This window comes from Anas acuta, chromosome 5 (assembly GCF_963932015.1).
Source record: "Anas acuta chromosome 5, bAnaAcu1.1, whole genome shotgun sequence".
Taxonomy (NCBI): Eukaryota; Metazoa; Chordata; class Aves; order Anseriformes; family Anatidae; genus Anas; species Anas acuta.
In genome coordinates this window covers 16088943-16228723 of record NC_088983.1, presented here as the reverse complement: position 1 = coordinate 16228723, position 139781 = coordinate 16088943, and the positions used below count along the sequence as shown (strand labels likewise).

General features: G+C 39.3%; 1 protein-coding gene across 7 annotated transcripts; it reads left to right on the top strand.

The window, feature by feature from the left end:
* Positions 1 to 21342: 21342 nt before the first annotated feature.
* On the top strand, positions 21343 to 130608 carry UNC79 (unc-79 homolog, NALCN channel complex subunit). 7 transcript variants are annotated; one of them, XM_068682893.1, is made up of 52 exons: positions 21347 to 21715; positions 25653 to 25773; positions 31781 to 31926; positions 35255 to 35425; positions 37869 to 37961; positions 39073 to 39128; positions 39758 to 39887; positions 41362 to 41426; positions 43244 to 43332; positions 44508 to 44548; positions 45792 to 45820; positions 46863 to 47092; positions 47380 to 47551; positions 48595 to 48825; positions 51047 to 51237; positions 52110 to 52233; positions 53174 to 53314; positions 54416 to 54637; positions 55248 to 55475; positions 56171 to 56312; positions 56703 to 56782; positions 56866 to 57014; positions 57527 to 57684; positions 58041 to 58222; positions 59497 to 59698; positions 61267 to 61446; positions 62522 to 62587; positions 64315 to 64601; positions 68224 to 68406; positions 69254 to 69416; positions 71376 to 71528; positions 73030 to 74259; positions 76598 to 76705; positions 81352 to 81468; positions 83445 to 83528; positions 84723 to 84825; positions 86668 to 86808; positions 89816 to 89854; positions 90994 to 91106; positions 91193 to 91278; positions 92214 to 92387; positions 94181 to 94249; positions 94862 to 94972; positions 100453 to 100557; positions 105172 to 105249; positions 108141 to 108230; positions 111255 to 111430; positions 113099 to 113285; positions 114899 to 115096; positions 116697 to 116774; positions 128717 to 128758; positions 129534 to 130608. In XM_068682893.1, the coding sequence occupies exons 1-52, from the start codon at positions 21694 to 21696 to the stop codon at positions 129732 to 129734; spliced, it is 7977 nt and encodes a 2658-aa protein (XP_068538994.1). In that variant the 5' UTR covers positions 21347 to 21693; the 3' UTR covers positions 129735 to 130608. The 7 variants fall into 7 exon arrangements, 6 of the variants coding, with proteins under 6 accessions (XP_068538994.1, XP_068538993.1, XP_068538991.1 ...); XM_068682892.1 differs by having other exon boundaries at positions 31622 to 31926; positions 73156 to 74259; XM_068682890.1 differs by having other exon boundaries at positions 21348 to 21715; positions 31622 to 31926; positions 71379 to 71528.
* The last annotated feature ends 9173 nt before the right edge of the window (positions 130609 to 139781 follow it).

Here is a 139781-nt window from a genome sequence, read left to right as displayed (position 1 = left end):
AGCTCCCTTCTAGCTGTATTCTTAATAAACACATCACCAACGCATTCCAAGAGTTAGCTGGACAATCTGTTCTCTATCTTTTTCACCTATAATATGTACAGAAGGCTAAGTCTCTGTTATTTCAAAACATGGAGCAAAACGTGGATTCTGTTAGCTGCTCTCAAAAAGCCTTGTCTGCATGGTCTTGCCTTCTTTCTGTCCTTGTGAATTCAATGCTCTTATGCATTTCCTTCTTTATCGCTACCCGTATGTTAACATTCTGGTGACATGGCATGGTAACTCTTCGTTGTGCTAATTGAGTTGTAACTCAGTTATTGCATTTAAGATTCCTACAATTTCTAATTTATTTCCTGTGTTTCTTGCATTGATGTGTGAACATCTAGGACGTTCAGGGAATTTGCTCACTGTCGTTCCTGTCCTCCTGACGACACCTTGACCAAAGCAAAGGGAGTGTCCCTGCTTCTGTACAAGGTGTTCTGTACTCTGACTTGGAAAGCAGCTGGCTTCTTAGAAGGGCAGCTAGTGCACCCCCAGCTGATGGTGCTTCTGTGGAATACTGCAGCTGGCCAGCTTTCCTCCTCTGTATGAGAAGGGGAATTTGAGAAGGAAAATAAATTCATCAGAAGTTCGTGTCCTGAGGTACTCCAAGTCTGTGCAAGGACGGAGGAATTTATGAAGCACTGACTGAGGATTTTTTGCCTTAGAGGGCCTCTGGCTGACAGGAGCTTGAGAGACCAGAGTTGTCTGTACCACAGCAGGGACTGACCCACGTTTTGTTTAGTGACAGTGGTGGTGCTGATGTTGCCAGGGAGATCAGTAATTCCACACCGAGCCACAAGGCATTTCAAGGATAAATGAAATGTTATCGACAGGTTGTGGCTAATAATCAAGAGTTAAGGACAACCGATGACTCCTACTGTGAGATCCAAGGCAACATCAAGAGTGTGAGCAGAGTTTCTTCTTAGGAGAGAAAAGGAGGAAAAGTGGATAGAATACCACACAAATGTTCAGGCTTGGACTCTGATGAGGCTTTTAAATATGAAGATGAGACCTGAGAAGGTCACGTATGAACTTCTGTACACTGTAGTGGGGTCCTACTGTCTTCATGGGCTAACGCTGGGGGATGAGGGACTGTATCCCCCAGTCATGACAACCATGGATTAGAATTTGCTGCACTGGCATGCTGTATATACATATATATATACATAAAATATATAGCATGCATATATCCTATGCAAAGCATTCAAGCAAGCAGGAGGAGTTACAGCAATTACTTAAATGAGGTGGTTGCCTTGGGAGCCCCTTTTAAATAGTTTTAGGTTGTGTCAGATGTACTTCTATGCTGACTGACGATTCAAGAGCCTTTGGATACCGAGTATAGGTACAGATCTAACCGATAAAGTCAACCCTGAATGCAGCAAACTGAAGTGGATGGAACATCGCAGTGGTTTCAGTTAATAATCTGTTGAAAGTCTGGTTCTGCTTATGTTTCAAGCCTTTGGCTCCGCCCTTGCTGTTTGCCTTTGAAGTTAGCATTCATTGCACACTGATCTTTGTTTTCTCTCAAGCACTTTCATCCTCTGCCCCAGGCCATCCCATGTACATGGGAGGAGATCTGTGCAAAAGGCTTTTTTCAAATCCCTCCTTAAAATTAACGTCTGCTATGAATCTTACGAGCAGTGGTACGCTGTTACCGCTCGCTGTGCTGCATATGGCAGTTGCCTTGTTACTCCTTGCTTTTCCCACCACATGTACATTTATTTTTGGCTCAGGCTCTGCCTTTTAAACAGAAAGGATCCTGATGTGCCAAAAGGTACCTTGGTAAGACCAGCTTTGCTTGAAGCCAGTCTTTTTCTCAAACTTGCCTTTGAAAAAGGTGTTTCAGAGTAGAGAGAGCCTCTCAGGTTTTGTTGGGACAGTGACTGCACAATTCCTATTACAATATTGGAGAACAGAAAGGAACTGACGTCAATTCCTGATAATTTTTCCACTTGGTGTCTGATTTTCTCTGTACTTCACTTTCTACAGAGTTCCAGAGCCAACATCATCTCTACCGGCTCTGAAATCTCTGCATTTCTTTGCTGCACAACAGAGGCATGCCCCTGTGTTCCTATGGGCAGAATTCACCTTCAGTCAGTAATTCTTTGCAGCCAAGTTTGGACATTAAAATGAGCATTGCAGGCAGAAGACAAAAATGTCAAAGATCACTGAGAGAAACTAATGACCTGGCTCTGGACAGGACCACAAGGCCTCAGAATGACACCATTTTCCAGAGCTGAACATGACAATGACTTAGTAATGCCTGTCTGCAGCAGAAGAACAAGCCAAAAAGGTATGTGTTGTGGGGGAGCTGATGGGAAAAAGGACAGTAAGTGAAGTGATTTTACAAGTAGGGGCAGTGCATTTTTCCAAATTGGACAACTCATGGTACTAAGACTTGCTTGCTTTTGCAATATCTAAATAATGACTACCAGTCACTGGGATCTGTTTTGTGTCTTGTCCAAAATGCAGTTTGTTGAACAATCATACCATAGGCCATCTCCTCCCTCCGTCTGGGTTGGCCCAGTGCCACTGTCTTCAGTTGTACAATGCCAACTCATACCAGCTGGGACTCTAGACTATCATTTGCTTATTCATCAGATTCCAAGGGAAAAATATAAATAGTACTTAGCTCTCTTACAGCTCCCCACAGAAAAATGAAGGAGTCTCATCTCCATTTAAACAGAAGATAAAAGCTAAATACACTAAGCGTAAAGTCTTGAAATTTTCTTGTCTCAAGTGAAGTGATGAAAAGCTGGTTTTGTCTCACTAAAGCTGATCAGAACATTGTTACTGATCAGTGGATGCAGGATGAATCCCCATATTGAAATCAAAGCCCTTTATGAAAGTAGAATATTTTCAGAGTAATTCAGCATTTTATTGCTTTTAGCAATTTAACAATATGTTGATTATCTTTGTGATAGTAAATAAAGATAGGAGCCAGTTTGAGTCCTTACTGTATACTGAAATATCTGTTGAAAGAACTTGCAGAACCCTGTGCCTTTCTCAAATGTAGTTGCTTGTTACTGAAGCAGCTACAGCCAGAAACAGAAAGCAGCATCCTCTATAATTACCTCTGCACTGCCCCAGGAGCCACATTCACTGCCCTGCCTGTTAGACTGCCTGCCAGCTCCCCAGCACATCCAAGAGCAGCCTGACAGCACCGGGCCATTCAGAGGATCAGACTTTGAACAGGGACTTTATCATAGAATTATAGAATATTCTGAGTTGGAAGGGACCCATAAGGATCATCGAGTCCAACTCCTGGCACCACACAGGTCTACCCAAAAATTCAGACCATGTGACTAAGTGCACAGTCCAAACACTTCTTAAACTCCAACAGGCTTGGTGCAGTGACTACTTCCCTGGGGAGCCTGCTCCAGTGTGTGACAACCCTCTCATTTGGGCGTGCAAAGTTAGTGGGAGGAATCCTAGCCTAGAGATACATGAAGTAATCTATGTATTACAGCTTTTCCACCAGTGGACTGTATTGTTTGAACTCTCAGAACAAAAATGTATATTGTATGCATCAGCCAAAAGTATAGCAGAGAATATTTTTGTCCCTGTCTGCAAACAAGTTTTAAGTTGTTTTTCATACTTACTAAAACGGATAAAAATCTTATCCTTAGGAGAACAGTGCAAAGTCATTGTGTACCCAAACAGACATAAGTATATATGAATCTGCTTTGTATTGCGCAATGATTTAGTGCCATCTACAGTAGGAAATGGGTCTTGAAGACCAAAAACTGTCAGGTTTAAATTACAAGTGAAGTGAAACAGCTTAAGCAAAAAATTACTTGAGTATTTTTAAACAAATAAAGAAACGATAAAAAGCCAGAAGCAATGGTCAGGCATTCGAATGGGCTGCCCAGGGAAGTGGTGGAGTTCCCACCCCTGGAGGTATTCAAGAGACATGTGGACATAGCGCTAAGGGACATGGTTTAGTGATCAGACTTGGTAGGTCAGGTGGATGGTTGGGCTTGATGATCTTGAAGGTCATTTCCAATCTAGATGATTCTGATTCTATGAAGTTAAATTAGTAGGTAAAGGAAAAGCTGTGTGTGCAAGTAAAATAACATGAGGAATTCAATCACTGCTTCCCGTCAGCAGGCAGATGTTCAGCCATTTCCAGGAAATCAGGGCTCATCACATGGGAAGACAAACACTCTGCCTCCGAATGTGCTCCCCTTCTTCTTCTTTCCCTTGGTTTTTACTGCAGAGCATCACATTGTATGGTATGGGATATCCCTGTGGTCAGCTGGGGTGCTGTCCTGGCTGTGTCCCCTCCCAGCTTCCTGCCCACCCCCAGCCTCCTTGATGGTGGAGCAGTGTGAGAAACATAGACCGGTCTCTGTGTAAGTGCTCAGCAACAAGTGAAATATTGGTATGTCATCAACGTGGTTTTTATCACCAATCCAGAACATAGCACCACAGCAGTTACTACTACTACAAAAAATGAACTCTATCTCAGCCCAAACCAGTACACCCTACTCATAAGGTTTAGGTACGAGCATACCAAGGTTTCTCTGGTCCTCTGATATCATCAGTAAGACTTACCTAGACTCCAGGAGACAGTCAAGCCTTGTCATGTAAATCCCACTTGGTGGAATTTTCCTTGTCAGTGCATTCATTCAAAACTTGGAAGTACGTCACCCATTTTAAAATGCTCTGCTCTTGACCAAAGCATATGACATTTTATTGTCCTTATCTTATCCACCAGGGAGGTTCTCCTGTGCCTGACTTCCCCTCTGTTACCTTTTCTCTTCTGTGCTCTGTCCAGGCAGTAAATCAAAAGGTATTTATTCTCCACATGATGCTAAACTGAATCATTCACTTCTTTCTCCCTTTGTACAGTCACACAGTGAGAGGGCTGATCCCAGTTGCTCCTCAGCTTTTGTAAACCATGAATACGCTTTGGGATGTAGAATGGGCTTCTGACAGTTGGATGTGAACTCACCCATACTCTTATAAATTGGCAGTCAGGCTCTGAATCATTGAAAGGGCAGCTTTGCAATTTCTGCAGTACCTGAATACCCAAGCTAAACCTCTAACAGTTATCTGTGAGGCACTGATAAAGAATGACTTTATGCCATTAATGATATTTCTAAAATTAAACAGATTTAAGAATAAGAACTGAAGCAGTGGGCACTGATCTCAAGATCTCTTATTACCTTCCTCACTGCTCTCCTCTCCCTCCCTCCTTCTCTTTTCCTTGTATTCCTCCTCCATATTTATAAGTCTTTGCAACTAGATCCATTGTTTCCTTATGTCAGTGGTATTATTTGTATTGTTCTCACGGTAATACAGTGACAAAATCAAGAACATATTTTCTCCCTGTGTGAATATATATACACACAATGCAGAACAGGCTTCTTAAATGTTGAAGGAATGCTCACATTAAAAAATGCGTCAGCCCTTCTTTCTGGTAAATTCAAAAATATCTAGAAATACGAGTTTTTGTGTATTAGTAGAGATATTGTTAGGTCACTTCAGAAAGCCCACATCAATCGTGAAAGCCTCATTGATTTTTTGAGCCTGGCAGCAGTCAGGCATAGGTTCATCCCATTAAATAACAATATTTAACCAAGGTATCTTAGGGACACAGTCACTTAAAGTCAGTAGAGGAAGAAAGGCACCTGCATGGTAGATTCAGATGTTATGTGCATAACATAACATGTCTGATAGGAAGGGAAGACCTATACAAGGAAGAAATCAGAAAGCAGTAGAAGTAATGTATGGAGATCATGCTCCTAACATCCATGCCTCAGTAAAGTCTGGGTGATAAATCCAATGGAGGCTGGAGTTGAAAGAAAGAACACTTATTTATTATTATTTATATACATTATTATTATTTATATATGATAGTAATATATAATTATATATTAAAATAATGTATAATTATATATATATAATTTATATATTTGCAGAATAAAAGCTATTTTGTTTTATTCTTAAAGGAACTTGTTAAAGAAGTACCTACCTTCAGTTTTTCTTCTGAACAGAAACAATCTGTAAAATATCAAAGACTGGTTAAATGTTCGAGGCAAAAGAATATCTATAATTAGCTTATTATTATTACTATTATTCAAAATGTTATATTGACTTGAGTGCTATTAAGACTGCTTTGGTAATGCTCTTGAGCAAGGTGTCTTCTAGATTATGCAGCATTTGATTCCAACATCTGGTTCTTTCTCTCATGCTTCTGTAATTCAGGAGCAACTTCACCAAATTTAATGAGCTCATCTAGTTTAAAACTGGAATGAGCCTCAGCTGTACAGTCCCCAGGTGGCAGTGTTTGCACTGCAAAGACACAAAAAAGCCCAGGTCGTGGCTTGAAGAGACCCAGGTAATCCTGTGTATGGTGGTGCTATGCTCGTGTTTAGTTATGCTGGAAGTCAGCTTGGCCAAGTCCCATTGCTGCATTCGTGAAAGAAACACTTCCAACATTTTTTTCCCAGAGTCCTTGTGGCTTAAACAAGAGTTGCACTATTATTCAGAATGAAAAGATAACAAATCTATGCTAAAATGCATCTAGACTGAATCTTGTCTAGACATAGACTTTAGAATAATTCCTATTTGCAAATTTGAGCATGTGTTACTCTGTATTTGAAGAAGTGGCTAAGAGGAAAATCACCAACAAGTCCTCTATATTCCACTATATTCATTATTTATATGCAATTTCTGGGAAAAAATATATTACTGATATCAGGCACATTTATAAATATCAAATATATTTAATTTTATTGAAAACATATTTTATGTGTGCAAGCAATAGGAATAGAATTGATTTTCTTCCAAATATAAAACCTGTGTCAAGAAAGTTGCAGCATTAGGAATCGTCCCTGCTGTATTTTTTCTCATTAAAGAAAATGAGGCCAAGGATGAGAGGCGGTCTGGAAGGCATTCAGCTCAGGACATTCCCTTTTCCAGCTCTTTTATGGGGTTTGCCTGCAAGCTTGGAGAATCTAGTTGATCTTTCTGTGTCATAATTTCCTGGCTGTAAGCAATAATAAATCCTTCATTCTCTTTAAAATAAGGAGTCTAAAGAGCAATAGGTAGCAGTCTAAAGAGCAAATACTATTAAAAACTGGGCTCTGAAAGAGCAAGGAACAATCCTGTGGGATCAGAAATATTGGGAAAATACAGAATGTGTTTTTAAGGTAGCAAAGAAGAAGGATAATTATTATTATCCTGGATAATCTGAGCCAGCCAGAAGTACTCAGAAGAGCTTTGAAATCCTCCTGCCACCCTGAAGGGAGCAATAACAAATGTAGGAATAGCAAAAAGCTTTCCAAAGCTAAATGTAATGTGGGAAAACTAGTGTTCAGAAGCTGCGTGTAAATGGTATATGGGATGCTGGCAATGCAAGAAAGATTATAGGTGATTATAGGTGCTGAAGCAGGCTGGGCATCCCCAAGCACTATGCAGGGGATGAGACATAGCCCAAGCAAGAAACAAAAGGACCAGTAATGAGCCAAGAACAGATGAGCTTCTTTTCTTTTTTTTTTTTTTTGGGGGGGGGGGGGGGGGGGGGGAGGGGGGAGAGCGGGGGAGGAAAGAGTCTGAAAAATACTGTTCATTTCTATGTAAAAATTCATAGGCTGGCTATGAAAGCCAGGGTGCACTATGGTGAGCAGAGGTCTATGGTAATGGGTCAGAAGATTGGGTTGGAATTTACACCTGAGCAGTTTGAAGGTTAGCTAGAAAAATAAGATTGTGTCTCATTTTCCAGCAAGCCTGCAGAAAGCTGGAAAACAATTGCCAAACCTGTTAAGATTAATGAAAGCCACTGTTGCTGTTGTAGAACAGTGATTTCATTTTAATGCAGAAAGTAATTCTGTGAGGTCTGTGCCGGTAGACAGCTGGAAGATGAAAGCAGAAACTCCATTTAATTTTATATTGTTTCTAATCCTCAGTGCTGTAGAGAAAAATAAAGTCTGCAGAAGGCATGAACTCCTAATGCTAAATAGCTGCAAACAAGTAGAAGAACCTGAAAAGTGCTATTTTGAAACAGTCAGGATCGTATATGTAGCACAACCTCTTGGTGTTAGAGGGTATGGCTCAGGAATTGTGGTTGCTCAGGGTTTTGTATTGCATATTTAGCTGGTATTGCCACAGCTGATGAATGCAAATCAGTCTTTTGCTCCCTAATTACTTTATGCATGCCTCTCAGATATTTATTTATGGACAAATTCTGTGCTTGTTACGCCTGGGTAGGACTTTTAGTGAAAGGGGAGGATTTACAGGAAAAAAAAAAAAAGCTGTTGCCTTTTCCTCCATAAAATTGAGCAAGCAAATTTACTGCGATAACAAAACCACAGAACTGGTAAAATCCATGCCAGACATGTCTGTTTAATCACTGATCCAGTACTGTTTGTTTGTGTAGACTGCTAACTCTTTGCTCTTCACACCTTGCTAACATATTCTGCACGTTGTCAAAAAACTCAAGCTGAGGCTCTCACCACCACCACCGCGTTGCTGGCTCTCTTGGAAGTGAGCTTGGGGGATATATTCTGATGAAAAGCCTAAAGAAGGATCCCATGGTTGTCTGCTTCAGGCTTGGGTAATTGAAGGCAAGAGAGAGCACAGAAGAAATTAATAAAATGTATTAAGACAGAAATGAATAGGGAACCTAACACATTTCATGTTTAATGAAACCGAATGAAAATCTTCATGTCCGCGTGTAACAAACATATCATCTATTAAGAATACTTGGAAGGAAACGGCACACTACAGTGGAGCAGAGGGCCACTTACTTTCCTGCCTCTTAACCTCTGGCTGCGTTATCAGTACACTTTACACAGATGTGCTTAGACTGTCAGACACGCGGCTGCTGCTGGTGAAAGCTGACCAGTTACAAGCCAGCTCCAGCCGCAAGCCAAGTTGCCAGGTTAGCATGGTGCAGTTCCTCTGCTCGGGCTCGGAGCCGCAGCACCCAAGCCCAGCACCCAGCCAGCTCTGGGCATGCAGCAGGGACTGGCCATTTGTTGGTCAGGTCAGTTTGTGGATGAGGGTGCCAAGTGAGCTGCAGGTGTGGGCACATGGGAAATTCAGGGTGTACAGGTTGGGGTGTGAATAATTTGTGTGGAGAGCCACGTGCTTGTGAATATAGGCAAATTGTAAGGCTGTAGGAGGTATGAGGACAGAGACTTCTCTCCATTTTGTGTCGCAGCACCAGCAGCAGGCAGACTCCTCCCAGCCAGGGGCTCAGCACAACACCTCGGAGCCCGCGGGAGGTGGCTACAGTGATCCCGAGGAGCTTTCTCACCCCGCAGGCACATGCACACACTCCTGCTGTTGCTGACCCCAGGACAGCATCTACCAGGCATAGTCTGGTTTAGTGCTGGTGCTTCGTGCATCCAGCTTAAAAATAAAGGGACTTGACAAGCAGAAGGACTCCTTGTTTTCACTGGGAAATAGTCAGCATCCTACAGGTGAGCAGTAGGCAGCAGGAAAGGAGGGTGAAGCTTGTCACAGCAGCTGTTGGTGTCTGGTCAGCATCCCCCAGCTGTGCTCTCCCCCAGGGACACAGGGATGGGCCCGACAGCACGCCACGGATCCCGACTCCTCTGCCTTGGCTCTGCCTGCTGGAGCGGCCGCGGCATCCACAGCTCCCCTCCGGAGGAAAAAGTGGGACTGGTGGTGAGTTCTGCCTTTGTGCCCTCACTTCTTTCCTCACCCACAGCTTGGGCTAAGGCCCAGTCTTCTCAGAAGAGCTTCCCCTTGCTCTTCTTTTCCATACAGGTTTGCTTAGGTATTAGGTTTGCTTCAGTCCTGTTCCCCACCCCTACTAGAAACCCAGAAACTTCCCAGGAACTGTCCTCCACACCTCAAAGAAGGTCTCCTGTTCCCACCTCCTAGAAAACAAGTTTGATCGTGGGAGAGGGAATGCTCTCACAGCATCCCATAGAGGGATGTGTAACAAAATCCCGTTTTTGTAGAGTGCTCTTCTATGAGCCTTGATTATACTTCCCAGCAGAACTATGCTAATTTGAGATTATGGAAGACATATAACTCCTAACTAAATCTTCAGCAGCAGCTCTCTGTCTTACTGCATCACCTCCCAGGATAGTAGATGCGCGGAGTTCTCAGGTATGATTGGTGGTGAGCTGCACTACTGGAACTATCAAGCAATTAGTACTGTTTCAATAAAGGTTATATACAGACAAACTCAATAATTAGACACAAAATGTACTAACTCGATAGGAAAATGAGAGAATTGTTACCTCTTCTGGATGCTTCCAAATGTGTCTTTATGTGTGTTTGTGCATGGCATGTACTAAACCATTTTTTTCCAGCTGACATGGATTACTAGTGCTTATAGTTCAAACATGTAAAGTAATCCTCTGTGGATTATTTTTCCTTTAGAATTGGTCACGTCTCTGGCATTATTGCTGCAGAAGTTGAATAATATCACATAATCTGGTTGGCAATAGGCTGCTTACCCTGGAAGCATTCCAGTTTGTTTAGTGTTATTTAACCGTATTTCCTTTAATTTAGGAGACAATCATTGGATTCTCAGCATTTTCTCTGGCAGTTCTTGGACCGGCTGGATGGTTCCTGTACCACCTTCCAAGCTATAAAGAGAAATAGAAAACATCCTTTCAAAATTAAGATCTGGAGGCTGCGATAAGCCATAATACCCCTGACTTGGAATTTCTTGAAAGAGAGCACACAGGCAAATGAGGGCCAGTTTAAAATGAAATGACTGAAAAATGAGTTCAAGTTTTATGTATGCCACATTGCTTCTGTATGAAAAAAGTCCAGATAGGGAACACAACTGACTACAGCTCCAGTTCTGCAGAACTCAGTGTTCACACACTGGGATTAGTCCTGAGGGACCGCTCACAGGTAGAAAGCTGTACTCCTTTGCAGATATTGTAGAACTGGACCCTGATATAAAATGACACGGTGATATAAAATAGGGATAGGGTTACTCTTCTGCCTTCTGCTAAACAAATTGGAGAAAACATCATGAAATCTTTTATATATATATATATATATATATACAATTTACATAGTTTTTATAGTTATATATTAGTACTTTCATTTACATTCATCTCAGATGAAAGCTCCAAGAGTTAAAGATTGTTTCCTTGAAAGTTTTGTTTTTGACCTTTAGTTGTATTCTTTTGGTGGCCTCCCACCTGATGTGCTACCAGAACAGATGTTTTTCTGCTGGCCATGATTGTCAGATGCTTGAATCTATTTTCAGTCTTCAGATCTAAATTTGTGATATTTGAAAGATTTTGCTGTTTTGATGTTTAAAATAAATGCTATGATAAAAACCTTGAAATCTACACTATGTAATAAAATAAATACTATTTGTCATGCCATGTTATAGGTGTTATAATGGAATAATTGTTTCGTGTCTGCTTTGCAAAAAATGTACAATATTGACCTTTTGTGATATCTAAAGATTAGTAGTATATGAAAAGTGGTATTTATTTTTTTCCCAGAAAAGTATAGCTTTGTTAGTGAATCCAACAGTCTGATCTGAGGCCCAGTTATGTTTTTGGAAAGTTTCCTATGGATTTTAATGAGTTTTGGATACAGGCCTAAATTCTTGGTAACCAGAGAAAAATCCATGCCAGTAAGTGAAATATAGCCTTGTGACTGCTCTATGAAACACTGCTCTTGCATGCCATGAGTATATCCACTGAAATCAATTAGGCTGTTCTGCAGAATCTTTTGTAAAAAAGTGTTTTGAACATTTCAGCGTGCCTGTTTGTCCTGCATCTAATTTTGTCATCCATATCCCACCTAGTAACAACTAAATAAATCAGTAAGACATGACATCTTTCCATCGTTGTAGCTGTCTCTCTAAATTATGGCGCTGAATAATAAGGTTGCCTGGTTATAATGAGCACTTAGAGTGTGTGAGTGAGGCACAGAGAATTGCACTAGATGAAATGTGATAAAAATGTCGTTCAGTGTTTAACATCTGGCTCTGTAAGTACATAGAGATGTTAATATTCAAGAAGTGATTTTCAGATTTTTTTTTTTTACCTAAAGGACTGTTTGAAACATAAGTATTCTTCATAAATATATATTTTTTCAAATTTTCTGTCCACTTCAAGCATTCTCCCTAAAAGTAATGTGGTTTACATTTTACAGGTACTTTAAAATAGTGCTCTTTTCATGTAGCCCTCTTCACTGATGGATTTCAAACGCTGATGGATTTCAAACCACAGTGCTGGGGCTTCCTGCTAGTTCAGGGCTCTGCCAGCGGCGCTGCACTTGGTGTGCGGGCATCAGCGGCGAGCTCTGCAAAGAGAGGCAAGAACCACCCTCCTCTAATGACACACAAATGGGGAGTACCAAGAATAAAGTGCTTGCTTGAGATCAGGCAGCAGGCTAGGAGTAGGTGGAAACAGACTGCTGGAGGAAGAGCCCCTGCTGTGTTTCTCATTGTGTATCTCCAGCAAGGGTTTGCATTTCTTGCAGATGGCTTTAATCTGACTATGGGCAGTAGCACAGGTAACACGTATGCCTGAGAGTCAGTACCTGAAGTCCGTCCTTCCATAGGAACAACAGTCGTTCTTACCAAGGCAAGTGGTCTTGTGTGGAATTAAACTTTGAATACAGTGATTATAGTTACGTGCTGCAGTACTTATTTTGTTAAAATACTCATTATAAATCTGAGTATGTAGAAGTGGCCCTGGTGCCTCTCAGTCACTATTTTGCCTCTTCCATGAATGGATGCTCCAGGAGAACTCACTCTATTAATTTAAGAGACTCAGTAATATTCAGGTTATGCTCCATGTACTCACTGGGTCTGCAAAAGGTATCTGGGGAAAACTATCCAACTCTTAGCAGGCTTAAATTTGCTTTATAAATCAGGCAATATGGCCACTTGAATATTTTAAGGGTCTGCACATTAGAAAAATGTGGATGCTTCTGCATAAAGTGCAGCAACTTTCCTACAGGCTGCTTTAAAGGCGCCCCTATTCTGTCAGTGTAGTTCAGTTTTGTTCTGTTCATTGTATGTAGCTCCTGGACTCCTATCTGGAGCAAGCCAATTTGGTGTCATCGTTTGGAGGAGACACTCACCTAGTGGACTTGACATCGGCTAGGAAACTAGCCTTGGTGGAGCAATGCCCTTACATGAGCAAGGCGAGCAAATGCTGGTTGTTCAGGGCCAAGACCTGCACCCTGGCATGGGTCACAAACATGGAACTGAGGGGCCCCCACACAGAAAAATGCTGAGGATCTTACAAGTGTTCAATGTTGTATACATTTTCTTCATCTTCCTGAAAAATCCCATGCCTTCTTTTGCTGTCTATCACTGTTTTTGCCCAGTAGAGCCCTTTCCCAAACATTTTAACCTAAGTGCAGAAATACTAAAGCAAAATGAAAACTGTGCTCTGGTTTCTTGTCATCCCTGTCAGTGTCTTATCCTTTGAGCCATGATGCCTTAATAGGTTTAAGAAAGTGATTTTTTTCTCACTTGTCATAATTCCTAATACTGCAATACTTTTACTTTGGCCATGCACGTAGTTGGTACAGACAATTCTGCACTAGTGTGAGATTATAGGTAATAAAAAAAAAAAACAACAACACAACTTATTGGAGGGAAATCTAATTCATGAGTGATGCCACCTTTCACCCACATGGCATGGCAGCTATCACAAATACCATGCTTCTTAGAGCTAGTAAAGCCAATCTCTGATTTTTAATAGTCCTAGTACATGCTCATCAGGTTTGTTCTGGTTCTCTATGCAGGTCACTGATTTCTCTAAACTCCACTGCTATGGCAACAAATTAAGTATTTTGTTCATTTAGAGCCTAATGAGATTACTCTAGAAGAGTAATTGAAGACATTTATTAGATTTTTTTTTACAGTGACAGATACAGATAAACAAATCTAACATCCACAGAGTTAATTGAAATAATTCTCAGAATAAGAAGAAAATTGGAGACTTTTTAAAACAACCAAATAACAACTGTATTTCCTAATGATGCTTTTTTTTTTTTTTTTTTTTTTTTTTTTCAAAGTCCTTATTCTATATTTGGGAGAGAAAGAACAAATATTAACAACACAAGCTGGCTACCCTGTTGGGATCACAGCAGAAGTAATGAGGCCCAGAGCTCTTTACTACTCAGCCTCTCACTTTAAATCAACCCAAGTCAGTGATGTCTGAAATGCATTTGTCACATGCCCTGAAATGCATTTGTCACATGCCAGATGGCATAACTGATACGTGTTGGTGGCTTCAGCCAAGCCTCTGAACACATCACGATCACTTCTACCATGACTGCCAACATCTATTATCCTATCCTATCCTATCCTATCCTATCCTATCCTATCCTATCCTATCCTATCCTATCCTACATCTTCCTCCTCAGAACTGCTGCATTCCTGTTTTCCCAGGACAGGAGGTCTGGTTGATTTTCTTCTGTGTCAGTAGCACTGCCATCAGGATAGGAAGTTTTCTTTGTATGTTTGAGTCTCAGCACAGAGGCTGAGTCCGAGTATTCTTCTCTTAGGAAGAAACTAATTCTCAGTGGAGTAGCAGCGCAAGACTATGTGATTTGTCAGTAAGATTGAGTTCTGAAATGATGCACAAACATTGTGTTGCCTTTGTGCATAGACATGATTTTCTGTGAGGAAGAAGAGTGTTCTCTGTATCCTGGCTGATGCCAGTTAGCCCAGGTGTCGGAGCCTTGGGGAACAGCTTCCAGAAATCATCCTGTGTCAACCAGGATACATGCTGTAGCGTATCTGAGCTGAGCCTAATGGCTCACTTTAATCCCAGATAGACTTTTTCCTCAAGCGATGATCTATTTTACCATCATTCATGAGGATTAATGTTTACAGAGAGCAAAGATTTAGGGACAAATTAAATTTAATGTGGTCTAACTCTTGCTGTCAGATGTGCACGTCTGAGCCTGAGGGCCTCCATCTGCTGTTCGCATCTGATGGGGGAGGTCAGTCCCTACACAGGCCCTGCTCAGGGGCTCCAGTCCTGTTCCAAGCAGCTGGCCTCTGGGTTGGGTCAGCCTGGGGACAGTGTTAGATACCCAGGGAGCACCATGTGGGTTGAAAAGCCCTGAGGCCAGAGAAGCTTGACCTCTCCTGGCTCTGCTCCAGTGGACTTGTTATGTTTCACCTCTCTTATTGGGATTACTGCTGCCTCACCAGTCTGACTCTGCTCTTCCTTGCCTCCTCCATGGCACGGTGGAGCCTTGCATTTGGAGGTCTGCAATGACTAAAGCAAGCCTCTGAGACACCCCCCATGTTCTCCCACCTCTGCTGTGGGGTTTAGTAATCCTATCACAAAGCAGTTAATGATAACCTCATGTGAGAAATTGTGAGCAAGTCTCAAAAAATTGAGATAGTGGGTTACAAATTAAATTAAAAGCTGGCTGTCTTTATTTGTTTTGCATTGTTTGATAAACTTATGAGGCGTTTAGACCCTTCCCTCACATTTAGGCATTTAAATGCTCATTTGTTTCAAATAGTGTTCATATTATGTTTGAGTAACTAAATGTGCCAGGCTAGAACTAATTTTTTTTTAAAATTCAAATAGAGATTCATATAATTCCCTGACTCCAAAGCTGAGCCTTTAAGGAAAACACCATGAGAATATGTGAAGAGGTGGTAAACAGTGAGCATATCTGTACACAAATACTTACAAATATACCTATAATCAGATACACAGGTAAACGTGTTATTCATACATATATACATTTATATTAATTTATGAACAATTTAAGAAATTTTCTGTATACAATTCACAGTAGGAGAGCTTAGGATATCATATTTTTCAAAAGGATTACCTTTCTAAAAGTAGTTTTTTAATGCTTGGAGATTAAAACCAAAATACTACATCTTCTGCCTCTGTTCAGAGCTGAATATTTGAAAATTTGATTCAAAGTGACAACAGTCATATAAGTGGTTCAGCTCTGGAAGACGTCTTAGAGTATTTTTTATACATTATTTTATATATTATGTTCTACTTTATTCTTGAAATATGTTATAATTGCAATTCGCACTGTTACAGCAGGCAAATTAAGTTACAGAAACAGCAAAAACCACAGAGGCAATGTGATCCCCATCCCTTCCAAACCTTATCTGCCTTACCCTGCAAAAGACACAGTGGAAGGAAATATGAGAACTAAGTCTCCTAGTGGAACAGAAAATGTGGATTATAACTAATTCCTCTGTAAGAGGTAGATAAATTTTGTAGCTCTCTTGAATATACTTTGTCACCTTACTATCCAGACATCCAGCTGGCTGATTTTCAGGAATCACCTCCTTCAAACTCAAGAATGGTTCCTCCCAACATGAAGTCAAACACAGGTCACAGGAGGGCTGTATGGATGAAAGAGGTGTTCCTGACAGAACCCAAATACAAAAAGGAAGTGTACAAGAGGTGAGAGCAGGGATAGGTGACCTACAAGGAATAGAGAAACAGTGCAGGAATGTCTGAGTGTGCGGGGATGGGATTAGGAAAAGCAAAGTGCACCAGGAGTTGAATCTAGGATGAAGTGCAATGAGAAGGGCTTCTGTGGGAAAATCACCGGCAAAAGGAAGGCCAGGGAAAATGGGATGGAAGACCCAGTGATGAAGGACATGAAAAAGGCCAAAGTATTCAATGTCTTCTTCACTTTGGTCTTTTCTGGTAGAGCCTGCCTTCAGGAATCATAGGCCCCCTGAGGTCAGCATGAAATTCTGGAACAAAGACGACTTACCCTTGAGTAGGGGAGAATCAGGTCAGGGAAATTTTAAACAAACCAGACATACACAAGGCCATGAGAACTAATGGGATACACACACAAGTGCTGAGGCAGCTGGCCAATGTCATTGTGAGACTGCTTTTGATCATCTTTAAAAGATCAAGGCAATTGGGAGAGTCCTGAGAAGTGGAAGAAAGCAAATGTCACTTCTATTTTCAAGGACAAACAGGAGGATCCAGGACACTGAAGGCCAGTTAGCCTTACCTTCATCCTTGGGAATTTAATGGGAAAATAATATTGGAAACCAATTCCAAACACACCAAGAACAAGACAGTGATTGGGAGTAGTCAGTCTGGATTTACAAAAGGAAATTATTGCCTGACCGACCTGATAGCTGTCTATGACAAAATGACCAGCTTGGTGGACAAGGGGAGAGCAGAGAATGTTTATTTTGATTTTAGCAAGACTTTGGTCACTGTCTCCCATAATGCTGGCATTGACAAACTGTTAACAGATGGGCTAGATAAGTTGAAAATGATGCAAACTGGAAAGTGGACAAACTGCTGGGCTGAAAGGGATATGTTCAGTGGCACAAAATCCAGATACAAACCAATTGCTAGTGCTATTCTGCAGGGGTTGATACCAGAGCCAGTACCATTTCACATCTTCAGTGACCTGGATGATGGAATGATGCAAGTATGCAGAAGATACAAAATTGGAATGAGTAGTTGATACCCAAGATGGTTGTGCTGCTGTTCAGATGGAGCTTGAGAGGCTGCCATTGGCCAGGAGGAGTCTCATGAAGTTCAACAGATGAAAATTCAAGTCTTACACCTTGGGAGAAATAACCCTAGCACTGGTACAGGCCAGGGGCTGACCAGCTGGAAAGTGGCTTTGCAATAGTGGACCTGGGTGTCCTGATGGGCATTAAGTCAACAAGGAGCTTTTGTAACAAGAAGTTCAAGAGCATCCTGGGCTGCATTAGATAGAGTGTGGCCAGCTGGTGAAGAAAGGTGATTATTTTCCTTTGCCCAGCACTGGCAAGACCAGATCTGGAGTGCTGAGTCCAGTTCTGGGTTTTCCAGTACAAAAAAGACATGGACATAGAGGAGTGAGTCAAGGGAAGACCTACAAAGATGATGAACTGGAGTATCTGTAGCACAATTTGAAGTTGAGAGAGATGTGATTGTTTAGCCTCAACGATAAAGGTCTCAAGTCAATGTGTATAAATGCCTGATGGGAATGTTTAGGAAAATGGAGCTAGACTTTTCTAAGTGGTGCTCAGTGACAGGACCAGAGGCAATGGGCACAAACTGAAATACAGGAAATTCCACTTAACTGTAAGAGATGCATTTTTGCTGTGAGGATGGTCAAGCCTTGGAACAGATTGCTCAGGGAGGTTGTAGGGTCTTCATCCTTGCAGATATTTGAAATGTGACTGGACGTGGCCCCATGCAATCTCCTCTAGCTGAGCTTGCTTTGAGCAGGAAACTTGGAGTAGACAATCTCCAGACATTCCTTCCAATCTCAACAATTCTGCGACTCTATGAAATTTCCACTCATGAAATCAGAAAAACTGTTCTTTTTGGTTTTCATCAATTGATACCAAAGGTTAAGTTCCCCATTCATTTACTGCTAAAATATTTCTTGTAGTAATGACTTATGGGCTTTCAGATGCCTGCAGCTTTTGTCTTCTCTTAACTGAGTACATGCAGAGTTAAAAAGCATATGGACTTAAACCTTAGCTGCTTAAAAATGTTTCCAGGAGAGCACTGTACACCTTTTATTAGACAAAACCATAAGGATCTTGCTGAGAAATGGTGAATTCTATTCTGTACAAAGACTTTAGAAATTACTTCCTAGAGTGCCATATTCCTGTACTTGCTCCTTTATGACATTTGTTCACAATTTAAAGCATGAGTGTCCTAGTTACATTAACAAACTAGGGAAATCTGTCACATTGTTTGACCAAATAACATTTGACTTTTATCAGGATTTATCTGGGGCTTAGGATTGTTTATGCATGCATAAGGACTCATAAGCAATAAATCGCTTTCCATATACTTAAATTACATGCTGAACTGTATAGGACCTTACTCAGTAAATGCAGGCATAGCTGCAATTTTCAGGCTCTTAAACCAAAGATGAAAATTTACATGAGAAATGGAATTCATATTTTCTCAGCGTACTCCTGCTTTATCAAGCTGAGTGTTTTCAGAAGGCTCAGCACTGTGGTATGTGAATGCTTAGTATATTATAAAGGATACCTATGGGAGCTCAGTTCCTCTCAGTGCACAGAGTTCCCTATTGTTCTGCAATGAGCAATATTACCATGATCTGTTGCTTCAACAGACAGAAATTCAAGATAAAGACGTAACCTGCCTTCAAGAGCCTATTTCAATGGGCTAAAAATTGGGCTGAAAACCTATACTCTGAAAGATTCTGTTTTTATCACTTGTGAGGCCTAGACTTGGGGGAAGAGGGGCTGGAAGCACCATGCAACTTCCCTGGGCACTTCATTAAAATAAATAAATAGAAAATCTCTCATCAACTTCAGTAGGATCTGACACCACATGTCAGTTTCTAATAAAAGAGTGAACTGAAGTGTCAGCAGTCTCTGTCTCACCTCTACTATTCAGGTGGGAATCTACAGGAGGATCTTGGAGTGAGCTAAACAGGAAGGAGAAGCCCAGAGCTCCTTGCTTTTGTGAAGTACTACTCATGGAAATGGAGGTAACTCCTTTCCCAGCTAACTCATGTCTTTCAGTTACTGCTCAGTCCCACTACTGTCTTTGCAGCTGGTTCACACAAGCCACTGGTAGTGCTTTAAGCTGGCTCCTCTCTCTTTGGGGCTCTCAACAGGAGGGAGTGTGGGAAGAGCTCTGTGAAGGCTGTGATGGCCTCAAGGAAAAGCATTAAGAGCTCTGTTTTGGAACTAAGTGGTGTTGGAAAAACATTGCACATTCGGTATTTTTAGATCATTTTGAGAAAAAAAAAGCCAACCTGTAAAATATCAGTGAACAGCACCTGCCCCTTCACAACGGTTCCTGTCACAGAATGTGCATCATCCTCAAATCTGGGCCGCAGTAATTTGGATACACTGCCTTGCATGATGAACAGGAAAATGTACCTGAGTTTATCCTCCTCCATAGCACTGTTCTCTTTGGCTGCTGCAGGCCTCCTCATCTCAGGCAGCTCAGCCTTTTGGGGAGAGAATACTGCAAATGGCCTTTTATCTATATTTATTAACTCTGCCATACCTTGGGCAATGAAATAATACTGCTTCTATATACCTTTCTCAGAGGTGTGAGGATCTGAAAAACTATTTCTGAGAATTTCAGAGAAGAAAATCATAGCTAACCATTCAGACCTGAGACCTGGCAAAGTCAGAAAGCAGGGGAAACTGAAAAGACACACATTGCTGAAATTATTTCTCTTGGAGCAGGCAAAGGAATAGTGTCAAAAATTATGTTGCTATTACTGCATTTTGACCCGTTTGAATGCTTCCAGGCAATAGTATTTCAGATAAGGCTATTTTATTTCAAAATGCCCAATACCGGGAAATAAAATTTCCATATGCCACAGAAAATATTTATATTGGTTTTCACTGAAGAAGTTAACTAAATTAAAACCAATACAAGGTGGCCTTCAATTTTTTTGGCATTTAAATGTCTCTTTCTCTTATAGATATATATGTCCATGTATAAATATCCTACCATTCATTTAGGATAGGAGGGGGGTATTATATCCCCCCTCTAATACCTCATAAGTAGATATAAGTGATTTACTTGATATACAAGTGATTGCATATACAGACATGTTTCTACCCAACAGTAAAGAACAGCTACTCATGTGTGCTACTTGTCAAGGTCCAGATGCCACCCACCCACCTTAAGGTACCTGTAAGTTTAAAGATGGATCCTGTAAATCACCAGTGCCTTCTGCAATAGATGATAAAACCAGGCACTTTTGGAAGGGGATTCAGATCTCAAATGGGCTGAGCAACCTTCTGAGCTACAGTGCTGGATACTGCCATGGATCACAGGGTTCTTCATTTGTATACTACTGACAGTTTAAACCAAAGATAGATGGACACATGTCCATAGGATTGTGCACCCAGTAAATTTTATGCTTTTTAAGGGGCCCATTTCAGAACATCTCCTATCCTTTCTCCTCCCTATTGCTATACCACTAGTTCCACTTTGGGAAGGAAGGAGATCCTGCCACCTCTGTGGCATGATCAGTTCCTGGCGATCCGGGTTGCTGGCTTGCACACAGGACTGGATGGCTTTGTGGCAAGCCTGCTGCTCCCACCATGACCGGTCCCACCCCGACTGGTGTTCACACCTCACCTTCATGCGGTGCTGACGAGCCCGGGGCAGCACCCACCGCATGGGAGCAGTGCCAGAAGTGTCACCCTCAGGCCTGGGCTCAGCCCCGGCTCCTTGGCGAAGGGAAGCCAGGCGCACCACTGTCCCCAAGATGCCGGGCGCGCTATGGAAACAAACGAGGAAAACAAGCCGGGCGCACATCCCGAGATGCGCCGTGACAGCCCGAGGGGAGGGGAACCAGCCAAGAAACAACATCCCCGATTAACGCCGTATTTATTGAGCACCATGCACAGCCTCACGAACAAATCCCTGCCACGTCGCCGCCACCCGCGGCCACCTCAGGGCTCTGCGGCGCCCTCAGAGCCCTGCGGGGACACCCTGCGGCTTCCCGGGGGGGCTCCTCAGCACCCCCAGCCCCTTTGGGACAGCGTTCTCCGCTTCAGGTGCCTCAGGGCGGGGGGAGGCGGCTGCATCCCTCGCCTCCTTTAAGGCCCCGCTCCCGCCCCAGCTCCGCCCGCCGCCGCTCCCCGCCCCGCAGCCCTGCGGCAGCGGCTCCAGCCCCAGCCCGGCTCGGAGCCGGGGAGCTGCAGCCGGGGGCAGGGAGGTGCGGGGGGCCGAGCGGGGCCCCCCCGGCGGCAGCATGTCCACCAAGGCGGAGCAGTGTGAGTGGCGGGGCCGGGGGGCCGGGGGCCGGGCAGCGGGGGGGGAGCGGGGGGTACTGCCCGGCCTCCCCCCGCCGTGGTGGGCATCCCGGCAGCAGCCAGGGGGAGAGGTGTTTTTTTTTATAATTAGGGGGGTGCCGCTTTTCTGGCTCTTTCCTAGCCACCATGTTGGCGAGGCGCGGCCGGGCCTCTGCCCCCCCGCCGCCGCCGGTCCTGGTGGCAACCGGTGTGGGGCTGCCGGTGGCCGCGCCGCCAGGACCGGGCTCGGTGCCGGGCTCGGTGCCCTCCGTCCTGCTGCCGGCTCCTCGGGTCACCGGAGGCGTCCTGGCGCTCCTGCGAGCCGGTGCTGAGCTGCTGTAAGGAGGAGGATGCTTGTGTTTTGTCCTTTAGGGCTTGCCGCTTGTTTACCGTGATGGATGGTGGTGCTGTTCAAGTGTTGCTTGGATGCTGGTTTGTTGCCGTAGGGATGTGTTGCTGGCCTCGCAATTAAAGGACGGGCAATGTTGTGGCCGTGCAGCAGCCCCGAGGTGTGCAGCGCTCAGATCCGCACCGCTCTGCGCTGCCTTCCTCCCACCTGAGTTGTGAACTTGTGTCCTTTCCTCCTAATTACGCCTCTCTCACATTGCCCTGTGGGGGGATTTCTGCTGCCCCTTGTCCTACCACTGTCTCTGCCGTTTTTCCTCTTCTGTTTTGCCTTCTGTTCCTCCATTCCTGATGTCTTTGGTCTGCTCTATTTGAGCTTCTCTCTCATATTTTTCCCTGTCTTTCCTTTCCATCCCCTTGTACTGTTCTGGAGACTGCGTCTTGGCTCTGCCACATCAGTGTTGCTCTTTGTTTTAAGATTTCTTTGGGATCCAGATTGCAGATCTTTCTTCTTCCTAATGCTTTTTCATGGTGCCTCGAGGTAGAGTATTCAGTTAGTGGAAATATCCTGTGCATTATAACTTCTGTATTTTGTTTACCAAGGTTGCTCCCCTGACTAGTTATTATGGCATTACCAGATGTCTTTCTCTCTATATAATGTTAAGATTCACTCACCTGCAGTTTTTGACAAATGGTCTCCAACAAGGATTATGTTGGTGTACGTGCATCACTGTCAGGCAAACCTTCAAACTCCAACTGTTGCTGCTGTTGCTTCTGCCCTGACTGACTGACAGATGAGAACCAGAATGTCTCAGAAAGGAGCCACAAGTTACAATGTATCTGAATTTACCAAGAGCAAAACACTGCGAATGAGGAAACAGACCAGTCAATTCAGAAGAGCAAAAATGCACTGGTCTAAACGTGAATCCATGGCCACCCCACGGCACTTTGGCAGGTTGTATGAAAAGCAGGTAAAATGGTGGCAATGTGGGAAATCGTTTTGAGAAGCTTCCCTTCTTTGTGACCACACACATTTTGTATTTCATAGTAAGAAATATTGACAGTGGCTTTCATCATTTGACTCATCTCCACAGTATGCCTGAGGTGTTCTTTGTATCAAAAGAGAAATGTTAGTTCTTTTCACCTTAAATGACAGTAACTAGCATTTAGTTGTGGTAAGTAATGTCCTGGGAAGGCCTGATGCCCGCTGTGTTCTTCTCCAGGACAGAGAGCAATCAGAAACCATTTTTACAGACTCGTAATGGTTTCACTCTTGATTTTGGTAAATGCTTGCATGGGGGCTAGGAAGTTCAGTTAGGTCTGTGTAGATACTAGAGCGATACCTAGCAAAACATTATAGAATAATCTTTTTTTTTTTCTTTTTTTTTCCCCCTCTTTATATGATGATCCTATAACAGTGGCAAAGGAAGTATTTCCACAGAATGATTCTGCATTTTAAAGTGTATCTCTGGGTGCTCAGAAACTTAGAAAATCAGGCCGTTGACATACTTCTGTATCTTCGGGGCTCCCTGAGTTTTGCTCTGGGGCCTCCTTTCAGAAGCGTCTTAGTGTTCTGGCACGCTGTGCTGAAATGGACAGTGTTCTGGGCAGCTCTGGGAGGTGAGGCCAAAGCCTCGAGCCTAAAGCTGATGTTAATATTTAGACTTTCTAACTAATAACTAAGTCTTTCTGCTTTGTTATTTTAGCTTACATAATTGTGTGACAGTGCTGAGTAATAGAAAAAAACAGATTTAATTCTTTATGCGAAAAAGGTAATTCTAGATTTCCTATATGTTTTATTGAAAGAAAGTGGCCCTAGGGAGGTGGACAGTTTTTTGAAATACCTATTGACCTGAATTCTGACGTCATCTTTAGCATTTAGCTAATCCAATTCATTTACACATTTCTGGCAGCAGACCATGGCAGCCACAGTAAACTGTGCATCTTGCTGTGAATTTTTCTGTGTTGGGTTTTAAGATACATGATCTGTTTCCTTGCAAATATGCCTGGCTTCGTGGTCTTTTTCCCTAGCAAGCAAAGATAATGTCACAAAATACATTTATGAAAAAATTATTAAAACCAAACCTAGACTAGATTATAGATACCTTCACCATAGTAAAAGATATATAGTTACCTTTGAAAAAAATAAACACAAAACTGACCTGCACTGTGGGGATCAGAACTGAGATAGTGGGCAGAAAGAATGAAGCATGAGATGAGGAAAAGCAGGCTGAAATAAACTTCACCTGTAATCTGGAGTGAAACCCCTGATGTTCAGATGTTATTATCCCAGCAGTTTTGGAGTCTTACAGGAAGCTAGTTCTGACTGTTCTTCCAGAGACGTGGGTAATGTACTGCAAAGTACTGTTCGTGTGCCCCAGGCTTGTGTGGTCATTTGGGGGGTTCTGATCTTACTCATAGCTACTCTGAGACAGCATGTGCCCACAGGACAAAACTTCGTCTTCTGGTTTTCTGGGGAGAGAAGAGAAGTGAAGTATAATTAAAATCAATTGATGACACCTTAAAATAATAATTTTTTAAGGTAAAATGCTTAAAAGTGGGGAGAAATAAACTAAGGATTCATAAGCAATCTTATTACTTTTGCATACGTATTATGTCTGGTAGTCTCCTTAGTTTACTTGCTATTTTCTATTAGGCTACAGCCCTATTCAGTCCTGTGATGGGCTTTCTCCCCATCATGAAGCAGGGAAGTAGTGTGAAGGAGACGTTTGTCTGTCGAAGCTTCACTTCCTGCAGAATTTGCAAGGGTATGGTCAGTACAGCTGGAAACAGGGGAGAAAGGCTGATCAGGTTAGGGCAATCGAGTGCTGGAAGACTGGGTTTCCCAGTGCAGTTGGTTAGTCTGAAGTAGAGCAGAAAAGAGTTCTGAGTGTGCTCGATTATCTCAGCATGAGACTGGATTGTGCCAAGTAGGCAATGTCAGGCATCACTATTATGGTGGGTAATCATTCTTCCAATACTAAACAGGGATCTTTGTTGGAAATTGAGAATGCTATTTCTAAAACAAGTAGTCTCAGAAAAGTTGTAGAGCTTCTCCAGCTCTTTGAAATCCCCTCACCTACTTGATCAGTCTTCCTAAGACACTTAAATAAAGAGCACAGATCTTTTCATATCCACTATTCATTGCATAAAGTAAATTTATGGCATGAAGTAAATTATATAAGCTCTTGCTGTCTTAGCTTTTATCTCTGCTTTGGCTACAGAAATACATGAACCTCCTGTGATCCAGTGAGTCACTTTTTTATAATGAATCTTGACATCTTTGGAGACACAAAGATGTGCAGTTTTTATTTTTATTTTTTTCGTTTGCTAGCACAAAGACAGTCTAAAACAGATGCAGACATTCGCTGTCTTCCTTGCCTTTCCCTTAGCACCTGTGCACTGGGATGTTCAGTATATTCAGTTAAAAAGAGTAGAAAGTTTTTTACAGTTTAATTCTTAAATCTAAAATCTAAAAAGAAAAATCAAGAATGGTAGGAACAGACATGATCCCCTTAACATGTGCAGAAAGCTAAATGCAAGTTTCTGTGTTTGTTTTTTGTCTTCTATGTAGTTGCTTCCAAAATCCGTTACCTTCAGGAATACCACAACCGGGTTCTCCACAACATTTACCCCGTGCCCTCTGGAACTGATATTGCAAATACTTTGAAATACTTTTCTCAGACACTATTGAGGTAAGTTTTAACTTATGCTGTTGAAGAAAAAACAAAAACCTAAAGAAGTGTAGGGGGTATTCATTTACTTTGAATTGGTTGCAGTATTTAATGGGTCAATGCTCAACCAGAAAGTCAGAGCATAATTGAAGAAGCGAACGGTATAAATTCATCTCTTCAGTGGCTGTTGCCCAATTTGCCCAGTTGAGCTGCTTATTGAGTGGCTGATTCTAAAATAAACTTGGTTGATTACACATTTGCTTGGCCCTCCTAAGACTTAGGTGAATGCACAAATATGCTGAACCTGTAAGGAAAGGAGTTAGTGACCTGCAGATTTGTAGAAGTATATACTTATGACCTTCTTGACAGTCCTGGTGCTTTGGGATTGTAGAGTAATAAGCCAGAAAAGCAGGACTAGGTTCTGACTGTGCCATTGTTCAGCTGGTTTCCAGGTTTGGGTTCTGGTTCAGTCCCTTATAACAATATGAACAGACATGAAGTTTGTATACAAATCTGGAGATGGATGGAAAAACAGACCAGGATTGCTCTGACCCAGGGGTTTGATCTAGTCTAGTATTTAGTGATGATATATAGTGCTAAATACCATATGATTAGAGAATACAGTTTGAATAGGAAATACTGCCTCTTGTCTTTCTAAAAAGATGTGAAAAAATGTGAGGCTCAATTAGAAATACATATGCTGCTTTTTTCCATAGTGCCTACCTGGTTGTTTTCAAATTTAATTTTCAAATTGGTTTTAAAGTGGCTTTTGACAGTGAAGATATGATTTTTGTCTGTTAGTTTTTGATTGGTATTAGTTCTTATATCCAGAAAAATACAATTAAGGCTGCATTTCTCTGTATAGCTTCCTAATTTATACCTAGGAAGGTTGTCAGAAGCTAGTTTGGAAAAACAGCATTTGCCTTATTTGATAAGGAAACATTAATAAAATACGATTAACTATATATTTTTACACATACTCTTATGATGCATACAAGTGGAGAAGCAAGTTTAAACTTGAAAGAATTTCAGTAGTTTGTTCTAACATTCATTTAATGCCAATGTAATGCAATAAGATTCGTGACCCTGTTTATGAGAAGACACAGACAAAAACACTCACTGTCAGTGGAATAGCTATTGTACTGCTATCTTAAAAACACAAAACAACAGAAACAACAAAACCTAGAACCAGACAAACAAAGAAACCCAGCACTTATACTAACTTCTGAAAATTTCAAGAGTGGAATTGTTTAACCACTTAAATTTGTTTGCCTTGTCATTGAGAGTGTTGAATAAAACTGTGACAACCACAAGGGCTTTTTTTTTTTTTTTTAAAGATTAAAAAAAAAATGAATTTTTGTCTCATTACACTGTAACAGTGGTGAAAAAGCATTCAAAGAGTCCTTGAAAAGAACTCTGAGATAGGGTTTTGTTCCCAAATCAGGATGTTTTAATGGATTATTTTGTACAAGAAACACATTTAAATCGCATTTAAGGAAGGCTCTTACTTAAAACAGCCTCTGCTTAAATATTGTGAGCCTGCAAGTCTGACTTTCTTGCTTCTAACAGCTTAATTCTGGACATTTTCTCTCTTCTCTCCTCACTGTAACTACCAAGTGTTAGCTACGATGAGATCCATTTCTTTCTGGGCAGAAGTCAATTGAGACAGGGTAGATTTAGAAACTAAAAAAGTATCTCCATACCACCCTGCTGCCTTAATCTTCTGAAACAGTACAGCTGACATGTCCTGTGTGACAAATTCTTCACGCTCCATTGACAGTGATGTTTCTGGGCTTGTTGAAGAAGCTTGATAGTTACCAGCTATGAGAGCAGATCAGAATCAGGGTAGCAGTTGTACAACTGCTTGGCTCCACTTCTTTAATTTGTGCTTGGAATGGGACTGAACCAAAATCCTGCATAGATGATGCTGAACCTCATGGGGCAGAAACGCTGTTCATATGTTGTACATAGATTTACACAGTTCACAAATGGCTTTGTCCTTTCCGATCTTGGATCTGATCAGCATCAGCGCTAGAAGGATTCCAGAAATTGCAGCCAGGACTTTGATCTAAATTTATTAAGTGGCCTGCATTCTGATACCTCAGCCAGGTCAGATCCTGGTGACTGGGGAATTTGAACTGTGGGCAAAGCCTTAATGCTATGGTTGAACCAGTACAAGTTTATATGCTTGCTGATACTAAGAAAGAAGCTGGATAAAAAAGCAAAACAAAACATACCCTGTATTTAGTGTGGCAGATGGAAAGAAGGAAACTCCCACCCACTGTATGCAGATCTCTGTAAGATTTACCCTAAAACTAAACAGACTGGTTAAGAACTTGTCTTTCTGAAGAGTCTGATCAAACATTTCTTTGAACATTCTGCATGCTGAGTCTTCTTTCTGCCTCCTACACTGAGACTCCATTGCGTAAGTTTTAGCATCAGTGATAGAAGTACGTGATGGAGAATAACCTTTCCAGTTTAAGACAGAACATGTGAAATGATTTTGGACTGATCAAAGAATACTGATCAAACAACAGCAAAAACACCCATTGATTTTGAGAGATTTGGGTCTGGCCTTCAGAATAGGTTGCTTGGGATCATCTTCTATTTCAAAATAACTTAAAATATTTTCCAGTTTGATGCGTACTCTTATTGCAGCTGAATTCTTAGGATAAGTGTTTCTTGATGAACATACGTAGTTAAAGGAGTAATGTATACTCCCCAAAGGAGTAACGTATAGTCACAGAAATTCCATATGATGATCGGGTTTTACAGGTGTAGCATTTACTACTTATGATACTTTTTAACTTTCCATGTAATGGGAATGTTGAATGTGTTCTTTTCAGTAGGGTATGCCCACTGTTTTGGATCACATTCATATCTGGTGTCATTCTGCTAGCTATAGTTGGATCACGCAAGGGATTAATTTGTTCCTTTGCTCTGTATGTAGCCTCAATATATCACATGCTTGGGGTGGGGGGATCAGATGTGGAATGACTGAAAAAAATCAATTCCTTATTTCTATGAACAAACATTACATAAAATCACCATACACGATGCATAGCACATTGATTCATTTAGTTCTTAATTTTCTCTTTGAGCAAAAACATTCCTTTACATTACAGCATGAATTTGTTTCATGCCCTGCTCATTTTCAGTGTTTTTTTCCCCCTCATCTGAGGAGTGATCTAAGACTTAAACATATTGCAGAACAGCTCATTCTTTCACATTTTCTTGGAGAAAGGTCTCCACATGTACTTCTAAGTAAAATGTTTTACATAAGGGATAGTTATAAATGCCACTACCTAATTAATGATCAAGCTTGTTTTGCTGCCTTGGTGAGATGCAATTCTCCTGTAGACATTTTAGGAAATCTTTCCTGGAAGATGGTAATTTTGAGATAAATAGATAGGAAAGGTGTACAAATCTTGAAACAAGCCCTGATGGCTTTCATGCATGTCATGAGGCAGGTTCAGTATAGAGTCATGATCAGGTTCTCAGCATGTGCTTTGAGCAGAAACAGGAACAAACTATAAATATTGGATCATGGTCTTAGGGGGACTTCCTAGATTTTCAGCTTTGACTCTGATTTATTGCCATTATAACGTATTGTCTGAAAGTTTAATATTATTTTATCCCTATATTTGGCATGATTGGAGCTGGAATTTGGTCTCACTTCTGTTCCTGAAGTGAACAGAAGGATGCCATTGTCAACATATAAGAATATGTGCCTTGGTTTCTAATCAGATGGGCAATAGCTCCATGTCAGAATAGAAGGGAAGCCTATAGTACAGGCTTTGCATCACTGCCTTACACTTTTCAAAGCAAGGATTAAATAATACAATAATGTTCTTTCTGGAAGTAAGGGTATTTGAAGTGATGTGTTGGCAAGTAAAGGGATGGATAATTGGTAAAATCTGTTAGAAGACAGAGATGGAATAAGATTTAGTATCTTCACATCTATAAGCAAGAGCTGCAGAGTATGGCAAATAAACGTCAAGCAAATTAAAAGTTAATATGAAAAAGAAGAATCAGCACTCTGGTCACTTGTTTTTTAAAATCATATTAGATCTTGGGTGATTTCGTGATACAATTTCATAAACACTGTAACAACAGTCATCACTCTTCTTGTACTGGACATTGGGTAACAGAAACCAAAATAATCTGCCAAATACATAAGGTGTAATAATAATTAAAAAAAAAATAAAAAAATCTTAAAACAGACAATTTGACTGTAATCTCTGACTGAAAGTGTGATATGAGATCTGCCTTGTAGTAGCCACTTGGCATAAGACTGTACCAGTGAAAGTGTTTTATATATTTGGTAAATGAATGGCACCTCCTCTTATAAGCACCTTGGCATGAGTTTAGCTTACTTGTGTGAGTTGTTGCATTGACACAGGTGTATCTTTGCTAAGGTGGTTATATGGCAGGGATGTCTATACTGGTAAAGGGGACTGAGATTTCCAGAAGTGCTCCCTCTTGACGTAGCTCTGCTCTTCATTAGTCAGTGGAAATTTTAATCCCACTCACTTGTCTTAACAGTTTTAATGCTGACTTTGGGAGTGGAGTTAAACCAACAGAAATCACTTTTGGAAATCCTAATTGCTGAGAGATGCGAAATGTGCTTAAAAAACAAACAACATTGTGTGTGGTTTAATATATTTAAAGTTGTACTATAGGCACATATTAAGATTATGGGCTAACACTATAATTGCCTGATAACTAAAATACAGCACTGCTTAAGTGACAATATATATCTACTTAAAGTAGTTTTTAATTTTTCTTTATTAGAAAATTAAATTAACATGCTTACAACCATGTTTACAACATTCTTAAAACAACATAACAAGGTGGTTGACGTATAGCCTCTATTTTGATTCCCACTAAATCCTTTTTATTTTTTGAAATTATCTCTCCTTTAGTTTATAGTGAGTTTTGTTGAATAATAACGTAAGTAGCAGCAGGAATGTATGGTAACATACTGTCTGATCTGCAGTTACGTAATTGGTCTTGCTTGCTTAGCCCTTAGATTTTGAAGGTAACTATTTACCCAAGAAGTGTTTGTATTTGTAAAGTAAAATGTTTCTTCCCTAAACATGAGCAAAATTAAAAACACATAAACAACCATTATCATTAGCTCACAAACATATGCTAAAGACCATCTACTATATATTATTTTACAACTTTTTGAAATGTAGTTTAGTTAACATTTTAGAAATATTATATTATTTCTAAATCCATGTGCCTGTTTAAACTTCATTATCTCAAATGATACTGACTGAGTGGTCATGAAACAGTATCATAAAATACATAGACATTATTTTAATGCAATAAACATGTGATTTTTAAGACTATCTTAACAAACACACATGTTTATTCTTTGCTAAAACATGTTTCTGCAAGTGCCACACCTATATTTTACATGTTTTCAGTTAGTTGGCTCAAAGATTTTATGGGGGTGTGGGGGGGAACACTCAAAATCCTCAAAATATTCTCAGTGCAAAATAGCAATCTGTTTTGATACAGCTATTTTTCTGTAGTGAACACTTTTAATACCTAGAATTTTTCTTAACTGTGAAACATGGGTAGGGCACTGAAACATGCATTTTTATATTTTTGCTCCTTATGAACCAGATAACACATGAGATGCAATGAAAATTTCCATAGATGTCAATTTTTAATTCTTGTATCTTGAAGCATGAAAATGAATGGTTGCTAGATTTGTAGACACACTGGTTTTGGTAGCAATTGCATCTTATGTGGGATGTATCTGGTGTTTTATTATTTGTTTTATAGTGTCATTTCAATGTAATGTGCTGTTCTTTGTGTCTTTGTTGTCTCTTTTTTTTCTTTGTCCCCCCAACAGCATTTTGTCCCGCACAGGGAAGAAGGAGAATCAAGATGCCTCCAATTTGACAGTGCCCATGACCATGTGTCTTTTTCCTGTGCCATTCCCACTCACCCCATCTCTAAGACCACAGGTCAGTTCCATCAACCCTACTGTTACTCGCTCCCTCCTTTACAGCGTCCTGCGAGATGCTCCATCTGAACGTGGCCAGCAAAGTCGTGATGCTCAGTTATCAGACTACCCATCTTTGGACTATCAAGGACTTTACGTGACACTGGTGACACTGCTGGATCTAGTTCCTTTGCTACAACATGGTCAACATGGTAAGCAGGCCCTTGAACCCTTCAGTACGCTTAACTTCAGTGCCGTGAATCCATGAATGATGCATAAATGCAGTAGAAGAGATGGGCCTAAACTGACCTGGATCTGGATTTCAAATTACCGGGATGTTTATATCCAAGTGTTTGGTTTGTCTTTTTAAAATAAAAGATTATTTATTTATTTATTGTGAACTGTGGATTTGGTTTTGAATTCTGAAGCTGTCTGATTTTCAGTGATATTTTGTGATGTGTAACAAATGGGTCAAAAAAAAACCTTGAATTTGGATCTGCTGGGATATCTTCAAACTGGTCCTTTTGGGGTGGCTCTCTAAAGAGGCATGCATTGCTTGGAAGTGTATACATGTCTGATAAGGAATATGCAGATTTAGTGTTTTGGTGAAGGTCCATCTCTGAATAGAACATAAGATATATTTGATTGAAGAAAAACAATGGCTCTAGAGATGGCTTTAAAATATTCCAGGGTAGAAAGGTAGCAATATCTCTGTCTAACTTGCTGAAAAGCAGTATTTTCGTATGTTTTGAATTGGTTCAGCACTAGATTTTTGTGACTGTGTTGTGTTTATATTGTTTTATTCTCAAGTTCTGCAAATGTCTGGTTTGTTAGTTTCTGGCTTTTCATACCGGGGTATAGGAGCTGAGTATTTTTCTCATGTGGTAAAAGTCAAATGTTAATTTTCACCATGGTATCAGGGTGTATTGCATCAAGATGAAATTATATCAGTGTATATAGTTCAGTATAGGAAGTATTGTCATCAATCACATACACTGCTAAATTCTATAGCAGGAAATTCTGTTAAATGCTGATTTTCTTCTGAGTTGGCAGCAGCATGTTTTAAATCAAAGTTGCTGCACAAAGAAATGTTATGATTTTTGGAAAAAAGGCACTCTTGGCAAATTATAGACCTGTTGACTTTTTCCAGAAATTGAAGTTAATTATCAAAGCAATCTTTTTCTAAGTAGATAACATGGTGGTAATTAACAACCAATGGAGACTTGTGAAGAACAAATAACACTGAACAAACATAATTTTGTTTTATGGCAGGACAGTGGTTCTCCTGCTGTGGTTTTCTTGTCCTTAGGCAGGCTTTTGTTACTTGACATCCTGGTGGGCAAACTGGGACATATGGTCACCACTTTAGTGAGGAAAACACTCCAGGAGCAATTACTAATGTTTCATGTCAGTTGGAAGGTATACCAAGAGGGAATTTTACAGGAGTCTGTGTTGCATCTAGTGTTATTAAATATTTTAAATTTTTACTTGGCTGATAGAAGTGAGAGAAGATGACAATTTACAGGGGATATCAAGATGGTGAATAGCATGTCTCTTATATGAGATTTGATTCAGAATAATCTTGGCAAATTGCATTCTGTTTTGAAGGCTCTTCAAAGAAGAAGTGTAAAATATTAAGCAAGAGAAATCAAATAAAGAAATTAAATGAGGGAAGTAATAGCTTGAAAGTCATACTGCAAAAAGATCTGGGTGTTACAGCAGATCTGAGTCTGACCATAACTCACTAATGTATTAATATTATCCTAACAATATGTAAACACATGCTTTATTAGACACCCAAAGCATTTTTTATTTATTTAGTTTAATAGCCCTAGCAAGACGTCAGCTGGAGTACATTTTTCAGATTTGTCCATCTGGTCTCAAGAAAGGCATGGACCTTTTGGGAGGAGTCCAGGAAAAAGAAACAAAAACGATCAGAGGTCTAGATTCTGTGAAGAGTGAGGAAAAACTGAAAGAACATTGTTTAGCTTAAAGAAAACTGAAGGGAGACATGATTACAAACATGTAAAGATTGCTGCAAGGAGAAATAAACAAACTATTTGTGTTTAGCATCAGGATAAGGAGTAATGGGCTTGAATTGCAGCAAAGAAAATTTTAAAAAATGGTTTTACAGTAAAGATGGTTAAACATTAAGAATTGCCAGATGAACGAGTAAAATTTTGTCTTGCAGATTTCTAAGAACAGGATAGATAAATGTCTGCCAGAAATAATTGGTTGACTCATGCTTGGGGCAGGGGAAGGTCACCTGCTATTTCCTATGGTTCTGTGTACAAAGAATTACATTTTGCTGTGGAACTTGTTATTTATTTCGCCCTCAGCGTAGAATTTGACTAAAATATATATGTATGTGTGTGTGTTTTTTTTTTTTCTTTCTTTCTTTCTTTTTTAATCTGAACAGTCTGTATTGGTTGGGTAAGTACAACTGGTGCACTAGATGCTCCTCAGCTTGGGTCCTGTCAGCCTATACAAAATTGTCAATACTTCGGTGACAAATATGTATTGCAAGAGCAAATGGTCTCTGGCATTAAGGGTATAGTTGTTGCACAGAGACTAGAATGAAGTGTTAACTTCATATTATGACTCATGATGTTTACATCTACAGATCTTTGAGAACTTTAAAAGGCAGTTTTAAATCATCCTAGTTATACAGATGAGGGTGAAGACCTGTGTGATACACCTTGAGGTTGCAGAGGGAGTCAGTGACAAAAGAAATCCCTCTTTCGCAGGCAGAAAGCCTTATGATGTATTGTAGTCACCATACAGGTTCAAACCTGGGGTTTATTGGGTGCTGTAGTCTTTCTCAGAGGGTTATTGGTCCCAGCTCAGTTCCTCATGTGTAAGATGTCACAATGGCCACTTACACGGCTACTTGTCTGCTCTATTTGGATATTGAATTAATGCATGATACCTTAAGTATCCCTTCCAAAGCATTATATTGTAATTAATTAGAAAAATCTGGAAACTATTTATAAATGGCTTATTCTTTTTAAGCTTTGGGCATTTTTGGTCTCAATGGCTTCCTCTGGAAATAAAATCCACTGTTTAATCACATACTGTTTGCAAAATGCAGTGATGTTCCCTCTAGTTTCTATGTGGGAGGCAATTTGTAGCTTTCTTAAGGGTAATTAAGATCAAAATCTGATTTTGTTGAGAGATAGTATGGGATGCTTTTTGCAAAAGCAGACCTTCTCATGCTGGAATACTTATCAATTCTGATTGTAATAACACCTTTGCTTAAATGCAGGCTGCTTTATGTAGGTGTGTTGATTTTATTGGCTGTAGTATTCATATTCCTTCCAAACTATTCTAAGTGCTGCTGAACAGCTGCTTTCTTCTCTTTTAGGAAGGGCTTCAGTGATGGGTGAAGTCACTTGTGTGTGACTATGGGAGTTAAGCTTCTGAAATACTTTGAGGGGAAAATTTGAATTTGAATGTAACTTTTATGATAGATCTGTACAAAGTACATAGTCATAATTGTTTTTCCATTGTAATGATTATGTATTTCATTTTATTCAACAGATCTTGGGCAATCAATTTTTTACACTACTACATGCTTGCTTCCTTTTCTCAATGATGATATTTTGAGTACTTTACCCTATACAATGATTTCAACATTAGCTACCTTTCCTCCATTTCTGCACAAGGATATTATAGAGTATCTCAGCACATCTTTTCTGCCTATGGCTATCTGTAAGTAGAACTTACTCTAGTATTGCTATGTTTCAGAAAAATGGTACACTGCTATAATGTCAGACTGTAAGAGTCAGAGTGATCTGTCATAGAATTGCTATGTGACACCAATATACTGTATGTATACAAAAACAATTCCATGGAACTATTTTCAAAAGGAAATACTTCATATGTATGTATTATGATGTATTGCTGTGAATTCTTTCTTCACTTAAAGAGCAAAGATAAACTGTAAAGAAATACAGTTTTCAGACTAACAAAACTTTCAGTGCCGGTAAAGGGGATCTTGAGTACAGAATCGATGGGCAGAACACTGCTAAAGTGATACATGCAATAGCAACATGTATAATTTTTGCATTTGCACTAAATGTGAATGTACAATAATGACTCTTATCAATGTAATGATACCATGATCAATGATACCATGATGAATTTCTGGTTTTCTCTTTCTCTCTTTTTTTCCATTTAATTTCTGTACTAGATAGTAGTGCACATCTTTGGTCCCTATTTATTCAACTAAGTATTAAAATTGAATCTGGCAGTGGCTTCCTCTTTTCTTTTGTTTTGTTAATTTTCCCCTCAAGGTGTGATAGGACTTTGTAACTTCAGAATTCCTGAAGACTATGAATCCTGAAGTGTGTTCTGAGTACCCATCTTTGTACCTGATAAAGCTTGATGGGCTTACAGTAGTAGCAGAGAGATTTAACCATGTTCTGCAGACAAAAACATTAAGTTTAAAGTCAGTTTTACCCAAGAGATGTTTTACTGTGAGGGTGATCACTGGAACAGGTTGCCTGAAAGGTTGCAGATTCTCAAAATGCAGCTGGACGAAGTCCTGAGTACCTGTTCTAGTTGACCTTTCTTTGAGCAGGGGGCTTGGACAAGATGATCTACAGAGGTCTTTTCCAACATCAGCCATTCTGTAATTCTATGAGAATGTCTCCTCCTTATCTGCATAGCAGACCTTTATGGGAAAAAAACATGAATTTTTGTACAAAGATCTCCAGTGATGCCACTGAAGAGCATGGAAAATCTTAGAACAAAGAAAGAAGTGTGGTCCAGTGTTTCAAGATTAAGATTTTGTGGAAACTTACACGTAAGGTTTTCTTTGGTCAGTGTTCATTGGAGAAGTTTGTCCAAGAAGGTCCTCTTTGGATTAAGAGCAGAAAGTTGCGCTAAATGTGTTTTTCCCCATTGACCTTACCTGTTAAAGAGGAGCTGATGTAGGTAATCTTCACATCTCCAAAACAACTGGTTGAGCCAGATCCATAGCTAACATAAATAAATGCTTTGCCCTATTGTGTGTGGATGACTTTCAAAAAAGGTTGAGGTGTAATAAAGAGAGCCATAGCAATGCTGGGACATGTGGAGAAATACCAGACAGAAAAGAGTCTCCCTTTTCCAGTCATGTGTGTTCTTAAATAGCATCCTAGGCTTTCTCTACTGGGAATGGTCTGTCCCTTCACAAGGCAAGTGTAGAACCTTTCCTTTTCCTTGTGTTCAGCTCAGAATCAACTGAAAGGGAAGGGTGCAAGAGATTGTATAAGCAGCTGAAGAGCCAGATGGGAGGGATGAAAGGATCTCACTGAACTGTTAGTTACAATTATGTGCTTCTATCCCAAATGCTGGCAGACAGGCTTGGGATAGAGCTGTAGAATGCGAATGGGGAAGATACGTTCCACATCTCTGTGTAGGAGGTTGCCTGCAAAGCCATATTGCCATGATACGGTTCTGCAAATAAACACCTACACTGTGCAGGGTTATTCCAAGTTCCATATCCAACTATTACTAGTTGATACTAACCATGCAGTAGCAAAGGAGAAAGAACTCAAACCCCTTTGAGTGAAGTCAAGGTTACAACAGCTTAGCTGCACTGCAGTGCTACTGTTCATCCTTAGCACAATTCACAATAACAAGGGGGAATGATTTTTCTGGTATGTAGCTCTAACTGCAATTCATACCATGTGGTCCCTGAGAAGTAATCTGTGCCATACGCAACAGCCATCTACCGCCAGCACCAATCCTTCATCTGTATACCTCAACAGCAGGCTTTCTACGTTTCTTGTTTCCTTACCCTCTACTTTCTCCTCGCCTTTCCTATGATCCAAGTAGTAGGTGCATGTGACTATATGACTGAAATTGCTCTGACCAGTCTGTGGGTTCTGAAGGAGAATGCCTCAAAAGATCACCTTTTTGGGTTGATGCAGCTCTGAGGAAGAAATCTCACTAATCTGAGAGACCAGTTTGTGAAGCAATGCCATATTCTTAGTCGTATTTTTCTCTTAGGGATTTCACCCCCACCAATACAGAATGGTTCTGTTTATTTTTTTAATTACATGGTACCTTAGAATTTTTTTTCATCACTTGGAATCAGAGTTATATGCTCTTTTTGCCTATTTTTCCTTGTACACTAAAAAATCTTTTTTTCTCCTTTTCTTTTAAGTGGGCTCCTCAAAAAGGGAAGGTGTTCCAGCACATGTCAATTTATCCGCATCATCAATGTTAATGATTGCAATGCAGTACACATCAAACCCAGGTATGTAAACATGCAGTATGGTATAATCCTCTGTGAAACTATGAGTCATGAAGTTCTGTGACAAATGTAATCAAAAAAGTTCAGTGATATAAAATTCCATCTCACAATCCAGTGCAGGATAAAAAATAAATGATTTCAGTCAAAACTTGTATTTCTGAGCATTATGCTTGAAGTCATCATTATGTAGATAAGATCTCATTGTGGTGAAGAATTAGGATTGGACCCAGGATTGAAGAGTCTGGTCTTCTTCTGCTTGACATCAGAAAATAGTGTTGATTTATAATGTCAATGTTGGAGGGAAACCGCTATTAACTTTGAGTATAGAATTTCATAGTAAAAGTTTGTCTTATGTTATGATTCATATCCCACCAAGTTCATGACTGATACCATTTTTCAAAGATGGCAGGTAATGCTGGCTGCAGGCTCAGAACAGAACTATCATTAATTTAATTGTAATTAGAAGTACCTAACCATAAATGCCATTTTCTCACTTCAGTGCAACTCCAGTTAAATCAGTGGGGTCACACAACCAAAACAAAACAAAATTTTACCTAAGGGATCTGTCATATTTCATAGTAGTCAACTACCTCCCATTTTATGTTTTTACATAACTGGGTAGATGGTGTGTGTGAGGAGGAACCCCACACTGCTGTATGTGCATGAGACGTGTCACGTCATGCTACCCCTTGGCACACAAAGGAATGGTGTGCTGTCACGTGTGACTTCTATTACTGCCTTATGATGAATGACAAGATATGCATTCACAGCTTTATATAGTGCCAGAAGGACAAATTTTAAGTGAATTAGCAGATATTCCTAAACGAGACGTATCCGAAAAAGATCTCCGTTGCTCTGCAAAGAGCTGTAGCATTGTAAGGCTTCTCAGCTTACTGCATTTCTTGACAGAAACAAACTAGTAATATTTTATTTCTGGTCTTTTGTAATAATTCTCTGGGCAGTGATCCTTCAGCAAACCCTTTTTAAATAAGAAGTAATTAAATTAAATGTAGAGTTTTGGACTGTCAAAGCAAAGCCTGTTAGTTAATTACATCACTTCTGTAACTTGAGTTTCCACTTCAGTATTATGTCTATACTTTCTTTTCTCTCTCAGTGTATCACTGCCAGTTATTGGAATGCCTCATGAAATATAAACAAGAAGTATGGAAAGTAAGTTTCTGATCATATATACATTGTGGAAATTACTGGATAGTAATGAAAACCAGATGACTTGAAAATTGGACTGATTATGTGCCAAGAATTCTTAAATGATCTTTATATCCAATCTTCCTGAGTTATGGAGAGGAAGGTCCCTCTGATTTTTAGTTTACAGAAGCAGCTCTATCTTTTGTAGAACAAAGCCCTTTTTTCCTACATACTACGTAGCCAGGGCTCCAAGTGGCAGAAATTTTAATAACCACCAGTCTTCTCAGTTCATGTGGGACTGAACTTTTCCAAGGACTCTGAGTGAATATTATGAGTATGTGAATCAGAGAAGGAACCAGTTATTTAGCTATATCACAGATTGTTGCCCCATGGCTAGACAGAGGCTTCATTCACTATATGTTAGTGTGTGGGGGGTCATAGCTTTTGGATGTTTCATTCCAACTCAGAGGCCAGTTGTAAACATATTGTTGAAGTTTGTAATCTAGTCTACTTGTAAGAGGTTATAAAAGAAAATTTGCAGGGCATGAAATGACTATTTTATTTGTTCGGGTATCTTTCTGAAAGAAAATAATACATACTGAAGGGTGTTTTTTACCTTGCAAAATAAACATATTGTACATGTCTCTCCTTAGGATTTGCTATATGTCATAGCCTATGGACCATCTCAAGTTAAACCTCCAGCAGTACAAATGTTATTTCACTATTGGCCCAATTTAAAACCCCCTGGGGCAATCAGTGAGTACAGAGGACTGCAGTACACAGGTCAGTGCAGCTTTTTTGTATAAGCCAAAATGAACATAAAGTAAATGGTGTGATAATTACATGCTTGCAGTTTTAAAATGTATTTTGAAAACTTTTGTTCTGTAAGTTGGTAATTCCGTAAGAATATCAATACAATATCTATTTGTCTGTGTTTTCAAAAGATGCTATGAAAAATAAAAAATGTGATTGTGGCTAATAAGTATGTTGTGTTACTCCAAATGCTAACTAAAGCAGAACAGGAGAAGAAATAAATACAACATTCCAAATGGTCTGTGGAACTGCTTTCTTTGCCTCAAAAGGGTTCTGACTTATGCTTCTTTCAATTATGGCTTTGATTGCTTTTGTTGTGCCAGCTTCTATCTCTGCTGCTGTTGCTAAGGCTCTTTATCTCGCTGTTACTGTCAAAAAAAAAAAATAATCAGGTGATGTCAGGTGAAGCCAGTATAATGGATAAGTTCTCAAGGCTGAATATAGTGAGAGAGAATGTTAGACAAACTCAGCAGTGTAGCTGGAGCTGAGAAGGCAGACAGTACAAAGTCCTTTGTCTACCAGACTCTCTAAAGGTGCTGATGGGGTTATGCTTCAGTGGTTGGGACTCTCCAGCAGCAATTCAGAACTTACTTTTCCCAATTGCTTGTCTCAACCTGTCAGTTTCAAACAGTCTGTTGTGTAGCATATGTTCATTTTTAAAATTTACAGAATACAGTATTTTAAATAATGAAAATGAAGGATTGAAAAAGACCTTAGAAGACCCACTAGACTAACTCAAGTACATCTAGGAAGTTCCTGATAGAAGTTTGTACGTAAAGCCTTCTCTTGAAAGGTTGATAGATTTTCTTGACGTTTTTTTAAATCATTATTCTTTTACTGCTTTTTATCTCTTGTTTCATGGAACCAGGTCTGTAAACTAAACTATACTATCTGAACCCTTAATAGCACTGGGTAGACTGGAATAATCTTTTTCTATATAAGTTTTCTGTTAATGTATCCCAGAAAGAGTTGCACGTTTTCTGCAATTGCATGGCATTTTTTCACTTCAGGGTATTTCATAAGGCATCCAGTTGATGCTGCTGGAACACACCTTTGTTATTTACTTCTTGTCATTGCAAAAATAAGTCTCCTGTGGCTAAACTGTTCTTCCTTTATTATAATTGTTTTCATTTAGCCTGTGAATGTTATTCAATGTATTGAGTTACTCCTACTATTCTGCTCTGGGAGGGGAACAATAATTAATTAATTCAAAACATTGTGAGATGAGGAAGGGCCTACAAAGGTTATGTCTATGTCTTTCTTTTTTATTTTCTTTTTAGGGTGTTTATTGTAGTTATTAGGCTTCCTGAGGAATGGCTAAGTCTTTTCTCGTATTTATGTAGTACTTATACAAGAGGATCTTGTTCTGTATTGATACCACTAGACACAAAGAATACAAATACCTTTTCTCTCTTGATTAATCTGCTGTATTTTGATTTTGCAGCCTGGAATCCTATTCATTGCCAGCACATTGAATGCCACAATGCGATTAACAAACCAGCTGTGAAGGTACTGCTGTTTATTATGAGGTCAAATTTGAGTATCTGGAGGCAGGGGAGATTGCACTTTGCCCCAGCTGTATGACCTAGTGATGTGCAGATGACTTAAGGGCAGTAGCTAAGGGTACAGCAAAGCCTTTCAACACTGAAGGTGCCAGAACTATCTGAATATATTCTTTGGATGCCTAAAGCAAGATAGAGTATTTCCTTCAACAACTGTGTGTCAAGTCTTGATACTAAACATGAGTGGTTACAGAGCACTTCATAAAAATTCTAAGCTGACTTCTGGCTAATCCATTTAAATGTTTTCCTGAACACATGTATGTGTGTAAAATATATATGCAAATCTTTTTATATACATGAAATATTACATCAGTTACACAGGTATATCTTTACCTTGTTATCAAAATGAGGTCATACAATGCATCTACACTTATTCCTTTGCTTGGAATGTGTCCAAAAGCAAACGGCTACAAGGCTTTACTTGCCTCTTTTACAGCCCATGTTTAAGAGGGGGTAAATGGTAGCTTTCCTGCTAATACACAAGATAACAAGTAAAATGGTTTGCCCAGGATCATAGAGCTATTCAGTTGTAGTGACAAGAATAGAATCCCAAGTCCAGTGCATTCTACATTTTGGCATACTAATTAGTTAATTAGATTTGTATATACTTAAATATGTAGATACAACCAATTTTCCCAGCATCAGTTCATATAGTAACATAATTATATTAGTCAAAAAGTTCTTCAGTTAGCCTTTTCCAGAGGTTGCTATACTGACTGGCCTAATGGTGATGCATCCCACAAGCCCTACAATGGACCACTTCGATGCCCACTTCAATTATTCTCTGTGATCCCTTTCCATAGGAAGAAAAGCTGGAAGGTGTTGCTTCATGTTGTAATGATCACTACACTGAGACTAATCACTGAGCAGAGCAAACCAGAAGCAGTCATGCTTCTGTTGTGTGACTGAAGCAGTCATGATCTGTCACCACTTGGAAGAATGCAGCCTGTTGTCTATTGGATAGACAAATGTAAATTTGATTTACAAAGATGAGAAACATTCAAAAAGGCATTTGTCTTTATAAAGCACTTTGGTGGAGTAAGAAACATTTTAAATGGTTAAGATACTGTGTATGCATGCTACTTTTCAACTTTTCCTTAAGTAGTACAAAGTGCTTAAACAAATGCATGTTTAAGCATATTGGCCTGTAATTGACTGACATGTAGAAGGATAAAACCTAATGCAAGACGAAGTACATTCTTTTTAAGTTTGGACATAAGTTTTAAGTTTGGCAGCCTATGCTGCCAGGGTAGCTACTGGTCCATAGTCTTTATTCTGTCACTGGAATTGTGCTGGGTAGTTAACAGCTATGATGACTGAAAATTAGGTTTTGCTGGAAGAGGCATATATTCAGAGAGAGAAATCTGGACTTTTACCTTGCCTTGCCATGAGCAATGGGTCTTCTCAGTGACTGAGTCTTGGAAAGAATAAAAAGTGTGTTGTGACTATGTAATGTTAATACATATGAATGTATAACACAAAAGATACTTGTCCTTGAGAATGCGAATATCCAATATTGATATCGGAACATGCCTTGTTCTTTTCCCATAGGCTCTCATGTTCAGTTATGTCCTTTTCTTTGTTAGAAATGACTTGAGATCCTCTATTGCCATATGCTTGGTATCATCTTTCTGAATACTAAATGCTCTAAACAGTTAGCAAAATGTTAATTACATATTTTGTACTAACATTAATGCATCAAACACTTCCTCAGTGAAATTCCATGGGCAGATGTGTTAATCCTTTTCCTTCTCTGTGTTTCAGATGTGCATTGATCCATCCTTGTCTGTGGCTTTGGGTGATAAACCACCTCCCCTTTATCTTTGTGAGGAATGCAGCCAGAGAATTGCAGGGTAGGTATATATACTAAGAGACAGAAAATGATCAGGTATTGTCAGTTAAATGTCGCAGTTCAGAACAGTCTGTTACAGAAGAGTGTTTGGCTTTTTTTTTTTTTTTTTGTATGATTAACATATGATTTGTATAGTTAACCCCACTTGAAATAAATTGAGCAGAGTGAAACTCAGTATGAATAAGGATTACAGAAACTTACCCCACATGATTAGCACTTCTAGCTTGGACAGTAATGAGCCTTGAAGTTAAGATCTCTGAATGAATAGATAGTGTGAGATGAATTAACTGTGATAGGGGAATCTTGTTAATGTGCAGGCTTTTGGTTATTAATTATTTTTTTTCTCCACATCTTTTAGTTGTCATTAAATGTATGTTAAAATGAAAGATCACAGAGACTTTGTTGCTCTTCTGTAGTATGTGCTTCAGATTATTGTCTATCACATACTGTGAAGCAGCAGAATAAAGAATTAAAACTGGTCCAAGCCTGTCCAGCTCATGAAAGACTACATCCTGAAATGAATTAACCTCACTTACTTTTTTTTTAATTGGAAATTTTATACACTTTTTTTTTTACAAGATCTACTAATACTTAAGGTGACTTCCAATCATTAGTTCCAATGGGCAAGGTTACAGTTAGTTCAGAATCTATATGTGCATTATTGTTTTTGTTGTTCGGCCTCAGTTTAACAGACACCTTTGTATCATACCAGCTGCAGGAAGGAGCAGTATTGTGGAAATCATTTTAGTTTTTTAAGTTACTGATTTAAAGCTGCAGGTTAAGTAATTGAATTTAGTAGAAGTGTAGTTTCTGAGGAGGCTTACAGTAAATGGTATAAGTACAATTTTTTTTCCACGTTTGTCTTTCACTCTTCACTATCATTTCTTAGTCCTCAAACTTTCAGAGCACACACTATTTTCATTCAATAAATTAGTGACTTAAAAGTAATTTTTAAAAGCTTTGAGCATGAAATATCAGTCTCAGAGTGGTAATTTTCAATAAGTCAGGCACAACAAAGAGAAGTAATGTAAAACAGCTTGCAATTTATGAAACCATGTAAAAATGCTGCTTCAGAATAAAGTCATCCTACCACATTAATTTAGATAACTTTCCTATGTGCAAAAATAAATGAATGAAAAAGAAATGAAAAGCTAATTAGATATATAATTTTTATAGGGATCACAGTGAATGGTTGATTGATGTTCTTCTACCACAAGGTAAGAGGTATTTCAAGGGTAGGTGCAAACTAAACATAATTGTACAACCCTATCCTCACTGATTTTTTCTGCATACTGTATTACTTGAAATGCTGCATTCTATTTTAAAGGAATATTGTAGAATTTTGAAGTAGCTTGTATTTAATGCTGCTTTATGTCTTTAAAGTACTATGGAGAATTAACTAGTCCTCTACTTGAAATAGTATGTAACTCGTCATGTGTGAGTAAACGAAGACAATTGAATAGATTTTCAATTCTTGAAGTGTCCATAAGTGGGGCCAAATTTTTTAAAAGTATCTGTGGTCCAAAAAAGGGTCTGGTTCTTTTGGTAACCTGGCTTTGATTCTAGAGCTTTTAAGGCTTCAGAAAACTGACTGTATGAACAGAAAGTTTTAGAGAATACCAGAAAAGGATATAAAATATTTTTCATTGATCCCCTCATGGTCTATTGACCAGTGAAAGTGTTTGGTATTATCTACCAGAGTGCAGACAAAACTTGTTGACAGACTAAGTAGAATTTCCTGGGCTTAAAGGAGAATCACATATTCTCTAAATTGTGGTTTTCAAGGGCAGAACAAAGATACTCCCCTCCCTCTCTGTTCTGCAAACTGAAAAGTTTTAAGCAGTGGAGATTTTTCTTGCCATCTCTTTACACTTGTAACATAATCCAGATTACAGAATGTTTCATTTATTTAAGGGAAGTGCTCAGCCACCTACATTTACTGAATCGGATATTGCTGAGGCAAACGACTGTGTAGGTACTGACTACAGGTTGAATCTACAAACATTTCTCTGTGGAGTTAGGGGCCACAGACATGGTGGCTACATCTACATTGTGAGTCTAAATGCACTAATCTTTCTTCCTGCCAGCTTTCACAGTCAGTGTAGGCACATCTGACCCATGTCTCTCACAGTATGCCAATAACATTAGCATACCAACAGAAGTACTGTTACAAGTCTGTCTATGAGGCAGAAGCATGAGCAAGGTGGATGGGATGCACAGCACACCACACTTAATTTACCAAGGCTGTTCTTTCATTTCAGTGCAGAAATAGCTAGTAAGCCCAAGTATACAGTATCACACCTCATGCAATACAAAAGATTTAGAGTTTTCAGTTATATCTGGAAGCACAAGTTTAGCTTCAGCGACTTCCTTGCAGCAATTCCATTTTGCCATGGTTGCCATAGTAAAACAGAAGGATCATCATTCTGTGTTGATGTTTTGTATGCCTTCCCCTTACAGCTGAAATTTCTGCTATATGTCAGAAGAAGGTAAGATTAAGTCATTTGTGTGATGGGGCATGATTTGATGTTGTGTGTAATGTCATTCCATTCCTGTGTGGTGCATTCTTTTTTGTACCATTCCAAATTTTCACAATTTATCCATGTATGCATTTGTTGGTGGATGGGAATGATTTAGCAGCAAGACTTCTTTTTGTTTGAACTACTGATATTTGATTGGAGTTGAAGGTTTTTATTGAAGACGTAATTAGTAAGGCAATCTAATTATGCAGTTGAGCTGAGTTGTGATTCTGTCTGCTTCTGAGGAAGATACGTCACAAGATGAATTTTAAATCTAAGTGTTTTATATCTTCTTGTCTTTCTGAAATCCTGGGTTAATCCAAAGTTGGACAAAACTCCTACTGTAAACAGTAAATCATTTTAAATATATGGACTGAAAGTCTTCAATGCCGTAAAAAGACTGCTGACAAAAAGAATCTGCTTGCAAAACATACCAGCTACTATGATTTAATAACAATTTAATAATGAGGATTACAGTATATAATATATTGTAGATCTGGTGTGGTAAAGAAAGTTTTTATGTTGGGCCAGATTACCAGAGGTCAAAAGTGAAGGTAGAGCATATTTCAGAGGTTTGGACAGTTACTTATGATAAGCCAGATTCTTACATAGAGTAAACTGATGTGTCAACATTGATTATACTCCTAAGGATCTGTCAGTTGCCATATGAAACTTAGAGACATTTTGAAATATAAGCAGAGGTTAAGAGATCTACTGTAATATTTAAAGGTTGCTCCAAGCCAGAAAATAGAGGTTGATGACTTAACTTTTGGTTTGGCCTGTTCCTGAAGAAGAGCAATCGTGACATTTAAGTCCAGGCCCATCATTAAGGGCTGAGCTCCTCTTGGAAGCTCAGTGACACTTGGTTCAGGATTCTTACATGTTAGTGCTTATGCGTAGTGAATTTGGAAAGAACCAGCACTTGAGCCAGTTCCTCACTGCAGACTCTCATCACTGCTTTCATTTCCACTGCTTGATACTTGTGTCCTAATAAAATCTCTCTATTTTCCAGAACTGTAGTTCCCATGTCAGAAGAGCTGTTGTTACGTGCTTCTCAGCAGGATGCTGTGGCCGCCATGGAAACAGGCCAGTGCGCTATTGCAAAAGATGCCATTCAAATCATCACAGCAGTGAAGTTGGGGCAGCAGCAGAAACCCACCTTTACCAGACCTCACCACCCCCAATCAATACACGGGAGTGTGGGGCAGAGGAGCTTGTGTGTACTGTAGAAGCTGTGATCAGGTAATGTTATTGGTTATTCAGCATAAATATGTAAAGCAGGGTTGGGTTTTTATCTAAATATTGTCTGCATAGTGCCAGGGTGCAGAACTCCTGCTGCTGTAAGCAGAGCACCAATCATCTGGGAGTGTTGTCCTCATATAAGTGTTCAGCCTTCAATCTAATCTTACTTTATTACTGTTCTCAGGAAAATGTTGACATCAGATGTCTTCATCTATAATTATCCTTGATTAGATAGCTGTATCCAGTGCAGGAAGGTTGTATTCACTGACCACAAACTTGTTTTGTAGCTTGCTAAAAGAAGCAGAGTTCCATGCTGAGCAGAGGGAGTATGAGCTCAACCGCAGGAGGCAGATGGGCCTCTCATCTTCCCATCACTCCCTGGACAACACAGACTTTGATAATAAAGATGATGACAAACATGACCAACGCCTCCTAAGCCAGTTTGGAATCTGGTTCTTGGTAAGAAAATCTTTTTCTTCTATTTCTGAAGCCTGGATGTTATCTCTGTCTTTTTTTTTTTTTTTTTTCCCATTGTCTGAATTTTAGTTGGATAGTTTTCTGATTTGTAAGAAAAATGGAGTTCTGTGATACTCTCAGACTTGGAGATTACAGAACTGGTTTGGATGGAGCTTCTCACTGCCTTCTGAATCCTCTATTGAGTGTATAATAGCTACTCATCCTCTTCAGCTTTTTATTATCTCTGTCTTCTGAATGTCATTTGCTGAATGTTCTCTGCTGAATGCCATTATTTTAACCCTAAGAGGCAATTCCCTTTCCTTTTTTCTTCTTTGGATTCAGTGCAGAACCTAACTTGAAAGTTTCTCGTCTCTAGATGGTAGTAAAAGCTCATCAGTAGATCATTATGGATTTAGCAATGTGGCTGATCTGTGAATTCATGTACAAACTTTGTCTCAGCTTTGGGACAGTTTTACAGTAAAGATACTGTTCCAGAAAAAAGTAAGTTAGGAGACAGAGAGAAGACTACTGTTAATCATTCTGTGAGAATTTTTGAGGTCTTAAAGCTCATATTCCTGCCCCAAATGAGGACAAATATATAACCCTTTTGTAAAGCAAAGATCACTTATACCAAGTAAACATCCTTTTTCAGATTTTTTGAAACCTTTCATTTGGTTTATCTTTACAATTTCTACATTTTGTATGTGTGTTTTTATCATATATTTTACTGGACATTGGGTTAACTTTTAAAAGTAATCTCAAAGCTTAAACCAGAATGTTTCAGTTTGTTGCAGCATTCTGTATTTAAATTTTCAGTGTTGAAACTGACAAAGAAATTCAATGCTTAATTTTTTCTTCTCATTGCTATTTTCTGGTTATGGAAATGTTTTTTCAATTATCCTGTGCCAAGTTCTACTTAAAACTGATCAGCTCACTTGCTGTCTATGTAATCTGCATCCATGTATCTCTGAAAATATGCAAAATATAGTAGACAAGCATTTCAAGTTTCCCACCTTTAAATCTAGATTTGTGTTTCTGTCTTGCAGGTGAGCCTTTGCACTCCCAGTGAGAATACACCCACAGAGAGTTTAGCAAGGCTGGTTAGCATGGTATTCCAGTGGTTTCACTCTACAGCTTACATGATGGATGATGAAGTTGGTAGCCTGGTTGAAAAACTGAAACCCCAGTTTGTTACTAAGTGGTTGAAGACAGTTTGTGATGTTCGCTTTGATGTCATGGTTATGTGCCTCCTTCCTAAACCAATGGAGTTTGCCAGGGTGAGGGTAATTTATCTGAAGGTTAATTTATTTGCTATAGACATTAACGTAAAATAGAGTAAGTCTATTTCTTCCCCAGCCCTCTCAAGGCAAAATAAATATTGGTAAAGGAGCAGTGGAGTTCAGGATTTTTTTCTCTTATAGCTTTTCTGGTTTTACTGTGCCAGAGGTGGGGGATTATTTACAGTAATATGAAGATAGAGTGGAATAATATTTTGGGGATTGAAAGATACTGTGCTTTTTCAATAGCTGTACATCTCCGTTATGCTGCCAAAGCATAAAAATTTCTCTTGAGAAACAGGTTTCACATGCCAGCTTCTAGGTATGAGCCTGTCCTTTACTAGTCTGCTTTACTAATATGTTTCTCTGTTCTTTGCATACTTCATCTGGGCAGCTGTGAACAAAGATTCATGAAATCACGTGGTTGTAACTGAAGGGAATTTTGAGCATACTGTTATCCTGTAGCTTTGGATACCTAATTTCAGTTAAGAGACTAGTTCACCATGGTATATGCCTTATTGCTGATGGAAGGAAGGAGACTTACCTGGAAGGTCATTCAGGGTGCCTAAGTGAGACTCCTGCTGGAATCACTCCTAGAAAAAGTCTTTCTTACTGTCTCCTTTAATTGTGAAACAGAACTTACCACTTGGATACTGAAGGCATGCATGAATAGATACATGAATATTCTGCTATAGAAAACTAGGTATCAGGATGAAAATAGGAACTTTGTGAGATGTGTAAGACTTTTTCCACATTTATTGGTGCCAGCTATAGATGTGCTTTTGCAGAATTCAGGGACAACTTTCATTTCATGACCTTCTTATGTTAAATGGCCAATCACAGAATCCTTTAGGTTGGAAGAGACCTCCAAGATAATCAAGTCCAACCATAAACCTAGGATTGCCAAGTCTACCACTAAACCCTGTCCCTAAGCACCTCATCTCCATGTCTTTTGAATACCTTCAGGGATGATGGCTGAACCACTTCCCTGGGCAGCCTGTTCCAATGCCTCACAGCCCTTTCAGTGAAGAAAAGTTTTCTAATACCCAACATAAATCTCTGGTGCAACTTGAGACTGCTCCTCCTAAGACTTGTTCTCTAGACCCTTCATCAGCTTCATTTCCCCTCTTTGGATACATTTTGGACATTTGTTTTATTTCATAGAATTCAGTAACTAGTATAGGAAGAGCCATAAAGACTTGGTGTGATACGTAATATTATCAGGGATGAAGCGTGCATCCATAGATTTTTCATGACCTTGTAAATGGGATTTGCTGTGCAAGTGCAGACCAGCATATGTGTAAGTCTTACTCTGAACCACCTCTCTAAAGATAGACCTTGTCTGTGTGGGAGGATTGGAGGACAGGTGAAGGAATTTGAAAGGTGAATGGATGCACTGGTGTTAGAATTGAAGAAAGCAGATCTTGAGTTTGAGACTAAGAAGAGAAAGGGCTGAACCTCATGCTGTAGTCTATTGTGGACCTTTTTCTTGTCTTGGATCCAGCCCTTTTAAAAGTTTTATTACCCCCCACTGCAGTGCTGAAGACTAGACTGACAACTTGCCAGATTTGCAAAGGTTCACTAGAACATGAAGACAAACAGCCATGAAATTAGCTGTGATGAATGGAGAAAAAAATAGTTTGTTGGCTGAGATTACCAGTAGTTGCTGCCAAAACAGCAGGCATCTCTAGAGCCATTAGTAAGGAACAGCAGATGTGAGCTGAGGTCAGTTAGAATAATTAGTCTCTGTAGACTAGTTATTTATGTACTTAGAAGTATATTTTTTGGCTTCCTTCACTCAGGACCTTCCCTCAAAGAAATAATAACAAACAAAAAAACCCAAAACACAAAAGGACTAAACTTTCAAAAAGAAAAGATCCAGCACTCTAGTGGCCCAGAGCAAATACTTTAAGGTGTAAGTTTGACCAAACAAATCTGTCCTTCACAGAGAATTGTAAACAATTGGGGATTATTTTGTGTCATGGCCTGGAAGTAAGCATACTTCATCTAAATCTTGGACAGTGCTTCTTAGATTGTGGGTGAAACTAGAGAGGAAAAAAACAACGTAATCCCCATGGCCGTATTCTCAATTCAGGCTGGCAGGTGCTGATAATCATCCTTCATGATTTCTTGGCTGCAATATGCTGAGCAAATTGGTGCTGGACCAGTTATAGGGATTAGAAATATTGCTCATCAGTATCATTCCTGGAAATGCCCACAGGTTGGTGGATACTGGGACAAATCGTGTAGTGCTGTGACCCAATTAAAAGAAGGGCTGAATCGAATCCTTTGCCTGATTCCGTACAATGTAATAAACCAGCCGGTGTGGGAATGTATTATGCCAGAGTGGCTGGAAGCTATAAGGACAGAAGTGCCTGATAATCAACTGAAAGAATTCCGGGAAGTGTTAAGGTATGTAGGTATTTGTAGAAACCACTTTATAATTATTTATGTTGATTTTTGAGGGTATTAGTGCAATAAAATGTTGACTAAGAATAAAAATGCCATTCAGCCTGCTCTCTGGTGTGCAATAGACTAGCAAGTGAATGCTGCTGAATTTTTCATGAATTATATTTAGACTAGAGCAGTTCAGCTTTGGGAAAGTTTCCTTTTATTGATGCTGATATTCTCGAATCAGCTTCTTTGCTCTGAACAAGGCACACTTTCCGTGGCTTCCTGTAGCATGATGAAGGAAGCATTTTTCTCCTGGCCAGCTGTTGAGGAGATACATTGGGGATTAGTAGAACTAGCACTGAAAGAGAGTTGATTTGTATTGATTTAACTACTATTTTCCCCCATTGAGCAAAGAAAATACCAGAATAGGGGTGGTGACTGCTGGAGTCATAATTTCATGTTTGGTGTATACCTTTCACAATCCAGCTTCACATTGCTTTGTACTGTGTAAAAGGCTCTGAAACTGCCTGTAATTTTGCATTTGTAGGGACTGATGAAAATGTGTTTAGTGTGAATAAGGAATAGTGATGGAGTGGTAAGATGAAAATTTTCCCATACATTGGATTTTGAAATCAAGTGTAACTGGGCAGATGAGATGTAGTACAAATTCTTAAGGTGTATCAATAAATTCAGGGCGATAATGTTCAATCAGGACAGGTGGTATCATCGACCTAGCGCAACTCCCCTGGGGAATGAGGATGCAAATAAAACACCAGAAGTGTCATCAGTGCTGGTTATGAGATTGCCTTTCTATTAATTTTCTGTTTTCATATTTTACAGTGTGTATGTTGTAGTAATTCAGTGATGCTTTGTTTTGTTCTCCTTTTCAGCAAAATGTTTGACATTGAACTTTGCCCTCTTCCTTTCTCCATGGAGGAGATGTTTGGCTTCATTAGTTGTCGATTCACAGGGTATCCATCCTCTGTGCAAGAGCAAGCATTGCTTTGGCTGCATGTGAGTGTACTCTCTTGACAAGTCATGCTGTTTGATTTATGATTTTGAGAGGAAGAAAGAAGCCACTTACCAGGGATTATGGAACCTTTCTGCCCCTTGAGTAAGGTGGTTGGTAGACAGGTCCTGGGAATTATTTTCCCTTTGGTTGTGTCTTTAGGGCCATTCAGTTATCTCTGACTTTCTGTCAGCAGAACTCCTTAGTCTCCACAGAATTTGGTCTGTAAATTCCAAAATTAATTCCAAACTGTAGAAGCAGCTGTAGTCATTGCCACATCTGAAGAACTGGATCAGACTATCACTGTACCCACCACACTTTCTGCTTCTCTCGCTGTCTCGTGCTATATTTGCCTATTTGTCAATATTCACTGGCACTCACCCAATATTCGTATTCAAACACGACAAGAAAAATCATGTCAGCTTTGGGGACAGTCAATTCAAAAGGCTATAAAATTTTCCACAGCACCTCAGAATAATACCGATAATCTTCATTATTAATTCATATTACCACTGTGATTTGCAGATAACCAATCTTGTCAGTATGTTGACATCTGTAGGCTACCATTCTGGCTGGATTCTTAGAATAATTACAGGAATCCTATTTTAGGTAATAGTTATTCATACAAGTATTTGTAATATTTTTGCTTCACATAAACTTTTTTGTGGACCAGTTTCACATACCTATGTGTTTATGCATAAAACTGTTCGCAATGTGCACCAAGTATCATGCCAACAAATATTTTGAAAATGCACTGTTTTGCCACTTCTCTTTTGCCCTGATTTGAAGAGAAACCTAAGGTCTCAGCTCACATGAACAAATCCCAAAATTAAATGCATGAAACTTGCTGAACTCAATATGATGTGATAAATATGCTTATAAAGTAGCTGATATTTTTATCAATCTCGAAACTCATGTTTTTTTTTACTTATTGTCTTTCCTCAGGTGTTATCTGAACTTGACATTGTTGTTCCTCTTCAGTTACTAATCAGTATGTTTTCTGATGGAGTGAATTCTGTAAAAGAGTTAGCAAATCAAAGAAAATCCAGAGCCAGTGAGCTGGCGGGAAATCTTGCAGCTCGGAGGGTAACATTTATCCTTCTTATTCTTTTGCTTTGAACAATTTTCCTAATAGAATGCATGTGAAGAATTAAAAAGTTTTATTTATTTATTTATTTATTTTTAACGGACAGTTAGAGTGAATTTTTGTATTGAGGTACAAATTTGGTGGGCCTAGGGATGTTCTGGGAGGATGACAGACCAGAACTTACTTCTGTTTCCCTGCATTTTTTCCCCCTCCAAGAGATGCAAAAATTGATGCCAAGGAAACTTGTCTGTCTGGAAGAAAATGTTTGCAAACATCTCCTACAGAATGCGTGAGGGACAGCAGAAAGGGTGCTTGAAGGCCAGCTCTTTAGATTTAAGGACCTACAGCATCTAGACGATTGATGATTCTTTTCTTGTAGTCCTTCTAAACTCTGATGTAGCTCAGCAGAGAGTACAACTAACCTGTAACCATTTCTAAACTGAGCAAAAAAAAAAAAAAAAGGACAATCTTATTGTCTGGTATTCCAGACCATAGCTGGCCTAAAAATAGACCTTGAGTTACTTAACTGTTTATCTCCTTGGAACAACTGAGGGTTCTGATGGTGTTGTAGGTAGTCTGTGTGGTGGTTGAATGTAAATCTGTGCAGAAGTGCATGTCTTGCTATTGTTATATCTAGTTCATTTCCAGCTACCTGTATCCTTGGTATAGCCTTAGTTATACTGCTGTGAGTACTGCAAGGCACCCACATTTATTAGCTTCCTGCTATTGAAGTTGGTATGTCTGGATCATGGGGAAGATTGTTGTAACTTGATGACCACTTTACTGTCTGCACCAATTTTCTGTTCTGTTTATGATGGTAAAATTCTTTCTTAGTGGAAATAAGGTAATGAATGACAGCCATTTAACCTAAGAGAATACATACATCTGTGCAGAATATGATTATTGTACTTATACCATATTTTATCATTTAATGGCACTAAGGGACATATATAGATTCAAAAAAAAAAAGAAAAAAAAAAAAAGCTACCAAAGGAAATGATAAGGTTGTCAAAGTTCTTGACATTTACCAGTCTTGTATAGGACGAGATCGCTTAAATGCCTAACATTCATTTGGGCATGTTTATTTTATATGTCTTCAGGTAAGCGTTGCTTCTGACCCTGGGCGCAGAGTTCAGAACAACATGCTGAGTCCTTTCCCAAGTCCTTTCCAGAGCCCATTTCGGAGTCCAATACGTAGTCCTTTTCACAGTCCCTTCAAGAACTTTGGACACCCCAGTGGAAAGACAATTGACTTTGACTGTGAGGATGATGAAATGAATCTTAATTGCTTCATTCTGATGTTTGATCTCATCCTGAAGCAGGTACTTGCAGAAGAAAAACATCCATGCTGAGGGACAGTGAAGTTCTGCAGTCACTTTTGTCTCTCCTTTGATCCTGTATTGAGTCCCTTTATGCTGAGGGACTGGTATGAAGTACAAGGCATTGAAACCTTTCTGCAGCTTTCATGTGGCTTTACCCATACATGAGTTGTGGGTTCATGGTCAGTGAAGAGAAGGTAGATACCTCCACATCATGTTAGGTGGCTAATATCAATGAAATGAACTTCTCCTTGGAGATACAGCTATTGCTACAGACTAGAAGCAGGGGCTTGTTGATGGCCTTAGATTAGATGCATAATTTTTGGATAGGTAAAGTTATACATTGTGAATCTCAGCCCAAGTGTTTTGGATAACTGTCTCCAGGTAATGTTAATTTACCTGTGCTTGAAATTGTCTAATTACCTTCAAAATCTTACTCCAGCTGTTCAAGCTTTGTTGTGAACACCAGTGGCAATTTAAAATTATGAGCTGCAGTTTATCTCAGTTCTCATCCCAGTAATGCAATTCACTGGAACAAATGTAGGAATAGGCGGGACTGCGCTCTGTTTTTTTAAATAAGTAATAAGTCCTTATTCTTTTCACTCCCTTTCAGATGGAACTCCAGGATGATGGTGTCACTTTGGGCTTAGAGAACAGCATTTCAAAAGATATAATATCCATCATAAACAATGTGTTCCAGGCACCTTGGGGTGGTTCTCACAGCTGTCAGAAAGATGAAAAAGCAGTTGAATGTGGTCTGTGTCAGTCCAGCATTCTGTGTTACCAGCTGGGTTTTGAGCTGCTGGAACAGCTTGCTCCAAAAGAAGAAATCAGACTTGTGGTAAGTACAGCAAGAAAAAGAACCTCTGTTACTGGCACGTAACTCCTCTACTTCATCGTGCTCATTGCATTGTGATGGTATGGAAGAGTTGGGAGGTTAAAGCAAAAATGCCATTGAATTTAAAATCTCCTGGATTTGAATTGATTTAAAGAACACAGGGAAGATGGCAATATTCATCCAGTATGAACTCTTCTCCCTGACACCATTGTCTGCTTTGGAAGTACACTCCTATGATACCATCTTAAATAAAATGTGAAATGTTAATACTTAGTGCTTTTCATCTTTTAAAACCTAAGAATGGGTATTTTCAAATGATTAATGACTTTGAGAGAATCAGATGTCAAGTGGGCAACTTAAAAAATCTTAGTTGATGGTTGACTGTTGAAAATGCTGAGAAAGGAGGACAGGTTAAGTGAAACCAGTGTGATTGGATGCCCCTCAGCTCCAATATGCATATACAATAGCTGTTAAGTGCTATCATGTAAATCCATGTTTGAAATACAGTCTTATTGTCAATCCATTTGCTGATGCAGAATTTTAGATATGCAGGTGATTTGAATGCATGAGTGTACATGGAAACTGGACAGTGTGTCATTTGGGCTCAGCTTATCCACACTAAATATTAAACAAGAGGATATGGCTTAATGTATACAGAAAACAACAGTAAATGAATTTAACCTACTATGTTCTTAAAGGAGCCCACAGATAACCTTGAGGATAGTCTTCTGTATACTAGACCTGAGTTTATTATAGGAACTGAAGGAGAAGAAGATGACAAATCAGCACCAAAACATGGAGAAAACCCAGGAAATCACACAGAGACCACAGAAAATGCTGGTAGGTTCAGGGTGAGAAGACTGAGTATTTAAGTGAGGCTTTAAATGAAACATTTCACTTGTATAGAATACAAGGTTTTGAAGCAGTTTTTCAGGTCCAACAATGCATAGTCACTTTTTTTTTCTCATGCATTTAATTCAACTTATCAATAGGAAGGCTGCAAGTGTGACTGGGTCTCAAAAAGTGTTAGAAGAAATCGTGGCTTTGTGGACATATAAAGTAGCAAAACATTAGATGCCAAATTCTGTGCAGTTGTAACTCAACTGACATCGGTGTTATTGATAGCAAGAATTAATTTACCTCTGATTACTTTCACATTCTCTAGTTTCACTTTGAATCAACAAATGAAGGGAATTTGTCACCAATTTATGTAACTTACTTTTTTAACAGCAATAAAGAATGACACAGAAAGAAAATTTTGTTATCAACAACTTCCAGTTACCTTGAAGCTCATATACACAATACTGCAGGTAAAATTAATGACATTTGTTTAGTTTGAATTTTCAGTTAAGCAGTTTCACTGTGTTGAGAGTAGTGCATCTTGCTTACACAGGAAATGTCAAGATTTGAAGAACCAGACATTCTTTTTAACATGCTGAATTGTCTGAAGATTCTTTGTCTTCATGGGGAATGCCTGTACATAGCGAGAAAGGACCATCCACAATTTCTTGCCTATATCCAAGATCACATGCTGATTGCAAGGTAGGTTTTAATCACAAGTTTAGTTTTCATACTTTTTTGATTCCCTAACTATACATTCATTTGTGACATTAAAGAATTTGCAGGTTTAGTAGGGAAAACTAACAGAAGGTCATAGAGAAGTGTGGATATCATAGTGATTTGTGAATGTACGTCACTCATGATGTCAAGGTGGTTGACATGGCTCATGTGCTGAACTTGGTCATGTTGAAAATGCTGATTTATAGCACAGATTATGTTTCATTGAATTAAGCAAAATCTTGTTAAATCTAAAATGTTTCAATGTTAGCAATATTTGAACCTGGATTTTCAAGAAAAACTGTTGCATTTGAAGATTTCCAAGTGTCTCTATTCACCTAACAGCAACTCTGCAGTATTCTCATTAAGGCTCAGGATGGCTTATAGAGATTTTCACAAAAAGTGCATTCCCTCTAACAATACAGTGTGGGCTTTTAGAAGAAAGTATGTCAAGGGAGTGCTTTTATAAGCGTAGTTGCTGTGTTTGGTCTTTCCAGCTTATGGGGAGTTGTGAAGTCTGAATTCTCTCAGCTTTCTTCTCTGGCAGTCCCACTACTTCTTCATGCACTTTCACTTCCCCATGGAGCTGACATTTTCTGGACAATCATAAACAGCAATTTTAACAGCAAAGATTGGAAGATGAGGTTTGAAGCAGGTAAGCCTGAGAAACATATGCTCCTTGTTGCTTCACTGAAGAGCTATAGCTTTCTCTGCTGTAACTGACGAGACTTGTAATGGGTGATTACATCTTTTTGCTGGTTTGGGGAGTTTGGGAGGTAGTTGGATGCAAAACTATGGCACAAAAATGCAATAGAATAGAGGAGAATATAAGGCATTCTGGATAATCAGAGCAAGACCAAAACCACAATAATACCTCCCAGCTGTTCTTTGTTGCTACTTTCTAAGATGTGCATATTTCTAGGAGAGATATGATTATTAAGACATGAAGGTCATAAAGAAGCCATTGTCTGAATTAATATTTATATTTTCTTTCTCTGGGGGCTGCTACAGTGGAGAAAGTGGCTGTGTTGTGCAGATTTTTGGATATCCACTCCGTGACAAAAAACCACCTACTGAAGTACTCTTTGGCTCATGCATTCTGCTGTTTCCTGACTGCTGTGGAAGATGTCAACCCAGCAGTAGCTACAAGAGCTGGACTACTACTTGACACCATAAAGCGGCCAGCTTTACAGGTAGGTTCATTATACAGGGGAAAAATGCATTGAAACAGGAATTTGAGTTTTGACCCAACATTTGAAATGGCTCACGTGGACAGTGGCATAGTCACTGCTAATACCTCTTTAGACAAGCCTTACAGGTCTTGGTATTTGACATATACACAAAATAGACATGGGAAAGATACTGCCTGAGCCCCAACTTTGATGACTATAAAGGATTACTATGACATTTGAGCTGTTATCATAGAAAGCTGTAAATGTTTTTATTATTTGAAAATGTACTGGCATTTTTCATTTTAAAACTAAACGGTTTTGCAATTCTCATTACATCCTATTGAGCTGATAGTGAGAAAATACATTCAAGCAAAACCAAACATGGCCTTAATATTTGCAAGACTTACTTAGACATGTAATTTTAAGCATGTGAGAGGCCTTGCCAATGAAAATTATCATGATTAAAACGAAGTGCATATAAAAATGGATCAAAGCCTACATAAACAAATAAGATTTTGAGGGGAAAAAAATAAAAAATCTCATAGTATAAAATTCAATTCTAGTTCTCTAGAGGACGTAATGAAAATGTATTTTGAAAAGTTTAGTGCTGCTGCCTATGAAATACTGTTAATACTTGTTAATTTTATTCCATATAGAATCTTTTCAAAATAGTTTCCAGAGAACTTGAATTCTTTTGAACTAAGAAAAATAAATGTATAGTTCACTGAGGAACAGAGACTGGTCCCAGCATCCTGCAGTTACATATTTAACGTCTGGATTTACTTTTCAAACATAAGTCTTTACAGTATGCCTAAAATTCTAGTGCAGATAAAACAAAGAAGCATTTTATGACTCAAATTCCTTCTGATACATTTCACGACGTAATCTTTTCTCTGTTTGGGATTGGCAATTCATTATTTTTCTAATCTAGGGCTTGATACGGTTGCATAAGGGTAAGCCTTTTCTCACACAAGGATACATGAAAAGAATACTTCGATACTGCAAATCAAATGTGTAGTAGAACAGAACTTTCGCTCATACTTTTATATTCCTCAAAACCTTGGAAACTTCCCATTATAAACATCATATTTGTTTATCTCCTTACTTACCTTTTCCTTTGGTATCAGTAGCATTAGTTCTGAATTAAAGGAGAGGGAAAAGAAGCTAAATCTTTATCCTTTAAAAATTGTGGGGAGAAGTTAGAACTTTGACCTTCCTTTGCTTTAAAAAAATGTTTATAGTCTTCACATCTCAGTACTGTGTTGTTGTTGTTTTTTTTTTTTTTTTCTCTGTAGGGTCTTTGCCTCTGCCTTGATTTCCAGTTTGACACAGTTGTCAAGGACAGGCCCACAATTCTTAGTAAGCTTTTGCTACTTCATTTTCTAAAAGCGGATATTCCAGCTTTGAGCTGGGAGTTCTTTGTGAATCGCTTTGAGACCTTGTCTCTGGAAGCACAGCTTCATCTGGACTGCAACAAAGAATTCCCTTTCCCAACAAGTAAGCAGAGTCCAAATCAATCTGATCATCTTTTATCAGCTTCTGGAATTTCAGCTGCGTTCAAGGGTCTGAGAGAGATGTAGGCCTCACTTGTATAAATTGTCTGAAACTAAGTAATCTTGCAGGACAGAAGAGAGTACCTCAAAGTGAGCACTTTTTGAATGCCTGAATGCAGATTAGATCATATTCCATTGCACCTTTGGGCATCATATTTTACTCTCAATAGGATTTGGTTGCCAACCTTGGTTGAAACACGGTATGGTTCTGTAATCACTCAACTGCAACCTGCATTAACCCACTTGTTCTTCTGTAGATGCTTTTATGCTATCAGCATTGCTATTCTCAAAGGTCATGTCTGATCCTGTTCTGTAATGATACGTACAAAGATAGCCCTAGGAGCTGCATGGTCCTTGAAACACAACCAAATACATGGGGCACAGCACAAGAGGTGCACAGATTCTTAGAGCCAGTGCTCAGTTAGCTATTCCTGTAGTGACTAAAGCAAGAGTTTATCCTGTTTGCACTTGGTTTCTTGATGAGATACTATGTCTCTCTCCATTCACTGCTGGGGGAAGGGAGCTAAAAATAATTTATGCATGGTTGTTTAATATGCTCTGTAATGAAAAACTTCCTTACCCAAGTGATGGACCATGAGGCAGACCTATTTCCATCTGATTTGCTTGGAGGAGGTGAGAAACAGCTGTTTGGACAGCATATGCTCCCTCAGCAGCCTTGTGCCTTCTTCTATGCTTTCATGGAGACCTAAAAAAGCCTAGGTACTCCTGCTGCATCCACATAAGAAGTGGAGCTGCAAACGTATTTTCTTCTTCATATGTGAGTACCTTGGCACAAAGCAGGGATCTACTGCTGTGGCCTGAGAAGGGAATCTCAGCAGTGGTTTCTAGCTCCTCTAGCTGCAGAAGTAAGGTCAAAAGATACTTTTCAAGATTACTTTGAACCTTTCTCTTTGCCTTTTCAAAGGCATAAGTGGTGCAAGAGATGGGGTCACTGACTTTAGTCACTCAGTTATTAAAACTCAGTTTGAAGGCAGTCTAGACGTAAGTATAGAAAAGTGTTAGTGACTTCATTAAGGCATGCAGAGATACTCCTGGTAACACAACTATAAACACATAATCACCCTCATAGCATTTTGGGGCCACTGATCCAGGATGACAGGTGTAGGTAGGACATGAGGTCAGTTTGAGGTAAAACTGGAGGCCACATTTGGATTTGAATTATCAGCACTAAATGTGATGTGTACTCAAAATAGAGGGCACCTCAAATTCCCATAGCCTGAAATTCAATTTGGTTCAGGAGTCTGTTTTTGTCCAATTTCACAGAAGGAAGGGACATCATTATTTTTTAAACACAGTTAATCTCTTTGGGGTTTTATGGATTTCAGAATGAGAAGATGCAAATGAGTTCCTTGCAGATGGACCCCTTGAGCCCATATGAAGCTTTCTTGACTTGAGTGGGACCTGGGGCCCAGTTGCATTTGGCACTTGGCAGCATTAGGGCCTCACCATGCTGTGGAATGAATCCTAACTTGGTCAATTGCATTTGCAAAGCTATCACTGCTGTCCGGACAAATGTCGCCAACCTCAGTGATGCAGCAATGTGGAAGATCAAGAGGGCTCGTTTCGCACGTAACCGTCAGAAGAGTGTACGTTCCCTGAGGGACAGTGTGAAGGGACCAGTGGAGTCAAAGAGAGCGCTCTCCCTCCCAGAAACCTTAACCACCAAAATTCGTTGAGTATCTATTTATATTTTTGTGACAAGCCTTATCTTCTCTCTTAGGTTTGTATCCTATTGCTAGGTACACAATGGAATTGTAAATATTTATCTAAACAGGATAGCAAATCTTAGGTTTTTGACTGATTTGGGCAGTATTCAGGTAATAAGTTAGTGTGTTTGACAAGGAACATAGACAAAACGTTACATTTGTCCTGTGTTTGTTTAAAATGCTGGGACAAAATGCTCCAAAAGTAGTTTGTGGATAAATCTTAATTTTTACTTGTGGCTAATAGACAGTAATTTTGTCAAAAATAGATAAAATGTTTATAGAAAAATTCCTTGGTTACTCTGATGAATAATTGCAATTAACAAATTAGTATGCAGCATGTGCTTACACATCTTAAAAAGAACTGTTAAGTTCTCAAATGTTCTGTTTGGAATCTTCAGAATTCCTTTGTCAAGAAAACAAGGAAACAGTGTCCATGCAACACATTCTTCCTGCCAGCTTTCATAGGAGGGCCTAGGTGCTCAAAAATCATAGGCCTGTATGAAACAACGTACAGATATTATTTGAAGTAGAACTAAAGCTTACACACAGTCTCATTTAGAGAATTTCTCAAGCATGGAGTTATCTTATATTCATATTGGACCTCTTGCATTGCTCCTACCCCTATATGGGAACTGATAAAATGTTCAAACCTAGTCACTAGTGGGCTGTTAGGTTAAAAGCTTTATATATTTTCTCCAAACCAGGCAACACCATATTTTGGAACTCTTTCATAATCCTTTTTGACCCACTTCTGGTCCTGCACAGGTGCTCCTGTGGGATGACTCTTCCACCAGCAAAACCGAATGATGGAGAAAACTAGAGTTACACAACAGGGCGCACAAAATCTATATAGTACAGAAGTGACATTTCAAATGGTTACACTCACTGCCTGACAACAGTGCATGAATAAATGAACATAAATATGTTAGTGCTGAATGTATGCTGAAGTTTAAGTCATGAGTGCTGCTTATTTAAACAGAGCTGTTCTTGTTTTTTGTTGTTGTTGTTGTTATTTGTTTGTTTGTTATTTTTCTTTTAAGCTGTGAGCTTGACCAGACATGAGCAGTCTGCTCCAGCACTTGGCGGAACACCAGAGCAAACACCAGGTGGGTGTGAAGAGGAGGGGAGTGCTTTAAAGGGAAAAGCAAATGAAGACACTAGTGCTTGCTTTCTAGCTGACTCATGAGATAAACTTATGCAAGATGAAAGCTATTTTCAAGATCTACACCCTTTTGGAAACAAGCACAGCATGGTTCCAAAAAGTGTAAATTGCAGTTTTGTTCTAGATTTGTATTGAAAGTTGTCCCCAGTTGTATGTACTACTTCAGGGCTGGCGGATGTTGTTCAGAAGCAGCCAGCTTTTGCTGTCAGTGCCTCACCCTCAAATGGCTATCCCTCTCTACCTGCCCACTGTTTATTATTTCTTTCTGAAATCTTAATGTTGTTTTTTTGAAGGTTTGGCTTACGTTTGTTAACACTTTGCAATGACAGTACTGAGCGTATCTCATCCTTCTAAGGACCTAACCAACTACTAAACATAGTCTGTACATCTGTAGTAGAAAATAATTTATTTTATGCATACCACTTAAATGAACTAGTCCTCATGCTCATCTGTTTTTTCTAGATCTAAAACTAATAATCCTTGCACAATCCAAATGCAAGATCAGAATTTAAGCTAATCTTACTTGTACGGTCAGTCCTACAAACTTCAGCTTAAACAATTCTTGCAAAAGTAAGGGCTATTTCCAATACTTGAAAAGACTTATCCATTAAATGAAAACAAATGGATCATTTTGTAATTCTGCTTCATACCAGCTTGCTTTATCACAATAATTCATTGTAAGATAGATTTTTTCACACTGAAGTGTGAAATAGCTGCTGCTTTTCATGATTTCAGTTGTTATTGTAGGAACTGTTAAGCACTAACGATCTTTAATAATAGAAAAGGCCTTAAACCTAGGGTGAGATGGAAGAGGTTGACTTCAAAGGCAGGTCTGAAAAATAACAGGTAACACTGCATTTAAAAAATACTGGAATTTGAAAATGAAAATTCATGTCCAATTAGCGACTGTTATGTGCAGTGAGTCTGTTCTGCCTGGGCAGAGAGTGGCAGCATGTCAGCTTCATTGTGCTTTTTAAGTAGCTTCTAGTCTTTCACCTGACAACAATGCAAAGTACTACTGTTTGATTATTTCCATTCAGTGTTTATAAATGAAGTCTCAAGATTCTTCTCTGGGAACAAGCCACCTAAATTTTCACATATTACATAGCGTCTCAAACATAAACCATTATAATGCCTACGTTTTGGCTCAAGTTATCTGAGAGAGGTATGGACTCAATGTTAAAATGGGAAATCTTCATTTTTTTAATCATTATTGGGTAGAATTTTCCCTATTTCCTACCTTTGCCATTTGCTGCATTCTCAACTGGCGAAGTCTAATGTCTGCTGTTCGCTAAGGAAAACTGAAAACTATGCCAAATGAGAATTTGATGACCATGAAATTTGATTCTCTTTTAATGCACATGAAAGTAAAGGAATGGTAATATTCAGCTTGTCAGAGGGGCACTGGAATGGGAAGATAAGCAGTTCTGGTAAATATGGGAAAGCTGAAAAATGTAATTCATTATACTTAGTATATATTACTGTGCTGTTGAGACTGAAGCAATAGAGGAACAGTGCCCTCAGAAATGCATGCCTGTCTCTCCTGTGACATCACCCAGGTGTATTTGGGCAGAAATGGAGCAACTGGCTCTGGAAGAACTTTGTGATGTATTGTGTATCCTTCTTGCAGTCTTTTCCAGTGTCTGATACCATTGTCTCTTGTACTGATAGGACAACCCTCCCCAGAGAATGATAATACAATAAAAGACCTACTGCCAGAGGATGCTGGGATTGACCACCAGACTGTTCATCAGCTGATTACTGTGCTAATGAAGTTCATGGCAAAGGATGAGAGCAGTGCCGAGTCGGATATCAGCAGTGCTAAAGCTTTTAACACAGTCAAGCGCCATCTGTATGTCTTGCTTGGTTATGACCAGCAGGAAGGATGCTTCATGATTGCACCACAAAAAATGCGTGTTTCAACCTGCTTTAATGCCTTTATTGCTGGGATAGCACAAGTAGGTGAAGGCTCTTACTATCTCTTGCAGCTAATTGTCTTTGCCTGTTGTTGAAATGCTGGTAACACGGCTGCTTTTGTACCAAAATAAAGGCTGAGTGCAGTAATCCTGCTTAAACCTTCTTAATGCATCTTGAGTTGGTGAAATGAATTTGGGAGCAAGGACTTTCTTGTTTACTCTTAGAAGGTTCTCTGTAGTCTAACCAAGTGCTTCATGTAGAGTTTTGCTCTGTAGTTAAAAAGTAAAGGGTTGAATTATTTATAGCTCCCTATTGGTACACTAAACTTCCTGCACTGGTGGCATTGTAATAAGGGTTGTGTGTATGTGTGTGATTATTATCACTGTATGAAAAGTTGGAGACTGCACAAACCTCTTTGCTCTCTTTACCTAGCCTACAAATGCCTTGCTTTCCTCACATGTCATTCCATCCTTCCATTCGGGAAGACACGGAACCTTACAAGAATGGTCTGTAAGATTTTTGACGTTCCTTGTTTTGCAGGAGACTCATTCTCCTCCTTCCTTAGAGTGCACCAGGGCTTTCTCTTCTCACCTTTTTTTTTTTTTTAGGGAGTGGAAATGATGAACTGCCTGTACAGTTGTGTTAAATTAGCACTTTCTTTCCTTGTGCCTTCTTGTCTCCATCTTCAGAGTAAGGAGGACTGTAATTTCTTACCTCACAATGCTCTTCTAAGACTTAATTCTTACTGATAGAGCAGTTTGTAATGCTAGGCTGGAAAAAATGTCACGCTTGCAGATTATTCTTTTTATTTGTGATGAAGCGTAATCATCACTTCCACACTTCCTCCTTATCACAATGTACTCTGATCCACTCATCTTGAGGCATCATTACTATATATTGGTAATGAATAATCTTTCACTGGTAGTTTTAAGCTGAAGAGTGTAAAAGGAATTCCAGGCCTATTATACTGTTTTGAGAGGTGCCAGTTTAGATCACAGGACATTATCTTCCACATTTTTCTGTGTTTTCCAAGTTTGGGTACCCAAACTTCAGTGACCACACTTGACCTGATTATCAGAAGTACTATGTAACACAGTCATCAGTCTTTTCCTTTCGTCTTCCTTTGCCTTTAAAATGTCTCAGGATAGCCAAATTCACCATCTCTGTTTGAAAAGCTTCATAGTTGAATCTTGCCTTCCTTGAAGTGAAATAGAGCTTGTATGAGGACTTAAGTAGGCCATGATTTGTCTCCATGTCTAAGACATAAAAACTTTAACTTGTATTTTCAGGGATTTTTTTTTTTTTTTTTTTAGCTGTAGGACTGCTTTCTGATGAAAATCTTTGCTGCAAGAAAAATGCTATCTGATACAATTTGAAGATGCATTTACAGAATGAAAACTCAGTATAATAACTCTTAGAGGTGCATTTCAGTTACAGCCCTCTCTCCTAGTTATAGAATTACAGACACTTCCCACCAGGCCAGGTTGCCCAAAGCCCCATCCAACCTGGCCTTGAACACCTCCAGGGATGGGGCATCCACAGCTTCCCTGGTCAGCTTGTGCCAGTGCCTCACCGCTCTCTGAGTGAAGAATTTCCTCCTTGTATGTAATTTAAACCTCCCCTCTTTTAGTTTAAAATGTTACTCCTTGTCTGTGGGCCCCCTTTAGGTATTGGAAAGTTGCTGTAAGGGTAATAAAATAAATATTATTTATTATATAAATTTATATAATGTTATTATACATAATATTATGTAATATATAATATTATTATATATTTGCTTTCCACAATTAGCTCCACAAAGGGTAGGACTGGACTAACTTGCTGGTTAAAAAGTTTTGATTCAAAACTAGGTTGTAATGGCCAATTCAAAGAAAAAAATTAAATTTTTGTTTGTGTCATAAAATCTGAATATTTTGAGTCCTTGAAAGCACACAATTTCTAGCAGTGGAAGTGGAAAAATGTTGGTGTTTGAAGGCAGTTCGGCGTTGTCCCGCATGGTGGCAATGTTGTACAGTCGTGTCTGGTGGGGAAGTACAGCACTTAACGGGGACCTACAATGCCTTGCCAGGCTCTGCCTCCCAGGCTGAGGTCTGCTCAGCGTTTGTAACATCATTTATTCCACATCTTCCTGTGACATCTTAAAAAAATATGTCTGCTCAGCTTAGGACCATCTGTGTTACATTACGTGCTGTGTTAAGGCAGGGTTCTGTCTTCCTTGTATGGATGATCTTTTCCTAACCATGCTATAAAACTGTATCTCAGCCTGAGAGGACCATATTTGGTGATTATACATCATCTGTTCAACAGGCTAACCCTACAAGGATAGATAGAGACGTAGAATTCATCTGTTTAGGTCCATGCATGTAGCAGGAAAATTTGAGGCAACTTACAGGGACAAAACTCTAATCAGCTTGTTCGGTAGGGAACTTGAGAGGTAAGCTTTGTGTTTGTAAATTAGGTCCCTTGTTCTAATAAAAGCAAAACTAAAAATAAATAAATAAATAAATACAGACTTGAAGGAAATGGTTGATGTGGAAGAAACTGATGTTTGTGTCTGTTTAGGTATACAGGGCTCCTGATAAAGCACCAACTCCACTTAAACTGCAGGAAGGTGATAGATCTTAGGGGATGTGCTGGAGTTTGCTTTGTTGTACCTTCCTAGACATCAGCCATTCTGGGTCAGTGCCAGAGAGAAGGGCTTTTGTGGATCCTTGATATGATCTAGTTCAGCTGCTGATCCCAGGACATACGGCTTTAAAGAAAAATAATTAATGTTGAAAGACTGTTAGGAAAATAATCAAAACTAATAATTCCCTTTCAATAGAAGACACAAGACTGTGTTAGGGCAGTGAGAATATACGCCTATATTGTAGCTAGTCATCAGGATTCAAACCTGTAGGATAGGCACCAAATAGCATGATGCTCATCAGTGTTCATGAAGGAGGCAAGGCTCATGGCTAGTAGTAATAACAGTAACCTGTCTTCAGCAACACTCCCACTTAAAAACAATGAACATTTTATTTATAGCAAGATACTTTTCATCAGCTTTATTCTTGGATCATCCTTAAAGAGTTGCATGTTTAGACTTTCTGCATAACATTACAGCTACAATGGAATTCTTGGCTCATTACCTGATTCCAGAACATGTGGCTTAAGAAAAGAAACAGATAGCATTGCAAGACTGATGAGAAAATAATGAAAATTGTCAGTGCAGCGTTAATTGAAAAAACATACTGCCACCGCCAGATAACCCACAATTGCATCTTGTCTGTTAAACATGGGATATATGTCTAGCATGGTTTTGTCTGTTAAAGTGTGATCAACTTGTGCCACAATATAAAGCTATTCCAGCGTAATATATGTATGTATATATGTGCATTATGTATGTATGTATATGCATATGTATATACATTAAAAGTTAGATTATGCAAGATGAAAGGCTTTCTGAATGCATCTTGTTTTGTTTCATTTTACCTAACTAGCTAAAAATAGAGCCTGACAAACTGGCAGAATTTTTTAATTGCTGGTAAGACTTTCTTAAAAACATTTATTTCTTTTCACTTAACTAATATCTAAACTACATTACTTATTTTGCTTTATCAAAAGCTATTACCAGTGGAGTTGATTTTAGTGAGCTAACTTCTGTGACGATGTTCTTTTCAGGTGATGGACTATAACATCAACCTGGGAAAACACCTTCTTCCTTTGGTGGTGCAGGTACTGAAATACTGCACTTGTCCTCAGCTAAGGCATTACTTTCAGCAGCCTCCTCGCTGCTCGCTGTGGTCCCTCAAACCTCACATTCGGCAGATGTGGTTAAAAGCTTTACTTGTTATTCTCTATAAGGTGAGTGGTCTTAAAAAGGTGGAGTCTGCCTTAAAATCCACCTTCAGAGTGAAATTTAATTACATGGAACAATATCTGTACTGCAAATGAAAGGAACTATAAAGAATATGTCTGATTTGCATTAAACACTCCTTGTGTTTAATTTCAGTGCCTGAAATAGTTAGGCTTTCATCTGTGCTACAGACCTGTTACTCCTGCTGTCTTTATTGTCTTTCCCATTGTTACCTTGAAAAAAAAACACAAAAAACAATGGATATGAAAAGAGTAAAATTCTGTATGAAGATCTAAGTGCTAAATAGAAAGGTCATGAATAGTATTTAGGGTAACCTACCCTGTTTTTTAAAACAAATTTTAACTTTTAAATGAGGGGTCAGCTTAATAGCTTGTAATCTTTAAGTGATGCTTTTTTTTTTAGGATCTGTTGTTAAAATATAGTGTGTTTACACACTGAAATGGAGCTGTGAATACTTCTGATATTTCTTGCAGGTTTATAGGGCATACAAGGAAGTAGAGATGCTAGAAATGAATGTTAAGATGCAGGTTGAAATACAGTGTTGGGAGAAAAGTTTTGATAAGACCTTTTGAATTATTATAAATATTGATTTTATCATATAAAAGTCAAGGAAATTATATATTGAATCTTATTAATAGAAAATCTTTTCAAGTGTCTGCACAAAGCTGAAAACAGTCCTGCTTCTCATCATGTATTTAGAAATGTGTGATCAAAGGAAGGGAAGGGATATCTAGCTGACAATATTCTTGTCATTTTTCTATTTTACTGCTTAAATGCTTATCCATGGAGAAAAGTTGGGTTTTAAGCTGAAGTTTTTCCTCTTTCACTGAACAGTACCCCTACAGAGACTGTGAAATCAGCAAGATTGTACTTCACCTAATCCACATCACAGTCAATACCCTCAACGCTCAGTATCACAGCTGCAAACCCCATGCAACTGCTGGTCCTTTGTATAGTGACAACAGTAACATAAGCCGATACAGTGAAAAGGAAAAAGGTACTTTAAACACTCTCATTTATATTATAGTCATTGATTTAATTCATTAAGTCTCACAGATGTTGTAGAAATGGGTATATGTCGTTTGAAATTTAGGACACGGTAGTCAGAATTAAGGCCAAGGTGTGATTTTTGTGTCCAGCTATAGCCATCTATAATAAACGAAATACTCTTACTGTTTCTTTGTAGGCTAAGCATAGCACAGCAGTCTAACTTTTATCTTGAAGGGAGCGTAGTTTAGGCTGAGTAGTTGAGTCACCATGCCTGGGTAGTGCTTAGCCTGTAAGTGAAAAATTTTAACTGGTCATGCTCACCTAAAAGGGTTGCAACCAGCCTGTCACTGCAGTCTGACTATTTGGATATGGTAAGTGCAATTCATCTGACCAAATACAGACATGTAAATGTGTGCTAGCTGTCTAGAATCCAATTAGCAGAAAAAGAGGCACTTCTGGAGTGCATTTCATCTCATCCCACAGCAGATGTTCAAAATACTGCGTTCTGGATGATAGCTACTTTATAATAATAACATGGCTTAGTACTAAATAGTAAGAAGTTTAGAAGTTAAAGTGATGAACTCAGTCTATAGTTTTGTTGCTTTTTTTTTTTCCTCCTTAAGAAATGGAGCTGAAGTTGAGTAGCTCAAATGCAGACATGTATGATGCTTGTGTCTAAAGGCAGAAAAGTGGTTCAACCCTTGGAGTCTGCACCTGATTGTTAACTGTACTTTTCTTGCTTGTTATAGCAGAGATACTGGGATGGTGTGAGCTGATGTAAGGTTAGAGCTTGAAGTTACATGGGGTCACTGAGAGTAGTTCCCTACAACTGTGAAGTTTGTTATGTGATAAATATTTCTGATCAAAGTTTAATGGGTTCTTTTGATGCTAATCTCTAGCTGCCTTTTATTCACTGACTATTTTCAACCTCCTTTTCAAGCAGTCTTCCTGAGTGTTCAGCAAACTCTTCTTCCACAGGAAGAAGAATATAAGGAGTACTCTGTCTTTATATACATATCCTTTTCCTCTTTTGCTGTTCATACCTCATTGAAAAATATCCAACAGAAGAAGGACATGAAATTTTGTTTACCTGAACATCCTATTACTCAGCTCTAGCAAATTAAAGCAACTTTAAAATAGATGTACATGAAGTATTGCATATTCTTACTAACTTGGCCGTTTTGTATTGCTAGAGGAAGGCCAAGAGGGCCTTCCCTGTGGAACTTAATGCCTGTGGAACTTACGGAACTTATGGCCCGTGGACTTAATGGTGATTTTGCCTTTGTTTAGAGCTGTAGAACTGAATTAGGATGACTTAAGAATGCTGAGGGTAGTAATAACATTTATAAAACATAGTCAGTTTCTGGGTTGATTTTGAGATATTTCTAGGACAAAGTGAGGTGCCTAAATACCAATTTTGCTGTTCAAAGTAAGTGCCAAGTTATATTGAAAAAACCCAGTGTTCCAGTCCTGTGTCTGACACTGATTCCTTGGGTGGCCTTGTGTGTCACTTCATCATTGTTTCCAAGTGTTTAAAGAAAGGAGAATAATGTTTACTTGCTTTCCAAAGCTGTTGTAAAGGGCATTGGGTTGCCCAGAGGTTAAAGACCATAAATGGGCTGTTTTTATAAATGCTGATTTAATTATAAGGCTGAATATTCTCCTTTACTGAAATGCTGGAGAAAAAATAAAGATCATGTAGAAAAGGTGTCTTTCTCTCTCTCTCCCCCTAACCCTAACCCGTAACCCATTTTCCATTTATCAATGTCCTTTCTGACCTTAACTTAAGGTGTAACAAGAATGGCAAAGTTATATCTGTTTCTGTAGTTTTTCTTAAAAAATTCAGATGATTTTTAATTTTCCAGTTCAAAGTTAACTGAAACTAGCTGAGGTTTTATCACGTTGACAGCTTTTCATTCAAGGAATTGCACTCTACTACAAGTAATAAAGTTTTTTCTTTCTCCAGCAGAGGAAGACAGTGTTTTTGATGAATCTGATATTCATGATACACCAACTGGCCCTTGCAATAAAGAATCTCAAACGTTCTTTGCAAGACTGAAAAGAATTGGTGGCAGCAAAATGGTGAAATATCAACCTGTTGAGATGAATGCTCAGAGAAGTATGATTTTTTTTATTGCTATAAACTTGTGTAGAAGTACAATTTCCTACTCTAGTTTCAGGCTATCACCTTTCTTTGTAGAGCTTATTGCAATGTATAATTTGAATACAAGTCCTCTGTCTGATTTTTGAGAGCAGGTACTCTTCATTTCTCTGTATGAATTCTCTTATAGGAATCTCAGATCTCTTACAGGAATCTCCAAAATGAAAGTATCTAAAATCAGTAGTTGTTTCCTGAAAACTTAAGCTCTTTTGAATGTCAAAATGTTTAAGAAGATTTCTTATAACATTCTCTTACAATTGGGCTGGAAATTTTTATTCAAAATTACTTTTTTTCATGGAAATTGACTTTTTGATGAGGTAGGATGATTGGTCAAGCAAATTTGTTGCTGCTGCAGCAAATATTATGGTTTTCCATTGGTAGAAAAGGTCAGCTGGTGGTTTCCAAAAATAGAAAGGAGTTTGTTTTCAAATGTAGAAATGTAGAATTCTGAAATGAACTCTCTAAAACAGAACAGAATTCAAACATCAGAGTTACTCTACCTCTGCCACCATCCCCATTTTTTTTTTTTCTTCCAGAAATTTTGCATTGGAGGGAGAATGTTCTGAATAGGAAAATGCTTTAATTTTTCTCACTGCTTTTTGATTCATATGTGGAGCATTTTGAAATACGGGGCTAATGATGATCAAGAATATTCTCAATTACTTGAAAATATGTCATTAACACCACCAACAGCAACACCAACACAAACAACCTTAAAAAATGTTCTCACTGGGTGTGTTCACATAGCAAGATACAAGTGAACTGGTAGCAGCAGCAAGTGCAGTGGTAGCACCAGCTGTGCTTGCTTTACACCTTCCTAAGTTGGGGAGGTCAAACTGTGTGATGCGATAGTGGCTAGGCTTTACTGGTGTCTAGTATACATGGAGAAACAATTCTCTGAACACCTGTCTGAGCTCAAGCTTGTGTTGCTGCATCCTCACTGCTATTGCTACCCTTGCTTCTTGGATTAGAAGCATCCTTTTTAAGCCTACTTTGTTGCTATAAATGACATGTAGGTGTGCTCTAATAATATAAGCTCAGTATAAGAATATGTAGATATGTTCTAATATACATGTGTGTGTGTGTATAATGCTCACATATGAATAATGTCCCCAGTTACTTTGAAACCTCTTCAACATGGTCTATGTAGCTCATTCCCTCTTTCAACTCTTACCCCTAATGAAGCCATACCATAAGCTTAAACAGACTATGTGCAGGGTACAACTGTTCGGGATTAGTAGAATTTGGATAAAGCCTACTATTTGGGTGTAGGGTGTGTTTTGTAATTGTAAAAGTCTACGTAATGTGGCTCTGAGGTGAAAACAAATTTTAGATGATTTTGACTAATACTGGGTTTGTATTTGAAATGCCAGTCATGTGTTGAATTGTGAGATGAAGATGAAGATATCCATCAGAAGTCTGCAACTAAGGTAGTATTAGCTCTTTCTGTTTTAATCAGGTGAAATAGAGCTGGCTGAATATAGAGAGACGGGGGCCTTACAAGACAGTATTCTGCGCTGTGTGAGAGAAGAAAGCATTCAGAAAAAAAAACTGCGCTCTCTAAAACAAAAATCTCTTGATATAGGGAATGCAGACTCCCTGTTGTTTACATTAGATGAACATCGCAGGAAGTCCTGCATAGACCGGTGTGACTTAGAAAAGCCACCTGTCCCTGCTGCTTACATCATACACAGACAGAGTGACTATGGACGATCTCGGCAGAACTCTTCTACCAAAGCTGAAAACATAGAAATACAAGAAAATCCTCCTCCTACAGAGAGTTTCCAGGAAATGAGAAGACCCGTCATACCAGAAGTTAGGCTAAACTGCATGGAAACCTATGAAGTGAAGGTAGACTCTCCAGTTAAACCTGTTGGTCCCAAGGAAGACTTAGATCTGATAGATCTGTCCTCTGACTCAACATCAGGTCCTGAAAAGCATTCGGTACTCTCCACTTCAGACAGTGACTCTTTAGTCTTTGAACCACTTCCTCCCCTAAGAATAGTGGAGAGTGATGAAGAAGACGAAACAACAAACCAGTTAAATGATGAAGTCTCTGGTAAAACTGCTGTGTCATCTTCCTCAACTCCGATCGATGTTTCTGCATTAAGCCTCAGCACAACTCCTCTGGTCCAGTTCAGCATTGAAGATTGCTCGAAGGACTTTAGTTCTAAGGATGCGAGCAACAGTGCTTCAGCAGGAATAGAGGAATTGCTTTCCATTTCTCCCAAAGGTAAAAAGGACTCTTCAGAGTTAGCTAAGCCAGAGGAACTTCATGACACACCCAGTGGGAACCTGCTAACACTGAAACAGAAAAGGGACCTGCTGCAGAAATCGTTTGCCCTTCCAGAAATGTCCATTGATGATAACTCTGAACTCAGTGTAGAGGAAATCAGGCCTAGTGGAGCAATTCCAAGCCCAAATGTAAAAACAGTCCTTATTAAAGTCCCCGAGGATTCTGAAAACCAAACAGAAAGTGATAAACTTGCTGGGTTAAACAACACAGAGTCTGACACTGAGCAAAACGCAGAGCAAAAACAAGAGGAGGAAACTGAGGAGTCAGAATTTAAGATTCAGATTGTTCCCCGCCAGAGGAAGCAGAGGAAGATTGCTGTCAGTGCTATTCAGAGAGAATACCTGGACATCTCCTTTAACATCCTTGACAAGCTGGGAGAGCAGAAGGAGGCAGGTGAGCTCAACCACTGACCCAATGAAAAGGCTTATTATTTTGTGAAGGTTTTCATTGCAGGCCAGTATAGAGAGAGATGTGTGATCACATAGCAACTGACGTGGTCTGAGCTAGCTGAATGCTTCCAGTTTTTGTTCATTTCTTTGTTTGTTTTTCACACAAGGAAGTGTACCAGCCATACAGGTAACATGCATGTGCAAAGGCCCATTAAAAAAGGTACTTGGAGCTCAAGGACAAAAATACTGGTTCTCATATCAAAGTTAATGCCTCCAAACTCCATGGCCTCTTTATGCATGGAGTCAGTAAAACTGTTGTTCCTCTATGCCTTATATCCTGTTAATCTGATCCGTGTTACACTGATTCTCTTCTCTGTATCGTGATTTTTTGTCTCCTACTTATTCTGCAAACATAAGGCAGCAGAGAGGAAACTGGATCATGAAATGCGAATCTGAGCAGGCTGTGGACTGCAGAGCTGAGTACTTGGAATTAACTGTACATTGCATTTACGATCAGAGACAGGCATGTTTTTATACACTAAAAACTCTCTAGCCTTTTTTGTAGTTGGATATCCACAAAGTTTACAGGGTTTTTGTTTAAAGATTTCATGGGGAGAACTATAGAGTATTTCTGTGTATCCCTATTCTTTCAGCTCATTTCAATACAGGGTTTTGCTACCAAGTTTGTCATGTGGAGAGAAAGTGTATTTTATCTGCTCAGATTTGAATTAGATGTTTCAAAGAGTGCTAAAAATGTGTTCTGCTGCCTCTTTACTTCTGTGGTTATTTTTTTCAGGATTTTTCAGTTATTGGATTTTTATCAGTTAAAAAAAAAAAAAAAGAAGGAATCTTTCAGGCCTCATTTCTTTGAAGATGGGGTAATATTTTTGTATTCCTGACCTCACTTCTTTCTCAATTGCTTCAGAAGGAACTGTAGTATAATTTCCTATTATGATTCATGAAATCATGATATCCCAGTCTTACAAGGAGAAATCATTCATTGTGATCATGGCTATGCTGTTCCCTTTATTTTTGAGGCCTAACATTCCATTTGTTGTACCAGTAAGTTGATGAACTGCTGGAGCATTTTAAAAACAGAGGAGAGACAAGTGCTTTTGAACCTTTCACATGGGTTTCTCAAGAATAATTGTCACGAAAGTATTTAGACTCAAATGCATTTTAGACCATTACTAAGAACCACTAAGTTTTCATGAATTTGCTGACATAAACATCCTTGAAACTTCTTGGAAGAGCTGTCCCAGTTCTGAAACACCCCATGGAACCTGGGATTTTAGCATATAAGATGGTCATTTGGCTGCATGAATCTACATATGTCATCCAAGTGGAGCATAAAACATTCACAACGACTTACTAAGTGCTCATGTAATGTTACCGGTTGATACAGTAAATCTGGATAACTAGGTAATTTAGTTACTTGGATAGTTCAGTCTCTTTCTTATGCATCTGCTTTGCTTTGTTTAGCCTCATTGATTTGTTTATTTGAGAACATGTGTTGTAATTCATTTAAGTAGGCTTAATATTGCCATCATAATATGCTGATTATAATTTCAAAGCCTTGTTTGAGCTTTGTCAGACTATTATGCTGCCATATGTGTGAGAAGGGCTTCTGACACAACTGATTTCTGTATTAAATAGCCAAATGGATTGTTTCTTCAACTGCACAGTTCTGGAGTACAGGGTTTCCCACTTGAGGCCTTTTACAGCACAGATACATATTCATTTTTATAGGATATGCTGAAACCTTACGTCAATACTTAAAATTTTCTTTGCTTTATTCTTCCTATATCAACAATATTAGTTATAATGAAACAAAACCCTCAGTTTTAATGTTTTTATTTATTTATTATTATTATTATTATTTATTTTTTTAGTGACAGATTTGGCCTTCTTATACTCCTTGAATCTTTGGGACCAATTGCTAGAACAGCAGACCTTTGAATGAGAGCTGATAATGTGTTGGGGATAAGACTTTCAAAGAATGCTAACGTATCACAGACTAGCTTTAAATCAGTGGTACCTCTCTTATTTCCATGTTGGGTGGTCACTTTAATCACTTTGTGACTGGGATCAAAATCTACATGCATTTATTAGTTCTGAGCTCTAAATGGGCATATGTACAAATCTCCAGCAAAAAGTGATTTTAAGTAATAGATCTCTATGCCTCTACAAACACTACCACTGAGTCCTTTTAAAACTGCTGGGAATGCCAGATGGTGAATGGATGATTGAAAAGATGTGAAAAAGACATACAGAGAGAAAGCAGATGGAAAATATTTATTGATTCTAAATACTGACAGTTTAAACACAATTTCCGTATGTAGATCCTGCTGCCAAAGGACTTTCAACTCTGGAAATGCCAAGAGAATCATCTTCTGCACCAACGCTTGAGGCAGGTGTCCCAGAGACAAGTAGTCACTCTTCCATATCAAGTAAGTGAATCTCTGATTTAAGAACTAAATTGAAAATTAAATCTGTAGCATATTTGTGCTTCAGGTACATATCATGTATAGTAAATGCTTCCCCCTGAGTGTTATTGATTCTTGGAAATACTACTGTTGGATATTGTTAGGTCTTTTAAATCTGTGGTGGTCAGCAGGATGTTAGCAGTTAGTGGCTGCCAGGTTCTCTGTTGTGACATGGCAAATTTGACAAATGTGTTTTTTTTTTTCTGAATTAGAGTAGGTGGCAATTAAAAGCAAACATTTTGCTTCAACAAACTTCTGTTTTACAGTGAGAGAAAGCATTGTCAACTGTCAGTGCGCAGAAGCAGAGGGTGAGATCTTTAACAGGGCTGTTAACGTGGTCAGCGTGTTTGTTAATTTACCGTATGAAAACAAAACAAAACAAAAACCTCTTGCAATTTTTAAAAAATGCTTTGAAATGCCACTTTCTCAGCTGCTCAGCTGAAATGCAGTAACTACTCATCCAAGAGTCCCTGTACCCATCCTAGGGGAAGTGAAAAAAGTTGGTTTAAGCAATCATTGGCTTAACAGAAAAGATGTAGATAACGTTGGAAGGTAAAGGCATCCTAGAACAGTTCAGTAAAATCCAGTATAGTATGTCTGGTTCGGTAAGCTTAAGTTACACATCTGAAGGTGGGTGGGACAGTAATCTATGGCTAGTAGAAAAAGGAGGGAAAATCATGTCCTTTGATACCAGTGAGCTGCTAGATCGGCTGAACAGTCACACTGAACTGCAATTTCAGATTGCTGTAGGAAAGTTAAATGTTGATTTCTGAAATTCAGCATCTGCTGATTTGATTGGATGGGATATCTGGACTATTAAAGGAGGGTGTTATTGTGACATGCAAATTTAGCACTTGGAATAGAGGTTTCCTCTCCAGTTTTATGACAAGCATCTTGTATGATGTGCATCTCATAGAACTGGATGGTCCTTGGCAATCTAATGACATCGAAGCACTTAAGAAAGCAGCTGAAGACCTGCCAGTTAAGACCTATCTCTGTCTGGTTTCACTGTACACGGTGTGTTTCTGTAAGTTGCAATACATGAAATCTGGAATCGTATCCAGATCATACTGTGCAGCTCAAAATGACAGGAAGCCTCACGAATCTGTCACTCATAGCATCGGCAGTGGCAGTGCTGAGAATAGTGTGAGGTTTATGAGGTCCCAGGGGGTGGTTGAGGGGGGTTCTGAGCCCCAGCACTGTGTTGTGTGTGGAAGCACTGGCCAGCAGGCACCCGTTGTTACAAGCGGGACAGTGCTCCAGGCTCAAGATCCCTATGAGCAAGAAGGCAAGCAAAGGAGACAGGAGACCTGCATGGATGAGCAGGGAGCTCCTGGCAAAGCTCAGACAGAAGGAAGTTTACAGCATGTGGAAAAGGGACAGGCCTCTTGGGGGGGGGAATATAGAGACACTGTCAGAGTATGCAGGGCCTAATGTTCACCTCAGTGTACTGAAAGAGCACAGAAAGAGTTACTGGATGTTAGAGCTGGCCCCTTCTCAGCAATTTACCAAAGGTTTGGGGAGGTCGCTGCTGACTGGAAGCTAGCCATTGTACCATTCTACAAGATGGGCTTGAGAAAAGCCCCAGGCGATGACAGACATCAGTGCTTGGAAAAGTCATGGAGAGGATGGTCCTGAGGAACAACTCAACAGAGAGGGACCTGGGGCACTGGTTGGCAGCAGGCCCAGCACAAGCCAGCAGCGTGCCCTGGTACCTGAGGGGGCAACCTGCATTTTGGGGTTCATTAAACCCAGTGTAGCCAGGAGGTGAGCCTGTGTAGCCCAAGGAACACAGAGGGAGCTCTCTGCTCCCAGCACTCGATGGCAGGGAGGGAGGGAACAGCACAGAGCTGTGCCAGAGGAGGGTCAGACTGGGCATTAGGGAAAACGCCTTTACTGTGAGCGTGGTCAGACACTGGGGCAGACTTCCTAGAGAGGTGGTTGGTGCCCTGTGCCTGCCAGTGCTCAAGGGGCATTGGGACAGTGCCCTCAGTAATGCGCTTGAACTTCTGTTTAGTCCTGGAGTGGTCAGGCAGCTGGACCAGACGATCTGTGAAAGGCCCTTCCAACAGAACTATTTGATTCTATTCTAAATTCCTTTGTAAATATTTCTTTCCTACTTCTGTGTGCCTCAGTTTCCAGCTGTAAAATAGAACAAGACACTTTCCATTATGTCTCTTGTATATTTAGATTGAAATATTTTTAGCCTTCTACTATGTGCCTTTACAGTGCTTTGCTTAAGTCCTGATGAAGATTCTGCACACGAGGCACTTCTGTAACACAAATAGATATCATTACATTTTCAGCTAGTGCCTGGCTGCAGAAAGCATATCATTAATTGTGATAAGAAGATACTGGCTTTGGACTTCTCTTGCTGAGTAGGGAATTCCACCACTCACCAAATAATATATGAAAGTTCTCTGTCCTCTCATGATTCTTAGATTTCTGTACAAGACCTGATCAAGAAATGCTTCCCACCCTATACCACTAGTCATTTCTAGACTGAAAAATTCACGTGGTAGTCCACAGCAATCAGCCTGGCTCCGGCATTGTTCAAAGGCTGATAGCTATCTGTTTTTGTTTTTTTTTTTTCCTTTACTTACTGACATTGGAAATCTTGTCTGTCCATGGGAAAACAGGTAAATACAATAGAAATATAAACCTGCTTAACAGTAGCCTGATGATGTGAAATATGCATTTAAACTTTAAAGTTATAATCGCAAAAGCTGTTAAGAAAAATCAGGGAGATAATTTTCTAAATTTTGACAGTCATCTGCACTCCAAGCGGTCTTGTCAGCTCTAACATTAATTGCTGTTCTTTCATCAGGAAATTCTATGCTTGATAAAGTGATAAAGCATCTATTTAAAATCCTTGCCCTGGAAACGATGGAAATTATATTTTTCTCCTGATTTGCTGTGAAAGGCAGCTGCAATATAACTTAAAAAGTGAAACATGGAAGGGTCTTTTGGCCTGGTTCAGTTTCAGAAGTTCAGTTATACAAGGGCAGCTTTGGAGCAATGCTGGAGGAGATTGTACTTATACCAAAAGTAGTGTTTAAATGCACTCTGATACATTGAATGGATATAATGAGGAAAAGCTTAAAATCTTCACCTAGTGAAATAGTTTCAGTGTGCAAATTCTCTCTGAAGTTGTCTTTGTGTTTGTTATTACTCAGGGCAAGTAGATGTTTTGTTAGGAAATATCCTGCTTTCTCTGAATTTGAAACTCTTAGTTAGAAACTGAGCAGAGTCAGTTTAGGACCAAGGCACTCAACCCATCAGAGATTTCTGAAAGTTGTAGTTTATCCCATGTCTGTATTTCTTCATCACAGTTGTGAATAGACTGGGCTTAATAATCATGTGAAAGACTAGGTTTATTTTCAAAACTTATCTGGGTACTATTTGGAATTTTAGAAGTACACTGCTTGATATTATGTTTTTTAAACAATGTTGAATGTAATTACAGATAAAAATAATCATTAGAAGAAGATTTTGCTTTGCTATCCTTGCTGAGGAAGGCACTTAAACATAGACTTACGTCAATAGTTTCTAAGCTTTCCTGCATGGAGATACACGTGGGCATACCTTGTTCAGTGACAGCCTCTGTCTTCATGCTGTCAGCAATGCGTTTGGTTTCAGTGGTGGAAATATATTGCTTGGGCTCAGCTGGCAAAGCAAAAGTATTATGCTTATTCCATATAAATTTCTTATGAATGGAGAGAAAAGTAAGAAAATCAGGAGTATTATATGCCTGTTTTTTCTTCCAATTAAGCACTGAGAAAATACATGAACAAAAAGTCTTAAATAGTTAAGTCCACAAGGAGTGTTTTATTTTTATTTATTTTTTTTTTTTTGACTGGACAATGCTCCCAGGAGACACATCCTTAAAGCATGTGGTAACACTTGTTTAAAGAAGTATTATATTAAGAAACAGCAGATGGTTGTTGCTCCATGTAAGAAAAATGTCAGGGAAGTTATAAAGGGGACCCACCTTCAAAGGCTTGATAAAGTGACATCACATTATCACAATTCAGAGAATGGCTTCACATTTCAGAAGAATGTGCAGATGTTATGCCTGAGCAGGTATTTAGGAGGCATGTTCACATTCTGACTGTTATACAGTCAGCCAAACCTTTTTTTTTTTTTTTTTTTTTTTTTTTTTTCCCAATAGTGAGTGTAGATAGAGCATTTCTCTATACTTTGCTGGGAGGACACTGAGTTTCCTTTCTCAGTATGTAGTGCATGAATGAGGTTGAAGTATATATTTATCTATCACCTGTTGGCATGAGAATTTGGGGGTGGGATTTTACATTACACAAATACCAAGTGCTTTGAAGAACTTTTGTATTATTTGATGACAAAAAGGCACTGACAGTTGACACAGTGGATGAGATCCTAGATCCAAGTCACTCATGACTGATGTCGCTGGGTCCAGAATTTTACCCTCTGTAGTTGTGTGAAAAGCGTGTATCGACTTGATCAAGATCTTTGGGGCAGGCAGTTCATGTCCTGTCACTATTTCTCTTGTGCTGGCTTGTAAGATCAGGAAATAAGAGTAGTTTTACATACTGTTTGAGCCCCTGAAATCCTTTTGCATTTCTGACTTGCAGCTCAGTTCAGACAAATGAAAAGAGGCTCTTTGGGAGCTCTGACAATGAACCAGCTAATGAAGAGGCAGCTGGAACACCAGTCTAGTGCTCCCCACAATATCAGCACTTGGGATACTGGTGAGCTGCGTTTATCGTTCCTTATTTCTGTTTCCTTAAACCAATTACTTTCTGTATCAATCCATTAAAAAAGAAGTATTTCTAGTCTACTACTGCAGATAAGTCATCAATCTCAAGTCTAAAGAGAAACCACATAGTGAGTAGCAGTATCTCATCTGATATGAGTTGGAAGATACATATTTGGGATACAGCCCCTCTGGTACAGTGGTGTCCCCATAATGTTTCATACTGGATTATTTCCTGACTTCCTTGAATGGAATGGAAGAGTCATTGTAGATTTCATTAGGTATAGAATTTCATCCTTGGTGTGTGGAATCATTAATTTCCATATATGTTTGCAATTGTGTTGGTACACAAAGGATTTGCACCTTACGCCATCCCGTCTCATTTGCCTGTAGCGCAGTTTCTGTTAGCTCACACTGAACACCTGAAGTTTCTGTTCTGTTACTGACCTGTTTTTTCACCCTTTAAGATGAATGTGAAGCAGACAATGAAAACTGAAATAAGCACATCATTTCCTCATTAATCATTTGAAGATTTTTTTTCTTTAAAATATGTTCTTTTATGTCCAAATTCATAGCAGATGTCACTAAACAGTGAACTCACTCTAGTTTGTAAAAGGCACTAGGTATTTCATTGCCCATCTTTGTGTTAGCGATGTTATGGAATTGTGCTTCTTAGGAATCATGAGCAGGTAGGTCCAGGTGAATCTAGCGAAAATAATAGTTAAAACTTCTTGTGGAGCTTAGCATTTTGAATGAATGTCTAACTACCAGTTCTGGACAGTTGAGCCCAGATTTTTATTTAATTCAGTCTTCAGCCTCAAATCCCATCAAGCTAAATCTTGTAGCTGAAGCATGGCTAAAGGTACAGCGTATAGCTCAGGTTTGTCCTTTCTAGTCCGGTCTGCTGAGTAGCATGCTCAGCATGAGATCCTTAAATCATAAAGGGGAGAATTTGTCAATGTTAACAATGTTTTATGTCCTACTAGTAAGTTTGTTTGTTAAAGAGAGTTAGTTTGTATCACCTACTTTTCATGCAGGGTTTTAGAAGTGGAAAAGTTACTACTTTTGTGAAAAGTATTTAGCCTGTATACTAGAGCAACAAGTCAGTACTCAAAACCATTTAGGAACTCAGTCTTGTTAATCTTGTTCTGACTCCACTAAATTTTTTCACAATATCTATGACTTTTCTCTCTTAACATTCATATCAACTAAAGGCCTCCAAGTATGGAGCGAAGTAAAAAGTTCTTTACCAGCTTTGCATCTCTCAGTCTCTTTTTTCGACCACTAGCTTTTAAACAAAATTATTATCTGGACAGATTAAATATATATATATTTTTTTTGTGGGGCGGGGGGACAAATGCTCAGTGTGACTATGTGTCACACCATGGTTATGGGACTCATTATGTTCAAGTATAACAACTAGGAAACAGTCTTATTCTGCAGAAGTTTTTGATGCATGCTTGGTTCACGTATGCTTTCTATTGTTTTAAACACTGGTAGGTACCATGTCTCATTACTTATTTCATGCTTTTTTTTTCCCCCCCCAAGCTTGTTTTCTGTAAAATAAAAGTCACTGTGTGTATAGCTTTTGTCAGCAAAAACTATACATGAACTTCTAATCTCTCAGTATTCCTAAACATTAATTTTCTCTTTTTGGGGCTTTTATATTCCCTATCTTGTTGAATCTTTACAGTCAGTACTTCCTTTCTTCTTTAATGACACTTCTCAAAAATGCCTTCTTTGCTGTTATGTAATCTGTCATTTTCTTCCTTTGCAGGCTTCTTTTATCTTTCTCTTCCTTCCTTTTTCTGTTGCTCTTTTTATGCTTTAAAAATAACTTTTATTGTATTTATTATTATTATTTAAAAAATAGCTGTTTTAATTGTCTTCCTCTTGTTTTAACTGTTTAAAACTTGTGCTGATGTGCTGGATTCATAATGTTAGAGACTGAAGTTCTGTATTTATTCACAGAGCAGATACAGCATGGAAAGCGGCTGTGCAATGTCCCTGTTTGCCTAAACCCTGACTTGGAGGGACCACCACTAAGAATCAGAGGTTAGTTCCCCATCTTTTTGACCTGATATCTCAGCTAAGACTGCCAGGATGGTTTCCTGTTAGTACCAAAGGGTGGTGAATTTTCTGTTCCATTCAGCTGTATTAAAGCCCTCAACTGTCCTGCAGAATGTAGATTATCAAAAAGTTATTAGATAAAGCATTTCATTCAAGACAGGGACAACTGATTAAAGGCTGAGGATTTCCATCTACCCAGAAGTTGACAGTTCAATTCCCTCATAGTCAAAATACATACAGACTTACAATCTTGTAATTGGAGAAGGACCTACCTTCTTTACCTAAATGACGTTTTCTCTTTTGTTCAGTACGCTAGAGGACATTTTTAAGTAGTTAAGTCTTATTCTGACATTGTAGCCTACATTATGACAGCTTTTAGCGTTTGCATGTTGCAAAGGGACTTACATCTAGCAAAAATGACAGCAAACTTCCAAAGTCATGGTAGAGGGATCTTCATTTGTTTGTGAGGGGAAAAATAATCAGCTATAAATATATGGAAAATCTACTTCTATTGTTTGTATTCTGGATGATATCCTATGTTATTGAAGAATATTCTGGACTTTCTGGAGTGTCTGTTTTCATCCAGCTAAACCTCAGGGGACAGTTATGAAGTACTGAACTCTGTATGTAAAAGAAACGTAAAAAATTCCTCCCATGCTTTAGTGAAATGATTGTTTTTCTTTTGAAACCAGCTCTCAATACTCCACATATTTTGAGTTCAGATACTGTGGGAGTTTCTTAGATTACTTCACTGAGAGGTGCTATTAAATTTGCTTTTTCTGAAGTAACTGGGATTATCTTGTCATAAATTCTTTCTCAACCTAGCTTACATGGAGAAGCTAACTGATATTTAACAATAGAAATTGTTAAATATCATTAGAACATGCTAATGTTAATATTAAAGTAGATAGAACTACACCTGCCCTTCCTGGAATTTTTGTGCTTTACCTTTTTTTCATGGACTTTTTTCTTTTTTCCATAGTTCTAGGTAATTGGAGTAATTTGGTAGAAGCAAGGGATGTACTATATCTTTCTGTGGGCACATTTCGTTCTGTACACATTAAAATCATGGCTGATCTTTAGAAGTCTGATCTTCAGACTGGTGCATTTTGGATTTCTGTTTAGTGATTTCTTTTGCTTTTTTGTTTGTTTGTTTTTATTATTTCTTACTCCCTTAAGGTGCCACAAAATCTAGCTTGCTGTCAGCTCCCAGTATAGTCAGCATGTTTGTACCTGCACCAGAAGAATTTGCTGATGACCAGCCCACTGTGATGACTGACAAGTAAGTTTTTAAGTTCCTTTTAAAGAACTAGTTGACCTTCAAATAGGTCAAGTTAAGTATAAATATATGTTATGGAAATACAGAGTCCATTCTATCCTTTATCCCTATACTATGTTTTTATTTTTTTTTTTATCCCAAGGTAAAAATTTTCTAAACACTGCCAGCAAGACATGCTTTTAACTCAGTGGGATATGAGTGAGTTTGCACAGGTGAAATTATGACTTGTGCTATTGTGTGTATGTGGAGAGAAAGAAGTGTTTTCTACCCTTCTTTTGAAACTGGACATTTATGTGGTTAAGATTGTACAATATATGTAGCCTACTAAGGACATTTGGGTAACAGAAAGTTTGGATTTTTCTTTAATTAAAGCTGGTTGTGTAAATAGGTGACATTGTACTGTTCCATATTTTTTAAATCAGTGTCTCCCTGTGATCCATTGGAAATCACTTTTGCCTTAGGAAAAAGAAAAACAACTCTTTTTTGATTTTCTTTTGTTTTCTTTTGAAATATAAAGTCATGATTATGTATCAACACTTCTGTTACGAATATAGCACTAATCCCACAAGCTTTTGCAAACATCTATTTGCTTGTTAAAATGTCTCTGAAGGAGGTGTTAAACTTAAGTGTAGTCATTTAATGGAGAAGTAAAGCAGTCAGTAGGGAGGCACACATCGATTTAGTCAAAAACTAGGAAGAGCAACTGTAAGTTCTTTCTTGTGTTGCTGTGCTTAGTCCACTAGACAGACCCAGCAAGATGAAGTAGACCTTATTGTGTGACAAAGTGAAACATCCCCAAAGTTAGGCACGTCCTTTGACCAATTCCCCAAACCTCTAGCACCACTTATTAACATGCAGCCCAGCTGAGCTCAACTTTCATGACTTCGATGGCATATTTTCCTTCTGTTTAGTCACAAAGGCAAGAAAATTGCCTGTACAATTCCATTAAGTTAAAATATCACAATCTGTTGGAGTCATTAGCAACTGATTGACCAAATTAAGCAAGCCTTCCTACTGGGCTGAGATAAGCCAGTTTTCCACATTGGTTTGCTTTTTTTGTACAGTTGTGAAAGCCTGTCTCATATCTTCTGAATCTGACATCCTCTTTATAATTAGACATTAGAGAGCCCTTTCAGAACTTTGTTGATTTTCTTTTAACATTTCAGGAGGGGTAAGTGACTCAGCAGCAAATGTGCCCTGGGAAAGGACACTTCTCTGAAAACTAAGGTTCTGTGCCCCTGAGAGGTCCTTTCATTTCCTTCTTAATAGCTCTAACAGCTGTGGGAACCAATCAAATTATTGTTTCCTAATTGCATAATTTGTTATTCATAATTCATTACTGACAGGAAGGACAATATGAAATTGTTCAATCTCTTTGAGATCATCTATGAGTGTCATTGTTTGTGTCTATACTGCAAAGTAAAAGTCTACTGGGACTTGAGCCCTTGCCTGAAACCAAGTAACACAAACTGGCTGGTGTTAACATTGCTGAGGGCAGGTCTTTACTGCCGTAGGGTTTTTTTGAACAGTGCGCACTGAAGACGGCCAATAAAGAGTGTGGGATGTAGCTAAACATGACCAATGAAGGACCCAAAATAGACCTATTCTGTGCCCCTCTTTAATTTGTCAGTGTAGAAACAGCCAGTGCAGCTAGTGAAAAGCTTTATTAATGTTTGAAAGCCATGGCCTTTAGTTAATAGAAAGATCACAATTACATTATTTTTCTAAATTAATTTTGAATAGAATGTACTAAATAATTGTACTTTAAAAAGTCATAATACGTGTGTCTATATGTATACTAATGCTTTATTTTAAATCTGTTCACGTCTGTTTTAAAAACTGCAGGTGCCATGATTGTGGAGCTGTTCTTGAAGAATATGATGAAGAAACACTAGGCCTGGCCATAGTTGTGCTCTCAACCTTTATTCACCTTAGTCCAGACTTGGCTGCTCCCCTGTTGTTGGACATCATGCAGTCTGTTGGACGGTAAATTCAGGACTTTCTCTTGTATGATTAAAATAATTTTGTACTTGGAATTGGGTTTACATAAAATTCATTATATGGAATTCTATGCTTTAGAACTTTTGAATGAATAATATCAGGTTCTGCTTATTTGAAGAACTCTTCAGGCTCTTCAACAATATTTTGTATGTTTATTAAGACTAATTAAAGAGTTGCATCTCCTGGCTTCCTAACCAGCTCCTCCATGAGATTATCTCTAATAACATCTTAAATATTGGCGGGTTTGCTATTTTTCTGGTGTGACTTCCACCCAGTGTGCATGGGATAACTCAAGTGCACCATTATATTGCAGTACTTGTCATTGCTGCCTCAGCAGTTGCAACTTCCTTTCCTAAGATGTGTGAGGGATGTGTTAGGATGTTTCAGACCAAACTTATGAGCAGCGCTACATGTGCAGAAATGGCATACACCTCTCCTTTTCCATGTTCCTCTCAGTGTCTGGAATTAAACTTGCTTGACTGGATTCTGTAGGTGCATGGCTCTTCACAGCCCTGCCTCTATTCTGTCTCCCAATTCTATCTGAACACAACAGCACTTCAAGCCCTCCATTTCCATTAATTCCAATGCTGCAATTCCCTGCTGTCACTGCTAATGAACTCTGATGGAGGCAACATTTCTAACAGAGACAGATGCTTTCCATTCTGTGTGATTCTTGTAAATATAACACTACTAAAGGGTCATAAGAAGCCACAGAGAGTAAATCACTTGGAAGATGAGGATGAGGGCTGAGTGGGCTACCTTTTTCTGTGCTTCAAGGAAGAAATGCTGTATTTTTGGAGTAAGACACCTGATTCTTCTAGAGTAGCAGGTGCCTTGCAGTTTGGGGTATTTCTGGTAAATGTCTAGTGTTGTTTCTACTGGCTGTCATTTCTGGCAAGTTCTAAGTCCAGTAAGAGGCTATCCATAAAGGAATTACTTTGAATATAAATAATGTATAAAATAAGGTAGTTCATTTAAGTAGCACATACAGGCAGAAAGGTATTCAGCTACCTCGTGTATAATCGAAGTGTCTCTGATCAAGCAGTGCCATATCATTACCTCTGAATACCCACCTGTTGGCAGAGGTGTTGCTTGTTGTACTGGGAATGTGTTTTATAAGACCCTACTATGCATTCATATTTATAATCTTGTTCCTGAATCAGGACCTTTGACTTGTTGATTGTTATTTTATTGATTTCCAAGGAGATTTGGGTTTCCAAGCATCAAAGCCATGTTTGAAAATGGCACTTAGGCTCTTGAACTAGTGAGAAGCTTTAAAAATCTTAAGTTTATTCTTAACTTGTACAATTTGGAACACATCCATTTATTGTCTGCTTTGTGGTCTGCAGAATGGAGGTAATGATGAGGGCTCATTGCCTTTGCACAACAAAATATTTATATATATAAAATAAAAATATACAAGGTATTCATTTCAAAAAGCTTTAGATGTTCCCAGGTGTTTACTGTAGTTCATATCGCATGAAGTTTCTCCTTTTGGAAGTTAGAATCTAAATATTTTGTTTACTATAAAACAAAGAACAACAACAAAAACACAACCACAACACAGATGTGTTACTGCATTCAAAAGGAGAGAAGCATCTTTGCCTAGGACTTTAATTTCTTTGAGAAGAAAATGTTTATGCTGCTGTATTTGAATGCTTCAGTAGATTTTTGAGAGCTACAATGTTCATAGGACATGTGATTAGTCCTACTGAATTCATTAGAAATCCTCATGTACTTTAAGGCAAGCTGATGCTACAGTTATTCCAGAATCAAGGCCTGTGTTGCTTAAAGGAGGCTTCAGAGCTGTTTTCACCCAGAATTAGCTTTACACAGCAAAATTACTATGTTGTATTTTAGCATGGACTCCTCTTAACAGTGGAGCCATGAACTCTAATGACTTTTTCTGATTTATGTTGGGACAACTGAAGAGAGTACCATCTTCAATCCATTGCACTATCCAACCTGACAATATTTTACAGCTGAATGTATGCTATGTGCCCAGCTTATCATGCATTATTAATGGAAATCACCATCCTTTTTCCTTTACACTGATGCACTTGACTGAGCTGCTTTAGGATCATTTTTGGATTTTGCAGTAGTGACTAGAGAGGAGACTAGAGTAGTGACTGTCTTCTGAGGCTGACAGAGGATTGAGCAATACCTAAATCCAACCTAAAAGGATCTTGAATCAAAGATAAACTTTGAAGGCCAGATCATCAGCTGATGTAAATTAGCCTGCATCTATGAACTTTTAGTTCAGATACATAAACTTTGCAATGATACAAAGCTGGGAGGAGTGGCTGACACGCCAAAATGCTGTGCTGCCATTCAGCGAGACCTGGACAGGCTGGAGAAGTGCGTGATTTGCTTTAAGACTGTGTTCAGTATTTTCATAATTGGATGCTCATATTGGGCTTCCAAGTCTATATTCAAGTACTGAATTAAATGACCTGATTTTTGAGAACCGACTGTTTCTCATCTGACTTTGCAAGAGTGCCTAGGTACTTATTGTTTCTGGAACGAGGCCATTTATTCAGGTGCCAAAATCTGAAATTAGAAGCCTCACTTCAGACTGCCAAGTAGAGAATTTTGCCTCAGTCTATGTTGTGGTGTTAATCAGAAACGATTAAGTCAGTAGGCAGCTTCTGGCAAACTTTTTTCTCCACATCCCTCTGAATTAGTAATTATCCTAGATGTGCATGTGACAATAGTTTTACTTCATTATCATCATTCTGGTCCAGGGAGGCAAGTAGAATTGTCTTTGGGGCTGGTAAGTGTGGCATTGTAAGACTGAATAGAGTTTCTGTGTTGTTCCAACATGATATGCCTGCATTTAAGAGCACTTCAGAAGATCTTTCTGGTGATGTTTTTAATGTTCTTTTAAACTTCTGTTTATTTTACTTTTTATTCTTATACAGGTATTTCAAAATGGAACACAAAAAAGCATATGAGCTTCAATTATTATTACTTTTTTTTTTTTTAATTCCAGGTTGGCATCAAGTACCAGTTTCTCTAATCAAGCAGAAAGGTATGGTAACAAAGGATACCATGGCCAAAATCAAGCAGTTAATCTAAAACGTAGAATCATAGAATCATTAAGGTTGGAAAAGACCTCCAAGATCATCTGGTCCAACCATCCCCTTACCACCGATATCACCCACTAAACCATGTCCCTAAGCACCAGGTCCAACCCTCCCTTAAACACCCCCAGGGACGGTGACTCCACCACCTCCCTGGGCAACCCATTCCAATGCCTGGCTACTCTTTCTGAGAAGAATTTTCTCATAATTTCCAACCTAAACCTCCCCTGGCACAACTTGAGGCCATTGCCTCTGGTCCTATCACTAGTTACCTGTGAGAAGAGGACGTTATCCTCCTTGTCATTAAATCAGATTTAACTTAAAAAAAATATAATAAAAAAGCTTATAAGTAAGGAAAAACTTGCCCTTTTTCAGTTGTTTCAAATATCTCTTGCCTTCTGAAGATGAATAGGAACCTGTACTCATATGCACTGACTCTGAAAACCCTCAGATTCAAATTAATATAAAGATGCCTCCTGGTTTCCACAGTTTCACTGCAGATCTTTCTGGCTTGTTCCATGTTCAGTATCTGTTGTGATAAACTGTCTCCATACATTCAGTGAAGTGAGTCATCCTTGGCCATAGACAACCCCTCCTAGTGATGTCTCTACTTAAATCAGATATTGAATAGGATACATTCATTGTGAGAAGCTGCAAAAAGTGCTCAGAAGTGCAGTTAATGAGTAAATAGGCAAATTGATATTGTAATGTGTATGTTTACCTATTTTTCATGTGTTTTATGGTAAATCCAAGAACCTCATTTTGTATCACTGAAATCCACAAAGTGAGAGCAGAATTGTATTTCAAACCCTGACAATTCACAAGCACAAATATATGGACAATAAGGGAAAATGCAACTATTTATTGAGACAAATACTTTAGGTATGTGTACATAGCTTTTTCATCTCTGAATAGTTGAGCTGAAGCAATAAAATCAACTTTTTTTTTTGAATCAGGAAAGTTCTGACTGTCTCATAACTGAACACTTTTGTAATTAAAAAGAATCTTCTTTATTACCACCATATAGTCAGCTTTGAGAAATGTTTCATCTACAAGGCAATTTCTTCTTCCTTCCCTTTCATTTCAGCATGATGATCCCTGGAAATGCTGCAGGTGTGGCCAAGCAATTCCTCCGCTGTGTTTTCCATCAGCTGGCTCCGAATGGCATTTTCCCCCAGCTCTTCCAGAGCAATATTAAAGGTGAAGTGCAGCACCTGAGTGCATTTCTGATCTCTTCAAATATCCCTGTATTTACACTCAACACAAAAATGGTATTTCAATTTCAGATGGAAGTTTTTTACGGACCTTGGCCACATCTCTTATGGACTTCAGTGAGCTGAGTTCTATTGCTGCTCTGAGCCAGCTATTAGAGGTATGTTGGCAATCAGCTCTATTAATGTTGATAGCTTTATTAGCATTATCAGGCGTATGGAGTCATCTCTCCTCATGTATTAAGAGTTCAGACTTATATCACCCAAAGTAATGTGAATTTTTCTTTTGTTGTCCCTGTAAGCAGGATTTGGCTGTCCTCACCATTTTTCTTCTGGATTTTGCTCTTACTGATAGCATTTGTTTTTTTTCTTCAGACTCAGACAGCTCCCGGAGCAGTCCTGCTCATTGGCAGGATAAACCATCTCTTTCCCAGCACTTTTTCTGGTTTTCAGAGAGATTTCTGCTCCTAGGTTTGTTCTTTCCCTTGTATCTGATGGCAGTTTCTCTAAGTAGTCCAAAGATCCATTGCCTGCCTTTCACTGATTGCCTTCTGTGCTCTTGTTGTAACTTTTATCTTCCCGCTGGTACTAGTCACTTCCATGCATTTTCCTGCTCTTACATCATGGTCGCTTCATTCAAAGATTTTGGCAGCACTTTAAAACTGTTATCATCTTTCTAGGCATGTCCCTAGTACATTAGGCAAAAAAATTGTACTCAGTCTACTGAATGTTAGTGAATTCATCTTAGTAGTAGCCAGAGGAAAACATAGACAAGCTACTGGTTAAAACAAGTTTTGCTTTCTTTTTACTGCCATGCCAATGTAAGCAGGATGTGAGTTAGGACTTCATTTAAAAAAATTGGCTCAAAGTTCTACTTTTTACACTTTTGACATTGACATTTTTTGGTCAGTACTTTAGGAACTGAACTTAACTGTTACATGCACAGTTTAAATTCTCTGCACAAAATGTTATTTAGTATTATGGAAGAGGTGAGTAGTATTTGGTCTGACCAAATTAACCTCAGTATTTCCAATTATCGTTTAAAAGGCTATGTCTGCAAGTGTACCTTTGTTTATGATTCTTATTTGTTTCCCAGGGTTTAAACAACAAAAAGAACTTACCAGCAGGGGGTGCGATGCTACGCTGTTTAGAAAACATTGCTACCTTTATGGAAGCCTTGCCGATGGATTCACCCAGCAACCTGTGGACTACAATTAGCAATCAATTTCAGACCTTCCTTACCAAACTCCCTTGTGTTTTGCCACTTAAGGTATGATTTATAGACATCTGAAATGAGCTATATTACCATTGGTCAGGATGTTCAGAAACAGTAGGAAAGCTGTGGATGAGAAATGAGAGCCAGAGTATAAGTAGTGGTGAACATTTTCTAATGATTCAATTAATGTTTCCAGAGGAATGGACTTGTTGTATACCCGATCCATCCCTTTAATTATATTATCCGTATGTAACAATAACGACTCTGACTAGAGATTATTCTTCCACTCTTTGTTGATTTTTTTCCATCTACGCTTTCCATACCCTACCTTTGTCAGAATAGGTTACTGTGCTGAGAGAATCAGCATTTTGGCAGTAAAAATCTATCTGGCTTTAACTTTTAAAACTATATAAAACTCATAAGAAGAGCATCACCACCTAAATTATTTGCTAAAAGTACACAATAGGCAGAGAGGAATGTGAGACTACTGGGAATAGTCCCAGTAGTAACTGGGACTATTATAGTCCCAGTAGTAACTGGGCCTAAGGTGTTTGACTGTCCAGGTTATAGTTCCAGCTGTAATGAGAATATGGAAACTGAATCTAGAAGCCTTGGGCTCTGATTTTTGAGTGCTCGGAGGACATACAGAGAGGTCTTAACTCCCGCTGTGTACATTTCCAGATGTTTTTTAAGTAAACAGTGAAAACTTTTCTAAGTCTTTCCAGTAAACAAGGGATTCTGATACCCTTATTCTGACTTTATTTCCCACAATGTGAATTTCCCACGATGTGTCTTCTATGCAAAGATGTGTTGCTCAGTAAGAACTGAGAGATCAAAAAATCTACCTTTGCAACTTACGATGTTGTGTTTAAATTGGGTGTTACTCCCAAACTCTATGAAACATATTAAATTCCTTGTCACCATCTGTTAAGCAGTAGTCAGATCTACATGTCTTCAGGTGTAGGTAAATTGAGGCACTATCCAGCAGCACTTACTAAGCCAAACAGACTTTCTTTTTTTGGGTAGTAGCCACTCCAATCTGTTGCATTTTGCCTAATGTAAAACAAATGAAAATCAATGAACTGAATCTTAATAGTTACATCTGTGTATCGGTCATTCACAGAACATTTAGATGGAGTGTTTACTATGATTTCCCTGTTATTGATGGGAGGTATCATTAGCGATATAAATAAAACAATCACTTGCTTCTGAACTTTCCTTTTCCTGTTCCTTCCAAGGGGTCATAAATGACTCTACTGTTTTTAGATGTTTGCAGCTGAGGCAAGTCAAGACAATGGATAGATCCTGGAAAGTCCCATTCACTGCTGCAAACTGTGTGATGTACACAGAAGTAAAATAAATTACACCACAGAGAACAGGGGGGGGGCTCTGGAGTAGATTTTTGCAAAGGCACATTCTGATGGCTCTGAGTTGCAGCTTTGTCTTGGGGCATGGGGGAATGTCAGCCCAGGACGACGACAGAAATGAGGTAGATAGTACATACCACTTGCTAACCCACTCTGTTTTTAAATCCATTTTCATTACAGTGAGAATGTATTTCTAGGAGATGTTTGTCATAGGAAGGAAAAGGTAACTTTTCTAAACTAGTGCTTTTGTGAAATTTTCTCATTTCAAGGTCCATGCTGTGGTATGTTACCAGTGAGGGTGGGGTATGATTGTGTGTTCAGAATTAAGTCAGTTTAGGCAAAGTAAGTAAAGATCAGTCTCCAGGGATCATTTTTCAGACTTAACCTATAGCTTATTAATAGCTGCCAGCAGTAAAAGCAAGAGATATGCGCAGAAAGGTACTAACTTTTTTTTTTTTTCCCCTTCAAATATGTTCACAGTGTTCTTTAGATTCTAGTTTAAGAATAATGATTTGCTTGTTGAAGATACCTACCACTAGTGCCACCAGGGTAAGTTCCAAGAAGATGCAACTCTCTTGCCTTATGTTTAGCCAGCCTGCATTATTCTGCAAATGCGTTCTGATCCTCTAGCTAGGAAAATATTATATATAAGCATAAAATTGTTCAGTCTGATACTCTTTGGATAACAGTAAGAGCTTTGGAATCTAGGTTACAGTAAAGAGTGTGTGGTATTACATTCTTGTGTGGGTGTTAGTGTATATCTTAAAGATTTGATGTTCTCCTCTTAAAAAAAAAAAGGGGGGGAGGTTGTGGGGAGAGAAAAAAATAGTAATGAACTTCCTGATTCTGTAGTCCACTCACTGGTACAATTCCACTGAGGTCCGTGAGGTTTTCATGCATAAACACCATAGAGTCTCTGATGTCTCATAGCACTGTGTCAGAGATGAAACTGTCTTCTGATTTGTTACTTCTAATTTGTTGTACAAGAATGAAGGCAAATGCTAGATAGAACAGCAATTTGACTGAAACAGTGTAAATCACAGCAAAATAGCCTTTGAGCTAAAAATAATGATGCTTTTCCATTCAGACATTTCCAAGTTGGAATGGTTTTTGTTTTGTTGAGCAACTAGTTATTGATTTCCCTAAATCATGTCATTGCAGAGTCTTCTGGAACCTTTTTCAAAATTACTAAGCTTTGTAATTCAGAATGCTGTCTTCACTCTGGCCTACCTGGTGGAACTGTGTGGTTTGTGCTACCGAGCCTTCACTAAGGTAACGAGACTATATCTTCCATTAGAGACCACTGAAAATAGGACAGACAAAGTCCTACTTCCCTCAAGTAGGATGTTTGTAAGTAAAGATGAAATCAGTGTCAAGTCTCAGACATGTCAACAGTTTTAATGTAGTTTGGCTAATCAAGTAGTGAAGGATGATTCAGTGCCTATTAATATTGAGTTTCACATTCCCACTGTAGTTAGTGATAAAGGGAACCTGCTGAAAAAATTGCTCAGAAAAAAAAAAAAGTATGATTTCATGATTTTTGAAAATTTTTCTCTTGTAGAGATGGTGGTTGGTATTCATTCATGATTTAAAATGTCTGTGTAGTCATATCTTTCCTAGTGCACAGATTCAGCCGCGTAACTTGTGCAGCAGTAAAAACTTAAATGTTCCTGGTAGCGCCACTTCAGAGCAAAGCTATGAGGGGAGGCAACAGATAGCTGATTAAAGTGAAAGACTCCAAGTTAGGAACTTCACAGCTTAGATCCTTTTTTATTCTGTATTAGGTATCTCACTTTGACGTGCATGGCTGTTAACTGTGTAGAAGAGAAAACAGGACTTGTCTACCTTTAAAAAGTACTTAAGGTTCTTGTCTGTATATCTATGATATACAGAGAGCACTCGGTTATTAGTCAAGTTCATTATTGGCACAGTTAGTGAGAAGTTAACCAAAGAACCCACAGAAAACAACCAAACCTTTTACTAGGGCCTTGTATGCTCCATTATGTAGATTAAGGTACAACAGTAATTGATCATCATGAAACATTCTTTCATATGTAGCTACATGATTTTCTATGTTGGTATTGTACAACTGGAACGTGCATCACTTCAGTCAGTAAGGCTTAAAGTATCACTGGACAGACAGTGAAGAGAAAAACCAATGACACTCCCGAAGAAAACCTGCACCACAACACAAAACTATTTCACTGGATGTAATGGTTTGAAGGATTAAATAGAAACTGCAAGTTTAACTACAGTAAGCAAATATTCCCTTTTTTGTCTTACTTGAAAGAGTTCATGAAAGAAAAAAAATTGCTGAATACAAAAGAGACTATCCAGCTATTGGAAGTAATTTGAATTAAATCTATAGTTCAGGCTTTGGGCAAGGCGTAGTAAAGTGAAGAAAAATGTTAACTTAGAATGAGGGAAGGGTGTTCACTGAAACAAATAAAAAAAGCCCTGTTTAGAACTGACACAGCTATTGCATTTGAGATCTAATAAGACTGTTTCATGTATGCCTTCTAAAGCAAATTTTGAAATACAGGAAATGTTTCACTCCCATCAAACTCCACAGTTCCAGTTATTTTAAGAAAATTTTATTAAAACATGGTATTACAAAAAACAAAACAAAACATTTTTTTTTTCTTGAATGCTTCCTTGTTCAATATTCTATAACTGTATTTAGTACTTAATTGCACACAGGAAACTTGGATTATAGCACTTGGTAAAAACTCCTTCTTGATTTAGTTTAATGCAACCTGGTGACCCAGAAATGGAATCATTAGCGAATGTTCTCCTGCAATTTATATCCACAAAATGCTTAATTTAGTGGAACTCCACACTACATTATCCTTGTTATTGCTGAAAGCTTGCCATGGCTTTGCATTAAAAATATCAAATTAATGACTGCTGTTAGAAAGAACAGGCTAGTTGAGCTATTTGTGTTTCTCTACAATGGAAATCACTAGAACCAAATAGTGCTGTTTGTGATAGAATACCATGTAGAAATGAATTCCAGAAGGAATATTATTTGTGAACATTGAAACTATTCAGATTTAATTATTTGTTTTGTACCTTTGAATGTACTGACTTGAACAAGTTGCCATGTCACAACACGATACAACTTTCAGATATGCTGTGAAGGAATTTTTTTTCTTTTCAAACAAGCGAGTTTAATATGTAACTCATAGAAGTCAATGCTGCTCGACCACTCCAAATCTTTCTTTCTTTATTTTTATTACCAACATTTTCCTAACACCCTATGGCAGGAATACTTCTTGTCAGTGAGCCTGAAGACTCACATCAATCTGATATTTCCTTGTTTGAGTTTCTGTTCCAGATCAGCAATGTGATTTTTTCAGTGCCTTTGGAACTTGCAGTTGAGAGAATCATCTCTTTTGTGTATTGTTATTAACTTATCATTTTTGCTCTCAAGTCTCTTAAGGTCCTAAATGAATGTGTTTTGGCTCTCTTACCTCCTACAGCAGCTGAAGCTTAATCCTAAACTTAGCATTCTACTAACATGTTGGCCCTTGTTGAATAAATGGAGTATGCCACTGAATTGTACATGGGAAGATTTTGATACTGAATTTTTAAAGAACATTCAGATGGCCGATCTTCAATATTTTTAATTGTTGCAATAGCAAAACAGGCAAATAAAAAGGCTTTTGCTTTATCCTGGCTTGTTCGGATGGTAGCATGCTACTGAATTAAACCAAATTTACTGTTCTTATTATTAAGGGCACTGAGACACTGTTAGAAATAAACTTCACATTCTACACATACACCTCTGGCAAGTCATAGTTTGAAGGCTGCAATGCATTTGTTTTGTAGGGATGCATAGGCATTTGAGAAAGTTACTTTGGCTGAACAGAGACTAAAGGGGTTGCAGTCTTGACTCTTTGGTTCCACGTTTACACACAAGTCCTCCAGGCTTTATTCTCATGGAACTAATGCCACTTCACTGAGCTATGGCAGAGTATAGATTTCTTAAAATATGTAAAAGCATAATTTATACATAGTTATCACCATCAGAATGATAAGAGTGAAGAGACATCAGTAGGAAGGGTACTCTGGGTCACTGACTTCAGTGTCATCATTTCTGATTTACAGTGCAGGAAGCAAGAGGTCGAAAAACATTTTGCTTGATTTTCCTTAATCTGTCTGTGCACTGCATGTGCTGGACAAACTTTGGGAGTTTAGACAGTGAGATAAGAGTCGTTTGAGAAGAAGTTTGCTTTCTGCTGTATTATCCTTAAAGAAAAGGAAAGCTGGGATTCGTGAAGTCTGTGTTTCCTCCCCAGTGTTCTGACAAACTAATTTATGATGGTCCAATTGTATCCGGTGTAGTACAGGTGTTATCATTTTATACAATAATTTTACCTCTTTTCCAGTATGTGCAGACTGCTGTACTGGATCAATGATAGGAAATTCTGTCAGTTGTTTTGGGGGGTGCAGTTGTCAACTGTCTGGGCAAGTCATTGTGTTGTGTGACTCAGGAGTGTGAAGGCATGTGAAAGTAGGAAGGCTCACTCTTGCTGGGGAATATATGTCATCAGGGTCCCCTTGCACCTTGAGTACCATGCACCATTCTGGTTCCCCATGCCCAGTAAGGATGTAGCAAAACTGGAGAAAATTCAGATAAGGAACGCAAGAATGATCAAACCATGGAATAAACTCCATGCTCCAAAGCAACTAAGTCAGCACTCTTCGATCTGAAAAAGCAACAATTGATGGGAATGTGACAGAGGTCTGTAAGGTCACAAGTGACCCAGGCAGGGGTGGGTAATTTCATGCCTGCCCAGTACAAGAACGTATTAAGTTAGTAGGAACCAATGTCAAAGCAAGTAAAAGGAAGTGGCTTTTTTAAACAATGACTCCTTGCCAAATAATTGGTGCTAAAAGTTGACATGGTGCAAGAGGTCAGTGGACACATGTGGAAGAGAAATCCACCGAGAGTTAAGGATTATACAGAAACGACACTGACCTCAGAAGTTCCCTGAGCCAAAAATAGTTACTGGCTATGAGAGTGATAGTGGGAATTATACATGCTTGCCCTGTTTTTCTTCTTCCTGTGGCATCTGCCTATGGCCTTGTTGGAGATGAGCTACTGAGGACATAATATGATCAGAGCACCATTCATGCATGTGGGATTTGTGACTTGAGTACTTGTCCCCTCAAGACATTGTTTCATAATACAGCTGCACTGATCCAGTGTTTGCTCTGCTGCTGTAAAGGAATGGACTTTTTTTTCTTTTTTTTTTTTAATATCTTGGAGCCTTAGCTTTCTGTTAAGTTCAGCAGCTTGACTGCTGCAGCGTGTTCAGAGAAGCACCACCGCAGTGTGGGGCCTGTTCCATCAGCTCATGTGTTACCTGACCACAGTCAATGTAATTGAAGATCAAAATTCTGCTTGTGTTGGGCAAAACAGGAGCTTGAAGTAAGGTCTTTTGATTCACAGACTGGCGTCGTAATCTCCATGAAAGACATGCTATACTGTTGTTTTGGTGCCTTCTTCCAAACTAAAGACTGATGTTTAAAATCTCCTTTCATTAAGAGTCATGTGGATGCCATGGGAGGCACTCAGCATTCCTGTAAGCTTTGTTTGGCTGTGTGCTACCCAGATAAAATGTGGTGACATCAACTTTCTGAGGAACTTAGGTCTGCAGCAACCAAAGCTCAGTCTTACTTCTAGCCACTCACCTCCTCCAACTCCTTCCCTTTTAGTTGAGCTTGTTACTGTGTGCAGCTGGAGAAGGGCTACAAACTGACCGTCACTAATTAAACCTTGCACGATTTCTTAGAGGAAAAGGCCAGCATTACTCCATTTTGCAGGAACTGAGGCCCTGACTAAGAGAAAAGTTACAGGCATTTAACTTAGTCAAGTGAGCAGACAAATGCATGAGATTTACAAGATAAAAGATGCTAATCTTTAAATCTTTATCTCATTTTGGATGTGCTCTCTTTATTAGACATCTTTTTCTTCTTTAATGGTCATTTGAAAGAGAGCTCGATGTAAGTCTGTCAGCTGATCCAAATGTTTGAGTTGCTATGGTCAGTAGCAGGCTATGCATTTGTTCCACATTTTTATCTTATCTTTTAAAGTCAGAACGTCAAAGTATGATGTGTAACAGGCTCCTCTTATCTCTTGCACCTCCTTGCTGTTTCAGCTCTACAACTCTGCTCTTAGGCTTCTGTAGTCTAATCTCCATTGGCTGATTTTCCCCCATGTGTTTTAAAACGTTTCTGTTGTAGCAGCTGTAGCCAAGATAGATTTTATTGTGTAAGTGGAAAAGTACTGCTTACTGCAGACAACCTTATTTTAAGGGGAATGACAACTGTAAAATACATGGTAAAATCTAGACCTTTTTTGGCAGGTTTAATGAAAGAATAATGCTAAATACTATTGCCAGTTTTGTTCTGTGTCAATCCTTGCTGCTTTTCCTTCTCCCTTTATATGTAACTATGCAGGGAGATCTACCGTGCATGCCTGGGCTGTATAACTGTCTGTCTGTTTCTTGTGAAATACCTTGCAAAGTCAAGCAAAAATCATATGCATATTCTTGTTTATGTCCATTCCATCTGATCTGTAGAATTGGATAATTGATGAATGATGTCAGCCTTTTTGTAAGATAAGAGCAAAAAGTGCACTTCTGTAACTTTATTTTTAAATTTAGAAAAAAGTATTGTTATGGTTTACTAGTGGGTGTCAGTGAACTTCATGACATTCATAATTCTGTGTTTTTCTCTTTTAGGAAAGGGACAAATTCTACTTGACACGCAGTGTCATATTGGAGTTGCTACAGGCACTGAAGTTAAAGTCACCCTTACCAGACATGAATCTCTTGCTGTTGGTGCAGGTACAGGAGATCTGCCTCATGTTATTCTCACATAGATTCTGTCTTAACTGAAATTCAGCAAAAAGAATTTTCAAGTCCAACATGGTTGCAAAAAGTACCAGCGTTATCAGGGGAAACACTTTTTAAAATTTGAATCCAGTTACATTTGTAACCATAGGTGCATACTGCTAAGACTCCCACAGTTTGCTTGCTTTTTTGTTTTATTCTTAGACTTCTATTTTCATTCCAACCGAAGACCATCAGATTCAAATAACTTAACCACCAACCTCTTTCTGTCTTAAGCTGTAGTGATGCAGCTTGATACCATGGGCATCGGTGTTGAGCTGACTTCTTGATTGCAACTTGAGCTGACTTCTTCTAGATTGCAGTATAAAGTAACTTTTTGTACTGCTCCATTATTTTGCACAGCTCAGTCCTATGGTGAAAATGATGGGGAAGCATAATTTTCATAGTCTAGTCAATCCTGAAGTCCTCATTTGGGAATGCAAACATACTACTTCAGTCTTGGCAGTGGAATTTGGAACTGGTAAACACTTGTCCTTAACATTCAGTTAATCACCTGATGGAGTCAGTAAGGAAAACTTTCTCTTACATGCTGGAAGTAAAGGTTAAATGATAATTGCCTGGGATTTCCTCTTAGCACTGTTCCCATATGATACGTTCACTTCGGGGTGCATTCATACCTTCCACAACAGCATCCAATGTGGTTGTGAATGTCTTATATAATATTTCAGAGGCTGATGAAGTAAGCCATATTTCCTGCTGTCCGAAGCAGCCAGCTTCTGTTTTTGTTCAGTCAATGGTAAAGAAGAGGGGTTGTATTCAGACTACCTGCCATGGATACCTACTGGAGGGATGATGATAACTTCTTCCATTGCCTGTGCAAATTGGAAGCTCTCAGTACTGTGTGGTCTGAAACATTCAACAGCCTCTTGAATTTGAATACCACGGTAACCACTTAGATATATATTTGTTTTTACTAGCAGGTTTCTCAAAATACAACAGTGCATAAGGTGTATTAATTGCTTTAATTTTCTTTGGTGTCATTAATGGAATGGAAGGCTTTGCTTACCTCTTTACCATGCAAGGCCTCTACGGTATTCATTCAAATTGTCTGGTGCAGTTTTATGGATTCAAAATCAGAGTTAATGTAGCACCAAACGGAAATTGTTTTCATTTCCAAGACAGTCCCTTATCCGCGAACATGTTAGCCTTTATACAAGATTCTATGCAGACAGAGCATACAGAATACAGAGATTCAGTCAAAATGTTCAAAATAACAAAGGAACTAGGAGCACTTTATTTCAATGATAGATCAGTTGTGGGCTGTCTAACAAAGGAGTTCCTAGGAATGCACATTTGACACCCACATTGATTCCAGATTATATGGTGCTATCAGGGTGATTGGTGACATCAGTGCTAAGATGAGAGTAACTTTAGCCCACTTTACATAGAATGAGAATTTTAACCAGATCATCCCAATCCTGCATAGCTATTCTGGATGATAATGGGCACAAAAAGTCTGTCTCCTTGATTTGTCCTAGCAAATGAAGGCCATCAAGTACCTGCTGCTCTTCCATGGGTTTCCGCAGGAACAGCTTCTTCACCCAGCATTTTGATTCCCAGTACTGTTCTTGTGCTCATATTTCATCAGTGTACGTCTTCAGGATTTTCACTGACTTTAAATTATATTAGTCTCATTAGGACTTGTTTGTTCAGTCAGTCCCTAAGGTTCACTATATCTGACCTGTTTTGATTAGATGACTCCTATTTTCAGCCAGACCTTCAGCTTCTGTAAATCAGTGTAAAGCTCGTGGTTCCAATTTATGTATTTGTAAAGATCTGGTCTGCTAATTACTGACCAGAAGGATTTAAAGTTACATATAATACATTGCTAGGAATATATACTTTTACAACTCTGATTATAAATAGAGACATCATACAGACAAACTATTATATAGGTAATTCACTTCATTCCACAGACTTTCCCAACTGGACATTATGCTCCATCTGTATCTCATCAGACAACGTTAGGAAGATGCATGACAATTATTTGCCCATTCCTCATGTTTTTGCAATGTGGGAATACTTTCATTTCCTATTTTCTTTACACATGGCTGGCATTGAATCTCTTGCCAGTAACATTTTAACACCTTGGAGTATTTGTAGTAGCAGCCAACACAAATGACAGTGGATTGGACTGGAAATAAAAGAAATGCTTGTTCTGAGTCTGTTTTTCCTATCCTCTCTTGACTGCATTGTGACTTGAGGAAGGATCCTTGGACTTGGTAGTCAAACGATGAGAAAGATAAGATAAACAAGGCCTAATTGTTCATTAGAAATGGAATGGAGTTTCTCAGCTGTTTTTCACGTATAAATTAATATCTTGTCTAACCCAAACTCCTTTACTCCTTTGTGCAAAAAATATAGAAAGCTTGCAGGAAACCAGTAGGAGTTCTTTTGGCTGCTGCTGCTGTTTTTTGTTATTGTTATTAAAAGAAAATGTCTGAAATAAATGACATTTCTCTTTGGCAATGCTTTTTTTTTTTGTTTTTTGTTTTTTAACTTCTATGTTTAGTGCTGTATAGTGTCTGTAGCAGTGCAATGCATTCACTGTTGAATGCTAAATATACTCAACCAGATTATTCAGGGAATTTTGGTGCTTTTTTTTGCATCTTGTTGTACTACAAGGGAACCCTAATCTACCTGCAAATGATTGAGAAATCCTTCACGCAGCAAAACAGCATATCTATTCTCCAACAGATCCAGCATCAGTATTGCTCTTTCTGATACAGACACCATTAGGAGAAAATCTGTCATCTATTTGCATAAGTCCATTAATGGGTTTTCTGTTTAAAGAGAAGTGGAGAGTCATGGTTACTGCTAAAACTAAGACAAAGACTGGATTGACATAGCCCATAACCCTAAGGCTTTTTTTTCCTTTCTGAGTAATCATTACAGCTCTGGTAAGAAGAGTGCCAGGCCACCTCTCAACTGAAATATGAGTCAGATTCTTATTTTATTTTTGTTTGGCTTATTCTGGTGAAAAATAATTTCTAAGCAAAAGAAGAGTCTATTGGAGCCAGGCCTATGTCTGAGAATACCTAATTAGATTATTAATCTAAACTCAGATATGTATTTCTGGTATTTATCCCAAAGAACAGACTCTTGGTCAAGACATAGGTTTGATACATGAGTTGTTTCCAGGTCTCAGTAGGCAGTCTTAAGTTCAGAATAAATCTATCATTGAAAGGTAAAGGTCATGGAAGCGCAAGAATAAATTCTAGGTCTGTGAAGTATATTTGATATATTTTCAAAAAGAGTTCCAGTCATTGAGAACACTGCTAATGCATACACTAGACAATTGTAAAGTATATTGTGTAGTCAAATCTGTCTCAGTTTGTGTACCACAGTATTCATTATCAAGAAAGAAAATCAAGGCTTATACCTTAGTTTATAAGTTCTTTTCTGTATTCTCTTTGTTAGAAAGTTACTTTGTATCATCATTGACAGATATTGCTCAACTGCAAATACAGTATTAGCACAACAATTTTAGGCACAAGCACATCATCTGTGTGGTGTCAAATATATTACTAAAGCTTATAAAGATTAAATAACAGTAATGGTAGATCTAATGCAAGGGTGATGTGGACATCAGAGATTTTGGGGCAAGAGATTTGAAACAGTTTAAAAAAAGGAAATCAAGGAAAATAAAAACATAAGAAAACTACTTAAGAAGGTATTTAGATATAACAGAATGATATTGATCTTGTCTCAGAAACAGTATGGATTTTTTTTTTTTGCTTTTATTATGCCAAAGTTAAACTACACTATACCAGTGTGTTCATATTAAATCATTGATGAATTGGTTAAATTAATTGATTAAATCATTGCAGAACTCTATTGGAATTAAAGCATTGTAATCACAGTAAAGAACATGGCATGCTGCCTTGTTTTCCTATATCTTGTTTTAAACTGTAATGAAAGACGTTTTGGAGGTCAGTCTCTACTCCCAGGCAGCAAGTGATAGGACAGGAGAAAATGGCCTTAAGTTATGCTAAGGGTGGTTTAGGTTGGATATTATAAAAAATTTCTTCTCTGGGAGGGTACTGTGACATTGGAACAGGCTGCCCAGAGAAGTGGTTGAGTTACCATCCCTGGAGGTATTTAAAAGATGTGTAGATGAGGTGCTTAGCATTATGGTTTAGTGGTAGACTTGGCAGTGCTAGGTTAACAGTTGGACTTGATGGTCTTAGAGGTCTTTTCCAACCTAAAGGATTCTATGATTGTATATATCCAAGGAACGGCAAAGATAAATATTTATGCATATAAAGGAAAACTTGATTTATTACATAATGTTCTTAAAGTTACTTCTGCACAGCATGCACATGTTCAAGTATGTAAAAGTCAATTTTTTGTCATTGAAATTGTCTCATTTGTAACAGTGAGCAAACTGAATTCTTTAGAAAGGAAGAGAGCTCTAAGGGCAAATTATGACAAATATAAGCAAGAAGAGATCTGAAGTGATCGTAATGAAGTCATGAATAACTTAGTAGGGTTTTCAGGTTCTTCCACAAATAATTCAAAAATAACTCATCTTTAATTTCTTCTTAGTTTGTTTGTGCAGATGCTGGAACTAAACTAGCTGAGTCAACAATCTTGCATAAACAGATGATTGCCTCTATGCCTGGAGTAAGTATTGAATCAAACATCGCTTAGTTTTGGCTTTTAAAAATATGTCTTAGCTCATTATGCTTTGTTTGAATGTTCTTTTTATTTCTCCTCTGGCTAGCAAGCTATAGTGCAGGCAGAAGTTGATACACTTTTTCCTTTTTATTAATGTTGAAAAGTTTTGGACATGATACTGCTTCCCTTACTCTCACTAATAATTTTAAGTCATATGTCTGCCTTTAGCTGGAGCCTGTGCTCAAGAAAACAAAATCTGGAGAACAGACCAGCTGAATGCCTCAAAAAATGACATCAGATTGGGAAACTACAAGACATTGCCTTCATTCTGACAAAAGATAATTTGGTTAAAAAATTGAGTTAATGGCATTTTTTTTCTGGTAATATAAGGCATTCATATATATCCTACTGATGAATGTAGTTTAATTATCAATGCTCATCATTGGTTAGGTGTTGAAAACATGGCTGGTGAATGTGCAAGGAAGTAGCACAGTTGTAGGGCTTGACTTCTTCCATGACATGTCACTGAATACCCCAACAGCTGAATGAAGTATAGCCAGTGGTTGTTTTACCCTGCAGTTAATCTCCACCACAACTGCTCTCTTGCTCCCCCTCCTCAAAAAGAAGAGGGGGAGAAGAAAGTGTGATGGAAAGAAAAAGGCTTGAGGCAGTTGAGATGAGGATAATTTAATTAAAGGGAAAAGAGACAGGAAAAAAAAAAAGTAAGTGCCACACAAAAGCAAAGAGGAAAAAAAAAACAACACGATTATTGTCTACTTCCCATCAATGAGTGATGTTTGGCCGTGTCTGGAAAGCAGGGCCTCAATATGTATAGTGGTTGTTTGGGGTCTTCATAGCTAGTGCCTCCCCTTTCCTTCCCCTTTCCCGCCTTTTATTGCTGACTGTGACACCGTATGGCATGGAATATCCCTTTGGTCGGTTTAGGTCAGCTGTCCTGGCAATGTCCACTCCCCACTTCTTGCCTACCTCCAGGCTTTCTGGGGATTTCGCAGAATCACAGAATCAAGTCTTGTTCCATGCCAGCCCTGCTCAGCAAGAGACAAAGTATTGGTGTGCTTATCAGGGCTGTTTTAGCTTCAGGTACAGAGCACAGCACTATATGGGCCACCACAGGGAAAGCAAACTCCATCCCAGCCAGACCAAGACCTGCTTCCATGCATGTGTTTGACAGCTTTAGGGCTGACCTATTAGGTCTTATCTTCTGAAGTGTTTTTTTGTGTGTGTGTGTTTATTTATATTTTTTGTTTTAAATTCATATCTTTAGTAAGACCTTTCCTCCCAGTGGAAAGTTTTAGCTTGGTTTAAATAGATAGAGATAACATCTTTAAATGGATTTTACACGGTATGATAGGTAAGTGATCATTTCAGAAGAAATCATAGAGAACCTTGAATGGAACAAAAGGCTGGGGAGAAGTGTTGCACCAGAACATTTTTATTCAGAGGTTTGAGTATAGTATCTTTTATACTTATGTCACTCAGTAATATAGAGCACATGTGGGGTCCTTACACCACATAAACTGGATGGAGGATATGCTGTCAGTGACCTTATTTTACTGTTTTTTATTCTGTCAAAGGAACTGACTTGCATTGCATTTGAAAAGCCAGAAGGTGTTATAGTTCAACACCATGTAGATGGATACTAACTTAGAAAAATGAGAAGCACTCAGATTAGTTCCTTAAAAATAGAACATTAACAGTTTTTTTTCAAATTTCAGCCACTAAAACTCAATTATGGCTTAATACTTCTGTGATCAAAACTAAATTTGATTCATTTATATACTCAGATAGTTTTGTGTTTCTGTGTTTCAAAGCACAGGTGATTAAATAAAGGTCAGAGAAGAATATTTTCCCCCTGTAAGCATTTTGCAATATTTTGTCCTTAGCCTATGACTTGGTACAATAGTGTTTTTTGCCACCTTAAGAAGAATAGCCTCTAAAGTTAAGCATTGCTTACACTTGGCCCCTAAAAATAAGGCATATATAGACTTGATGTTGAGGAATGTTGAACATTCATAGTTCCCCTTGAATTCAGCTAGAATTATCTTCACTGTAGATTGTTAACATATAAACATTATATGATGGCTCATGGGTCAGTCATATCACCTTCTGAAAGCTTTTCTCCAGGGTTCTTTGGTCTGTCAGAAGCCTTTATTTAATCTGACGGCTTTGTTCAATTGACTGCTTTGCACATCTTGGATATGTCTTGTACTAGCTGAAGGCCAGATTGGCATTTTTCACTGATCTAGGAAAGGAACTATGAAAATGTGTACTGTGGGAATACAAGCACTACCTTGAGTCCTTTTGTTTTCCCTTTGTGGTCATTCTTACTCTGGCACAAACCAGTCACTTACCCTGTTTGTCTGTCATAATTCATGTGATTGTGAGGGCATCTGTGCCTGTGATTGCATTTTGTTTTCTGGGATTGTATCTGGTTGGTTTTACTTGCAGAAATGCTCAGCTGGTTGAACAACTGGGTTGTTAAACTCTCATTGACTTTTAAGACTTTGATTCTGGACTGCTGTAAATTTCAGATGCATGACAAGTATATTATTGAAAGTTTCATCAGTTGATCTTTCACTGCTGTTACAGAAGAGTATTTTATGATTCATGAAGAAGCTACAGTGCCTGGTCTGTCTTTATGCTATCGTCAGATAAGAGGGCAAATACAGTGAGAAGAAAAACATCAAAGAATGCCTATTCCTAATTACAGTAAAGTAATCCAACTGAAAAGTAAAACAAAGAACTTGAGTCAGACAAGAACTTGTGTTCTGGTGAACAAGAAGCAAAGAGAAAAAAACATTAAGAGATTCAGAAGTTGGTGCTTAAACATATTTCTTTTATATATGGTGCTTAAACATATTTCTTTTTCTTACAAGTGTGGAACAGCAGCAATGGAATGCATGAGGCAATATGTTGGGGAAGTGCTGGATTTCATTGCAGATATGCATACCTTGACCAAACTAAAGGTTGGTTATGGGCATACATGATCTAAAATACGTGTATGTGTATATCCGTTTGTTTTTAATATATTTTCTGTAATTAACCTGCCAGTGGAAGACACATTGGAAGTCTTTGAGGAAGACTGACTTTATATTATTATTACTATTCTTTTTATTAATTAAATGTTAGAGCTGTTGTAGATTAGCCAGGAGCTGTTTTCCCAAGAAATGAGTATGGTGTTTCCCTGAAAGGGCCCCTACTATTGCACCAATCCTGATGAAAGTTACTGGTAACACATTGGAGAGTTTCATTCTATGATTACATACAAAATTTCTGTTACAGGCAAGACAGGAAAAATGGTAACCTGTAGTGGATTTTGATACTGGAGGTTTTTTTTTTATGAATCAATGAGGTTAGAATTTTTACCCTATTGGTTTATTTTCATGTTTGCTTGCTCACTCTCCCATTGCCCCCTCGACCTCACACCATGCCCCAGAGGGTACACTTCACTACAAGATAATACTACTTACCATAAAGGAGGAAGAATCCCAGAGGAACTGAAAATGACATCTCTTGAAACTCACAGTAACCTTGTTCTTCTGGACAAAACACCTTTTTGTAAGTTCTTACCCTGTTGGCCCTATGCCTTGAATCCCATTGAGCTTTAAAAGAAATCCTGCAATAAAGAGAAGCAGCCTTTTGTGCTGGACTAGAAATATACTTCAAAGTACAAACGAATTAATCATTTTAAGCTCAGTTGGATTGCATTTGCACTGTATCTTTTTAAAGCTATTCACCCATTTCTCTTCCAGTTCAGAACTGCTTTCAAAATAGATTGGCAAATAAATCATAAATGAGATAGAAATACATCTTACGTGCCACTTCCAAAGAAATGAGGAATGGTAAAATTTATTTGTAAATACTTGCAGTTATCCTATCTCCTTTGTAAAAATTTTCTGTAGAAAGATCTCTCCTACTTGCACTTTTTCTTTGTACCCCCTTTTCCCTTGAACTGTAGCCTGATTTTTAGAAATGCTCTTACAATGATTAAGTCTATTATGTTGATTACTTATGCTTTTTTATTATTGGTAGGACTATTTATTTATGACATTTTTACACCCAGATATAGCTAAAACATGAATGAACACTTTACCCAGTTCATCACATTTATGTTTTGAAATTGGACAAGAAGCTCCCCAGATTTGTACTCTGTAGCATTTAAAATGAAATCAGAACCAAATGGTCTAAATTTTATGTTGATTTGATTCCATGTAATATGAGTCCATGTAATACAGGACTCTGAGAAAAAGGTGAACTTAACAGAATCAAAAATGGCTGTAATTTTATGTACAGTGAAGAATTATCTTTGTCTGTCTTTGCAAAATGAAAAGGCATTTCGTATTAAATAAGGCTGAATTTCAGAAGCCATATTTTTTACTTTTGGATTCTGGTAGGATCTTTAGAGAAAGTTACATGTGCTCCTGTGATAGTCGGGAAAATATTGCAAATGATTCTAAGTTTAGAAATAGCCAAAACTTTAAACAAATTCACAACATCTAGATTCACTTCTTTTAAGATGATTTAATATAATTACTTGTGTTGCTGGGTTTTATTCACATATGTGTTCTTAGGAAGTGAGTTCTAAGATCATCCAGTTGTATAATTTCTTACTATGAGTATGTAGTATCAACAGCATCTGGACGACCATATTCACACAAAGAATGTCATATGCTTTATATGACTAGTTGCAGTCAAACAGCAAAAGATTAATCTTGGTTCTCAAATTCTGAGTGATGTTTTTCAGAAGAAAAAACACAAAAACTGAGAAAAAGTTATTAAATGCTATTATATAATAAATATATGTAAAAGAAAAACCATTATATAGGAATTCAGCAAACGTGGTTAAAGTTGTTTATTCATTTCTGGTGTCTTATTTTGTGCGTCTGAGAACAGTCGCTGTGAAAGAAGTTAATTATTTGCAGTCCTGTATATTAACAACTATTGCATTATAAGCAAAGCTTAAATATTAATTCTTAAGATAATCACATTCCAGTTTACTGTTTCTGTTCACATTGTTGTACTTTGTTTTTTCCCTTAGGGATAATGTTTTAATTGATAGAGCTCAGATAGGCTTTTAATTAGAAAATTCCATAATTTTTGAAGAATATATCTGCCTGCATACCATTCTATCATTTATACCTGTCTCTTTAGCAAAATCATTAGATATACATGCTGATACATTTCTTTATTCTTTTCAAAGTGACTTAAAGTGATCTTTCAGAGTACAAGTTGGTGGAGTCAGGTCCTTATCTTTTATAAAATATTACTGATCCACTGATTTTTATCCAGTTATAATAATTCAATTACTGATAGCCTGTTTTTTCTTGTGCAAAGCATGTGTTTTTCATTTAAGTATGCACATGCACTCTGCATGTGTTAGTCCAGGGACAGAAGGTAATGCAAAGTGTGCTCAACTAGAAGTACTGAAGGATCCCAAGGATCATCAGTGAAACATTCCTTACAGCTGTCAAAACAGGGTAATTATCTTCCCAGGCAGAAATGTATGCAGGTTTCTTGGTAAAAGGTTTAGTACTTATATTTCCAGGGCTTAAAGGTATTTGTAGCAAATGAATAGAGCTACAATGTCATACCGTTGGTAAATGATAGACGGCTTTTCTGTACATGTAAATGAAATATCACACAAAGATGGCATTTCCTGCCCGGAGTGCTACTTTGTTACACAGTTGGATTCTTTGATCTTCAGTCTGGATGTGCAACCATTAGTTTGTACTTATCAGCTGCTGAGTTTGCTGGTACAAAAGGTGCTTCTTCATTTTGTATAATTCACCTTTTGTGTGGTCTCTTGAAAATATGGGCTCCATGGAAAAAGCTGCATCATAATACTCTTACTAATATAGGGACTGGATAATTTTTTTAGACCTATTTCTGAGTTTTGCAGTTTTATAGACAGGTAGAGACCTTGAGAAAAATTGCAGGGAAGTGAAATAGAACATTCTTTTCAGGTATGAAATAAGGTCTTTGCTTTGCAGAGTCACATGAAGACTTGTTCTCAGCCACTGCATGAAGACACATTTGGTGGGCATCTGAAAGTTGGTTTAGCTCAGATTGCTGCTATGGAAATCACACGAGGAAACCACAGAGACAACAAAGCTGTGATCCGATACTTGCCTTGGCTTTACCATCCTCCTTCTGCAATGCAACAAGGGTGAGGATGCTTTTCCACAAATAGGAATATTAAAATGAATTAGAAATCTTCATGGAATTCTGTTTATTGATGGATTGAATAGGTAGGATGGACAGTTTGGGAGTGGTGGCTATGGGACATCGAAACAGCTGGTCAGCAGCAAGCAGGATCCTTACCAGAGGAGGTCATCAGTGCAACTTTTAAAGTACAGACCAAAGAGACAGTGAAAGTAACTCCTTTGACTTGACTGGAGTTCACTGGAAATGAACTTGATTCTTGATCTAGATACAGACAGTGAAAAGCATGCAAGTACTTGAGTAGTCCTAAACTTGTATAAAATATGGTGGGAGAAAAATGAGAAATGTTCATTGATATTACTGAGAACAAATGAGTGAAATTTGTAAACATAAAGCTATTCAGGTGTCAGTAAAAATACTGACTTCACCTAGTGAAGTTAGGTGAGAGAAATCCTGCTCTTCAAGACACGTTTCTTATTTTTGTTCGCTGTGAGAGTATGCAGTGTCTTATGATCAGAAAGAAGGGCAAAATACTGTCCCTTGTCTTACAGTGATAGCAAATGAGATGTTTTAAGTGTAGCCCACTGGACTATGTTTTAACAAATCAGTATTTTTGTCCCAACTTTGTTCCAGACTTCCTGCCCCAGGCTTCTGGGGAGTAGGCTGCTTGGGCTCCAGTCCTACAGATATGTCTGCATGTACTTCTGTGTACATACCTAGTTTTGGAAATAAGGAATTGTTATCTCTTTGGGCTTCTGTTTCACACGTGTAAAAATTGCATTATATGTTCCAAGGTGAAGATGGGGAATTCCTGTGAGACCCTGTAGGTACCTGAAGATGAACATTTTATCAGAGTCTATACAAAGAAAAAAAATAATGGAATGCCTCTTTGGTTCTGTGAGTCCTCGACAACAACATGAAATTAGAAATGAATAACAGTAGTGAGTGGCCTCCTAGGTAGTGGTTTCTTGATCTAAAATCAATCTATTTTCCTAAGCCTATGAATTTAAATGAGTATGTAGTTTGAATTTTTTAACAGCAAGGGGATAGACAAGATGATACTTGAAAAGTACTATTCCTTTTCAGATTGATTAAGCACAATTGCTTTACAATTGAAGATTGCACTACATAAATAATTAATAAGTGTCGCAAAAAAGCATAGTCTGTCCCTGCCCTTAAAAGCATGCAGTCCAAATGTCCAAGGAGAGGCTAAGGAGAAGAGAAATGAGCTCCACTTTACCTGTGGAGAAGTGCAACACAGCAAAAGTAAGGTAGGGCATCTGTCTCAGAGTGAAGAATTTCCTGCCATAGCCTTCTCAGCCATACACTGTCTAGGGGACCTGGAAGGAGCACTTTCCCTTGGGCAGCTCTTCTGATTTGATGATTTCGGTGTAAAAAATCACTGTGTATGGAACCAGTGAGACTGTGCATGTTCTAGTCTTTTATAGAAACCATTTCTTAGGCCCAGCCCACCAAGTGTGTTCTGTTGGACTTGTTAAAGGTTGTCGAGTCCACTAAGTTCTTTGTGATTCTAGTCTTCTTGTAAGTTCTGCCAATGATTTGTGCCTCCAGCACAGTTAAGACTGCATCTGCAAAGTGTTTAAAGAGGCTCTTTGTTTGGGGGAAAAATAGAAAACTTTGCAGCATTATAAAATCCGCTCTTTCTTGACAGGCCCAAAGAGTTCATAGAATGTGTTTCACATATTCGTTTGCTGTCCTGGCTACTCCTGGGGTCTCTGACACACAATGTTGTCTGTCCAAATTCTCCATCATCTTGCATGCCTATTCCACTGGATGCAGGTTCACAAATTGCTGACCACCTTATTGTTATTCTGATTGGGTTTCCAGAGCAATCGAAGGTAAGGGATTCTGTGTTTTAAGAGGAGATGTGGTATATACTGGCCTTACTATTGAAAAATATTTATCACTAACTTGTATTTTTATTGTGATGTGAAATTTTAAACTTTTCTAAATATCATCAAAACTAAATTATGTAAACTCATGTCCTGTTTAAAACAGCTTCTATTTTCAGCACAGTATCCCATGGACTGCGTTTCTGAAGTAATCCACTAATACAGTTTTAGACTTTTAGAACTGTTTACCTTTTTTATTTTATAAGAAAGATCCCACTGGATTAAAGTGGACAACATGGGAGTATTTATTTCTTCCTAAGAAAAAAAGAGGGTAAAACTATTAAAAGCTGAAATCAAGGGAAAAAAAAGAATCTATCATTTTTCTGGCATAGTTAGCTCTTCATGCATAGTAAACTGATGATGAAATCATTACAAGTAAGTTTGAGGTTTAACTTTTTCAAAATATCTCAGCACAGGAATAAGGAAGGAAAAGCTGAATTCCAAACTGAACCTTTAGCAATGACCATCTCTGCAGCAAATCTCTAGAGAATTGCTTATTCTTTTCCACGTGTATAGTAGTATTGGATAACCTATAAATGCTGTGACTCAATTACAAACTATGATGGTTCAAACACAACTTTTATTTTTCTGAAGGTGCGCTCGACAGTAAGTGTTATTGCAAATCGTAAACAATTTGCAACAGTAGCTTAACACAGATATAGAAGTACTCTGACTCCAAGCAGGATTTGATTAACTAAAGAAGCAGAACGATCACACATTTGTCTGATACTGAAAATCCTCCCTTTCTTTCCCCTCACCCAGCCAAGGCACTGGTGCTTCCATTCATGTCTTCTGGCTTTTTTTTTTTTCTTTTTTAAATACCTCTTTCCAGTTACCAAGCAACCATTGCAATGTTTGGTGCAGTCATACTGCCACAGAGCATGAATCATTGTTGCAGTGTTAAACTGAGGAAAGTATCTCTGACCAGCAACATCTTTCTTATAATAGAGTAGTTAATGTCCGGCACTTTTGGAGGCTCAGACAGCACAAAATATGACACTTACTAGCCAAGTCATGCTTGAGTACACAGGATGAATTCTCTGTTAGCTTTACATGGACTGAGAGCAGTTGTGTCCCAGTGAAATAGAAATGGATGACAGGTGTAAGATGTTGTACTTTGTGTGATATCCTTCCTTGCAGGTGACCAGACTTACTGATGTACCCCAACAGCATCTTCGAAATGGAGATGTAAATGTCTCAGCTTCCAGGCCTTCTGCAGATGGTGGTGGGAGTTTTCCATCAAGAAAGTCTCAGGACAAGTTCTGAGTTGCTGTTCTGCAAAACTAACCTTTTCTTTAAAGGGACTGACCTTAATGTCATATATTAAGATTGCATGGGACTGTGTTTTTAGTTACTAGTTATAAAAACAGTTTTTAAATATGGAGAAGATGTTATCAAACATCCTTGGTTAGTTCCTAATCAGAGGAAAACATTCTGGAATGAGGGGCAGGACTGCACAGTGCAATGCATGACGGAGGAGTACTTCGATGAAAGCTTCTGCACTATACCTGAATACACTTATTTCAATAAACATTGTCCTCTCTTTTCTATTTTTACAGACATCTGTTCTGCACATGTGTTCCCTCTTCCATGCATTTATATTTGCTCAGCTCTGGACAGTGTATTGTGAACAAACGGCAGTAGCTCCGACAGTCCAGAATCAGAATGAATTTAGCTTTACGGCCATCCTTACAGCCCTGGAGTTCTGGAGCCGAGTGACACCTAGCATCCTACAGCTAATGGCACATAACAAAGTGGTGAGTCAGATGCTGTGCGCAGATTCAGTACAGAATAAACTCAGAGGGCTTGGCTTTTCTTCCATATTTCAGTGGAATACATCAGATGCTAAATAACTTTCTAAAGCAACTTTGATGCTTTTGAGAAACTAAAGCGAAAGCTAATTTGTGGTGGTTTAACCTTACAGTGGACCTGAGGCAGGATCTATATATTTAGCCAGGATCTGCCAGAAACAGGGTCATGGCATTCAAGAGCTAGAGTCACTGCTTGTTGGATTAAGAGCTCCCTGCTTCAAGTCTCACCTTATTTCTCTTCTTCAAGTCTCATTTTATTTATCTTCCTACTTTTCACATTGGCCTTATTGTTTCATCTTACTCTGCCTTACAAGAGCAACTGTTTTAGGATAATTCTGTGAATAACCATTTCGATATTTTTTACTACACGATGGTGAAAAACAAACATCGCTGATATTTAACTACTCATAACCCATTGGTTCCTCAACAGAAATAAGCCACATAGATATCTCTGGAAACATTTTTAAGCAGTGAATGACTTGAAGAGGACATCCCTAGAGATAAAGTTTGAAAGGGAAATGTTCACCTTTTCCTTCTGTCTTGTCTATATTAGGCAAGGACCACCTAAAGTTGTGTTTAAATGATATTTTAGCCTCTGAATGGGAGCTGTGCATAGTGCTACTAACTAGACAGTTGTTTAGTCAGACGCAAAGGAAAATGTCAGCCCTCAGGACAAGAATATGACCTGGAATTTCTAAGTTACAACCCTTATTCTTGGAAAGTGTCTCATTATGTGTCTTTAGTGCAAGTTATTAAACTATCAGTACTTGCCTCAGTACTTGCTCTCTGAAATGTGATAATAATATTTGCCCATCTCACACGGGTGTTATGAGGTTAATTAGTTAGTATTTGTAAAGCACTCTGAAGATTAAAAAAAAAAAAAAAAAGTGACATAAAAGCTAAGGTTATTATTATCAAGGGGAATGTACACACAGTTCATGCCGGCACTGTAAGTACTTACTGTTGGCTGAAGGTATTTGTCTTGTACCTATGAATTTAAATAATATAAAACATAAAATGCTGTCTACCTCCAAATAAATGATATTTGCATCTGTCATAAGTTGTGGTACAAATGGAAGAATTATGGACTAGCTGCCAGTTCAGAACAATAAATTGTCTTTAATAGGAGAGGGGAAAAAAGATGCTTTTCTGTGGCTCTGTTAATTTTCAACAGATTCAGTAAATAAAAATATCAATTTCTGACACCTTGATTGATGAGAACTACAGAGGCATGAAAAAGGATTTATGATGTCTGAAATGAAGAAAGCTGAAGGCAACCTGTTTTGATGTGTGATAGGAATTAAAATGCATTCAATACTTTGAAATATTTACCAGGTGCTGCTGTATCAGGGGAAAATTAAATAAAGAAAAATATACCCTGTATGTACATGTAATACTTAATCTTACGTGTAGACGATAAATACACATCTAGTGATTCATTGTAACTGCCAAGCAAATACAACAAGATTCTTTTTAGGGATTGTTGTCTTAGTGTACAACACTGGACGTTAATTTGTTTTTGTGCTTTATTTTTTTTTTTTCCAAGATGGTGGAAATGGTGTGTCTACATGTGATTAGTTTAATGGAGGCTTTACAGGAATGCAACTCTACTATCTTTGTAAAGGTAGGCATACCACATCATGAATATTTAATTAAGGGTGTTGTCTGTTTAATTGTGATTTCTAGAGACACTGTCCCTTGCTTTGCTGCAACTCAAAACAAACAAACAAAAAAACCCCACAACCTGAGGTTGAATTTTTAGTGCAGAAATAAAATCTAGTAGAGCAAAACAGAAAATAAAATCTCTAGTAAGACCAGAACATAATCTCAAATCCAAATTCACCTGATTTTTTGGAATGAACTTCTGATCCTCTTTCCATTGTTGTACTGGTCTTATTCCTCTAATGGAGTTGAGTGACTAGTGTCACTGACCTTATAAGAACTTCTAGGAGGTACTGTCTGAATTTTTAGCCATTCTGTAGCGTTAAACCATCACAGATCCTTTGGAGATCCACCTCATTGTTCAGATCCTTACATTCTTCTAGGCTGATAACAAAGCCTCATATCATAGTGGCTTTATTCTTATGTGCCTACTTGGCTTTCTTAGTCAAATACTATTTGATAGTGAATCTTCTTTCCCTAGGATGAGTGTAACAGGCTACTCTTTGAGTAAAAGAGATCAAATAATTCACACTTCATTCGTGTAAAAACTCCTTTTGAAATCAGCAGTCTTCTGTGCATTTTTTATACTACCCGGATTGGAACAGAATAGATGTTCAAAGGATCGGGGTAGATGCACAAGCATGAATCAATTTCACTAGCCTTTTTGCATTTTTTCCCATCATATTATTCTGAAGTTCTTTTTTCCCAGAAAATTGTAAAAAACAAAACAAAACAAAAAACAAGTAGTTAAATGCAACTGATTTTTCTTCCGAAATGAAATTCATCTAGCTGAAATATATTGGTTTATATAGTTCTTCTGTTGCCATAAAGGAGACTTCTCACTGTTGTTTTACTCTAGTCTTTTATTGTCAAGGAGGAATAGAAAATTTAGTAGCTAAAATTAAAGGCTTTAATGTTAACTGGCCTGAAAGTATTCACATTCATTGTGAAAACATACATTTATTGTCAGCAGTGACTAAATTCACTACAGAAACCGTCAGTGTAGGACATAAAAGTGAGTGTGGCTCTCCCTAGAGGAGCAGTCCAGGACATCCAGAATTTGACAAGGATATGTCTTTAAAGAAAATGGAAGAATGGCTTTGAAGCTGTAAAAAGAGAGGCCTTTAGGGCTAAATTCCTGTCACCATTCAAATGAACACTTCCAGAGGTTTGTATTTCAGAGTATATCAGTGATCTGATTTCAGTATCAATAGTATGCTAGATCAGATTAAATCAGGTTTTGTTACTATAAAATCAAGCTTGTAAACCCGTGAAATTCAGTTAAGGTGCTAAGCTTTGTTTCATGTTCAGTAGGTTGGAGGTGAAGGAGAAGAATCTGGACAACCAAATCCCCATTACTTAGCCCTAACATGAAATCCTGTGGGAGCATCTGCAGGCATAATAGTATTAGAGGATTCTCTCTTTCAACCTAGAAATTCTGTGATTCTGTGATTCATAGTCCCAAGTTACTATTTTTTTTTCCAAAGCTAATTAATTGTATAAGTATTTATCCTAGTTTTTCCCCGCATTCTTTCAGCAAAAGTAATAATTCCCAATGACATCCTCTTGGAAACAGGCTGTCGTGGTTTAACCCGGCCGGCAGCTAAACACCACACAGCCGTTCGCTCACCCTCCCCCCTCCCTCTCTGGGACGGGGGAGAGAAATGGAAAGTGAAGCCCGTGAGTTGAGATAAAGACAGTTTAATAAGACAGGAAAATAATAATAACAAAATAATAATAAAAATAATAACAATAATAATACAATGGTGATAATAGGAAAGTAATAATAGTATGTACAAACAAGTGATGCACAATGCAATTGCTCACCACTCGCTGACCGATGCCCAGCCTAACCCCGAGCAGTCCGGTCCCCTCCCCCCGGCTAGCCACCCCTATATATTGTTTAGCATGACGTCAGATGGTATGGAATACCCCTTTGGCTAGTTTGGGTCACCTGTCCTGGGTCTGTCCCCTCCCAGCTCTTACTGCACCCCCAGCCTGCCCGTTGGCAGGACAGAGCAAAAGGCTGAGATGTCCTTGGCTTAGTATAAGCACTGCTCTGCAACAATTAAAGCATCGGGGTGTTATCAGCACTCTTCTCATCCTAAGCCAAAACACAGCATTCCACCAGCTACTAGGAAGAAAATTAATTCTGTGCTAACTGAAACCAGGACATCTATCCACCCCTTATTCCATACCATTTATGTCATGCTCAGGTTACACTCTTTTCCATACATTCTAATTAGTCACCTATAGTAATCATGGTAGTGATAACATACAGTATAATATACTATTTAACATGGTACAATTCAGTTCATGGGCTATTCTCACCCAGTATTAAATCTCCTTGAGGTACACACCGGACCTCTCCGTTCTTTTGCATCACCCACCAAGTGTATCCAGGTCCCTGAGCGAAAACAATTCCACGAATAGGTTTGCCTTTTCCTGAGGCAGGAGTAGCCCAGACTGTTTTACCCAGCATATTTTTTACATGCACTACAGGAACTTTATCCCCATCTACAGTACGTAACAGGTTTGATTGGGCAGGTCCAGCTCGGTTGGTAGATCCCCTAGTATTGACTAACCAGGTGGCCTTTGCTAAATGCGTATCCCAGTTTTTGAACGTCCCAGCGCCCATTGCTTTCAAGGTAGTCTTTAACAGGCCATTGTATCGTTCAACTTTCCCGGAGGCTGGTGCATGATAGGGGATGTGATACACCCATTCAATACCATGTTCTTTGGCCCAAGTGTCTATAAGGTTGTTTCGGAAGTGAGTCCCATTGTCTGATTCTATTCTTTCTGGGGTGCCATGTCGCCATAGGACTTGCTTTTCAAGGCCCAGGATGGTGTTCCGGGCGGTGGCATGAGGCACAGGATATGTTTCCAACCATCCGGTGGTTGCTTCCACCATTGTAAGTACGTGGCGCTTGCCATTGCGAGTTTGAGGGAGTGTGATGTAATCAATCTGCCAGGCCTCTCCATATTTATATTTCAGCCATCGTCCTCCATACCAAAGAGGCTTTGACCGTTTGGCTTGCTTGATTGCAGCACATGTTTCACAGTCATGAATAACCTGTGCTATAGCGTCCATGGTCAAGTCCACCCCTCGATCACGAGCCCATCTGTATGTTGCGTCTCTACCTTGATGGCCTGAGGTGTCATGGGCCCATCGGGCTATAAATAATTCACCTTTATGCTGCCAATCCAAGTCCACCTGAGCTACTTCAATCTTAGCAGCCTGATCCACCTGCTGGTTGTTTTGATGTTCTTCAGTAGCCCGATTCTTGGGCACATGAGCATCTACGTGGCGTACTTTCACAACCAGGTTCTCTACCCGAGCAGCAATATCTTGCCACAATGCAGCAGCCCAGATGGGTTTGCCCCTACGCTGCCAGTTGTTTTGCTTCCATTGCTGTAACCATCCCCACAGGGCATTTGCTACCATCCATGAATCGGTGTAGAGATAGAGAACTGGCCATTTTTCTCGTTCAGCAATGTCTAAAGCCAGCTGAATGGCTTTCACTTCTGCAAACTGACTCGATTCACCTTCTCCCTCAGCAGCTTCTGCAACTCGTCGCGTAGGACTCCATACAGCAGCCTTCCATCTCCGATGCTTCCCCACAATACGACAGGACCCATCAGTGAACAGGGCATATTTCTTTTCATTCTCTGGCAACTGGTTGTACAGTGGGGCTTCTTCAGCACGACCCACCTCCTCCTCTGATGATATTCCAAAGTATTTGCCTTCTGGCCAGTCCATGATCACTTCCAATATTCCTGGGCGACTGGGGTTTCCTATTCGAGCCCGCTGAGTAATCAGTGCAACCCACTTGCTCCATGTAGCATCAGTTGCATGATGCGTAGAGGGGACCCTTCCCTTGAACATCCAGCCTAGTACCGGCAATCGGGGTGCTAGGAGGAGCTGCGCTTCAGTACCGACCACCTCCGAAGCAGATCGAACTCCTTCATATGCTGCCAATATCTCCTTTTCAGTTGGAGTATAGCGGGCCTCAGATCCTCTGTATCCCCGACTCCAAAACCCCAGGGGCCGACCTCGAGTTTCCCCAGGTTCTTTCTGCCAGAGGCTCCAGGTGGGGCCGTTCTCCCCGGCTGCAGTGTAGAGCACATTCTTTACATCTGGTCCTGTTCGAACTGGCCCAAGGGCTACTGCATGGACTATTTCCTGCTTGATTTGTTCAAAGGCTTGTCGTTGTTCAGGGCCCCATTCAAACTCATTCTTCTTACGGGTTACTTGGTAGAGCGGGTTTACAATCAGACTGTAATTTGGGATGTGCATTCTCCAAAACCCCACAACACCTAGGAAAGTCTGTGTTTCTTTTTTGTTAGTTGGTGGAGACATAGCTGTTATTTTGTTGATCACATCCATTGGGATTTGACGACGTCCATCTTGCCATTTTATTCCTAAAAACTGGATCTCTCGTGCAGGTCCTTTGACTTTATTCTGTTTTATGGCAAAACCAGCTTTCAGAAGGATTTGGACTATTTTCTTCCCTTTCTCGAAAACTTCCTCTGCTGTGTCACCCCACACAATAATGTCATCGATGTACTGCAGGTGTTCAGGAGCTTCCCCCTGCTCTAGCGCAGACTGGATCAGCCCATGGCAAATGGTAGGGCTGTGTTTCCACCCCTGGGGCAGCCTATTCCAAGTATATTGGACTCCCCTCCAAGTGAAGGCAAATTGTGGCCTGCACTCTGCTGCTAGAGGGATGGAGAAAAATGCATTAGCGATATCAATTGTGGCGTACCACTTGGCTGCCCTCGATTCAAGTTCATACTGAAGTTCCAGCATGTCCGGCACTGCAGCACTCAGTGGTGGCGTGACTTCGTTCAGGCCACGATAGTCCACTGTTAGTCTCCACTCGCCATTAGACTTTCGCACTGGCCATATGGGGCTATTGAAAGGTGAATGGGTCTTACTGATCACTCCTTGGCTCTCCAATTGACGAATTAGCTTATGGATGGGAATCAGGGAGTCTCGGTTAGTGCGATATTGCCGCCGGTGCACAGTTGTGGTAGCGATTGGCACTTGCTGTTCTTCGACCCTCAGCAACCCCACAACAGAGGGGTCCTCTGAGAGACCAGGCAAGGTAGATAATTGTTTAATGCCCTCTGTCTCTAAGGCAGCTATACCAAAAGCCCACCGGAACCCTTTTGGGTCCTTGCAATATCCTCTTCTAAGATAGTCTATGCCAAGGATACATGGAGCATCCGGGCCAGTCACAATACGGTGCTTTTCCCACTCATTCCCAGTCAGACTCACTTCAGCCTCCAATACAGTCAACTGCTGAGATCCTCCTGTCACTCCACAAATATAGATGGGCTCTGGTCCTTTATAGCTCGATGGCATTATAGTACATTGTGCACCGGTGTCTACTAAAGCCTTATACTTCTGTGCGCGTGATGTGCCAGGCCATCGAATCCACACAGTCCAATAAACTCGATTGTCCCTTTCCTCCCCCTGGCTGGAGGCAGGGCCCCCCTAATCCTGGTCAGAATCTTCTTCGTTTCTGTGTTTGAAGGATTGTCTGCTGGAAGTTGGAGCAGCAAACTTTTCGGAGAATCCTTTTTTCCTGATTGTTTTCTTTTGCAACTCACGTACCCGTGCCTCTAGGGTCGCGGTAGATTTTCCATCCCATTTTCTCATGTCCTCTCCATGGTCTCGTAAGTAAAACCACAGGGTGGCACGGGGTGAGTACCCACCATATCGTCTTCCTTGTGTGGGTGAACGCCTACCCCTGACAGCTGAGACACTGCTTTGTGCAGGTGCAGAGGAGAATAATCTCTCTTCAAGTTGGTGAACCTTTTCAGAAAGTTTCTCCCAAGTGTTCTCTTTTGGTCGGTGGGCACTGGTTGGTTCAGGTTGGGGGGAAGATAGATTCTCTTTAAGTTGGTGGACCTCTTCAGACAGTTTCTCCACAGCTGAGACGCAGGCCTGTAAGGAAGAGGAGAGACTTTCTTCGTACTGCCGGAGTTGTTTAGCCGCTTCATCCACTGTGGGTTCCTCATCCTCTTTCCAGGCCATTACTGCCAATGAGCTGGCATATGATGATGGTGCACTCCGTACAAACTTCCGCCACATGGGTCGTGTACACTTGACTGCATCTGGATCTTTGGATGTTTGTGTCTGGTCTGGATCCTCATAAATCACTTCCCGTACGGCTAATTCCCTCAGGTACTGGATTCCCTTCTCCATAGTGGTCCACTTGCCTGGTACACATAAAATATCTTCCTTGAAGGGATACCTTTCCCTCACAGCTGAGAGGAGACGCCTCCAGAGGCTGGTGGGTCGTGCTCCATCTGCAATTGCTTTGTCAATGCCGGCGTCTCGAGCAAGGGATCCCAACCGTCTGGCTTCCCTGCCGTCTAATTCCACACAATTGGCTCCAGAGTCCCAGCACCGGAGCAGCCAGGTGACAAGCTGCTCACCTATACAGCGACCAAAATCTTTTCGCACATCTCGTAGCTCGCGCTCGTTTAGGCTTCGGGTAGTTACTGTTGCTCTTTCGGCATCCTCATCTTCCTCCTCCTGAATCCTTGATGGCCCAGCGTCGTCATCATCTTCGTCATCTCTATACTTAGTTTTGGCAGAAGCCTTACCTGGATTGGCAGAAGACTCTCTGCGTTCTAAACGACTTGAATTTCTGTACCATATTTTCACCTTCTCTACAGGGGCAGCTTGCACTGCTACTGCTCGTTTCTCTGACTTTGTTACAGGGTCTGCCACAGGGGTTGGAATACCCTCTGCAGGGGCAGCTTGCACTGCTACAGCTCGTTTCTCTGACCCCGTTACAGGGATTGGAATACCCTCTGCAGGATCAACTTGTACTGCTACAGCTCGTTTCTCTGACCCCGTTACAGGGATTGGAATACCCTCTGCAGGGTCAACTTGCACTGCTACAGCTCGTTTCTCTGACACGGCCACAGGAGCTGGAGCGGCTGCAGGAGCTGGAGCAGTTGCAGGAGCTGGGACTGGAGCAGCAGTAGGAGCTGGAGCTGGAGCGGCTGCAGGAGCTGGGACTGGAGCAGCTTCAGGAGCTGGGACTGGAGCAGTTGCAGGAACTGGGACTGGAGTAGCGGCCGGAGCTGGAACTGGAGCGACTGCAGGAACTGGGACTGGAGCGGCTGCAGGAGCTGGGACTGGAGCGGCTGCAGGAGCTGGAGCTGGAGCGGCTGCAGGAGCTGGGACTGGAGCGGCTGCAGGAGCTGGAGCTGGAGCGGCTGCAGGAGCTGGAGCTGGAGCGGCTGCAGGAGCTGGAGCTGGGGCGACTGCAGGAGCTGGAGCTGGAGCGGCTGCAGGAGCTGGAGCTGGAGCAGTTGCAGGAGCTGGAGCTGGGGCGACTGCAGGAGCTGGAGCTGGAGCGGCTGCAGGAGCTGGAGCTGGAGCGGCTGCAGGAGCTGGAACTGGAGCAGTTGCAGGAGCTGGAGCTGGAGCGGCTGCAGGAGCTGGGACTGGAGCGGCTGCAGGAACCGGATCTGGAGCGGCTGCAGGAACCGGATCTGGAGCGGCTGCCGAGTCCACCGTAGGGGTCACAGTGGCCGTTGGATCTGTCACAGGGCTTGGAGTGGCCGCAGGGTCTGTCACTAAGTTGATAGCAGTATCAATGGCAGCTCGATAGGCATGAGCCAGGCCCCAGCACGTTACAATGATTTGTGTTACTTTAGAACTGCCAGAATCATGACACCTTTTTTTCAAGCATTCTGCCAGTTTTTGAGGATTTTGCCATTGTTCAGGGGTGAATTTCCAACACACTGGGGGTGCCAACTGCTCTAGATGCCTGCCCATATCCGCCCATACTCCCTGCCACCCACAACTATCCTGCCTCCGGGCACATCTCCGGAAGAGCTTCCCAAGTAGTTGTTTAACTATAAGCAGAATCTGAAGTGCATTCATGAGGCAGAACAACAAGACTATGGTACTCTGAGTATTCCAGAAATATTCAATATCTTGGAGAGCTATTGTGACAAGCTCAGGGGATAAGAGGGTGGTGAAGGAGGAAGGCAGAGTGACCCAGGAGGGTACAGGGGTGGTGAAGGAGAAAGGGAGAGTAAGCAAGTAAGGAAAAATATCCTCCCCTTTCCCCTCCACAGATTGACTCCCTAATGGAAAAAAACAATAGGTATAATTGCTAATAGTTTCCAAGATACAGTTTCCAAAGTACAGAGTCGACGATGTTACTGAATACAAATAACAAGTTAGAGTCATGACCACATATTTCATCGTCTCATAAGCCATTGCTACAACACACAGCACCATAATGATCTGAAACCAGGGCCCGGAGAGGATAAACAACACGACAGAGAGCAAATACGGAAAATAATGTACTATAATACTCAATTTGGAAAACAGGCGCAGCAGAGTTGAGATTAAAGCAATCAGCATCATGACAAGTGACTATTAAGCAGGTCTAATCCTTACACCAATTTTAGTTTAACACACTCTGGTCAGATCTGCCGTTATCTCAACCTTTCGGGCCCCACGTTGGGTGCCAAAAAGGCTGTCGTGGTTTAACCCGGCCGGCAGCTAAACACCACACAGCCGTTCGCTCACCCTCCCCCCTCCCTCTCTGGGACGGGGGAGAGAAATGGAAAGTGAAGCCCGTGAGTTGAGATAAAGACAGTTTAATAAGACAGGAAAATAATAATAACAAAATAATAATAAAAATAATAACAATAATAATACAATGGTGATAATAGGAAAGTAATAATAGTATGTACAAACAAGTGATGCACAATGCAATTGCTCACCACTCGCTGACCGATGCCCAGCCTAACCCCGAGCAGTCCGGTCCCCTCCCCCCGGCTAGCCACCCCTATATATTGTTTAGCATGACGTCAGATGGTATGGAATACCCCTTTGGCTAGTTTGGGTCACCTGTCCTGGGTCTGTCCCCTCCCAGCTCTTACTGCACCCCCAGCCTGCCCGTTGGCAGGACAGAGCAAAAGGCTGAGATGTCCTTGGCTTAGTATAAGCACTGCTCTGCAACAATTAAAGCATCGGGGTGTTATCAGCACTCTTCTCATCCTAAGCCAAAACACAGCATTCCACCAGCTACTAGGAAGAAAATTAATTCTGTGCTAACTGAAACCAGGACACAGGCACAATAGCATTGTTAAATCCTGATAATTTATCATTCACATAAAAGCTACTGCAATGTCTTTTATTCCACCTGAAGAAGCCAGGTGCTGCAAAAACTTTTCTTGTTAATGAAGTCATTGTGTAATAATGCATGATCCAACACATACATTTCTAATGCACCACAATGAGAAGACGTCACATGATGCCAGGCAGTTCAGGGGATAACTGTTCCAAGTGGCCATTTTCTGAAAATTTGTCCTTAAACAAGAGAGAAAGAGAAGACGTAAACAATTCTTTCCTCCTTCACTGAAAGAAGAGCTTTCTTTGTGCCTGGTATAAGAAGTCCTTCATCTCCTGCTTGTTTTGATACTTATGAGGATTCCTCCTCCTGGTACTGTGTTGGCTATTAACCTCATACTGAGCTTACTGAGACACGTCTTTAATTGCTATCTATGGTCTTTGAGCCATTTCCTGTTTTCTCAGAGGATGATTTTTGGATCTTACTTTAGACCATCTAGACTGATCTGGAGAGGAAAATGAAGTCTCTTTCCTGTGAATACATTTCAACCACTATGTGTTTATTTTCCTTTCTAAGTTGGAGTGAGATAGTGTACACACACACGTGTATGTGTATGTATGGACTTACAAAGATGTATACATACCCACGTATATAATTTATCAATTACATTTTTCTCTGAGGAAGGCACTCCACTTTAGGAGAACTGAAGTGATAGTGTTCAGCTTTGCTTCTGGTTTTCTAGGTCAAAGAAAGTGGGGAAAATAGCTATTGAAGGACAGACACTGATGCAGATTAGCCTAGAGAAGAGAAGAGAGCAGTTCAGCAAATCACAGAATCATTTCCAGAGACCCAGGGAGAATAGGCAACTCTCCATTGGCTGCAAAGTAGATTTCTAGAGACCTGGGCAGGCAGCAGAACTGGGGAGCCAGAAAGGTACAGCAATCAGTCTGTTCTCCAGATAGGTTTCTATCAAAACTTGCACTGGCATCAACATGATCCTGTTGAAAATACCAATTCCAAAAAAATGACAGTGTCTGACAGCAATGTGTTCTCCCAGCTGTTTTTTTTTCCTTTGTATTATTCCTTTGTGTGAAAAAGGCTGGCTGTGGATTAGGTCATAAAACTGAAGCACTTCAATAAAATTTCTTCTGTCTTATTTATCTAACTGGCAGCTGTAGGTTTGCTTTCTTGTTCCTGCAGTGGGATGTTTAGTTTCCCTAAGTGTGTCTGGATCCTGAAAGACAGAAGTGGTGCTGGATGACAGTAGTCATACCTGACCTTAGACCTCTACAGCATAAATATCAATGTGAGCTAGTTCCTTAGAAAACCCTTTTTAGTCAATAGATATAAACATTTATTTTTAGGTCATGATTCATCTTTATCTGCTTTAGATATCTGTCTTGTTCCAAAGGAGATGTGAGAAGTGTGTATTTCCAGCTGACTGTAAAAGACGTCCAGACTATTGGTTCAGATACAAAAGGGTGCCTTGACCCTGAGGAATTCCCTTCCCTGGGTTTTCTGCCTAGTTTCCTTCTTGCTTGCCATGTTTCTGACACCAGTTCTGTCCCCACTGGCTAGCTCCATTAATGCTGAATGAAACTTTAAGTGACATTTCTGATTGCAGAGGGGCATGAAACATAGCTTCTCACTACATGTACCTATTCCCACCTCTCCAAAAACCACATCTTGACCTGGGAGCTCTGGACCTTATTAAGCACTTCATCTGATGCGAGAGTCCACAGAATGATACACAGAACTCACACATCTTCTGCATCTGGCTGCGTTCCAGCTGTTTTGGCATTCATCTTTCTGTTAATGCTGAGGTTTGAATATGGTTCTTCATTTGGTAGGCTAAGTAATCAGTCCTGACAGAGCTGCATATGATTCTCTAGCAAAACAGCAGTGAAATTGAAACAATTATCATTCCTTGCACAAGGGAAACAGCACTTTATCTAATGTTGTCAATAGTGATTAGGTTTAACTTGCAGCTCCCGGTAGCTTAATTGGTAAATTGCAAATTTTGATGCCATTTGGAGGAACATTTTAGAACAATAACCTCAGTGGTTAAATTAATATTGGATAACGTGAATACTTTTGCTAGAAATGCCTGTCTGTCTTCCAGAAGCTTGTCATGTTATGCTTACTCAGAAATAAAAGTTCTCTGAAGGGCAGGAGACTGAAATAAATATCAGCCATGGGTGACAGATTGCCAGACCTCCTTGCCTTGTCATTTTGGATATTTAGGAGAGTTTGTCTGTGCTTCCAGGACTACAGGTCACATTCTGCAATGAAGCAGTGACACTGACTGGTGGTTTATAAAATGCTGATTGCCATTTGAATATCTGTCTTATTAATAGGAACTTTTGATCTATGTTTTTTCAGTTCTTGATGTGCACTTCACAATGCAGAACATATACTGTATTCATTCCAATATTGCTCACTTACACATACAAAAACACCCTCACAGGAAAATAAGAAGTGATTTCCTTTAACACCTTTTTTATTATTTTGTACTCTCATCATTGTCTAAGGCGATCCTTAAACCGTGCTATCAGTAATTGCTACTGGTGATTCATCAAGCTGCAAACAAAGGAAGCTGGCTTCTTTACCTCAGAGACATCCGCCCCAAAACATACACGTCATTGGAAAATAGCCACATTTGAAGATTTATGGTTCAGTCTGTGTCCATTCTGGCAGTTAAATGGGATAGAGATACCCTTCTGTCTCACAGTAACTGGAGCATGTTTACAGTCACTTGTATAATAACAAAACATATCTCTTCTTACAGCTAATACCCATGTGGTTGCCAATGATACAGTCAAATCTAAAGGTAAGTTGTTTCTAAAAACTTGTCCTTTTATTCTCAGTGTTATAAATTTCTGTAAATTCTGGAAATAAGGTCAGTAGACTTGGTCTCCAAACTATTTGAAAATAGGTCATTGTAGCACATCCAGATGCACCGGATAGCTCAGCACTGAAGGTCTTGGGTGTGAGCGTGCACAGAGCATCAGCTACGGTACTTGCCCTGTACTCAGTGCTGTTCTCTGTTTCTTTTGACACACTTTCCAATAACCAGGTTCTGCTGCCCAGCCTTCCACACTGTTCACTGAGATGGTAGCTGGTAGGTTTTGTGTTTTGTGTTTGAAACTTTCTTCACAGATAATGACTGGGAGTCTTGACTCAGAAGATGGATTTTTGTTATATATAAAAGTGAATATATTTTTATGCATACATATACATATGTGTATATATATATATATGTATCAGATATTGTGGGACTACTTGGGTAAGACTGTGCCTGCTGTTCCTATTTGTAAGGAAGAGTGAGGTGGACCATTGTGGCTTGCCACTCAAGAGTTTTATTAATGGGTATAAAGGTGCTGGATGTGGCCTAAGTATGTAGTTGGTTTTGATAAACATGGTGATCTTGTAGGCATATTTGTCCTTTATGACAGTGCTGCAGTACAGGCTGTGGAAGAAAGAAAGGTGACATTGGGGCAGTGGAGGAACTTCCTCTGACCAACAACCACCGCTTGATGACAATAAGTACATTTATTATATTAGAGTACATTAGAGAAACTAAATGTTTTGCATTGTTTCAACAGCATTTATCTGCTGGACTCCAGCTACGCCTCCAAGCCATCCAAAGCAATGTCAACCATCACAGCCTAAGAATGCTACAGGGGTCAGGACAAATGAACAATAGCTCATCTGTGCTCCGCAAATGGTTGCAGTGTACCCAATTTAAAATGGCTCAAGTGGAAATTCAGTCATCGGAAGCTGCATCTCAATTTTATCCTTTATGATTAATGTCAGTTGTTCCAAATGTTAATTTTTAGTCTAGCAATAACAGGGTGATAGCTATAGAACACCTTTTTAAAAAAAAACACAACACAGTATACAGAGTATATACTGTATCTATACTTTTTAGCCCAGAACAGATTGTGGAAAGGTTTATGTGAAGCTGTGAAGCTAAGAGCCTGACCTTGCCAGTCCCTAATTACACTTACTCATTTGTGCTCAAATGAGCAGGATCAACAGGTATTCAAGTCTGTAGTCATGAACATATTTGCAGGATTAGACTCAAGTCTATCACATTGTACATATCTCTCTGGTCAGTGAAATATCTCGTTAATAAATGTTTCTTTACATTATTTTTGAAGCTAAAACAAAAATCACTTTTCTTTAACTTCTATTTTTTTTAAAACTAGAGTTGTAGCTATTCACAAACATATGGAAGTGCTATGTTGCTATTTTTTGATGATAAAAGAAAACAGGGTTTTTAGGAACCTTTATAGCTTTTGGGGGAGGTTTTTTTTTTTTTTTTTAGAGTCACAGCTGGCAATGCAATAAAACCTGTCACTACAAAACAGTGGTATTCTAATGAGGCTTTTTGTCATCATCTTCTGGGAAAATAGCAGCTTGTAAGGAGAGTTATTATAAAGTGCACTTAGAAATTAGGTTGTTAAACTGTGCCAATTCATTTGTCTTATTTTTTTTCAATACTGTTTTCCAAAACTGCCAAATCTAATTTAGTATTTTTTGAAATATTGCTTTAACTTCATTGATTCTGTGCTGCTTTTTGTAGGTTTCATAGAAGCCTCTCTGATTTTTGTGAATACTGTATTGCATTCTTCTGTAATACTTGTATACAATGCAATTAAAAACGGATAACCCAGACCTATTTTTATTGATGTCAACAGAAATTGCATTACAAGACTTCAAGAGGAGTGTGATTGGAACTGAGCGTTTGCTTAATATTAACAAATCACAACATTTGCATACTACTGTATTGAACATGATTTTAATAACAAATGCATTTTAATATCTTTAAGGGACTCAGCCAAAGCCTGCTGAAATTTAAGGAGGAATCAATAAATTCAGTGATTTTTGCCCTAAATCTTAAGAGCACCATAATTTACCACCTCTGGTAATTTAAATCTGTGCAATCACAGTTTTATTTTCTGTACTTATTACTGTAATGCACTGATTAGAAGAAATACAACATAAACATATTTGTTAATTAGAAAGCTATTATAAAGTCTTTAATACCACTCTAAGAATCAACATTTTTCCTCCCTGATTGCATGGAAGTAGAAATGCACACCTGTGAAGAAGTGAGTGATTTCAATTGTGGAGGGTCAATCTTTCCTCAGTATTATTACCAAAGAGAAAAGTGGAAATGTTTGGAGATATTCCATTAAACTATTACTATGCTGAAAACAAACAAACAAACAAAAAAACACAAAACAAGCCCACCACCATGAAAGGTAGTAAAGCATGCACTAGCTTGCTTAAAAGACCCCTTCTAGTGTTTTTAGTGGATAGGCATTGATCTGGTTTTCCTTCCTTCCTAGATTCATATGTTAATGGAGTTTAAGCTCAGAATAGGCCATTCATTATAAATAAATAAATAAATAAAATCAATCAATCAAAGCAACAACAATGAAAAACCTAGCAGATTCATTGTAAGCTGTTTAATTGCAGATAGTTTTGCTTGTACTGAGGTCAGTGACTTGCATCTGACTAAGGCAGAATTTTTGGGCTTCTGGAAAGCATTTCTGTCTTGATTTGAACATTATTAAGAGATCCATCAGAAGATCATTTCTTAGTGCTTCAGGCATAGATTCTTGTCGTGCTGAATTGAGATTGTACAGCCTTGCATACATTGTTCTGGAAATACTTCTTCCCAAATTTTCATAGTAGTAACAGAGGGAAATACTACTTCCTTTCTCCAGGTTTTGACTGGCTATTTATAAGAAAGTTGTTCCTCGCCAGGTGCAGTACTTTGCACTTCCCCTTGTTGATCTTTATGAGGTTCCTGTCAGCCCATTTCTCCAGCCTGTCAAGGTCCTACTGGATGACAGCACAACCCTCTGGTGTATCAGCCACTCCTTCCAGCTTTGTGTCACCTGCTGACTTGTTAAGGGTTTGCTCTGCCCCGTCATACACACCATTAATGAAAATGTTAAACAGGATTTGAGCCACTGCTGACCTCAGGGGTACACCTGTAGTTACTGGCCTCCAACTAGGCTTTGTTCCACCAATCACCACCTCCTGAGCCTGGCCCGTCAGCTAGTTTTCAGTCCGCTTCACTGTCTTGTCAAGTTTATTCCCTGTGCTGTGTGCATTAATGCACTGGCACTTCAGAGAGACACCCCCAGCATATTGATTTCACAGAAAGGGTTTGGGAAATTTCTCTGTAATGGTGCCTTAAAAGTGTTTTGTTGCTTTGTAATTCCAGCTAAGCCCTGCCTGTTTTGTTAATTTTGTGATCCTCTACTGTCACATCATCCCAGGCCCTTTGCTCATAGACCCTGCCTGTCACTCCCTTGCAGCACTGCAGTTAAAAACAAAGTGGTAAGCAGCTGTAACTTTGACTTCCAGACAGAAAGGAGCTGTGGTTTGTGGTTTCATTGGGTTTGGCTCCTTTCTTTCCTGGGCTGTATCTCATTCATGCTTGCGTCTGTGATACAGAAGATAACTTTGCTGGGTAAGCACAGAAATAGGGCCCAGGCTCACCTGTTGTGGAATCTGGGGTCACCTTCAAGGAATGGAAATGGTCCTGTGAAAGCAGGATATGTAGGAGAGAGATTTCTCTATTTTGCTCTAACTCCTCACCACCTCTGTGCTACTGTTTCAGTGACTTGGTGAGTCTGAAATACAACTGAAAGGCAACAGTATGGGGGCCTTGGCTGTGAGAAAAAGGGTGAACTCAGGTGAGCACAATGGAGGTTGTGGAGACTTACAGAGTGAAGGCAGATCGCTTGTAGGGAAGCGGTTTGTCATCAAAAGCCACTTTCAGAAAGTAGATAACGTGATCAGGCATCCTGTGGACAGCGAATGTAGGCAACATGGCACAAGATTTTCCCTGCATAGCAAAATCTCTGCCTCTGAGGATTAGGTATTCAGAGTGGCAAAACACTAAAAAATGCAAATACAGTGGTGGGTAGTTACTAGAATTAAACACAGACATGCTGAATTCAGGTCCATAACTAAGCTCTTTCAGATTTTGTGGGAATTTAGATCTGGTTACAGCTCAGGGTTTAGAGATAAGAGCTGGTCACAGAACCTGCTTCATTATTTGAACATAGGGTTTAGGGATTTGGCATGGTTCTTGTAGAGCTGTCATGCGTAGTCAAATTAAGATGAAATATGAATTGAGCAGCTGCACTATCACAGGGAATGTAGCCTGGAAGAGATTACGATCAATGATTAGCATGTGCTGACTAATAAATGCAGCTTGGCCAGATGTGTGTGGTTAAACACCCCATGAAAATCACTAAATGTACTGTAGACTTCTTCAAAAATACACAAATCTGCATTAATTGTTTTTAAAAACACAGTAAAATATATCTTTTACAGTGCTTGAGGTCAAGATGCAACTCAAGTAAGTCACTCATTCTCCCTCTGAAATAGCCCAGAGCAACAATTCTTTTTATTTCCTAGGCAGATTGGGAAGCAAATATTTGGTGTTCCATGTAAATGCCAGCACATAACGGAGGCCACAATCCAAGCATGGCTGTGTCTTTGGGGCTGTGCCTCCAGGAGCCAGGCCGCTGCAGCAGAATCCAGCCTCCCTCCATCACAAAGAGCTGCGGTTTGGAAACAGTATTTAGTCATATGTTGTGATAAGCTGCTTAAAGCACTGCCTGTTACTGGGGCTGACCTAGTAAAAGAAGCAATTTACTGTGCACTGAACCATGAGAGTTTCAACAACGCAGGGCACTCGGGATGAAACGATGGTAAAAACCCACATCGTACGCGGTGCGACGTGTGGGTAAATTACATAACGCTCTGACCTGAAAGCGAGGTTAACATCTGCACCGAATCCCTCGTATTGCCGGGCAGGCCTTTCTGCAGCCTATTAAGAAAGCCACTATCCAATCTACACGCAGGGCTACACAAACAAAAAGCTTTTTCAGCACATCGGTTACTACCCACACACATGCCTTATCTTATATGTAACATTTCTGTGACATCTAATTAGAGCTGCAGTTGGGTCAGACGCCCTAAACCCACACAGTCACTTCCCTGGCTCTGTTTTTCTTGATATGATAGGACGTGATGTACTGTAGGACTGACAAATGTTCTGGGCCTGAAGATTTCTCTGAACTCTGGCCTGCATCGCCTTCTTTCAAGCTGGATGAAGATTACCAGAGCCCAGGGCTATTTCGTCTCTGCTAATGTGTCCTGGAAAAAGCTCTGAAGGAAAGGTTCCTGTGCTGCTCCCTACTTGCACACAGCTCCGACAGGGTATCGTCCAAAGCTTTTGTTGTTGCAGCTTAATGTGACTTTAGCAGAGCCAGAGCCTATATTCTTTCTGTGGGATCTGAATCTCAACTGCACGTTGAATTTTTAGTCAGTGATGTGGGTCTTCATTTTATCAGTAGGCCTAATAGCAGGCGAAGGCAACAGCAATGCAGTTGGCTTAAAGTTGACACACCACTGGTTGGACTTGATGCAAATTAGAAGGGAAGGGCTCTGTGTCTGTTGATTTATAACTCTGAATTACTCCATTCACTTCTTCCTCTCCCTGCTGAGTACAATTTCAGCTGGAGGCCGAGCAGCCAGGGACAGCAGTGAGAACAGCGAGTTCAAGGGAAGGTGCCCTGCTGCCTCTCAAGCTGCAAAGGCATCAGGAAGAGAACTTGAATCTGCCCTTGGCATCAGCCTCTCCAGGGCTTGCAGCAGGGGAGTCAATGACCACCACTGGAAATGCCTTTGGTCAGATAACAGAAGGCCACGCAAGGACGAGGCAGGCCTGATATGGCCTGGTGAGCTGCCGCAGTGCCGAAATCCTGCAGTGGGAACTATGTAGTTGTTGTCTATCCCTCTGTGTGGCCTGTGCATCGCCATTCTGGAGCAGGACATTGCCAGGAGCTAGCAGTACTTGGGAAGGGAACTAGTTCCTCATTCTTACTTACAAAGCATTAACATGGAAAAAACAGAAGCCATGACTCAGTAACTGGAAGTCTACATACTCAGTCACTTTCCAGTGTTTTGTAGGATTTGATAAGACACTGCAAGACTGGCAACTGACTGATAAGCAGCCTTCTGTGGGCAGCCCCAGGTAACCTACTCTGACATTGTGTTTAACCAGCTCCCCATCAAACATGGGGAAACTAACAAACCGTGACTGTGAGCTGGGAGGCTCTGTGCTTGATAGACATAGTGTAATGCTAGGTCAATTTTCTCTATGTATAATTCAGCAGCCGGGCAACAAAACTGCTACGGCTGTTTTACTATTTTAGATTCTTTCAAAAAGGCACAACAGCACATCTGTGACGTTTTACACACAATAAAAATTTTGCAGGTAATCCTTTCTTTGGGAAGGTTAGCTTTTCTGACAGTGCCTTTGCTTTCATGTGAAGTCAAATTGATTGCAGTGAAGTTCTTTACAAAAGCTTTTCTAAACCTGTGAACCCTATCCATGCAGGAAAACATCAGTAAAACAGAATATAAATGACCACTATTTAAATAAATAAACAAGTAAATAATGATACCTGTTTTACATTACAGAGAAAATCCTGTGTAAATTATGTTGATTAGTTAGAATAAAAGCAAGAATAAACTGCCAGAGATTTATTGAAATCTGCAGAGCCACAGATTTATAGCCATTAAGTATCAAACCCAGTATTTATAGCTCACAAGGAACAAGGATTGATGCTGTGAAACAACTGGGCAGCAGAGGAATACTTGTTTCTGTTGCTAGGCTGTTCCAAAGAGGTGCCACATGAAACCGCTGAAGTGAGGCAGCCATGGTTTGATCTTCTTCATACTGATATGTTTATTGAAAAGCGGATTTTACCATCACTACACTACCAAGTGGACAATGTTGGTTTTCTTTGCTGTGTGGGGAACAGCATGTTTTTTCTCCTGTGTTCATCTTTGATTTACTCTGATCACACACACCTCAGAGCTCAGCATCTTCCCAACTCGTCCGAGGACAGCTGGTGCTCCAGAAGCTGCAGCTCTACTTTTGTTCAGGAGATCATATTAATTATACTTGACCAAAGCATTTTTAAACCTTCCAAAATCATTTAATATAATAGTATTGGCATTTCCACTCAGGGATTCCTACCCTGATTACAATGATGCTCAAATATCAGATGCTTATCTGCTCCAAGTGTGTGTCACTTCACACAAATAGCCCAGGTACGTTTCCAGGCTTTGAGAGGAAGAGTGTGAGAGGGCCATGTAGATTATTTCACCCCTGGTATCTCAGCTCCATCAACATCTATGCCTGGATCCCAATCAGAAAGTTCTCAGCTCATCTCCAGTGACTATTTATGATCCATTGAGAGCTGTCAGAGTGATGAAAGCTGTACAAGCCAGGAAGAAAATATGCTTCCCGCTCCAAGGATTTTATGAAACTCAAGCATATGCATCCCTGCAAGACAAAATCTTCTGTGTAGGAACTGCCTTCTTTAGAGCCTTTTCAGCAGCATTATTTATCTATGTTTCATTGTAAGTAGTTTAATATTTGTTAACATTTCTGTCACAAGTGAATTGCAGCTGATTCACCTACTGTGTAATAATTTGCAAATTAATTCTATTAACGGAGTTAGTCTTAATTAATCTGCACTGTCCAATTATTCATCTGATTCACCCACCTACATGGAGAAGATAGCCTCAGAGGGTTATTATTCTGTCCCTTTTGAATCACAAAACAGCTGCTAGTTTTCCCCAGCTGTGTGGCTGAGATCAAACATCAGGGCTGCTGAAGATGCTTTGCCACAAATCAGGGTATTAAAAGCAAAGAATTTAATGTTCCCTCATGTGTCACAAAACAGAGCAGGATGACATGGCTGGGAAGTTAAATCCACAGCAGCATGTCAAGGCTCTGCTTGGTCCCATTTTGAGGGCTGTTTTGCATGCACTGGGGCATCGTGCTGGGGTTTCATGGGGGGGATGTGCCAGTTAGGGTGTGGAGAGATGAGGGGGGTGAATAACCATTCCCCTATACACCCTCCATTGATGTACCAGCCCCAGGAGTGACACAATGCTACTCCCTCAGCAAAGTGAGAAGGGGCTTGAGGGGACTTTGGCCTCCCTTACCTCTTCATAAAGGCACAGAGCAAGGCCTGTAGAGACATGAAGACCCAAGGAGGAGCTGTTCCTGCCCTGCTCTGGAGGTAGGTGGGAGAGGCCGCATTACATGCTTTGGGATGTGCAGGTAGACATGTTCCAGTCTGAGGCTTTCCTGATCAATTTTTCCAGCTGGTGTTTTACTGAGAAACCCGAATCTTAAATTTTACCCTCCATTAGTCTCCAGGTCTCCCATTTGCCCGCTGCTAGTGACCACTGATAAATCCCTGCAAAGGTAGAGGGGATAGCTAGAGGGTTGGGTGTGAAAAGAACACAGGGAGACGGTTCCTTCCTGAGGGTACTGGCTGGATTGCTCACCAGCTGTGCTCGTGTTCAGGAACAAGGATGCAGCAAGCTTTCAGATCTGAAGTCCTTCTTTGGAAGACATCAGTTACTTTGCTCAAGAAGGGTGTGCATATGCTGCATGCTGACTTTTCCTAGCTGTAAGGGCATAACTTTTACAAACGCAATTACCTCCCTCATTTGTTGATTATCTTTGAGTAAATAAAGTCACTTCAGCTGTATGCTTGTCTCAGGTGTCATCTGCAGACAGGAGGACTAATTCTGACTTTTTTCCTCCCTTTTAGTTGAAGTGAGTCCTACTGGAAAAAACAGGACTGAGCTTTTTCCTTCCCTGTTCAGTATATCAGCAGATAAAAACTGTAGGTCTTGACAACTCTGACCTGTAGCAAAAGATGTGGTGAGAACAAGATTAACTTGGAATTCACTTTTTTAGTAATACGTAGTTTCAGAGTTTAATAACTGAACCTTGGGTGCTAGGACATTTATATCCCTTCTTAACCTTTGCAGCTAATTTTACTGTGCCAAGCTACTTGTTTTTTCTCTCTCTGCCCAGAGGTTTGACATGAGAGAGCTATCTGCTTGTATCCAGAGCAGACAAGAAATCTCAAACACATCTATGTAGTTTGGTTTGAGCTTAGATCTAAAGTTAGCAGGGACTCATGTCATAACTAGTGCAGAAGGAGCATTTGAATTTATAGTCACAGGAAACATGCAGGATTCTTGCATTATCAAATAAAAATCTAGATATCATTTAATTTAATGTCTTTAAAGCCAACAGCATCTTACCTGAGACCTCATGTGATACTCAAGTGGATCCAAATCTTACATGTCCCCCCTTAGCTGTTATTATGCTGTTATTTAGCTCAGTAAAATATTAATTGTCAATGCTGTAGTAATATGAAAAACTGAAAGTACCAGTGAAGACTATTGATTTTTTTTTTTGAAGTGCAAAATGAGTCTCAAGGGAGTCTGGATGGCTCAGAGGATTGCATAAGATACTGAATCATCTGTCAGCCATTGCTGTCTCCGTAAAAGAATGGTAGCTTCTGTCTGTACAGTGATGCTCACTTTTGACTCACTCTCATGGAATGAAAACCTTGACCGTAGAGGTTGCTGGGCATTTATTTCAAAGGGAGTTGGCACTTGAAAATCATTGCAGTTCTGGGCTAAAGGTCTTCAGTTACTGCTTCATACTTAAGTCTTTTTTTTTTTCTTTCTCCTCTTTCCTTTTTTTTTTATTTATTTATCTATTTATTTATTTAATTCCCTGGGTGTTCTGTTGCTGAAAATTGCTGTTTAGGAGCCTTCATAGAAATGGATAGCACTTTAAGAACTACAGAAAATAAACTATATTTCCACCATTGAGAGGATTGATTTTTGTTTTAATTTTAATTTTTTATTTTCAAGATAAAAGGAATGTTTCAAATACAATTACTGATTTTCTTCCTTAGTATGCTTAAGCAACAAGATGAACATAGCTCAGAAAACTTGCAAGGGTGTTCCCCAACATGTCTGTAAATAACATCCTTTTTGTGCTCCAAGTAGAGTTCTGCAGAAGCAGTTAAGCTTTTCAGAATAACTTTTTAATTAAAGCAATAAAATGCGCCACTCACCACAGAAGTGGCCTCCCTTTTGTCTTCTAAATAGGAATTATGATTTCAGCTTTTTTGTCACCACTTATACCAAGCAAGAATCAAAAAGCAATCAAGACTTGAGGGCCATATGAATCTCAGATTAATACAATCAGCCTGACAGTAGGGAGACTAGGAAGACTTTTTTTTTTTTTCAGTATAAAAATAGCAAAGAGAAATGCCAAGTAAGTCCTTTTTTTTTTTTTTCTTCTTCTTCTTCTTTTTTTTTTTTTCTTTTCTTTCTCTTTCTTCTTTCCTTTCCCACTTGTTTCACACCATTAAATGCTTTGGAAGAAAGGTACAGTAACTGCAGCTATTGTAGGTAAACTTTAGATGAATGTACCTGCCAGAATATAAATGAAATCCTATATCACTTTGCTCATTTTGTTTTGTTTTCCCCATCCTAAATGAAATTAGAGAGAATTAAATTTTTGAAGCATGACCATTGCACAGAGGATTATTCAGCTAAGAGCTGGCCACCTGCAAGAGGTTCTCTCCTCCCTCCCCTTAAGCTTGTTATTCATTGTCTCTGTTACTAATTAGGTTTTCTGATTTAAACTTAGTTTGCAGATGATGGATTTTAAAGAATATTGTAAGGGACAGGACATCAAGGTCAATATTCGAAACTGGCTGAGATGTAACCTTCAGAGTGCTTATGCTCTGTGATAGCTCCAGAAAGGGAGAGGCCATGTGCTGAGCTGACACTCTTGTTAGCTTTTTGTTTTTTATCCACAGCATGCAGCAAATAGTGCCACTGCTGGTGGGTGACACCATAGCTATGAAAGTTAAAGGCACTGCCCATTAAAAGTGGCACCTGGTATGTGTGAA

Coding starts and splice junctions, on each gene's coding strand:
- UNC79 (XM_068682894.1), top strand. CDS start 21,694: ATGTCCACCAAGGCGGAGCAGT. Junction 37,962..39,072: donor GCAGTACACATCAAACCCAG/GTATGTAAACAT, acceptor TTTCTCTCTCAG/TGTATCACTGCCAGTTATTG. Junction 51,238..52,109: donor GAATTCCGGGAAGTGTTAAG/GTATGTAGGTAT, acceptor TCTCCTTTTCAG/CAAAATGTTTGACATTGAAC.